The sequence below is a fragment of the Podarcis bocagei genome (genome assembly GCF_964188305.1).
Source record: "Podarcis bocagei genome assembly, chromosome: 14".
Taxonomy (NCBI): Eukaryota; Metazoa; Chordata; class Lepidosauria; order Squamata; family Lacertidae; genus Podarcis; species Podarcis bocagei.
In genome coordinates, this window is record NC_138139.1 from 3,100,583 (window position 1) to 3,231,558 (window position 130,976).

A 130,976-nucleotide genomic window follows, 5' to 3' on the forward strand; every position below is an offset into this window, starting at 1 on the left:
AAATGCCTTTTCATCTCTGCTATTATGAAACTACAGTGACCTCCAGTGGAAGCCCAAGCATTCAGCTAACTCGCACTCCCTCAACATCTGCAGTGCTGATTTCTGGAGGGGAAGATGAATGGTGAGCAGGAAATTCCTTCTGCAATGTCACTTCAAGATGAAGCCCCAGTGGCTGAAGCCTGCGCTCTGCCCAGCCTCTCTTGGAACACGGCATGGCCCTCTTGCACAAATCCCCTTGGAGGAGACAGGAGCTGTGCCACCAGCCGCACCAGCTGGTCCTGGCGTCACCGCACCTGCTAAGCGAGGGGTGGGGGACCTTTTCCCACACAGAGGCAGAACCCGCTTGGTGGGAACTGTTGGCCAGACCCCCAAGTGAACAGGCGGGTGAGGGGGGTTGGCCTGTGGGTTGAAGGTTTTCTATCCCTGCACTAAGCAGACTTCAAAAACAAACAAAAGAAGCCACAGTGCTTTATTACTCCAAATTTATTAGCGAGTCTAGATTATTTCTCTCCTAGGGTCACCTGCATGCAACAAGAGATCTACGGTGTTACTCCTTGAACTACAGTAATCCTAAAGCTTTTCTGTTACTGCATGTAAGGCTTCTTTAGTCACAGTGTATTATTGTTTTTTTCAAGGCCTTGGCCAAAAGGAGAGAGAGAGAAATCAAGACAAAAAAGGTTACATCAGTTGACATTTATCTCATAATGAACACAACATTACTAGTACTCGGTTTATCATCTCCACAAATTCTAATACTGTTGATGGCGATGACTTCCCCATTTGCAGCCATCATTTACATTCAGACCACATGTTGGCTCAGAAAAAAAACAAGAAAAAGGAAACAGGATTGACCTTAAAACTATTTAAACATGGCTTTCTGGTAGTAAACTCAAGTTCAACCAAAGAGGAATAGATGGAAGGTTGTGGGATATTAAAAACTAGGAACCCCATGTACTCCATATGCAAATCCATAAGAACAATTTCAGTCATTAAAAAACCATAAATTTACTTGATCTAAATAAATATCCAGCTTTATATTGCGGCAAGTCTTTTGTTATTTTGCATCTGGGTTTTTGTTTTTTTAAAAAAACCTCCTCTTCCCCATCACCCCCACCAGCCCCCACCCCTTGTTCCACACTTAAAGTCACGTTTCATCAAAACTTGTTAACACGTTACACTTGTCAATAAGAATACCAAGGACAACAGTAGCTTTTCATTGGATTAGCATCAAGCACTCCACCCCCAACCCCAGCCCCAACCAGAAGTGCATACATTCTTGGTCATTTCGAAACTGGCCTGCCCTCACTTATCTCCTCAAATTACACAGGCAGTTTTGCCACATTGCTTAGAAGCAGCAGGCGTGCATACCTGGGACGGGCATGCCGCAGTCAGTGTTCAAATAAATGCCACAAGCAGAATCCACCAGCAAGAGGGATTGCGCAGGCCCCACTGCCTGCAGCTGGATCCCAGACAACACACCAGTGGGGTTTGCACAGGGGGCGTTTGTGGTGGATGCCGCCCAATGCTGCCAGCTTCCACAGGGAAAGGGCTTTGTAGATGATGTTGCAAAATACTTCCATGTATTGGAAAGGTGGTGTCAGTTAGTTATTGGTCCATAAGTAACAGATTCATCTTTTGGCAACAAAATGTTGTTTAAAAGAGAAAGAAATGGAGAAGAAAAAGGCAAAGAAGCTGGATCTGTTGAGGTTCCAGAATATATCCACGAATTGGTTCAAACCCTTTCTGTTCCTACAAAATACAAAAATTCCTCTTGAAGGTTCTAGAATGGCTGGGATCATTCAGTTCTTTTGATGAGAGTTAGATGTACAGTGGTGTCTCCTGTCCCGTTAGCAGCCTGAACATTGCTGCGGGCATTGTCTTCATATGAATCTGTCAAGTGGACGAGAAGAGAATTGGCAGCGGTTAAGATCTGCTGTGTTGAATGTGACTGTATCTTCTTCCTCTGCCCTCACTGCCTTCAGCCTCACTTAACCAGGGTGCCATGAAACCAGGCTCTGGTGACACTTGTGATTGTGTTGATGACATCAATGATGCCTGTAAACAAAATCACTTGCTGCATCATAGCCAACAGAATTAGACACCATCAGTATGGACAAAGGAAGGCAAGGACAAGATGCCCACTGAGAAGCAGCTGAGAAACAAGCAAGCATCAAACCATATCCAAACAACAGCAGCCTGGATCAGGGCTGTGCCAAACAGTTCATAATTTCAATATTCAGTCTGAAAGCAGCACCATCAACACAGCCAAACAAATTAGGGGTGGGTGGGGCTAACTCACCATCCTCCTTCACCGGCATGTTCTTGCCTTCATTTGCCTATAGTTGGTCCCCCTGCAGTGCACCATGTGATTTTGTTTACATGCTTCCGTAAGGTCATCACCAAAATCACATGGGTCACCACTGCCAATAGGATTTTATGTGTGTTGGTAAGTGAGGTCAAGGGCAGTGAGGGCATAGGAGGAAGGTGTCACTGCCTGTCTTCTCAGTGGCACTTCGAAAGCAGGTTGCAAAACAGCACAGGGTCCTCCTCCTAACCTCCCTAAATAGCTTCAGCCCAGTATACCTGGAGGAGGATCTCCATTCCCATCATCCAGACTGGACACGGAGGTTGGAGGTCCTTCTGATGGTTCCCTCATTGTGAGAGGTGAGGTTACATGGAACCAGGCAGAAGGCCTTTTCAGTAGTCGCTCCCATCCTGTGGAACACTCTCCCACCAGATGTCAAACAGATAAACAGCTGTGTGATTTTTAAAAGACATCTGAAGGCAGCCCTGTTCCAGGAAGTTTTTAGGGTGTGATGTATTGTGCTGGGGCAACCCAGTCAGATGGGCGGCATATAAATAATAAATTATTAAATTACAAGATTCGAGATTAGAAGAGAAAAGGAGTTCTTAAAAGCACAAAAGTCCTGCAGTATCAGGCCAAAGGCCCAGTATCATGGACACGCAGTGGTTCACAAGAGGTCCTAGGAAGTGCATAAACTTGATGTGGACTGCTCAGAGATTATCATTACTTTCATTAGGTGCATATAAATCTTGCTAGCTAAATAAACAGGCAGGATCTGTTCAGTGCAAACAGTGCAACATTAGCCTCCCCACGTGTGACTCCTAGAAACTGGCTGCAATAGTGCCTCAAACTGGACGTGGAAAACTGAAAAGACATATGTCCCGTTCTTATTGCTGACTACTGGAGAGCATTTCAAACATTTGGGGAGGCTCCTGTCTATGCCAACTCAGTCATACCAACCCAGAATGCACTTGGGGGGGGGAGTGGTGAACACAGATACTTGAAAATACCTTGGCAGCACAATCTCCTTGCACATGGAAAACAAGTCTTCCTACAGACCTATCATGAGCACAGAAATTACAATCGGGGGGTGACTTGAAAGAAAGACGCTCCAATACCAATTGTAGGTAAGGGCTGTAGTACACATGCAGCGTCTGACTAACTTTTCAGTGCTTGTCCAGACAGAGTAAAATACATTAGTTTTGGAACTAGTTCAGGGCTAGAGCTTAGTGACCCTAGAATTGCTTTTTTAAACTAAGTATTGTACATTGTGTTTTCAACATTATGTTGTAAGTCACCCAGGGCAGCTATTTAAATGTGGTAAACAATAAGAATCTCAAGAGAAAAATAATTCTAGAGAAGGACCCCTCCCTCGTAAGAATGCTGCCTCTCTGGGGTTCCCTTGTATCAATCTGGGGCTAAAATGTCTAATAATAATAATAATAATAATAATAATAATAATAATAATAATAATAATAATAATAATAATAATTTTTTGTTATTTATACCCCGCCCATCTGGCTGGGTTTCCCCAGCCACTCTGGGCGGCTTCCAAAAGAATATTAAAATACTATGATACATCAAACATTAAAAGCTTCCCTAAACAGGGCTGCCTTCAGATGTTTTCTAAAAGTTTGGTAGTTGTTGTTCTCTCTGACATCTGGTGGGAGGGCATTCCACAGGGATGGCGCCACTACCGAGAAGGCCCTCTGCCTGGTTCCCTGTAACTTGGCTTCTCGCAGGGAGGGAACCGCCAGAAGGCCCTCGGTGCTGGACCTCAGTGTCCGGGTAGAACGATGGAGGTGGAGACGCTCCTTCAGGTATACTGGACCGAGGCCGTTTAGGGCTTTAAATATCAGCACCAACACTTTGAATTGTGCTCGGAAACGTACTGGGAGCCAATGTAGGTCTTTCAAGACCGGTGTTATATGGTCTCGGCGGCCGTTCCCAGTCACCAGTCTGGCTGCTGCATTCTGGATTAGTTGTAGTTTCCGGGTCACCTTCAAAGGTAGAGCGCATTGCAGTAGTCCAAGCGGGAGATAACCAGAGCATGCACCACTCTGGCGAGGCAGTCCGCGGGCAGATAGGGTCTCAGCCTACGTACCAGATGGAGCTGGTACACAGCTGCCCTGGACACGGATTTAACCTGTGCCTCCATGGACAGCTGTGAGTCCAAAATGACTCCCAGGCTGCGCACCTGGTCCTTCAGGGGCACGGTTACCCCATTCAGGACCAGGGAATCCCCCACACCTGCCCGCCTCCTGTCCCCCAGAAACAGTACTTCTGTCTTGTCAGGATTCAATCTCAATGTGTCTAAATGTGTTGGCATGCAAAAAGAAATGAAACCACACCCTGCACACAGAAATCTTGCTAGCTCTGCCCTCTCCTTGACATACTTTCTTTCTGCAGATCCTTACAATCCTCCCATAAGGATGGTATGCAGGCATTATACTTAGAAGGGCATTCGTTTGATGTTCGAGACAGAGATGGGACAAGGGGTGGATGTTGCTTCCAAGGCAACTCAAATTAGTGTGGATAGGGTAAGGTAAAGGTAAAGGTACCCCTGCCCGTGCGGGCCAGTCGTGTCCGACTCTAGGGTTGTGCGCCCATCTCACTTAAGAGGCCGGGGGCCAGCGCTGTCCGGAGACACTTCCGGGTCACGTGGCCAGCGTGACGAAGCTGCTCTGGCGAGCCAGCACCAGCGCAGCACACGGAAACGCCGTTTACCTTCCCGCTATAAAGCGGTACCTATTTATCTACCTGCACTTAGGGGTGCTTTCAAACTGCTAGGTGGGCAGGAGCTGGGACCGAACGACGGGAGCTCACCCCGCCGTGGGGATTCGAACTGCCGACCTTACGATAGGGACAACAGATTAAATAAATTCTTCCCTTCCAGCACACTACCTTGAAATTCCCAGTTTCCGATTTCTCTTTAGATCTTGACAAATGTTTACACATCTCATGCCTGTTTTACAAGCCTGCTCTCTTCAGTCAACTATCTGAATGCCAATTCATCAAACTACCACAACGTATGAAGACAAATGATCATTGTGCATTTCATGCATGAATCTACTGATTTCCAATACTTGATTAATTTTCTCCCCTAACACTGAAATTGAATAATGTATCTGAGTTTTCTTTTTTAAAGCACACACACACACACACAATCCAAACACACAATCTTTCTGGAAAACTAGATGAAAAACAGGCAAGGCCACCATCTTGGATTCAGCCTGGAACACAAATTATTCTTTTTCTTTCCCTTTCCTCCAACAAGGAGAAACTAAATCTGTCACAGTCCTTTATTATGGGGGGAAATATTCTGCTCTGAAAGCCTCACCTCTCCCACAGAGTTTGACAAAGCTTGTACAATCTTCTCATGAGCCGTGGCAACGACACTTTGACCGTTGATCTCAATGATGCGATGGCCAACCCTGACACCACCTCTCTCAGCTATCCCACCTCGCATCAGACTGCAGATCTGGAGAGAGAAAGAGGGAGAGAGATTCACATTCTTTTTTTAAGGTTGTGCCAGGTGTCCTGCAGAACTAGGAGGAAGGTCATGAGCTTTTGCCCTTGGGCCTAGATGTAAATGCACAAGACGAGCCCTGATGGATCAGGCCAATGGTGGATCTAGTGCAGCACCCTGGTCTCACGCTGGCCACCCAGATCCTGGGGGGAAACCTGCAAGCAGGACCCAAACATAGTGAGCCCTCTAGTGGCTTGCAGCTACTGGTGTTCGGAGGCAGAGCATAGTCACCATGGCCAATGGCCATCAATAGCCTCTTCCCCTTGAGGGGCCGGCTTAAGCCGGGCTTTGGGAAGGAGGTGGGAAATGGAACGTGATCCAGTGTTACCAGATTTTCAAAAGTTTATTGTTATTTACACCTCCAGTGCTCCCCAACTGCCACCTCTTAGCAACCCACTAGGGCAGTGTTTCCCAACCTTTTTTGGGCAAAGGCACACTTGTTTGATGAAAAAAATCTCGAGGCACACCACCATTACAGCCCCGTGACGTCAGCGCGCAGCGTCACGCCGGGAGGAACGCACGAAAGTGTAAGTTTCAATTTTTTCCCTCCCCCTTGCCGGGGAACCTCCAAGCTTTGGGGGTGGGGGGGAGGAGGCAGCAAAGCGAGGCAGGAAGGAGAGCGCGGCTTGGCTGGGTGAGCTTTGGCAGGGGCAGGGAATGAGAGCCGCGAGGCGGGCGCTGTGGACGGAGGCGCTGCCCGCCGAGCTCGCAGGCAGCCAGGCAGGCAGACGGCGAGAGCCCCGTGCTGGGCGGCCTCTCCTCGCCGTCGCCGCCCCGCCTCTCGCCGCCCGACTCGCCCGCCTCCCTCCAGGCAACATCTCGCGGCACACCAGGCAACATCTCGGAACAGTGGTTGGGAAACACTGCACTAGGGAATCCTACTGTCCCCCCCACCCACTTTGCGAACTACTGCTCTAAACATTTTATTTCAGTTTTGGCCCAGGTTGGGGGGGAAATGGTCTCCTAGCCTTATACCTGTCAATGCTCTTTTTTTCCTTTTGGTGAATTGTTTGAATAAATATGCAATTAATTGTTACTGCTTTGAATTTTATTGTGTTAGTATCTCCCTTCATGCAGACTGCTATTCTCAATAACACCTTTTTGTAGGGTAGAATGGGAAGCACAGTTTATGGAACCAAAGAGGTGGATTTCCTGAAAAAGTTTGGTAACCAGAGGATCAGATTCTAGACCACCGTGAGGGATTAATTTCCAAGGCTAGGTTTGCTATTCAGGCTAAATACTGTATCTCTCTCTCCCTCCAAGTTGGGACATGGAATCTCTTTCTGGCTCCTCGGTTTATTTAACAAGGAAGGTTTGCAACATAGCACAACACAGTTGAAAGGTGGGGTGACATGCAGAAAACTTTTGAAATGGCTCTCTGTTCTTTAGGCTGGGCATCAACAGCCCTGAATTACTTTCAGGTCAGTTAGTGGTAACAGACCGAAAGCAGCAGCTGGAGATGACAAGAAGCCAACTCATCAATTCAAGCCTGAGGAAAGGGGGTCCAACTGTGCTTCATGGACCTAAGATGAACACAGCTGGCTGGCTGGCAGGAAATGCCCCAAGCTCTTGTGGTGAGATTCCCCCCCCCCCCCCGTCTCAATCCCTCAGCAGCTGGGCTATCTGCTGAAAATTCCCAAAGAGATCCCAAACAACTTGTCATCTCTGGGTCAAATGTGTACACAATGACAGCATTAAGTTCACAGGGGTGAGGATTTCATCAGGTCCAGTTTAAGATGGGAATGAATCCAGCATCCAGAACTAGATGGGCCTGATCCAGCAGCTGGCTCTTCTTAAGTTCCTGCCGTTTGCACACTTCTCTGGACCTCATGGTGCAAGGGCACCTCGGCTGCATCTTTTGAGAACAGGCGCATGCATGGCTTCATTATTTCTCCAACTAGTTAGTTACCTAGAGCTATAGAACTCTTTTTCTCCATCAAGAATGTGCTTCCCTTCATAAGCATCAGCTTTCTTACTTCATACTTGGTCTGAATGCCTTCCAATCAAAGCAACGCTTCATTTCACTAAAGGTAACTTTTGCTCCATACGAATGTCATATGCTAATATATGCCCAATCAAATGGCATATGGTGAGGGGGCTGTGGCCCCAGGAGCAGAATTCTGAGGGGGCGCAACCCAGGCCCCCATGACAGGCTCTCTTGCAGCGGCTGCATGGCTGAGCTCCCGGCTGCCGCCTTCCGGAGCCAGGGGGAGGCTAGCCAGGCCGTCAGAGCTGCAGTGGCCAGTGAAGGGATGCCCGCCCCTGGGCAGAACTCCTGCTGGCTGGAGCCCAGACTTTTCCTGGCCTACGCTGGTCCTTCCCTGCGGCCTCCCTCCCGGCATGTGTCCTTGGACAAGACACACACCCTGCAATGGCAACACAGAGAAGCTGTGGGAGCTCACTGTGATGAGAGAGGGAACACAGAAACCAGCAGGCAACCTCTGTGAGGAGCAGCTGCCGCCGCAGGGGTGCAGTGAAATATATCTGTTGCCTCCTGCACAATGTTCAAAAGAGGGTTAGGAGCTGCAATGCTTGCCTTGCCCCAGGTTCTGGCAATGCCCACTACAGCACTGACCCAATCTTCCCTTTTTCTTAAGAACCTCGTGGGTTCTTAACTGTCTAGATCAGCCTTTCTCAGCCTATTATCCCTAGTGAGAAGGGCCAGCAGTCAGGGATAAGAGGAGTTGTAGTCCATCTGGGGAGCCAAGGTTGAGAAAGGTTTCTGTTGCTCTAAGGCTGGGCTGGCTGGGTCTGATTGGAGCTGTGGTGCAAACCATCTGGAGGACTTCAGCTTGCGGAAGGCAGCTCCATGTCAGCTTTATGCAAACTTGCCAAAAGTGAGGGCTAAGGCCTTATATTGGGTGAGGGTCTGAGGGCTGGCCCCTCTTCCACAGGGATGCAGCCCAGAGCAGATCCAAGGGCACAGCCTATGTGGCAGAGGTCTGAGTCACAGAATTAAAACATAAAAATCCAGCTAGGTAAATTCACACCTTTATCTTCAGTAAATAGATGCTCACAGGTTGGCTCTCCATTTGAAATTCAACATGCATACATGCAATTATCATTATTTGAATATATAAGATCAGAGATAGGAAACTTGTGGCCCTGATGACGTTGTTGTTATTGGAATCCAGCCAGCAGGGCCAATGGTCAGAGAAGGGGGAGTGCAATCCAGCCACACTGGAGGGCCATGGGATCCCCATCGTCACATTAGACTCTATTCAAAACAAAGTCCTTGCAAGGTAAAATTGAGGCAGCAGTAATGTTTGACAACAACATCAGAAGCAAAATGCAAGATGTGAAAAACAAAACCCAGGAAGGTAGAAAGTATGGAATGAGATCACACAATGCAAAAGACAGAAATATCACAAATCTCAGTATATACTGAGAATTGCAACACAGGCATTCCTTTTCATATTACTGCTGCTGCTGTTGTTGCTAAAATTTGTTCAACCAAAGCAACTTACAAACGAACAGAGAAACCCCCTCACATAGATTTATTAAAGCCAAGAGGAAAAGGAAATACATGAATAACATCTCGCTCACTTCTAAAAGGCCAAAGATGGTTAAAGGCCAAAGGCCTGGTTATAGAGGAAAGTTTTTGCCTGGTGCCTAAAGATATGTGATACAAGGCGCCTGGCGACCCTCCCTGGAGAGAGCATCCCTCAAACAGGGAGCCACTGCAGAAAAGGCCCCTTCTCATGTTACCACCCTCTGGACCTCTCATGGAGGAGGCACACCAAGAAAGGCCTCAGGTGAGGATTGAAGGGTCTGGCTCAGTTCCTATGGGGAGAGGCAGTCCTTGAGGTCTTGTGGTCCTGAGCCATTTAGGGCTTTAGAGGTCAAAACCAGCACTTTGAATTGGGCCTGGAAACTAATTGGTAGCCAGTGCAGTTGGACCAGGATCAGTGTAACACACTCAAACCGTCTTGTCCCAGTGAGCAGCCTGGTCACTGACTTCTGAACCACCTGAAGTTTCTGAACTGTTTTCAGAAGTAGCCCTACATATAATGAGTTGAAATAGTTATATGAAAAGAATTTCCGTCAGATGACGTTCTAATACTCCAGGTTCACCCTTTAGAAATCCTCCTACTCCTCAGGGCAAAGCTCCTCAGGGCAAAGTGGAGCCTTCTGTTTTGCCTTCAAAAATGCTCGCTATGCCCTGCGTTAGACATTCACTGAACAGGGTGGCATTGAGGCCACTTGTGAATATGCCTAACAGCCACTAGATGGTACCAAACCCCAGTTAAAGTGGTACTGCCTTATGGGAAACCTATTCAGAAAGCAACCTGCTGCTGCAACTAGGTGACTTCCAAATATACCAGCTGGCATGAACTTCTTTGAGATCAGGGCTCCTCTAAAGAATCTACAAGCAGGACCTCTTGTTCCCACAGCGGCCAGCTGTCTGCTGGATGACCTCAAGGCAGGCTGTGAAGCAAGAGTCCTCACTCACTGCTGCTCAACAAGGAGACTGAACTTGGCTATATCATGGCTAGTAACCAGCTATTTGCAGAAGTCATCGTAATAACCAAAGAAAGGTCTGTCTAATTGATCAAACCAAGACCCATCTAGTTCTAGAATCATAGAACTGTAGAGTTGGAAGGGACCACATGAGTGATCTAGTCCAGCCCCTGCAATGCAGGAATCTTTAGCCCAATGTGGGACGTGAACCCATGAGCCTGAGATTAAGGGCCTCAGGCTCTACCAACTGAGCTCTCCCAGCTCCACAGAAGCCAGCCATGTGTCTCTTTTGAGAAGCTGACAAGGATGGCATTAAAGCAACAGTCCTCACTCTTGACTGTTGCCCCAAGCAGCTGCTATTCAGAGGTATGATGACTCCATAGGTAATATACAGCCATCATGACTAGTTGCCCCTGATAACCTTATCCTTCCTAAATTTCTCTAACCCTTTTTAAGCCACCCAAGCTAATGGTCATCATCACATCCTACAGGCGTGGATTTTGTAGTTTAGCTATGCACTGTGTGAAGAAGCACTTTTGTCTGTCCTGAATTTTTCGACACTCAGCTCCATGGGAGCTCCCTGGGCGAGTGCATTATGCCAGTGGGAGAAATGTATCTGTCAACTTTCTCCACCATGTGCAAAATTCACTCGCCTTTTTTCCTCAGCTAAATATTGCATTCTCAAAGCAGCCTAGCAATTTAAATTTTCATTTCCAATTCACCTTAAAGGGATGGTGGAATAAGGTAAGGCTGTTAGCAGTTGCAGAAAAAGCTACAGAATGTAACAGAAAACCTAGAGGAGTTAAATCTCAGTTACTTGGTCTCTGTTGAATTTGTTTTGAGCCAACAGGGAGCAGTTCTTCCTCCAGAGCATCATTATGGGCAGGGATTATACCTAAACAGTTTTGGTCTGTAGTTTAAAATCTGCTACTAATTATCTTTCTTGGATTTCCATATCGCTCTTTGAGTATTTTCTAAATAATTATTTGGATTTTCTCTTTTTTCTGCGCATCCACAAGTAGCATAAGAACTAAGCTCGTAGTTAAGTTATTTCTTATGCGTTTTGTAATGATGCAATTTTTGTTTATTTGAAAAATCTCAGTAATAATTTTTTAAAACAGCAAATAAGAACCATTGTCCTTATCCATCCGACTCTTTTTGAGCAAAGACAATAGTTTTCAAATCCAACACCATACCAACACTACAAGGAAAAGTGAACTTACAATTCCATTCTGTACACTGAAGCCCAACTGGTATTTCAAGTCCGGTCGCTTTATAAGGACAGTGGTGACTGGAGGGCAGCTGACAATGTTCAACTTCACTTGCGTCTGGTTCTTAAGACCCTGAAAAATGTCCTCAAGCTTAGCAAGTTCTTTATCACAAACAAAGGAAAGCAGTTTCCAGTGGCAGCCACTTCATAGTTGGTTGTGTCTAATGGTGTTTCTGTCTTATCCCATTTGGGGGCACCCAAAGGGCTCCTGCATGGGAAGTGATTTGATGCAAGTAACTGTGTGTTTCATCTTATTGATCTAATGCAGTGGGGACAGGAGGCGCAGGTCCAGGAATTGACTCTGCACTCCAGGTCTCTCTCCCTGGCCTTTGGAACTATCCTCAGGCCACCCCCCCCAAAAAAAAAACAACAATCTTGTTCTGCACCCTCCTTAAATGCTTTTGCCTGGTGCAAATGTATACTTGAACTTGGATCCTTGAACTTGAACAGTGAGTGTCTTGGTTGCCTGAATGCAAGGAGAAGTAGGGGGTGTGGAACAGCTGGAGTGGATGGAATGCCCCTCTGGATGGCCACCACTGGCATATGGCCCCCAGAAGCCTGCCTTCAAGGGAATGTGGCCCTTGGGCTTGCAAGCGTTCCCCAATGCTTCAATTCCTCCACAACCTACCAAATAGGCAGACGAGGCAACAACTAAGGACATGCTTTTATCACCATCATTCATCATCATGATTTTAAAAATTCCCCTTACATTTCTATCCTGCCCTTCTCCCCTCATGGAACCCAGTGTGGTAGGCATCTGATTCCCAGGCAGTCTCCAAGCCAGGCACTAACCAGAGTGAGACCCGCTTGACTTCAGCAAGACAGAGAGGCCTCGTGGCTCTTGAGACGACTACCTTGGATTTTATAAACTGGTGACAATCTCATCCTCCCACTTTCTCCCTTTGCTGTCAGTAAGACCCACAGTGTTGGCAACATCAAAATCTGTAATTGTAGAATTTCTTGGAAGTGGGATTCCACAATCCACAGGACAAACCCCTCCCCTCTCATCCTAAACAGTACCTTCCTTCCTTCCTTCCTTTAAAATGTTTTTATTAAAAGATTTTTCTTGGGTAACAAAAGTACATACAGAGTTTCTATTTTCAAGTCATAGAGTCCTTCATACAGGTCAGTCACATTCAGAGTGAGACATTACATACAGTACCTTTATGATTCCTTGACATGTTGCCAAGGGAAGCCCCACGAGACTGGTCCCGTTAATGGACATAATCTGGTCCCCAATGCTGAGTTTCCCTGAACGAGCAGCAGGGGCCCCATTCATCATGTTGGCCAGGATCACTGTGGGTAAAATGGATCCCCAGCCAGACTCCACGATGACCACACCCAGAATCTCACCCTTGTGTTTGGCTATCTGCAACTGCAAAATAAAACAAATTGGAGGGAGAATGTTTGTGGGAATTCTAGGGTTGCAGAATTCTGCAAGGAAGTGTTTGCCCAGCTTAGGGGGGAAAGGTACAATGTTCTGATGGGATCCAAAAGCCCTCCCACTTTCTCCCCGCCCCCCCCCCCAAAAAAAGCAGTGGACATTGGAATATGGGGAATATTTAGGAATATTTACTTAGGAAGCTGGACCTGCAGTATAAGAATTTGCAAAGCCATTTTGGAAACATACAGTCAGCCTAACTATGTCTTTTTTAAAGATGCAAGACACAGGACATGAGCAATGCATCCTCTATGTAAAGCCACAGCAGGCAACAGGCCCACTCTGTGCAGTGCTGATTACCCCACAGCGGGAGGCCCATTACTGACTTTAAATATATAACACTTAGCAAAAGATGCAAAAATAAATAAATAATCCTACAGCAATAAGGATGGGCATGGGCTTGGAATTCTATGAGAAAGATGTGCTTTGTTCAGGAAAAAGATCATTGGCAGGGGGAGACAGGAAGGGAAAGCTCAGTGAGAGGGCATCTGAAGGTCCTGGGGGTGTCCCCCCTTTAAAACCCTGAGGAGATGCTGCCAGACAGTGTGGACACAATTCAGTGGACAGGATTTCATATAAGGCAGTTTCCTGTGTTCATGTATACAAGGTGTTGATACTTTACTGAGATTTACAAGTGTGAAGTGGAGCAGAGGGAGAGGAGCTATTCAACAAAGCCATGGGGATTAGGGGAGACACCAAAAGCAATAGACTAGTTTAGCCTTCCCCAATTTGGCATCTTCCAGATGGCATCTATTTCCATCAGTCCCAGCCAAAGATTGAGCTAGTTACAACTGTGGGCTTCCAGTTCTGGTCTGCCTTAATGGATGCCATGCCCACAATAGCAGAGACCGTTAGCAAAGGATAAACAAGGATGATTTGAGGGCAATTGTCCTTGCAAGCTCCCTGCCAATACAAATGGAAGTCAAAAACTTTGTAGCTGCTGATAAGGGATTAAGATCAAGACTGAATGTAATTGGATTAATTAAGACTTTGGAAGCAGGATGAAATAAAATCATCTCAACTTGAAATCTAGCACGCGGGAGGCCACACAAAATGTATAATTGGCTTTATAGTTGATATGTATTTGATTTTGAATTGTAATTTGAAATTGATAAAATGTGATTTATATTGGATTTTAGTAATTGAAAATTAATAAAAAATTAATTACCAATAAATGAGAGAGCTAGTTACAACTGTTTGAGAGGGACTTTGGCTGAGCTGAAAGCCAGAGAGATGCTTGATTCTCTTGTCTCGGGAAACCCAGCCAGATGGGCGGGGTAGAAATAAAAAATAATAAAATAATAATAATAATCTGTGCTGAATCCACAGCTATTACTTTGTCCCCTCCCCAGGCACCTAACAGGGAGGCAAGATCTGTTGGAGCCCCTCCATCTTATGGCTCAGGTTGCATATATGTGTAAATAAAACTATATATCCTAAAGACACCACCATCCCAGCTGACCTTCATTTTAAGGAAACAAAATCCTTAGGTAAGCACTGGAACCCCTGGAGTCTCTCACTGCTCAGGGTTGTGGACACACAACAATATCAAATGCCTTTTCTTCAGCTTCATGAAGGAGTCCCACCACCTCACACTGAATGGGGGGAAATGTATTTTTGTGGTGCATGATTGGACTTTATTTTGCCTTGCAATGTTCAGTTTTATATTTGCTATTTTGGAAAATACTAAACATATTTTTTAAGAAGCTGCAGGGTGGTGGCAATTGCAATCTGGACACTGATAAGGGTGAAGGGTTAAGCTCCCATCCCCTCTGTCCTGGCCCTGATCTGGCTCCTCCCCCCACATTGACTATTGGTAAACAAACAACTACTATCAAAGGGCAAACTATATGACAAACATCACATCTAGCTTTAGGTCACCTGTAATTAAGCAGTATATAAATTGACTATGTGGGACAAGAAGCTACAGTTAGAACTGGATATGGAACAACTGATTGGTTCAAAATCGGGAAAGGAGTATGACAAGGCTGTATATTGTCTCCCTGCTTATTTAACTTATATGCAGAATTCATCATGCGAAAGGCTGGGCTGGATGAATCCCTAGCCGGAATTAAGATTGCCGGAAGAAATATTAACAACCTCAGATATGCAGATGACACAACATTGATGGCAGAAAGTGAGGAGGAATTAAAGCAATGACAAACCTAGACAGCATCTTAAAAAGCAGAGACATCACCTTGCCAACAAAGGTCCGTATAGTTAAAGCGATGGTTTTCCCAGTAGTGATGTATGGAAGTGAGAGCTGGACCATAAAGAAGGCTGATCGCCAAAGAATTGATGCTTTTGAATTATGGTGCTGGAGGAGACTCTTGAGAGTCCCATGGACTGCAAGAAGATCAAACCTATCCATTCTGAAGGAAATCAGCCCTGAGTGCTCACTGGAAGGACAGATCATGAAGCTGAGACTCCAATACTTTGGCCACCTCATGAGAAGAGAAGACTCCCTGGAAAAGACCCTGATGTTGGGAAAGATGGAGGGCACAAGGAGAAGGGGACGACAGAGGAAGAGATGGTTGGATAGTGTTTCTCGAAGCTACCAGCATGAGTTTGACCAAACTGTGGGAGGTGGGGGAGGACAGGAGTGCCTGGCGTGCTCTGGTCCAGGGGGTCAAGAAGAGTCGGACACGACTAAACAACTAAACAACAACAACATAAATTGACTCCATAAATAGTTTGGTGCTCATTTATTTCCCTTCATTCATCACCCCTTCCTTCTCCATGGAGTTGTTTGTTATCCATGCACATCCAGGTGTGTGTTCATCATGGGATGTTGGAAGATTCAGGACACACAAAAGCAAGCACTTCTTCACACCGTGTGTAGTTAAACTATGGAACTCGCTCCCACAGGAGGCAGTGATAGACACCAACTTGGTTGGCTTTCAAAGAGGATTGGGCAAATCCATGGAGGCATCTGGTTGGCCCCTGTGAGTACAGGATGCAGGACGAGAGGGGCCAGTGGCCGGATCCAGCAGGGGCATATTATGTTCTTAGAAGTGAATAGTGGGAGGTGGGGGAAAGCTGGGGGTGGCTGGAGGGGTAAAGGGGCTGCTTGAAAAAAGTCCAAACTCAATAACAACAGCAAAATTCAAAACCCAGCTCAGTGAATTTAATTTTATGCTACTGTTTGCATACGATGAAAATATATGTTTGCAAATGAGTTCTTAAAACTCCACATGGGTTCCCAGCATGTACATTCCTAATCCTACAGTGAAGAAGGAGCAACAAAACATATGATTTTGCTTTAAGAACAGGGCAAATTAACCTCCTTGCAGTTTTCCGAGTTGGAAAAATGGATCAGATCATCGTTGTACATCTCCTGGGTGTTGATGATGTCACTGTATTCCTTCTGACTCAAATCCTCAGGGTTGATGCCATTAGCTCTGAGGAACTCCTGGTATGCCACACTGAAGGCCTGGCCAATTGACTGGGCAATCAGCTGAGCCTGCAAAAAAATAAAAAGTGGAATAATTTTTCTGCCTGTTGTTCAGCAATTTTGATGTACAATTGCTAGACATTGAAGTATTTTATTTAAAATATTTAAAATTATATACCCCATCTTGCTGCCAGCCTTGGCTTTATTCCTTGGCTGTGCTGTACTCCTTCTGGGAGGACCACCAGGTTCTAAGGACAATGAAACAGCCTCTGTGCCCATCATTCACCATACACATGTAACTATGCCACTCTGCAGAGTCACCACTGTGGGCCACCTGGAAGAAGCTAATGGACTTGCACTGCAGGGGGTTGGACAATTCTAGTATTCCATGACCACTGATGATCCACAGACCATAGCATGGAAGCCTATGATCTAGCGCACACTAAACTAGAGTCAAGCACATGTCACATATATATATTCCACTGCCAGTCGTTACACTAGGGTTGTAAGGAAAGGTATGTAAGCTAGATTCTATTCAATTGCTCACTAAGGAGTAATGTAATTACGGTAAATCATGGCAGTTGTGTTAGATGACCTATATTTATGCTCTGACTGCTCTGCAATGATTTGCCAGCCCTACAGTTCTCCCTGCTGCAAAGGTCTACCCATGGTCTGCAACACAATGACAGCAAGAAAGGGATGTCCCTTAAGGGTGGGCCAAGGGCCTGGGGACCTGTGGCCCTCCAGATGTAGCTCGACTCCAGTTCCCATCAGCCCCAGCCATCATGGCTCATGATCAGAGATGATGGGAGCTGTAGTCCAGGAACATCTGGATGACCCCCGGCTCACCATCCCAAGGCGGGAGAAGGACCATGGTTCAGGTATTATAGCTTTGCATGTAGGAGAGAGTAACTTCGCTCCATGTCATCTCCAAATAAAAGTTGCAGGTGGTGGGGAAGATCTTTCTCTGCTCAAGACCCTGAAGAGCAGCTGCCAGTCAAAGTAGATAACACTGAGCTATGAGTCCATGTTATGCTGTCATTTTAGGTCATGTCTGCTTTAAAAGACCTTTTAAAAGGAAGGTAAATTATTAAACGTTCAAGCACTCCAGGAGAAGGGCAATAACGCATGGATGTGCATTCTGAGCAGGGAATTCCAAGCGGAATAAAGAGGAAACTTCTTGGGAATGGAAAGGCAGCAAACACATTGGCCCTGAACATCTCTGAAAGGCTTAACCAAGCAAAAGCTTCAGTCATGCACAACCTCTAAATAATGCATTTTTCCAAATGCCGTTCACTTACATCCTCTGATTCGAAGACGTGGCAGATCATCTTGTACTGCTTCTTTCCTTCCTGTGCGCCGGGGGTCGTCTCAATACAGTCCTGCGAAGCTGATCGGGGCATCCGACGCCTGGCCATCAAAACGACGATGTTACCTATATCGGCAATGTAGGAGATGGTGCGCAGTGCATGGTCCATCATGGTTTCCTAGGAGCAACCGATAAGCCAAAACTATCAACATGGGCCCCCAACTATTTTAAAATGATGCATGTTCCTTCTTATTTTATAAAGAAGAAGAGAGAAAACATTAGAAGAGCAGTGCCCCACTGCCTTGAAACGGATGTGCCAGCCCACTTCTGCTGCCCAGAACTGAACCAGGGCTGGTGGAGGCTGGAGCCCAGCAATATCTGGAGGGTCACAGGTTCCTCATCCCTGAACTCTTTGGTCCAGTCCAGTCCAGGCTCTGTTCTGCTCCTAGACTGGCAAGTTCCCCATCTTCCTCATGTCCTGCTTGTGGGCTCTCAGGGGCATCTGAAGGGGAAACAGGTCACTGGACTAGACAGGCTTTGGCCTGAGCCAGCAGAGCTCCTCCAAAGTTCTTATGGCCTCCATGCTTCAGTTCATCCATTCACTGCAATCCTGCACCAATAATCTGCAGTAGAAATATCCAGAATTCTCCCGCCTCTTCCTGAGTGATGTACAAATCAGCTCCTATTGAACTTGCACTGAAAAGCAAATTTGATTAATCTTTTGCCAATCATTATAGGTCATTTTAGAGTGTGCTAGTCTTCAGAAAAATCTTACCATTACCAATATATAGAAGGAATCATTGATTTCTTATTCTTTGATAAATGATGCAGGCAACTCAAACTGTCATTTCAAATAAAAAGCCAAAAGTGTGGGGACACACGGACACACACACACACACGCACACACACACACACGTGCGAGCACACACATCTGACATTTCAGTTAATTAAATGGGCATTTAGAGACCCTGGATGCAGCTCAATTTAAAGCCATTTAGTTTGTGCTTTTAATTAAATTTGGTGCTTTAAAAACCTTGGCTGTTAAGCCACATATAATGCAGTACTCATATGAAAAGTATTATATTCTGCAAAGCACCTCTTACATTTCAAAATGAAATGGGTTCAACAAGTCTCTGACAAATAAAACAAATAGATTGGCTATATGGCTCAAATCAACACAACTAAAATTCACGCGCACTTAAGGAATGAGAGGCATTCGTGAGATCAATTAAGGGAAATAATAGACATTACTGAAAACTTACAATTTAGAAAGCAGGGGATAGGAAGCTAAATGAAAGCTGAAGATGCAGGTGCTGGAATTTCCCCTAGGCAAAAAATGAAAGTCTGCTACTGTATTTTTAAAACAATAGAATTCAGGGATGAGTGTTCAGAGGACAGCAGATTGAATGCACATCTGCCTCCATTCCTGCTCCTCCTCATGGTCCACACTGATCAAACAAATAATCAATCTGCAGGGACAAAGGTCACGAGTTGGATCAAAGGAGCTGTGAGTAGAAGAAAAAGGCAGCCACAAAAACTAATCTGCAAATGCATTTGACTGATGGAAGTTGTAATCAAAGCTTCATTAATGTGTGACCCCAAAATTCTGGATCCCCCTGTCAACTGATGCCAAAGTTTTGTGCTAGTTTGTGCCATTTTGTGTTGCGAAACCTGTGTTTTGTGCCACCCTCCAAACCGAGAAATTGACAAATTGAGGTCACAAGTTAATGCCAAAAAATCCAAAACTGTCCAATTGACACCAAACAGGTGCCAAAGTTTTGTGATGCAAACACCATGTTTTGTGCTGCCCCACAAACTGAGTAATTAAGACTCAAACTGGGGGCCATAGGGACACCCCAAAACCGAAGCTTGTCTGAAATCTCAAGATCACACATTAAAGAAGCTTTTAAAATAGCTGGAAGGCACTGGCTTGGCAAAAGTGGTGTTAATTTAAGCAGCCACTGCAAGCTGAAGACCCTGCCTTTGGCTTCACCCACCTTTAGTGTATTTGAGATGGCAGCCTATGATAACAGACCTGTGGCTCCCATTCCCTGTCATCTCTTTCCCCCCCCCCCATCCCTGCTTTGAGCATCAGCTTGGTGGCTCCTTCCTGGCCTCCTGAATGAGTGCAGGATTACAGACTACGTGGCTCTCCCAGCGGGCCCTACGTGAAAGTTGGCTGGTTCCACTATAGGCCATGAGCTCTCCTCTGCAAGGAGTGTGTGTGCTATACTCCTCCTTGGCCCTGCTTCTCACCATCCGGAAGGGCTCTTTGCTTGGCTGGAATGGGTCCTTCAACCGTGATAATACTTCTTGCTTGTCTGGATGAAGAGATGTGTATGGGGGTGGGGGTAAGAGTCACACCATTGCTCCACCCATTCTTTCCCTCTGACCCCACCCACTACTAGTCTGTGGCCCCTCAAAAGATGGCCCAAGATGGTTGTCAGTCTGGAAAATGTTCCTCACCCCCGGTATACAGAATGTGAAAAGGGACTGCTTTCAGCTTCCAAGCACAGAGAGGGTGAGACAGATTTAACACATATACCTCATTTCCTGTTTCAGTTTGAAATCCATTATTTTGGTGGTAGGACCATGCTGCAGGCAATGACAGTGCTCTGTCACAGCCCCCTTCTCAAAAGGCCTATTTGCTAGGGATTCACTGTCAACCGACCACATTTATGTAACTGGACACCAGTTGTGTCAACCAAACTGCCTTGGGAGCGGCTGCATCCCTTGGCTATGACATTAACCCCCAGACTGTCAGCAGTGAGGACGGACAGAGACTCCTTGGCCAGTTTGGCTTTGAGGTCCCTGCACAATGAGAGCTCAAGAGCCAAGCCAAGGAATATCTATTTAGAGAGCAAGCCTGACCCATCCCGTTGAGGAACAAATTAATTTGTTGACTGTTAAATCTTGCTTCTGGATTTTGATGCTCACCCACTAAGGAAACAGCTCCCATTCCTTCCCACTGCGCACACACACACACACACACACACACACACACCCCTTGAACTGACGCATTATTATTTATGTGCAGCAGTGAAATGCAACTATGGAATGCATTTGTTGCAGCGGCTAGCAGGTCCCATTACCATTTGTCATTTTATTAAGCTTTAACAGCGGGCCTGAGGCAATGACGGTGGGGGATTTTAATGAGGGTCTGAGCAATCGTCCTGCAGAAAGTATTGAGAATGTGAAATGACAGCGTGGGCAGCTGGCCTGAATGGAAAACTTAGCAGACCTGTGTGTGCTCTTATTTTTAAAAAGACCAGACTACAGAGATAAAAAATGGCTAATCCCAACCTGCAGGTTTACCATCTAAGGAAGAGACACAACACACAATGGAAGGAACCAAGTTATATTAGCAGTAGAGGGGTCCATCTGCTCATCAACCCTAGAACTTTCCTTCAATATGTATTTCTAATAAGAATAATAAAAATAATAATAGGGGGATGTTGTGTTGCTTTTCCTGATTATCACACTAGTGCTTCTGCCCCATTTTCCAGTGTTCCTACCTCACTGCAGTACCTGTTGCATGATAGAACGGTGGCTTTTTTATCCCTATATGTCACACTCAATTTCATTCACACCAGTGGGCATGGCAAGACACAACGACAAATGGCATTGGGCAACACTGCTACTCCCCCCTTTCCACACATGCCTGCTTCTCCCCGCCCCCTTAATTCCCCCATGGAAACAGCAGGAAAGAACTATGATGTTTTATCATTCCAAATTTTGTCACTTTACTCTCACTATTTTTAGGGTTAAGGGGGTTGCAAATGGGTGGTGGTTTGGGTCCCCCCCTTGAACCAGATAACACAGAAATGAGTGCTAAATTATTCCAGGCACAAGGTCTCACATGAGTGACGGTAGGCTTACATAATCTTAAAGGAGGACTGTCATTTGAAGCTCTGGCAGAGGCTAGCAGTGTTTCTCAAACTTGGGTCCCCAGCTGTTGCTGAACTACAACTCCCATCATCCTTAGCTAGAAGGGCCAATGGTCAGGGATGATGGGAGCTGTAGTCCAACAACAGCTGAGGGCCCAATTGGAGAAACACTGGTAGAGCTAGATTACTTCCATATCCCTTTGGTGCTGGCTGGGGCTGATAGGAGTTGTAGTCCAGAACATCTGAAGGGCACCAGAAGGCTGAACAAGATCCAAGACAGTGATTTCTGTTCTTATCTACAAACACGTGATATCATCTTTCTTCAAGAAACCTGGGCAAAAGAGGGCACTATGGCTGAATTACAGGGTTTTACAAGTTACACTCAACCAGCTCTTAAAACTGTAAAGTATGGAAGGCCTAGTGGGGGGCTGGCGGTGCTGGTGTCAACCTCTCTTAATGTATCAATTCAACAGTGTCCCTCGCTGACCACCCCTAATTTTTTAGTGTTGTCCCTTTCTGATAGTCTCCTGAGAAATACTTATTGCATATATGTGTATATACCTCCAGTAAAGTCTTGTGGGGAACTGAGATCATATTGGGATAAACTTGACCAACTACTCGAAAGTATAGACTCTCTGTCATCTAACCCTCGGCTTGTCTTGGGAGGTGACTTCAATGCCCGGATCGGCCTTGTTTCCCCACAATGGTCTAAACTTGGAGGACGAACCTGAAATCTGTCAGAGGGCAGCAATGGATACCATATCTAACCGTGCTGGGAAATATCTTTGTGAACTTATAATAAAGCATAACCTTTTGTTATGCAATGGGCACGGTCAAGGGGATCAAGAGGGTTATTTTACTGTTATCGCCCCCAGAGGATTTACTAGCACCATAGATTATATCCTAACATCTAATAATGTGCCAGTTAACTGAGATACCTTCAGGATAATTCCCAGAGCTGAAAGTGACCACTTTCCACTTGAGTTATCTTTGACATCATTCTTTTCTCCTGCCTTTCCTAAATTATTGGATGAAACAGAATATCTGATACTTGGAAATAGAAGGTTAAAATGGAATGCACAGGTCCAAGAAAAAATGATTCAGATCCTGGATTCCCATGAATTTGCTTTATTAAAGGGGGAAATGTTGTTAGAAACAGGAAACATAATTGGACTTTATGAGAACATAATCAACCGAATGCACCCACTGATGACCACAGCTGGTGTGATAAAAAACAAAAAGTTTAAGAGACAGACTTGGTTTGATAAGGAATGTCAGAATAGCAAAAAATGCCTAGCTAGGGTACTTAGAAAATTGAAGTTAAAACAGGATAAGTACAATCTTGCTCTACAAGCTGAGGTAGCCCAGTTACGAAACAATTATAAATTATTACTTAAAAGCAAGAAACAAATATATTATGAACAACAGTGGAAAGAATTGGGAGATGCAGCACTCCAAAAGGACTCACGGAAATTTTGGCATCTGGTTGCCCAAGGCACCAATGGGCTGGGCTACTCGTTAGAAGCATCTGTCCAAGGAAAGGATTGGGTGACATATTTTACAGAAATATATGGCCCCTGTCCTGACCCACCCCCACAAGTTTACTATACTCAGTTATCAGAACTGCCAGAATGGCCAGATGTCACGCCCAATCAGATTAAGAGGCTAATCACAAGCCAACTAGCTAATAAACCTCCAGGAGAAGACATGATCACAATGGAGATCTTTAAGATAAGACCTGCTTTCTGGTCTCCCATTTTTGCAAAATTGTTTTCATACATTAACAGCTCAGGTCGCATACCTGAAGGGTGGAAGTTGAGTATAATTGTCCCAATATATAAAAAGGGTGATAAGAAAAACCCTGCCAATTATAGACCCATTAGTTTGTTAGATGTAGCCTCCAAACTATATGCCAGGCTCCTTCTTGGGAGACTGGAAGAATGGGCAGATACAAATAAGGTGATATCTGAAGTCCAGGCAGGTTTTCAAAGAGGGAAATCCACATTGGACCAGTGCTTTGTGCTGAACTTTCTGCTGTGTAAATACATCCATAATTTGAAGCAAAAATTATATGTTGCTTTTATCGATCTAAAGTCAGCTTTTGATACGGTCCCAAGACACGCATTGTGGCAAAAATTGGAAAAGACAAATATAGACCTTCGTCTATTATTTCTCATCAAAACATTATATACTGACACATCAGTACAAGTAAAGGTGGATCTGGCTGGCCATCTCACCACTAGAATTAAGACCATTACTGGAGTCAAACAGGGATGCATTTTGGCACCTTTCCTGTTCAATTTTTATATTAATGACATGGTTAAAGAACTGGGGGGCCTACAGTTTGCCCCTGTCACAATTCTCAACCAAAAACTCTGTTTTAATGTATTTAGATAATATTTATTGCGGCCATAGGCCCATACAGGTAAAAACAACACATAAGTGACAGCTTGTGCCGTGGGGGAAAAGAAAAAAAAAGAAAGGAAAAAAAAAACAGTCGCTAAAACACCGCTATAACAATAAAATACTATAAGATGGAAAGGCATGCTACGCCTTAATTAGCTTGTAGCGCTCCTTGGCGTCGCTTTTGGGAGAGGACAGCGACCAGGAACCTAGCCACTTTCAGGGTCGTGTGGGAATCCTTATCCTGCAAGATTTGGGCAAGATGGAATTTTGGTGGGGTACCCTCTAGTTTCTGTATGATTGATCCCAACAAATTTGCCCGTGGCACATTGAACAAGGGGCAAGTGAACATAATGTGCTGGAGCGACTCCGGCGTCACCTTATCACATTCGCACGTGGCGGGGTCTTGGCCCTTTGAGAATCTATGTCTCAGGACATTGGAGGGGAAAACGTTGAACCTCGCTTTGGTGAAGGCCAGTCTATGGGCAACAGTCGAAAGGGAGGAGAGGTATGATGGAACGCAATAAGTTAAAGTGATACCAATGTTCTGGGGCGAACAAACACCTCCCCCCAGCATATAATTTTGCTGTAAGTCGATGTCATCCAGTCTTTGACGGATCAGTCTTTGAGCAGTGATTTGGTCTAGTTTTAGGGAATCTGAGGGAGAGATTCCATAGCTCAGGAGTTTGGCATGGATTTTACTAGTCCAAAGGCTGGAGAATTCATCTCGCCATAAGCATTGGACAAGGTAATGGTTTGGTAATCTATGCCACAATGATAACCAGTAATTGAAGACTTGCTTCCACAGGCAAGTTTCTAAGGATGCGATCTTCAATTCTAGTCGCATGGCTGCGTTGCTTACGCACAGGGGGAGCATTAGGAGCCGACGTAGGAATTGGCTTTGCAGAGTCTCAAGGGGAGCAAGGTCTGTCATCACGGCCCAGAGCGGGGCAGCATAAGCAAGCACTGCAACCACTTTTGCCTTGAACACCTTTAGGGCCGAGGGAACATGCAAAGCTCCGTCCGAAAAGAAAAATCGGAGGAGCGCATATGACAGGGTTTTGGCCTTGTTAAGTAGGTGTTGAATTTGAGCTTTCCATCCCAAGTTGTATTGAAAAATAACTCCTAGATATTGAAATTTTAGGACTTGCTCTATTTTTGCTCCACCAAGCTTCCATTTGTATAATCTCCGGCTTCTGGAGAAAATCAGAATCTTGGACTTAGCATGGTTGATAGTTAGTTGGTTGAGTTGGCAATACGTGGCAAAGATCTTCAGAGCTCTGGTTAGTCCAACACGTGTATAAGATAGAATTACCGCGTCGTCCGCATATAAAAGGAGTGGGCAGCGGTAATCCGCTAGTCTAGGCGCGTGTATACTTGGAGATGAGTTAACTAGGGGTGCTCGCATGTCGCTGATGAAAAGGTTGAATAGGCAGGGAGCCAATATACATCCTTGGCGCACTCCCTTGTTTATTGGTATCGAATTTGTGAGGTCGCCCGCAGGAGTAAGTCTCACTCTGGCAAGGGTACCTTCGTGGAGCTGACTTATGAGCCATAAGAGTCTTCTGTCAATGCCCTGTTTCGCAAGTTTCTCCCAAAGAATATTTCTAGGAACGCTGTCAAAGGCTGCCTTTAGATCTAAGAAGGCAGCACAGAGGTAGCCCCGGGGAGGGGAGGAGTACTTCCGTGCCAGATGATAAAGAATTATCGCATGATCTGTTGTAGAGCGTTTAGTTCTGAACCCTGCTTGTTCGTGGCCAATCTGGTTAGTCTCATCTACCCATCGCAATAATTTAGTCAGCAAAAAGCTGGCATAAATTTTCCCTATGATCGAAAGGAGGCTGATGTTACGGTAGTTTTCCGGCTCCGTTGGGGAACCTTTTTTATGAATTGGTACTATAATGGCCTCCTTCCATATTTTGGGGATGAGACCGGAAGTGTTGATTGCATCGAAGGTTTTGGCCAAGATGCCGGCCCACCATTTTGGGTGTAGTTTGATGGCTTCAGCAGGGATCAGGTCGGGCCCAGGGGCTTTGCCCGGTTTCAGTTGAGCTATTAGCTTGGCTATTTCGTCAGGATCGGTGGGAGGCCAGATAGGTAGGTGGGTAAACAGATGCATCAGATGGTCGGAGGGAGCATCTGCCTGTGAGAAGCATTTCTTTAGGAACAATTCCCATGTCGGTGCAGAGATGACTGCCCTTGGGTATTTCCTCACCCTTCTGTTAATCAAAGACCAGAATTCCCTGGATCTGTGTGGTTTTGACGCAGTAATCAAAGCCTGCCAACGATTATGTTGCCACTCACGCTTGGCGGTTTTCTGCGTGCGTTTGTAGACTTACTTGGCTTGGGCATAACTAGCTGGCAGAGTAGATGCATCAGAGATCTTATATACATTATATATAGCACGGAGGCGCTGTCTTGCTTGTTTGCACTGCGAATTATACCAGGGGGCACCGTAAGTATACTCGTTTCGATTTAAATTTTTGGGTGGTAACCTAAAGAAGGACGAAAGATCAGTCGTATGATGGTGGAAGCGCTTCAGCACTATGCTATGCTCGTCTGAGGCAGAGCCTATGTTGGAATGGGGCCCGAGGATTTCTTTTTGAAAGAATTCCTGGTACCTTTGAGCCTGGGTCTCGGACCATTTGATTCCTCTTACTTGGAGAGATTCGTTGGTTACCATCTGGGTCGCATGTCTATGAGCCTCCGGCTGCCAGTTCAGGGAAAGCTTAGCTACAAGGGGAAGATGATCACTAAATTGTACATTCTCGATCTTAAAAGTGGGAATACACTTAAGTAGATCCCTAGAGACCAACAGGTAATCGAGGACGCTGTTTGATTTAACGCTCAGGTGAGTGAAATCCCCTGGAATATCAGGGAGGCATGTGCCATTTAAGGGGACCAAATTCAAACGGATGGCCATTTGATAGAGGAGTACCCCAGCCTCATTTGCTCTGTGGTCTTTAGAAGTTCTCCTCATGATATGTTCCAGGTCGTAATTATCAAGGTTTGGGGTAACCCACCATTTGGCTTTGGTCAGCGAGTCCCAGTTTGCTGCTGTGCGGGCATTAAAATCGCCACCTATTATGGCCGGGGTGTTAGGGAACTTAACATAGCATGAGAGCAAATGCTCTTCTAGCGAGTCCCATTTAGAGCCCAGTTTGAGGGAAGAACCCCCAGGTGGCAAGTAAACATTTGTAACTAGGAGCGAGATCTTTTCCCCCGCAATCAGCCCGGTAAGGGCGTAGGGAGGCAGGACCTGTACTAGCGTAAATTTAGAATGTAGGTTGAGGGAGATGCCTATTATTAGGCCCCCTTTAGGGCGGCCTCCTTTCAGGGAGGGGCAGGCAGGGAGTTCTAGCAGCTCAAAGCCATTTAGGACAATTTTCTCTACTTCCCACGATTCTTGGAACAAGATGATATGAAACAGGATAATAAACTCCAAGAATTCTGGCTCATGTTTTTTTCCCCTCCAGCCCGCGATGTTCCAGCTGAGGACTGATAGGGGGGAGTTCCTGTTGTGTTCAATTCGCTGTCAATTCAGGGAGAGAAGTGAGTCCTTTGGAGGCAGGGCAGACCCCACAAAAAAGTCAGTTATTTTACTTTGCATGGCAGGCACCTGCTGGAGGTGCCTGATCTTGAAGTTGGTAGTGAGGTGTTCAGACTGGGGCGACAGAACGGGTCTCCCGCTGGCTGGCCCAAGGGCGGACACTTCAGTGGGAGACTCCACAGGATTTGCTGAGACTGCCCCACCGCGAGGTCTAAAGGTCGCCGATGAAACCATTTGATTTATATGTCCGGCCGGGTCTTCAGTCCAATCCGGGTCATTTTTTGATGTAAGTGGAACACTCCCCTGACCTGATGCTAGCGAAGGTACTGGGGATGCTTGACGTACAGGTACTGTTTGTATGTCGGGTCTATGCCGCTCAGGGGAATATGAGGACTCCAGTTCCGGCATTGATGGATTGGATGGTAAGGAATTGTTTTGGTGGAAAGGACTCTGAGTTACACTCTTCGGCGGGGGACTCTTGGAGGGCGAGTCAAAATTCATCAAGAGTTGGGATGGGAGGCCAACTTGTGAGGCAGAACCTGGGTCTGCCAAGTGTCGGTGGGATTTGCCCACAAGTGGGGGAGGCATGGGTTTAGGAGCTGGACTGAGGTATGGAAGACTTCCTACTTCCTTAAAACACGACTCCGAAAAGCTGGCAAGGTTATCCTGAAAAGTGGGCAGGACTTTTCCGTTCTTCTGGACATGTATGAGCTGGTGGTTAAGTACTTCTAGTCTATCAATTATTTCTTGTTGTTCCCTCGGTGGAAGGTCGCCAAAGGTGGCTAAAAGCTCTCTTTCCTCCGGTGGGGTCAGAGAATTCCTTGCGCCAGTGGGTTCCTTTGGAGCTCGTGGGGACGTGGGGTAAGTCCAGTTTTGGTACGTATGGATATCCTCCGGAAAAGGAGGCTCAATGTCCCGGGGTGCTCCCGACCTCTCCGACAGGGTCCGCTCCGTGTCGTAACCGGCAAGTAGAAGGGGATGGATCATGCTATCCATAAAAACTCTTGTTGGGAAGATATCATACCTAGCCAAGAGTGATTTCTGCCTGATGATAGCTGAAGGGATCCTTGGAGAGTAAAACGCAAGCATGTATGCTGTTTTAATGTATGCTGATGACCTAGTACTTGGCTGCTTGCAAAATTAAGTTCATATTGCACGAGGAATGCTTTATCTATAAACTATGATAAGACACAGGTCATTGTATTTGGGAAGCGTTCTAAAAAGCATGTTTGGCACCTGGATGAACACATCATAAACCAAGTAAATACATTTAAATATCTGGGATTGATTTATTCAGAAATGGCATCTTGGAATACACAGCTATCCAATATTAAATTGCAAGCCTTTAAATCAGCAAAAGCCATTCTGAAATTTGCTGCCTGTAAAGGTGGAAATCTGGTCAACCCAGCTCTATCTGTGTATAAAGCAAAAACAATGGCCCAGATTTTATATGGTGCAGAGGTTTGGGGTACCTCAAAGGTCTCCAGTCTGGAAGCCCCACAGAATTATTTTTTAAGAGTTCTTTTAGGTTTACCCAAAGATGTGCAATCTGCCATGGTCAGGTTGGAAACTCGCATGTTGAGCATAGAGAGCCAAATAGATAAAAGAATTCTCTGTTACTGGTTTAGAGTTCAACAGATGGACAACACTAGGTGTCAGGGAACTGACATCGGAGACCAGCAGAGAGAGAAGTCGCCCCAATAGTGCAGGAGAGGGAACCAGCAAGGAGAGAGAGAGGGTTTCCGAGGGGGAAGGGAATCAAGGGGACACCAAGAAGGAAGGAGGGAATGAGAGCACTTTGGAGGGAAGGCTCAGGGACTCTTCCAGTGAGATCAGTGGGGAGAGTGCCGGACCACCACTGGGCACACCTACTCTGCGCAGAAGGCTTCCGCGCAGAGAGGCTAGGCGGAGACTGGCTGTCAAGGAATTCTTATGTTGGAAAAAAATTAGGAAACACCCACTAACGGATTCTGCCAGTGACTGAAGCAGACGCACAGGAGTGCGCTTCAGTTAGGGAAAGGTTTAAACAACAAGCAGTTTAGGGAAGTCGGTGACTTACACACAAGCAACTACAATTCCCATTACACTAGGCTACCAAAAAAAATAATGCCTGATTGAGCTCTCAAATGGATTACCCCTTAAAAACTGGGTACACCATGCTGCCCAACTGATGGGCAAATATGACCTCTCAGTGACTGAGATTAAAGAACTCCCCTTATATTCACAGAAAAATATTTTTAAACGAACCATAAGAGCAGTGGCAACTAAAAACGATCTAAACTCTATGTGCACATCTACATGCGCCCCGTTGTATTTTAAACTTAGAGAGGTCAATGAACACATCTTATTTTAATGAATTGACTTTTGCACAGCTTCGAAAAGCTTTTACAGAGCTACAACTAAATACAATAAGCTCTGCTTATAGAGATGGGAGACATAGAGGCATACCAAAAAACGAACGTGTTTGCATTAGGGGATGTTCTGAAGTAGAGGACCTTATGCATTATATCTTGCACTGTCCGTTATATAATGATGCAAGAAAACGATTTTTGGTACCTATAATGACAGGGTCCCCTGACCAGAACCCCCTTGACATGATGTTATATCTCCTTGCAGACACAGATAAGTATGTGACCTGGCGGGTAGCACTTTTTGCAACTGCTGCTAGGAAAATTAGAGCAAATTATATAGCCAAGGTAGCCATTAACTGTAAAGGTGATGAATTTATTTGATCCCATCTATCTACCTCAGGCTATGCTCTATCTTTGTCACCACACTCTGAGTATAAATTGCACACTGTATTAATTGATATTGTTTTTAACATTAGTGACCATGTGATGATTTTAGCTTATGAATTTTATTGTTTAATGTTTTTATTTGTACATTGGGGTATTTTTATAGCTTCGTTTAGAGTACGTAATGTTTTAATAATATAAATGTTTTAAGTCTTTTTTTTATCAATTCAGTATATTTTCTTTTAATTGTCAAATAATTCTGTGTACATTGCGGCAGCCTTTGGCTATGTGCAATAAAACTGACTGAGACTGAGACTGAGGCCTGTTACCTGTGTATCTGCGTTCAGAACTTTAATCCTCTGTGTAGAGATGAATAGATCCACTTCTGTCAAAGCCTGGGAATCTCCCTCAGAGCTCTGAAAAAAGAAAAGAAGAAGAAAAGAACTTACTTAAGACTTTTTCTCTTGAAAACAGTGCCTTCCTCAACCAGCTATTTCAGACATGATGGGAGTACAATGACCAAGCTGTACAAAGTTACTGCAACACAGAACAGATATTTGGAATGGTCCATTTCCAATATACATGCACAAACAGAGACTGAGAGAGGAGCATTCTTAGGGCCTGGTTCACTTGAGGGTGTCCTAAAATAAGGATTTCTCACATTGGCATCTCAGAAGATGGAGCCAGCAAGGGAACAGGAGATGAATTCTCTTGACAAGAGAAACCCATTTAAGTTTAAGAGTAACAAGTTCAAGAGGGACTGGTTGCATTACTCTATTGCATCAAGAATATGCCTTGCAGACTAACAAATTCATTAGGCTTTTGACAAAGTGGGCTCCAGCCCACAAGAGCTTAAGCCCCAATGAGGTTGTAAAGTTTTCTGAGATGCCTTAAGACTCATGGTTGTCTTGATTCCTTAGATCATCGAGGCAGGAGGGGGGCAGACTTTAGGTTTGCAGAGTATACTTTTGGGTTTCTTCTTCTTTTAGTAGAACTCCAAAGTTCACCAACCAGAGCCAGATGGAAAAGGACCAGATAGATGACAACCATCAAGGATCAAGGTGCTTCTGAGCATGAGAATTTGCTTTCAGTACTACAGCTTGACCTTGCAGTCCTTTCACACAAAATTTATTTTAGTCTGCCCTCTACCCCAAGGTCCCATTCCTGGTTTTCCTACCTCACCCCAAGTTTAGCAACCTAATTTGGGGGTGTGGGTTGCTTTTATTTATTTTTGTAAAAAAAAACCTGGGACTATTGGTGGCTCTACTGGTAATAGCCCAGAGATCTACCAGTGAACCTGCCTTCTGTCCATCCCTAGTCTTAGATCACAGGTGCAGAGCCCCTTTAAAAAAGTGCCTTGTGCAAGTTGAGCACACAATTTAAGAAAATTAAACAATAAAACTGAAGGTGTTACACTACAATAAGACCATAAAAGCTTTCCTTTTATAAAGTGTGTAAGTCACTTTATAAAGTGAAGTAAGCCCAGCTCAGGGGCTCATACAGAGACACAACAGGAGAACTCGTGTGAGTGTGGAAAATCCTCCTCTGCCTCTTCATTGGAAGTGAGTGAAGTCGCAGCAGAGATGCCTTCCTTGTGGACAGGGGCTATGAGCTCACTTTAATAATTTGATTTCTTTTCTCGGAGAACTGTAACCATTCTCTTCTAACATGCTGATATAGCCCAGCTCAAAATTAAAGAATTAACGTCAGCTTACAATGAGTTTGTGCCAGGGCTGGACACAACATCCCTCATTTGTGACGAAATGTTGGAGGCAAAATGGGAAGGTGCCACCCTGAGCAAGTGCTGTGCGCCCCCCACCCCCACCCCTTGCTGCCCCTGCCAAAGCCTTGCATATTGCAGTCAGGCAGCTGCGTTTGCCAGATTCTGGTGAGGACTCCCATGAGCCCCAGAGGCCTCTGCGCAATCTCACAGGGCTCTCGCACAATCTTGCCTGAACATAGAAGGTGCAGCAGTCTCTTCTCTAGTGGCAGGGGCAGGGGAGACATCCCTGAAGAGGCACCCCACAGATTCTGCTGCCTGAGGCAACTGCCTCAGTCTGCCTCCTGGACAGGCCGGCCCTGACTGGAGGCCTCTCAGCAATAAAATAAAAGAAAATAAATGGAAAGGTGGGGAAGGCTTATTGGAGTACTGCAGGGCCCTGTCAGGCTGCTAACAACTATTTTCAATTTTCCTGAATGACCTATATTTGGTGAGTGGAGAAGCAGTAGCATTCCACAAATGGCAGTCCCCACTGGCAACTACCATTTTGCCTCCCCACATGCACAGGGTATTCTGGGAAATATGTGATGATCAAGAATCCTACAGCCCCAGTAACTCCCTCACCCCCATTCCCCAAAAATGATGCTTTTCTCCATCTCTCTCCCTCCCCCCTCCAGTTACAGGTGAAGAAGACTATCTAGCCAAATTATTTATTTTGCATAATAACAGGAAACTACACTCAATGGAAGACCTATTCTGTTTGCTCACTTGCACAAAGGGAAGACAAAAAAGTCAATTCACACAACCCAAAGAGTTGTTTATATAACAGGGTTGTTTAACTCGTGAAGGACTGCTGTGTTCAGACAGAGGTGAAGCTGCCCTCTGCTGTGTCAGAACAAGAGTCCATCTTCCTCAGAACTGGATTGACAGGGTCTCCATCTGGACATGGACCAAGGACCTTCTGCAAGGCAAAGCAGATGCTCTGAGCATTCCCTCTGAGCTCAAGGAAGTCAGACCTCACCTCAGTCAAGGCTGGCACTGCTGCACAGGCAGCTTAAGAGGAACAGTGTTTTCAATGGTCAACCAACACAACCGGCTTTTGATCTAAGAGTTGCGTGCCCACACTTTCAGCAACATTGCAATATTGACTTCTGCTGTTGTCCAGCACACACCTCGGGGCAACAAAAAGTTTGAGGTGGGCCCCCATTTTGTGCTTTGTACACACAATGCCTTTCAAATGCATTCTTTCCCTCAAAGAATTCTGGGCACTGTAGATTGCTAAAGCAAATTGCTGGGAACTGTGGTTCCACCACTCAGAATGTGCTTCGAGTTTATCATGTGTACGCAGCCTAAGGGGCTGTGGTGAGATTATTGAGGAATAAGCTATTTTACCGCCACCACCAAATCTACATTATGACAGAAAAAGTTTGGACCATGGCAGTGTAGTCAGAGCTTATGAAATCATCACTGGTATCTTCAGGTGAGTCTCTGTTAAGGCAGATCCACACCATGTAAGAGCACCTCCAGAGCACATTTAAAGTGCATGGTCTTCCCCAAAGTATCCTGGGCACTGCAGTATGTTAAGGGTACTGGGAACTGCAGATCTGTGGGGTAAACTACAGTTCCCACAAGTCTTCATCTGAGAATCCTGGAAACTGTAGTTGGTTAAGGGTGTCAGGAATTATTATTACCACCCACCACCCACTCTAAGGTCCCAGGGTGGATTACAACGTTAAAACACAATATTAAAAACTGTTCAATGTCACAAAAATAAAGTGGGTCCTAAAAATATCTACTTCAAGTGTCAAAAGTCAGGGCAAAGAGGCTCATTTTCAGCATTCACCAGAAGCTGTAAAATCAAGGAGCCAGACACACCTCTGTGGGAAGGCAGGACCACAGGGTTGCCCCAGAGAAGGCCCTCTTCCCAGGCCGCCACCCCATGAGCCTCTGAGGGTGGAGGAACTTCTCAGCAGGAAGTTCTGTAAGGCAGTCTTTCAGATATTTGGGGCTTGAGTCATTTACGGCTTCCAACACCCTAAACAGGGCCCAAAAACAAACTGGGAATTAGTTGTAGCTTTGAGAGAGGAAAACTACCGTTCCCAGTATTCTTTGGGAAAAGTGATGTGCTATATATGTGCACTGAATGTGCTTCAAATGCATGGTGTGAAGTTGTATATATTGGTTCCCCGTGTACAGCCCATATCCACCATAAGTTGTGCATGCAGTAATGTGGGCTCAAGTCTACAAAACTCCCTCCCAGTTGAGACTAACCAAGTCCCCTCCCTGCTGAACTTCAGGTGCTTGACAAAGACTTTTCTATCCCCACAGATGTTTTAAGAAAGTTCTCTGTGTTTTTTATTATGTATGTTTTTTGAGATGTGTATGTTTACTGGTTAGAAATGATTAAGTGATATCAAAAAAAGTTCTAATAAATTGTAAATAGTAATGAATATTGGGTTGCAACACCAGTCTTGGCTGCTTCTCCTCCAAAAAGCAATAAAGTATGTCAGATGGAAATAAACTCCTGCAAGAGGAAAATGTGATGTTTATCCAGGCTTAGCAAAACAACAAGAACAACAACAAAATCACCCCCCACAAAAAAAAAACCATTTCACTGGGATGGATAGCCACAGAGGAAAAGAGGAGTTATTTAGCAGGAATGTGGGGAACTCTCTAATGAAACCAACCCTGCGAAAATGGGAAGGTTTCTGATGAAGCCAACCAATCTTTCCCACTCCATCTGGTCAACTGCATTTTAAAATGAGCAAAAACAGAAAGCTACAGCTTGACGGAGATCCACAATGAGAGACACAACACTCCAGGATGCACAAAGACCACAGAAAACATAAACAACAAAAATAACCAAATGTAAAACAGACAATAGCATTCAAGAAAAACAGTCTACACACCGCTTTTTTCTTGATTTTAGCTGCCTTTTGCATCCTCTGGGGAGAAGCATTTAAAAATAAAAAGGGAAACAGACAAATGCACAAAAAGAAAACGAGAGAAAGAGATATTATGTGAAGTCAGGGAAATCTTTCATCAAAAGATTCTCAAACCCATTATCTACAGAAATAAAGGAAGGAAGGCTGTTGCTGGTCTTTATATGTGTGTACATGTGTGTCAGTATCATCCATCGGTTACAGAAACTGCTGCATAATTTTGTTGATCTTAGCTGCAGATTATATTTCCATACTACACATGCAGTTGCAACCCCAATCTGTTCCAGTGAACCCCCAAATCCCATGCCATCTAATATCCAAATGCAGAAACCAAGCTTTTGCATCCTAGGACATGGAGTTAATCCTCCAAGCGGGATCATTCTGATATTGCTGTAGCCCAGCCCACATAGATGTTGTCTAGTGAAGTTCAATAGACCCCTGTGTGTTCTCGAAGCTACAAACATGAGTCTGACCAAATTGTGGGAGGCAGTGGAAGACAGGAGTGCCTGGCGTGCTCTGGTCCAGGGGGTCACTAGTGAGCGAAAGCAGGAACAGCTTCCACATGCCTGTCAAAACCACACCCACTTTTACGTCAAGAATCACGTTGCTAGTCCCAATACTATCAAATGCTTGTCAAGTTGCCTCTCAACTTGTCACTTAGCAAAACTGAACCCCAGTTCCTTCTCAGTCTGTCAAGCAAACTTAGTTTCCTGCAAACCTTCCCCTTTTGGGCTCTCTTTCTCTGACTTCAGCAAGTGGGGGAAATGTACAAGATCCCTCCATCCTATAAAAAACAAATTGTGCAAATGTCAAAAGATTCAAACTTTCTCCAGATTGGCCATACAAGCAAATGTATGAAAGCTGCCATATACTGGAGTCCCACCAATGCTCTATCCAGCCCAACTGGCAAAGGGTTTCCAAATCTCAGACAAGAAGAGCCTTATCCAGCCCAGATACACTAGAAACGCCAAGAATTGTGCCTGGGACCTTCTGCATGCAGAGCACAGGGTTCACCACATAACTACAGCCCCTCCTCCAGAGACATAAGAAGACAGCTGACACAGACCACACATTCCGTCAAGTCCAGCAGTGCCTACTTGGGCTAGCAACAGATCTCCAGGGTCCCACACAGAAATCTTCCCCATCACCTGCTGTAGGATCATTTTAACTGAAGATGCCAGGGATTGAACCTGGGAACTTTCCCATGCCAAATCAGTGCTCTATCAGTGAGTTATGCCTCTTTCTTCCACTTTTGCAAAGGAAATTAACCTAAAAAACCACCCAAGACTTGGGTAAGTTCTGTGGCCCTCAGTGCAGCCAACAAAGTGGGGTGGGGGCAGGGATACATATCAAAATAAATTCTCCATTAAGATAGAATATCAAAACAAATTCAGATGCTTCTGGGCAGCTTAAACTGGCACTGGCATCATAGTTCAACCTGGTGCCCTCCAGATGCATGGACACCAACTCCCATCACCCCTAGTCAGATTGGTCAGTGTTCAGGGATGGTGGGAGTCAAGAGTTCCACAACTTCTGAAGAGGACCTCATTGGGGAAGGCTGTTGTAGGCTCATAGCTCCTTGTAAACCATAAGGTTATATGCAAGGCTAGTCCAACTCAGAGCAGACTGTAACTTTGCTGTCTAAAGCAGCATTTTTATATAGTCTGTCACTCCTATTTTATATAATAAACCAAGTTTTCTTTATTTCTTTGTGTGAGAGCTTCTTGGGGGCATAAGGTTAAAGGTCAAAACATGTCCATAACAAGTGAACATCATAATTCCAGCAAAAAGACCGAAACCTCACAGGAGTGCTGGCTGTGCACATGTGAGTCCAGGTACACATTTGTAACAGCACAACAAAATCAGACCAAAGGTCCCTTTAGTCCAGCATCCACATGGTGGGCAGCCAGATCCTTCCAGGAGGCTCTTAATCAGAAGTCAAGGAAGGGGGGCTGGAGCCTGACTTGGAGAGGGGGCCAGTGAATTGTGAGGTACTGTTCTGGCCAGAAGGCAAGAGTCAAAAGCAGGGGAAGCTTCAGAACTGGAGGGTGGAGCACAGAATGAGCCAGAAGAGGAGGAGGAGAAAGAGTTGGTCAGGTAAGTGAAGAGCCAGGCGCTCCCCCATGCCCTTCTGCACCCCTGTCTCCCAGAATGAGCAGAGGAAGTTTCCATGCAGGCGCAGCTTCCGGTTGTGAGTGTGCTGCCTGTCAGAGGAAGGTACATAAGCTGGTGGAGGGAGAGTGGTCCCGGGTTGCTGCAACTGCGCCATAGAGTGTGGACCAGGGAATAGCTGCCGAGATGCTAGATTGGTGTGGATATGTCTCCAGAGCTGTAGAAGTGACTGTAAGTGTTATCTTTCACAATAAAGAATTGATTATTGAAATGAGCCCTTGAAATGAGACAGGCTACCCAGCAAATGCAGTAACATCTCATTGCAAGAAAAGAGGACCAAACTGGGGCAGAAATTTATATTCTATTTAATAAATTAAAAAGAAAGAACAAGATAGTTTTGCTGCCCCCTTCTTATGAAGAGTTGCATGCAGAACTGAGCCGCTATTAAAATAGCAGCAGTCAACTGTCTTTGAGAGACTGCCTATCAAAGAAAACTAGACAGCATTGAAACTGATAACCAATGCTGCACTTTGGCACAATACAAATCAAGTTTCGTTTGTGGTTGCCAGTTTCTCTTTTTTTTTACTTGAAAGCCAAACCACTCATTGGGAGCTGGAATGGGGAAAGCAATTAAAAGGGGGAAATGCTATTTCTCTAACGAGAATGACACTTTTAACCTGTATTTAATGCTGAGATTTAGTGACACTGGGCTGTGCAAGGTGCCTTGACCACAAAAATGTCAAATGTCTGCAAGTATCTTCATGAGTTGTATTTCATAGAACTGTAGAGCTGGTCCAATGCTCTTCAATGCAGGAATCAGCACCAAAGATTCCCCGACAGAGAGCCATCCAACCTCTGTTTAAAAACCTCCAGTGAACCTCCAATGATATATTAGCATATGCTTTACCAGCCCAATAGAAGTTAAGATATTTGCGCATACAGCTATTGTGGGCTATTTAGAAGCTTTCTTACTAGCCAAGCAACAACAGACAATTCCTTGTGCTCCTTGGGAGAAAAGGGGGATGAATGAATGAATGAATGAGAGAACCCGCATAAGCAGCAGGAACTGGGAAGATGAAGGAGTGGCGCTGCACCAGGGCTGGGGAACCCCTTTGGCGAGAGGGCTGCTTTCCCTTCTGCATTTCCTGCCTCACAGGGTTGTTGTGGGGATTAAATGAGGAGGGGGAGAACCATGTATGCCACTTGGAGTTCCTTGGATGAAAAGATGGGATATAAATGCAATAAAATCAAAGATGAATAATACAAGTTTTTGTTCCATAGTAAAGGTAAAGGTACCCCTGCCCGTACGGGCCAGTCGTGACCGACTCTGGGGTTGCGCGCCCATCTCACTTAAGAGGCCGGGGGCCAGCGCTGTCCAGAGACACTTCCGTGTCACATGGCCAGCGTGACGAAGCTGCTCTGGTGAGCCAGCACCAGCGCAGCACACGGAAACGCCGTTTACCTTCCCGCTATAAAGCGGTACCTATTTATCTACTTGCACTTAAGGGTGCTTTCGAACTGCTAGGTGGGCAGGAGCTGGGACCAAACGACGGGAGCTCACCCTGCCGCGGGGATTCGAACCGCCGACCATACGATCAGCAAGTCCTAGGCACTGAGGTTTTACCCACAGCGCCACCCGCATCCCTTTTTTTGTTCCATACATGCCTCTTAAAGAGCAAGGATCCTAGACCTCGTGTCTACCAGGGGAGGGAGGCAGTGCTTAGATTCAAGAGTGTTTCAGACTAACTTCTAGGAGCAGCAGGTAAGGCAGTTTCACAGATGTGCCTCCCCTCCCTGGCTTTCCACCACCACCCATTAGTGTTGTTACCTAATGGGTAATTTAGCTAACCAACTCTGTTATTGCCAATATGCAGTAAGCTTAGGTTGAACATTATTCTTATTCTTATTCTTCTTATTGATGTTGTGCCCCCTCAGCTTGGCACCTTATTAATTTTATTTCTACGCACCTCTTTCCACTCAATTTCCATTGCGGGCCTTTTGTATTTGCTTATGTTAACATAATTTCTAATGTTACAGGTGTCACATGATGTCAGTTCTTCATTTGTAAGAGCTTGATCTTTTAATGTGGCAACACCTGCACTTTGGAACTCCCTGCCTGTTGATATCAGGCAGGCGCCCTCACTCTGTTCTTTTTGAAACCTGCTAAAACCATTTCTGTTTAGTCTACCCAAGTATTCAGAAAGCTGATGCAAATTTTAATCTGTTTTTAGTTTATTGTTGATTTAAATTCTTTAAAAGCTTTAAATGGTTAATTCTTCTTATTGATAATGTTACTGTTTAAAACTCCGGTAACTCAAAGTGGGAGGGGTTTTCTTATACCAATCAAACGATGTACAAATCTTATGAAATAAATTAATAATGGATTGGCCAAGATATCATAAGATGTGATTTTACATGTGGTTATCTGTAATTCTCCTCTGCATTTATTTTCAACTTTTCATTATATAGACACTCTCTGTCCTTATACCTGCAAAAAGAATGATAGTAATATATTGCAGGGGGGAAATATGGCCCCTTTCAATCAATGGATTGGTGACATGACAACTCTTGCAACCCATCAATGGATTGCTTGGACATATGCATGGACATATTTAATGATATTTAGAATGTATTTATCAAAACCATAGTGACCCATGGACCAACATATACCTGGGGAAAACAATAAGTTTATTCATTAACCTATATACTATATTGTTATGTAAATTATTGTTATTGTTATTATATGCTATTATTATTTTGTTACTGTTGTTTTCCCCTGCCTTTTAAAATGTTTATACATCCTTTTTCTTTTTCCTGTTTCTTTTTTCCCTTCTTTCTTCTTCTCTTATTTACTTTACTGTAACCCACTGGAATAAAATATAAATAAAAAATAAAATAAAAATATAGATACTCCGTTCCACTCCACCCACCAAAAGGAATGATGAAGCAACACTAAGATATCCACAACATACAAGGATATGAAAACATTTATCTGAGCTTTTTGCAACACAAGCCTGGAAAGCCACAACTGGCTGTTACTCTGATTTGGGGGAACTTTGAAAGAACCTGTGCATTATTTATATTCTGCTGCTCTGTGGCTGCACACACACACAGTTTGGGTAGCAGGGAGAGAGAAATTAACGCAATGGTGGGAGCCGAGAGGGTTTTGCCACAGCCATGCGGGAATTCTCTGCTGTGGATGCCGAGGAGCAGATGTTTCCGACTCTTCTGAGTTCAATCATCAAGGGATCCCAAATCCTCTTCCATGAATCGAAAACATCTACCTTGACGCGGCTCACCGCCTCCTGGGCTTGCATCATTCGGATGTTTTTGGAGGGGTTGCGCTCCGAGAGCAGCTGTGTGGAGCCCAAGTAATTGGCTGCAAAGATGATGCCATCAATGAGGTCTTCGGGTTCACAAGGTCCTGGAACTAAAAAGCCAGAAGGCAGGCAATTATTTCTCTCCTAAGACAGAGAAGCAGAGAGGCAAAACGGAGCAAGGAAGAGCACTCCGTACTTCCACACACTGCCCTCAATAGACTATCCTTTTGCTGTCGATGCCTAGCTAATTGCAAAGAGCACAGCGCAACAGCAGCAACAAATATTTAAACAAGAGCATTCGGTCCATGCACTTGTGGGTCAGGGAACAAGGAAGCAAAAAGCAGTGTTAAAATTAAAAGTAAAGCAGAAGAACTTAGGGGCAAGATATAACAACACCAACTTCAAACCATTTTAATGGCAATTTCACCTCCCCAAGGAAAGAGGGCTGTGAGTCAGGAAGAGAAAACTCTCACCATCCTCCCCAATCTGAGGCTGAGCTAAGAGCTAAGTGCCTGAACTGGAGGGGGGCGGGGGGAGGAAGAAATGTGGGGTACTTAAAAGCAGGAGATGTTTTCAAGCAGACTCTTCTTATGTTCTTCTATTTCCCCCCAGAATGACCCCTTTGCAGTATTCTGGGGCATTTGGAGGAGGGGAGGGATCAGGGGCCACCACACTTCCCCCAACACACACACCAAAAGCATAGTTCTGGAGAGGATGCAGGGTGGTGGTGATAATATGACTGAAGTCACTGTTCCACCAGTGCCAAACCTCATCCCACATGCCATCTGGGAGGAAACTGCCCCTTGAAAAACTACCAAAAAGTCCTCAGATTTGCAAATGTCACCAAATTCCATTTCCCATGGTCCTTTGGGGGCAGTCCTGACAGTTAAGCTGATACAAAGCGAATAAAGGGTTGTAGAGAAAGCTTGGCCAGCTAGGGGTGATTCATAAGTAATGGCAGTGAAATGCATGCCCTCTGGGACATAAGACTGGGCCAATGGCCCTTCTAGTCCACCATCCTGTTCTCACAGTGGCTAACTAGATGCCTTAAGGAAACTTGTAAGCAGGACCTGAGCACAGGAGGACAAGTCTTTGCAGCAGAGAACAAGGCCTTATAACGAGGGAAACTAACACAAGAACCCCATGTTGCCCACAATGAGCTCTCCTTGGTGCTGAGCCAGCCAACCTGCTTTGCTCTGAGGGCAGGACCAGCACACAATATCTGTAATCTCAGAAACGAGAAGGGGAAATATATTGGTGGAGATGAACCCCTGGATCTGGGAGCAGTTAGAAGAGGTAGCTTTGGAGGCGCTTCCTTGTACCAACCAGCTCTAAGATTTCACCATTTGTTTAAAATGTTGCACCCTGCATTACCAGATATGCCAGACTATCAAAGTGCCCAAGGTTCCATAAGCAACACTATAATAAAATGACGCTGCTGTTGATTTCATTAAAATAAAAACAACAACAACTTTAAAATGCAGTCAAATAATTATCACAGGGTCCTAGCTTTCCAGAGCAGAGATTAGCTGGGACTCTGTGTAGGGTCCTTGGTCTTTGCTCACAGAGAAGGGGCTATAATTCCTTGCTGCCTTCAGTTGTTCTTTTCTGCACTTTCCCCAGCTCTCTGCAAATAGGTCTTCACCTTGCATATGTTTGGCCAAATGGCTACAAATGGAATGATTGACACCTTGCACTTATTTATTTTCTAAAGTTTTATTAAAATGCAAATTTATATTATTACATTCTTTAAGAACAGAGAGTTGTATCCAGCTATGTTTACTCAGACTAAATCCACTGCATTAGTCGTTCACCTAACACTCTGCAGATGAACTTCCCTGTGCACAATGGGGCTTCTTCCTCTCCTCCCCCTGTGCCCCCATTTCCCTCACATTGGCTTGGGGGAGGGTCAGGAGAACCCTCCCCACAGAAGAGCAGATGTGGGGAGGACAGGGGGCCATTCTATCTGACAAGCTGAAATGCTTGCACAGATGGAAAATTCATCATGGTGCTTCACTGAAGTCCACTCGGTGTATTTAGCTTTTTATTTTTGCCATATCATTTTAATGAGATATTTGCTTGTTTATGCTACAATGACATTTCTGGCTCCTGACCAGACTAACTTATTAACAAAACGTCACTCAGATCCTCTTCAAAGGGAGGGTGTGCAGCGGTGAGACTGGGAGATCTCAAGCCACCTTTTATTTTGTGTGCTAAGATTTGCAGGCACCTGTGTCTCCTGCAATCTCTGCTGTTTCCAGACCTTAGCCAAGTTTTGCTGGTTGCAAGTGTCAGGGAAGGAACTTTCCCTCCCTTTGCTATGTGGTGACAGAAACAGAAGCTCTGAACATGCTCACTGCAGCTGGAGCTGGAAGCTGTTCAGAGAAATGGAGGAAGAGACTGAAAACTGAAGGACTGAAAAGACTGATAAATCAGCAGTCAAGGGGGATGTGGCGAATCAAGAGACATACTTCCAGCTGGAACCTCAAAGGGCAGAGAGAATGACCAGTAAGACTGAGTTTCTCCTCTTTTAAAGCCAAAATGAGTGCAATAATTGACCCAAGACTAGAAGCAGAGCATTGTCTCCCCATGTGATGAATGTGGGCAGGGGAGGGGAGGTTATCTGGACAGGAGGCTGCTGGGACAGTGGAGGCATAGCTGACACAACCCTCACCAGCCTGGTGCCTGCCAGATGCTCTGGGCTACAACAACCCTTTTACGAAGTTCTATGGCAATAAAGCAATGAAGGAAGATGCCTTGAACCATGTCAGATTATCTCTCCATCTAGCCCTGCACTGTCTACTCCATGGGTAGGCAACGTGGTGCCCCTCTGATGCTGTTGAACTCCAATTCCCATTCAGCCCCAGGATGATGGGAGCTGCAGTTGCATAATACCTGGAAGGCATCATGTTGGCTGGTAGCAGCTCTCTGGGGACTCAGACAAAGATTTGTCCCTCTAATACACGGGTGTCAAACACAAGGCCCGCGGGCCGAATCCGGCCCGCCAGACCTCGTCATGTGGCCCGTGGCATCAAGGGTGAGGAAGCGAGCTTCTCGTCCTTTTTACTGGTCCTGACCCAGATTTTAGGGTCCGCACTCCAGCGGAGGCTCTCTGCCTTTCTAAAAAGTGACCCACGTGAACAGCCTTCCCTGCCTGCTTGCAGATAGGGCTCCAACCAACGCGCCCCAACGGCGCTGCCTACTGGCCGGTCCCGCAATTTTCGCCTCCTCGCGGGCCGGGCAAAGAGGCTTTCTGCTCGCTCGGTCCAGTCCGGGGCTCGCTGCGGAAGAGGCGGTCCCGCGAAGCCGAGCTCGGAGCCGGCTGCCTCCGCCCCTCGGAGCCTCCCAGGCGCGGCTGCTCGAGGGGGCGGGTCGTGCGCGCGGCAACTTTTGGAGCCCAAGAGAGCCGCGGAGGCTGGCAGCGAGGGCAGGGAGCGAGAGCCACGCTTGGGACACCACTCACTCACTCGCTAGGGCCGCAAATAGAGGCCACTGCGGCGCTGCAGCTGGCGAGGAGATGGCCGGGGGCGCGGGCGGCGGGGCCAGGGGTTGGCTGGGGGTGGCTCTGGTGGGTAAATAGCGGGGCCGGCAGGCGGGGAAGGGAACGGCAGAGGCGGGTGGAGAGCGGGGACCAGGCGCAGATCCTGCAGCAGGCAGCGCGCCCCGGCTGGGCTGGGAGAGGCGAGGCTGCTGCCGGTTCAGCTGCGCAGAGTGGGGTGGAGGGAGGCGGGCGGGCGGGCGGTGAGCCACACCGCAAAGCAGGGGCGCCTCCCACCCTGAAGAGGACTGCGCCGGCATCTGGGCGGCTGGAGCAAAGTGGGAGCCTGGAGCAAAGTGGCCACCCGCGCCCGCAGTGCCGCTGGGGCTCCCTTGCAGGGAAGAAACTGCTGCTGTCCAAACTGCAGCTCCGTATCCTCCGACTCCTGAGTGCGGCGGCAGGGCTGGGGGAGGCAACATTTGCTTCTGCTCTGCTCTGTTGGGACAGGCTCCTGGCTCCTCCTCCTCCAGTCTGCCTGGAAGCCCATCTCGTCATCTTTTTAAAAAATCATTATTATTTCTTCTTCTATTCTTATTTAAAATCGTACTGGAATAGGTATATTAAATAGTGTATAGGTTCAAGACAACACACACCAGTGCCTATGGAAAAATAACTTTGAAAAAGTCCTACAGATACAACCGGCCCTTTGAGGGTGACCAAAAAGCTGATGCGGCCCCCGATGAATTTGAGTTTGACACCCCTGCTCTAATAGTTGTTGCAGGTGACGTCACTCAGGACCTTCTGCATGCAAAGCAGCTACTCTCTCCCTGGAGCAAAAATGGGGGGTTGGGGGTTGGGAGGATTTAGGGTTGATCTTTCAAGAGGGCTCATTTGCTTGAATTAAGCCAAGGCCTACAATCCTAGTTAATACATACAGGTTATATGTATACAAAGTATAAAAGAACCCAACAGGATCAGAGGAATGTATCTATGTTTTTTATTCAAATATAGCTGCTATGCTTTGCACACTTACTGCTAGTAAGTCCAAATGAATTCAGCTGTGCTTACATCTGAGTAGACATGCTTCAGATTGCTCTCTTATGTGTTGAAGCACCATACATAGCCTTGCTTTTATGGACTTAGCCGCATTAGGAGAAAATATTCCAGGGACAATTCAGTCTCTGATAAAAAGCTTATATCACTTTTGTCATAAATAACCTGTTAGTTGGGGGGGGGGTGAAACACACACACACAAACACACAAACACACACACACATGGCTGAAATTCAACACACACCTAACTGGCAGTGAGTCACACTGGACTTAATAGGGCTGACTCCTGAGTAGACACATGTAGGAGGGCACTGTAGGGCGCTCTCTACTCTGTGCCAGCTCTGCCTGCTTTTGCATGCACAACCCGTCAACAAGAGCTGGTTTCTCTCTCAGTCAGATTTAATGGAAGACAAGAAGCATCCATACATAATGTCAGCCTCAGAAAAGGACAAATGAGGCACAGCTAAGTGGACCTTGCACCCTCTGCCGTCAAGAAGATTCTCAGTGAAGATCAATCATACAAAGAAGTTTAATTTCATTAGGTCGGCCATCAGCACCAATTATTAGTATACTAATTAAAAGTCCCAAAGTCAGAGGGGTGCTAGAACCATACAAATAAGTCTGCATAATATGCCTTGCTGTGGGAGACTTCCAAATGCCAATTTATTTAGCCTGTAAAATAGAAATTGCACTGATTTCTATTAACGGGACTCTCATAATCTGGTGCACTCTCCAAATGGCTGGAAGCAAAAAAAGAAATGCCATCTCTAAAGGACATAAGCACAGTTTCTTAACAGTATTCAGTCTAAGCCCGTGGTTCCCAACGTAGGACACATGCCCCACAGGGGGGCAATTCGATTTTTAAGGGGGACAAATTGTGAATGAGTTATTAGTAGTGAAATTTAGGCTTCCTCCATGTGAATAGGAGTTCACTTTGAATAATAAGAATTCGATGTCACGGGGGTGGGATTGGCATCAGGATTTTAGAGATGCTTAGGTGGGGCATGGCCAAAAAAAGGTTGGGAACTACTGGTCTAAGCCATATAGGGAAACCAGCTGTTGACCATCTAGTTCATTTCAAGTGGAAGAAGTAAGCATATATTTGGGGCTTGATAACAGGATTGGCAGGTTGGAGAAAGCTGGGCTGGACCTCCAGTTTGTGGGACTACTAACTCCCATCATGGCTGTTCACTGGCCAAGGGGGCTGGGGCTGATGTGAGTTGGAATCAACAGGCTCTCCAACCCTGGATTAAACAGACTTCCGGGGTGGCGCCATCGGTAATGGCGGATTCCCTCTGATCCGGAGGGACTGGCTCCACGGAAAACGGGGACCCTTTAAAAAATCACAGGCGGATGAAGCCTGTGACCATGGGACTCGGCGGGCACCTTTCGCGCCCCCCCCCCAATTCATAAAGGAACCCAATTACGGGCTCCGGAGCGAAGAGGGGCTAGTGGCACGGTGCTGAGAGTCAACTGCTTCTTCCGTGGAGCGAAGCCGCACAGCCGTTGCCGGAGAGCACTACCTTTTTTCCTGGGACAATTTGGCTACAAAAACAACTACCCGTGAGCAGATCAAATTTGGACAATTGGACTTTAAACAACGATCTGTGAGTAGAACGGAAAATTGGATTAAGAAATTCCTCTTAATTTGGCACTGAAGCAGGAAGGTCTAAACAGGAAGTCAGCCTTCCGTTTCTTGTAGATAGATTAAAGCAAAGACATGGCAAACTAGAGTTTAGAAAATCGTTTGTAAAGGATCAACTTTCATCATCTAAAACTATTGAACCCCCTTCGGAAGCAGGAGAAGAGGGGGGATTTTTTCCGGACTGTTTAAACCTGCAAAAGAGAGTGTAAAGAAAAGTAATTTTCCACCGTCTTGAACCTGGGAGCGGGGTGTCAGGACAGACGTTTTTGGGAAGTTCATTGACTATAGACAAATGTTTTTGACAGACAGTTAAAAGAAGAGAAACATAGTGATTCCATTGTTCTCTTTCGCATTTTAAAGGAACAAATATTGACAAAATATCTGAAAAAGGAAACTTTGTTGTTAGATCTGCTGTTAAAAAAAAAAGAAAAGAAAAGAGATTGATACAAATAGTTCTTCCCCTAGAGGGAGCTTGTGAAACTGTTATTAAATTTGAACTGGGGAGCTTCGCAGCTGCAAACAGATTAAGATCGTGGGAACAGACTTCTGACCTTGCATAACAATGTATTCAGAGGCTCTGGTGCGTGCTTTCTGCAAGACAAGTGCTTTATTGGAACAGTTGCATGAGAAGACGGATTTGATGACTGTTGCGATTAGAAATTTTGGACAGGTAGTGGGTATCTATATAGAGCCCACCCAGGAATCAACTCAGGAGTGTGCTCTGACAGATCAGATGAGGGAGGAGGTTGTTGTTGGACCTCGGGTGGCAGAGATGGAGGGAGCTGTGGCCCAGCAGGAACATGAGTTGTTGGATCTGACAAATGAACTTGGAAAAAGCCAGATTTGGAGAGATAGAGTTTTGTTTGGCTTGGAGATGGGGGGCTGGATAGACCCCCCTATGCAGGGATGTCTTGACTTTTCAAGTCTGGCAATGGGCCGTGAGGAGTTTGGGGTTGTGGGGGTCCTCAACTCTGGAGGGACCTTGAAACATGCTTTTAAATACCACATGGAGTTCAGTGTGGACTATGGAAAAGGGGCTGATCTGTCGAGAAGGGACAAAAATACTGTCAAGTTGGAGTTTCCACGAGTGAAAGGACCAGGAGACAAAGTAAAGTACAGGTATAAATATGAAGAAGATCTGCGGAAGGGACATGGAAGAGACTTAAGGGCCTCGGACATAAGATTACCAGGTTAATGAACTAGATGGATGGGATAGAAAGGACTGACAAAACCCGGGACCAGGAGGAAGAGACGTTGGATGAAGATTGGAAGAAAGTTTTTTTAAAAAAATTATTTAGGATTGTTTTGTAAAATTAATGAGTATTAGAAAAATGTTGGAAAGAAATTATTTGGCTTTAGCAGAAATGTTAAAAAGAACTATGCAAGAATATGTTATGGTTATGAGAAATTGGTATAAATAAGATTTAAGTTTTAAGTTTTAGGGTTTTTTATAGTAAGATAAGGTTAAAATAGATTAAGGTAATTTAATGACAGAATATTATGAAAAATGGGAAGGATTTGCTGTGATAATTAATAACTAGAATACAAAAAAGGGAGGTGTGAGGAGGTCGATGAAATAAGGTAATGACAGTTAAGGATTTGAGAATATTGGATTTGTTTTTAAATTTTTGTGGTTTACTTTTGTTTTTTGATTTTGATGTGTTATGTTTTGGTTTTGCTTTTTGATTTTCATTTTTATCGATTTGTATTGTTTGATTGCTGTTTGTTTTTCCCTTTTTCTTCTTCTTTGTCTTTTTATTTTTTCTGTAATTTTAAAATGCTTAATAAATATCATTTAAAAAAAACAAAAACCCTGGATTAAACAATAAAGCGACTCACTTCCCTTCTATGTAAGCACAGAAATCTCCCAGCTTTTAATGATAAGAGGCCACGTTCCAGCCACACAAAAGGCACATCTGTTGCTCTGCCCACTTTTGACTCCGGCCCCTCTGACCACTGGCATGTTGCACTTTTGGAAATGTGGCCCTCAAGCTGCAAAGGTTTCTCAATCCCTCCCCTTCTCTCGCTGTAGAATGCAGGGTTGTCTCAGGAAGGAGACACAGCTGCCCCCAAGTCCCATAAATCTCATGGCACGTGATAAATCATCTCTCGATAAGTCAGGATTCCCCATCACCACCCCTGCAGTCTTAATGTTATAACCATTAGGAATCCCGTGAAGATGCACTTACCATCAACAAAGCTTGGGAAGGAGGACACCTTCTTTGTCTGTGTGGATATAAAAATAAAGAGCTTATAACTCTATAGAAATAGTAAGATGTTTATTATGAAAAATGCATGCACAGGACGCGGAGGAAGAACAGAAGATTTTTCATTCATTTTTCATCATAATTACCGTAATTTTAGGCGACTACATGACATTGGCCTGATTCACACATCACAATAAGTGATAGCTCTGCTATTCCCATCCCCTGGGCAGGGAGAATACCATGATCTCTGGCTTAGCATGACATTCGTACCAGGGGGTCATGGTTAGTCTCTCTCCAAACAAACAAGATTCATTTTTTTCCCTTACTGACTGTGGTTTGTTGGGAGTGAAACCCACCGCAGTCCAAAGTTTAGATGAAATGCCAAGCCAGAGATTATGGTTTGTTTCCTCTGCATGGAAGCAGGGAAGGAGTAGAAGAAGCTTCTTAGGCGTGGTCAAGGTGAACAATTAAGAAGTTGCTAAGGGCTTGGCAACATAACAATTATGTGTTCTTGATTAAAAGCAGCAGCACCCCTCTTAAAAAGTAATCTCTGCGTTATTGAACATGGCTCAACTCCATATGCAAATTAATCTTGTACAATCTGCTGGTTAGCACTGTTTTTATGGATGTATTTTCTTTAAAACTGTCATCACTTCCCCGGCATGCTTGCAGCTCAGAACAACACACTTCTGAAAAGTCTCATCAGCGTAAGAATGCCCAAGTGTCATTCCGGTTTTTTTTAAAAAAACCAAAACCTGGCACAGTCTCAAATCTCATCTGGGGGCAAGCAGTGCTTATATTGTCACAAATTAGTATTACGGACAGACTTGTGTGTTTGTGTGTACAACTGACACCTCCACACACCTCTGAGAAAACAGTCTCTGAGTTTAATCCTAAATGTCTCACCTTAAATGTCAGCCTAAACAAACCACAAAGGGCCGGCCTCCAGCCCCACAGATGTCTCTTATCACCCTTCACCACTGATCATGGCCAGGTGGGCCACCCCCGCTGTAAGCATGTTGTTGTTGTTGTTGTTGTTGTTGTTTCCACTTAACCCTTCCTCCCAAAGGAGCTCAGGTCGGTCAGCACATTGATAACAATGCCATGAAAAACACTCCAGATACAGTTAAAACAATCACATTCTCTTGGCCCATGATTTCAGGGCTGCCACGAAGAGTATCTTTTAGCCATTGAATTTCTGGGTTAACTGGGAAGGAACTCCCCCCCCCTCCATGTGACCTTTGGAATGTTTTGATTGTTTTGTATCAGTTTGTTTTAATGTTCTATCTGAAATAAAAATAATGCAAAGATAGAACATAATAAATTCTGGACATAAATAAATAGAACAGTTTAGCTCTAAAATCTTTCTTCAGTGATTCATCATACACCCCCCCCCAAAAAAAAAATGTCTTTCTGCAACGCAAAGCTTCCCGGCTTTGGAAGAGAGAAGCATGACGTGAAATACAAGATGGAGACAGGACAGGGGAAACAGAGCACCTTGGCCTCTAGTACTTGCCTCTGGCATATTATTATTGTTGATCGGTCCATTGAGGTCGGAACGCTGCTGTTTCCGAGGCTGATCTAACCCATTGCATACCTGTAAAAGAAGCAGAAAGACCGAACTGATCAACAGCTCAGGGAGAAGGAGATCAACGCAGCATCGTTCTGTCACTGCCTCCTACCCATAATCTGCATTGCTGCTACTGTGGAAATAAGGGCTGATCTATCCATTGACTGTTTGTGAGCATATTAAAAGAATGTAGAAGAGATAAAATATCTCTTAAGAGCCAGTATTTTTTTGTTGGGTTTAAATCCCGAGTTATTTATTTATTCATTTATGGAAAAATTATTATGCATCACTTGATTGTAAAAACAAAAACAAATAAAAACCTCAAGGTGGTTTACAAAGAGAATAAGACAATAAAATTATTAGTAAAAACACTTAAAAACCAACTATTTGCAACATTTTAAAAAAAATCAACAAGTGAAAAACTGGTTAAAGTATCGGTATGTTATCAATATTCTACACGCACTGGCAGAGGAAGGGGGGACGGGGGGAGTGCACCGGCCCCGGCACCAGGATCCTGGTGGGGTGCCATCATGGCTGCCCCCACCGCACGTTGGGCGCCGTGCCACGCCCCTGTGGGCAGCGCACCATGCTCCAGGACACGCACCACACCCCTGCGGGTGGCATGCCACACACATGCCAGCCAGCTCTCTGCCCCCGGTGCTGGAGCATGAAGCTCTGCCACTGTCTACATGTCTGGGTAGGCTTGTCTAAACTAAAATGTTTTTAGCAGGCACTGAAAGAGTACAGAGAAGGTGCCGGCCGGGTGTCAATAGGCAGGGAGTTCCAAAGTATAGATGCTGCCACACCAAAATATTGCTTTCATACAAATGCGGAAAATGGGTATTTTGTGGCACCTATAACAATTCCAGGTTCCAGAATGGCACACATGTTTATTGTCTGGGTGGTGGAATACCAAGGCCATGGAAAATGCAGACACCTATGTGAAAAGGAAGGCAATCCATGGCTTCTGCATCCAAGGGGTGGCGGGGGTGGCAGGGAAAGAGATTGTACAACTCTCTCCATGAGGAGCACTCTAAAAACATATGAAAAGCCTGCTGGGTCAGGTCAATGGCGCGTCTAGCCCACCCTCCTGTTCTCACTGTGGCCACCCAGTTAATCTGTGGGAAGCCAGCAAGCAGCACATGAGCAGAAGAGACCCCTCCCCTCTTGGGGCTTCCAGCAACTGGTATTCAGAAGCACGGCTGCCTCCAGCTGAGGAAGCAGAACAGAGCTATCCTGAGTTGGATAGGACTCAACCACCACAGCAGATGGCCGTTTTCAGAATTCCGTTAAGGCCTATAAAAGACAGTTGTGAGAAACCCAATCACAACTGCACCATTACACTAAAAGTAAGATATGCATTGACATATGGACACACACTAACACAAGGGAACCAGCACATAGAAGATTGCAGCACTGCCAAATAACATGTAAATTATTTTGGGAGCTGCCAGGATTAAATCAGAAAAGCTTTTGCAGAAAAGCAGGGTGGCTGTGGGGGCGGGAAACAATTTTCAAACAAGAGTGACAGGACATATATTGGGCCTGTGATGCGAAATGGCAGAACCACAGCTTCTTCTACCCTTTAAAGGCCTTGTCAGGTCTGATCACAATTCATTTGGCAGCACAAGAAATGCAGCCGTAGCCCAGACAGGCCCACATACAAAATGGGTTAGAACAGCACCCGATTTAGACAGCATGTCTCAGACATGGTCAGTAAATGAGCTTGTTTCTCCCCACAGTAATGATTCAGCACTAGGGGTTTATCATGGTGGTGAGCAGCCTGTAGCCTTCAGACGCTAATGAATTGTGGCTCCCATCATCCCTGAGCACTGGCCATGCTGGTTGGGGCTAATGGGAGTTGTAGTTCAGGCACCAGGTTGGAGAGGGCTGTGGCTCTGCCCTTGTGGCTCTGAGCATATAGAAACAATTGAACACATTTCTTTCCATTGCCAGTACTATACAATCATACGTGACAGGTTTATTGTGCCAATAACACACAAATTTCCAGGACACACAGGGCAATTCTATATCTCTTTACCGCTCCAAAATAAAAACCGGATATAATATATACAATCTTCAGATATTGTGCTGCTATGATTGACATACTTCGGAGGACGACATGTGCCATACAACAGGTCTAAAACTGAAGGTTTACATCTACAAATTTTATATTCTGCTTGATTTATGTGCCTTACACACCAACTCGAGTTCCAGCTCCCATACCAGGGACTCATCATGGACACACAGTATTGTCTGAACTGACAGGCAGTGACTTTCTAGGGAATACTTCTTCCATCTGGTGCCCTCCAGATGTTTTGAATGGCAACTCCTATTATCCCTGACCATTGAGTGTTCTGGCTGAAGCTGACAGGAGCTGCAATCCAAAACATCTGGAGGACAGCTGGTTGGGAAAGGCTGCTCTAAGGTTTTCCAATTGCATAGGAGATGCTAAGGATGGAACCTGGAACCAACTGCATGCAATACCATTTCTGTCACTGAACAACACTCTTCCTCCAATACAAGATGATCGCTGTTCAACATATGCAGAGCCTAAGATGCAATGCAATTGTTACAAACCAAGGCTGCTTAACACACAGAATTTCAGAGCCAACACTCCCTTACCCCAACCTACTTTTAAGAATAGATCTAATTATCTCCCCTGCTTTTGCATGTGGAAATGTCACCACTGATGTTGGAACACTGCTACCAGCTGATGCTGTCACATTGTAAAAGTCCCATATGCAAGCTAGCCATAAACAGCTCTATTTGCAAACCAGGATATATGTCTCACTTCCCGGGGCATTTTGTGTGTGTGTTCCCTCGTTCGTTCCAATCAAAAATTAATGTTCCAGATGAGAACTTGTCTCAAAGATAGTGATAGATTGTCTCGTTACTAAAAGGGGGTGGAGAATTAATTGCAAGCAAAGGTGAGAAAGTGATGAGACAATACCCTCCTCTTCTGCTTGTGAGGACCCAGCGTGGGATTCTGGGATGAAAAAGGGAGGCTCCCCCCCCCCACATGCAAGTGCACCTGGTACTGTGAATCAGGAGTCCCATCCAAGTGTTCTGCTTGTATTCAAAGCCTACGCAGTGCACTAATTTCTGCTCCCCAACTCATGGAGTGCAAAGATCTGAAGCTGGGGAGGGAGCTGCTCCACTCCAGGTGGAGGCTCTCCACCTCATTTAGAACCCCAATTGTGTGGGTTTCTAAATGTGTGAGGACCCTTCACAAGTAGAGGGGGTTCCCCACTTGAGGCATTTGACCTCTGCAAGTTGGACGGTGGTGGGGAGAGACACAGAGGGTGCTGGTGTTGGGCCTGCCCCCATTCTTCACAAAAGGAGGGTGATGTGGGGCTGTGCAGCATGTTCATCCCCTTCCTTCCTTCCTTCCTTCCTTCCTTCCTTCCTTCCTTCCTTCCATAATGTTCTTAAGAGGTAGGGATCATGAGGAAAGGAATGGAAAAGAAAACCACCAATATCATAATGCCATTATACAAGTAGATGATGCAACTGTATCTGGGATAATGTGTGCAGATCTGGTCACCAAACCTCAGAAAGGATATTGTAGAGTTGGAAAAGATCCAGAAAAGGGCCACCAAAATGATCAAAGCAAGGGATGAAGAACCTCCCCTGTGAGCAAAGGCTGCAGCAATTTGGAGCATTCAGTTTAGAAAAAAGGAGAGTAAGAGGCAACATGACAGAAGTTTATAAAAAGTGTGTATGATATGGATAGTGAAAAGTTTTTCTCCCTCTCTTAACACATGGACATCCAATGAAGCTGGAGGATTCGGGACAGACAAAAAGTAAGTACTTCTTCACACAGTGCCTGGTCAAGAGAGGGAATCTGCTCCCAAAGGAGGCAGGGATGGCCACAAACCTGGACTACTTCCATAGAGGATTAGACTAATTCCTGGTGAAGACTACTGTTGGCCACTATGACAATGTCAGAGGGCGAAGGCCTCTGAATGGCAGCTGCTGGAAAGCACAGGGCAGGAGAATGAATGAATGCTCTTGCGCTCAGACGCTGCTTGCATGCCTCCCTTGGGCATCTGGTCGGCCACTGTGAGAACACAATGCTGGACAAGTTGGGCCATTGGCCTGATCCAGCAGACTCTTCTTGGGTCCTTAAGCAGATGTTCTACCACTGAGTTCTGGCACTTGACAACAGACACCAATTCACAATATAATTTTTTAAGGCATTTATTTTAAGGCATTGTCAAAGCCTTTTCAATAGGTAAATTAAGGAAGTAGAAGGATATGAGAACTGAGTTTGGTAAATGGGGATCATACAGCTGTGCTGTGTTGTCTTAGATCAGCCTTGTGCTCTCCTGGGAGGAGCCGCCAAAATGTCTGGAGGGCACTAGGGTGGTGAAGACTGTCCTAGATTGTTTTCTTCCTCCTACTTAAAGGTTAATGCATTTATAGAAAAATTAACACATTGATATAACTAAAATGCTTGCTGTCAAAGTAGGAGACAGGAACAGATTCTGCAGCCCACGTAGCTGCCCAGCAATGCATCAGATGGCAGCTGCACATCAAGCTGTTTCAGCTAATGAGCTAGTCTAGTTTATAAAGCTTAAGAAGAAGCAGTGTTCCCCTGCTCAGGGTCATCTCCTAGGTCTCGCTAATAGATAGACTGCCATGCTCAGAAGACATAACAGGTTGGATGGTTTAGTTGAAATTCCTGTATTGGAGAGGAGTTGGACTAGATGGCCCTCAGGGTCCCTTCCAACTCTATGATTCTAGGATTCTGTGATTAAATTAAAATAATAATTTATCACTCATACTAGAAAATGAGTGACCTTCTAGATCAGCTTTCTCCAACCTGGTGCACTCCAGGTGATTTTGACAACACTCCCATCAGTCCTGGCCATGCTGGCTGGAGCTGACAGAAGATGTAGTCCAAAACATCTGGAAGGCACCAGATTAGGGAAAGCCCCTTTTAGAGTTTGGATTTGATATCCCGCCTTTCACTCCCTTTAAGGAATCTCAAAGCGGCTAACATTCTCCTTTCCCTTCCTCCCCCACAACAAACACTCTGTGAGGTGAGTGGGGCTGAGAGACTTCAGAGAAGTATGACTAGCCCAAGGTCACCCAGCAGCTGCAGGTGGAGGAGTGGGGAAGCAAACCCGGTTCCCCAGATTACGAATCTACCGCTCTTAACCACTACACCACACTGGCTCTTTTAGCACTTTCTCCTTTTAGCACTTTCTCAGGTCAAAGAACTTTTTAAAAGCATTCTCAATAAACTGAGCAACACTCTTTTAAAAAAATCTAATAACTGTTTTTAACACAAGAACTGTAAATCAGGGCTGGCAGAGCTCTAGGTGATCAGCAAAGGGTTTCTGTCTCCCAATTGTCTAACAATAGGAACGGTAGAACTCTAACACTAGAAGTCATGAGAATACAATGAAGCTGAATGTTGGAAGATTAAAGCTTTTTAGAACCATACCCAACTCCCTCAACCTTTCCCCATAAGGCTTGCTTTCCATACCCTAGTCACAACCAATCCTTTCATTTCTCTTTGTGTTCTAGGAGACCAGTAGGGAGGGGAGCTGGTCACAGCAGGAAGGGAAGACTCTCTGGATTCTTCAGCAGCCTGTCTCAGCTTTGCCTCTTGCCACCCTCCCCTCCAGCCTCTGCTAAGCCTCAGAGTCTGAACTGCTCTCTGCCACAGCCTCTTCCTGCTCACTAAACCCTGTTGCCTCTTCTGCTTCTGACACCTCCTCCTCCGCCTGCTCCTTCTTCTCCTTCTGACCACTCATGGTCATCCCACCACCACTCCCCTGGCTCTGAGCCTCCTTCCTTGGGGAGTTCCCTTGGGGGCTCCCCAGCTGGTGGCCTCCCACCACTCCTCTGCATCCAGCCAGTCCGTGACATATTATTATCATCATTATATTATATATTTATTTATGCTCCACCTTTTCCCCTAAAAAGGACTCAAAGCAGCTTACAGATAAAGCAGGTGCCTGAGGGAAACCTGCAAAGAGAAGCGCCCGCTCCCCTCCCGCCGTTTCCAGAAACCGGCATTCAGAAGCATTGCTGTCTCCAACTTGGGCAGCAAATCAGTGGAGTTTGACAGCTTGAGTCCACTGATTTTAAAGGGTCTACTCTGAGCTATCATCTCTAACCCTTATGTACCAAGAGACATTTCTAAAAGTGTGGCCTGGAAATTATGGCTTTTGAATGACTGGTGCTTTGTGGAGAGAAACCATTTAAAAATATTATAGTGGCAAATGCAGCAGAAAGCAAATATCATGCTCCATGTGGACCCTGCTGCTACCATTTGTTGAGTGTTCAAAACAGGAAATCGAGAAAGCACTACTATCCCCACCCCTTGATGACCCATCGCCCTCTGGGAATCAAAGGCTGAGAGAGGAACTTGTGCCAGGCAGGGTCACCGCAGACCCTGATCCCAAAAAGGACACTGGCAGATGCAGAGCCTGACTCCCGAGGCAGACACAAAGAATAAGGCTGCAACCAAGAGGAGAGTTTAGGCTCCCGAAAGACCGTTTTATTTTATTTTGTTTTATTTGTAAATTTTGTTAGCTGCTTTTCACTACTACGAGTTTCCAAACAGGGTGCAATGTCAATACAACGCAACAGAAGAGCACAACATGAACAGAATCAGCACACCCAGTGTTTATTTTCTAGAAAAAAAGGTGCCGGTACCAACCATGAAGTTGTTACAGTACGTGCCACAATTTTTAACAACAACAAAAAGAGGTGCCGGTACTGAAAAAAAGCAGAGAGCACACCCGTTTAACTGTGTGGTGGCCAAACTCCAACTATATTCCTGGGTGAATAAAGAAGCCTTCAGTTGCCAGCAAATGCTCAAAGACCTGGTGTCAGTCAAAACTGAGAGGGTTTTGAGAGGGGAGGGAATTCTATAATCAGGGTGCCTATTCAGTAAATGCCATCTCTTGGCTTGCCAAATGTCAATGCCATGTCAGACTAGGACCTTGGAGACAGGGGTTCAAATCCCCACTTGGCCATGAAGCCCATTGGGTGGCCTTTGGCCAGTTGCAGCCTCTCAGCCTAGCCTACTTCACAGGGTTGTTGTGGGGATTAAACAAGGAGGGGGAGAACCACATATGCCACCTTGAGCTCCTTGGAGAAAACGGTAGGTTAAACATGCAATCAATCAATAAAGCCAAAATCCTGACAACTGCAGCACTGTCAAGAGGATATTTTAAACATGGCATTCATTCATTCATTGATTTATAAAGGTATTTATACCCTGCCCTCATAAAATATCAGGGTTGTGTACATCAATTACACGCAATAGAAAACAAACATTAAAATGACAGATCACAAAAAATGTAAAATGTAGGCCTGCAATTTTGATGGATGGGTGGATTGCTGTCTAAACCCCCTTTGTGACCAGGTCAAATGAGATGCCTTTGGAACAAATAATGTAAATAAATGTCTGTATCAGGCAGAGTGCCTATAGCCCTTTGATTTCAGGCCTAATTAACCTTGGCTGCTGGACATGCAGATAGGGCTGAGAGGAGGCTGGAGATTGGTGGGGGAGATGCTAATGGCTCCCCTGAGGCCAACCCCATGAGGTTCCTAGGAAGAGAAGGGTCATTTGAAAAGCTTTTCTTCTGGGTCAGTCTGTGCAATTACCCAGACCTATCACCTTACCAGCTCTCTCAGCTTTCCAACACTGCCTTTCCCACCTATGCTGGAGAATGAAGAGAGCAAAGCACATATCCTATGTGTATTTGTATGTATATGTATATGTATGCAACAATCCAACCGTTTGACTTTCCCCCCAAAGCCACACTCTTCCATTGCCTTGGAGACAGACAGATGCCAACAACAAAACGTCCCCCTTAGCAAAAGAAGAGAGTCAACAACTCACCTGTTCTTGTGGCCACGTCTGTCTTTCCTCGGGGGTTCTTGACTTGGTTTTGAAGCCTCTGGGTACATCTCCCACTTGCTTTGATGCAGTGGGGATGTTCAATGATTTTGGCCTTCCCATATGCCTGTTGGAGCTGTGGCCAGAGTCTCCCTTTGGACAAGTCTCTGCATAGTCATTTGGCACGTTTTCAGTCCCTCCATGCTCCGGGCTCATCTCCGAGGCGCTGTTGATGCTGCTCATGCTCATGCTCATCTTAATCTCTGCAACGATCTGGTCGATGTCTTCCTCCTGTTCTTCTAGCTCAGCCTCTTCTTTCCCAGAGTGGTAAGGAGACATCCCGTGGGGATTCCCATTTGCTTCAGGCGAGTAGTAGCCCTGGTAGCGCTCTTCGCTTGGATGGCAATACTGGAGGTTCTCTTCTTGGTCTTGGATCTCCAGGCAGGCCACCTCCCCTTCCAAAACCTGGACGCAGCCCTCGTGGTGGCCCGGGGCTTCTGTGGCTTCGCATTCATCCCGGTGCTGCATTTTCATGTCGGCCCACTCCGCTTCCTCCACAGCTTCCTGGCACTCATCCGTCTCCACCGGATGTTCTTCATGGGGGACATACTCTTCCCCACTGCAGTCCATCCCTTCCAGGTAACCGTCATCCTCTGGGCAGTATCGGATGTAGTAAGTAATCCCTTCTTCTTCCTCCGGGAGCCCCTCATCGTAATCTTCCTCTTCGGAAGTGTTGTTGACATAATCAGAACTGGAGTCGCCATCCCCGCTGTGGTCGAGACACTCGTGCTGGGCCAGCGTAGGGGTGCCTTCCCTGGCAGCCACAACCTCCGTCTCCTTCTCCACATAGTCCTCCACAGGCAAGTTATCACCCTCATTTTCAGCCTCCCTACCCTGAGGCAAAGGAGGGGAAGCTCTCGCCCGGTGATCCAGCATGCTGGCTGTGGTGGTTTGACATTTCCTGCTCGCCATGGCTGACAACTCACATGACAATCATGTCTGAGGAACACCTGCAGGCAAGAGTCCAAAGAAGAAATCAGACACCAACAACAGTCATTGTTTAATCAAAAGGTTAGCAGCGGGAAATCAAAGAAATAATACTACTGGGGTGTACAGAAACAGACATATATATTTTTTTAAATGCCAGGTAGGGTGGAGTGGAGCACAAGACTCATAAATTATCCCATCAAATGCTAGAAATCTTAGTGCAACAACTTTGCTGGATGTCAAGCCATGTTGAAATGCCATTAAATAATCCACATTGTAACGAAAAGGGGAAAAGGTAGATTTAGATGGTATAATCCAGGGACTTTTCTATTCTAGGGGCCTCTGGGTCCCTGGGACACCTCAGCACAAGAAGCAAAAATGAAAATCAAGCTTCTGTGAAAAGCAGCTTGCCCCCCCCCCCCATGAATCTTCCCCTGCAAATCTGCAGTTGTCAAAGGGGGTGGGGTGCATTTTAGGATGTACTGCAGTCTCCTCCAACTGAGTGCCCCCCCAAGCAATTCAGCTGTTCAGCTCCCATTGTTTCTGACCATTGGTCGTGCTGGCTGGGACTGACAGAGGGAAGTAGGTTGGAGAAGGGATGTGTAACAGATTCAGAAAGTCAAAACAAAATAAAAAAAATTCCTTCCAGTAGCACCTTAGAGACCAACTCAGTTTGTTTTTGGTATGAGCTTTCGTGTAAAGCTCATACCAATAACAAACTGAGTTGGTCTCTAAGGTGCTACTGGAAGGAATTTTTTTTATTTTGTTTTAACTACGGCAGACCAACACGGCTACCTACCTGTAACTAGATTCAGAAAGTGTAATTAATCATTTCACAACACACCTGCCTAAACATGCATGAGATTTTACTTCATGTGGATGAATCCTGTACTGTGCTTAATGAAACAATCTCTATGCCACCTGTTCAAAGAGATGCAAATTCATTAATTCTAAAGCCCATCAGTTGCTTGTGGCTAAGAACAACTTCCCAATCTAGGCAGTCACTGACACATTTAATCTATTTTTACCTGTTCACACTTCCTAATATTGCCCTATTATAAATTATTTGTTTCCTCAAGACAATGGAATTGATGAAATATGCTGTCCTCAATTTCAAACATCCTTCCATGCCACTATACACAGACACACACTCATGTTTCAGTGTGTGGTGATATCATTCCTTTAAGACTGGCTTATGGGACTGGGTTAGAACCTCAGAAATAAGGAGCCAACGTACAGCTGTCTCCTGTTTGTGGGATGTAATCAGTGGGATGGTGCAGTCAAATGCAACATTCCTTATTTCCCTAGCGTGGGCACAGGCAGGGGGACATCCGGTCAGTGTAACTTCCTGTTCCTCTGGTCTGGACCATCCTCCCCCTGCTTGTGACTGGGGAGATGGGAGTGGCTCTGGCTGACTCCACAAAAGAGCTGAGTCTCGCAGCCATTTTCTCAGTCTGGTTTTGTCTTTCTGTTGTCTTGCTTCTCTCTCTTGCTGCCATGCTGCTCTCCTGCAGCCCTTTTGTTGTCTTAATGTAATTTTGCTGTCTGCTGGCTCTCAGCCAGCAGCACATGAGTTCAGTCTCCATATGAGATGAACTCACAATTTATTTATGTAACTACCAAGTAAAGCCTGCCTTTCAGGGATCATATCGTGAACTGAAATGTGAGTAAACTTTTTGTTACTTTACTCAGAAAGACTCTTGTGTCTCTATTCTTTTAAGAGGGATCAAAAGGGGACACCAGGAATAAACTTAACTAAGAGATTCAAACAAATCCCCAAACTAGCTTCCAGCTATATTGAGGGGAATCTGCTCTGCTACGTCACTTACTAGCGTGAGTGAAGGAAGGATAATACTTCTTCAATATATGGGATCGAGATATGGATATGCTCGTACCCCTTCCAATCTGCGCCCCATCCCGAGGGACGAGGGTAGGGTGAGCAAGGATTACTCACCTCCGTCACTGGTGTTGTGCAATGCCAGGTCTATAGGCAAAAAAACCGCCACCCTGCGAGACTTCTTCACCTCGCAGGGGGTTGACCTGGCTTGTGTGACGGAGACCTGGGTGCGCGAAGGGGAAACTGTTACCTTACGAGAGATGGCGCCCCCAGGTTTCTCCGTCCTCCACCAGTCGCGGACTGTGGGCCGGGGGGGAGGGGTGGCATTATTAATCCGAGAAGATTGTTCTTTCAGGGCTCTGCCATCGCCATCGATCCCCGGCATTGAATGTGTTGGCCTAGTGTGGGGCTCCGAGGTGAGCTTGGCTGTCTGGCTGGTGTACCGGCCACCTAGCGCACCAGCAGCCACCCTGTCAGGCCTGTTGGAGGCGGTGGCCGGCTGGGCCTTGGAGTTCCCCAACCTATTGGTACTGGGGGACTTCAACATCCATGCTGATGCCACTCCCTCCTCACAGGCTCTGGACCTGGTGTCTTCCATGGCGACACTAGGGCTCTCCCAGTTTGTTTCGGGCCCCACACATCAAGCAGGCCACACGCTGGATTTGATCTTTGGCGCCGGTATAGATGTGATCATGTCTCCCTCGATGAAGGTGCCATGGTCTGATCACTACGCACTGAAAGCCAGGATTGATTTTCCACCCCCACCCCGCTTAGGTGGCGAGCCAATTTGGGCTCGCCCGCGGAGGCTGATGGACCCTGATAGATTCCGTCAGGCCTTGCGGGACCTTGCTCCCCCTGGCGACTCATTGACTGAGCTTGTTGAGGGCTGGAATACCCAGCTCCTGGCAGCCATCGATGAGATCGCACCTAAGCGCCCTCTGCGACCCCGCAGAAACCGGGCCCCCTGGTTTACCGAGGAGCTTCGGAAAATGAAGCGGGACCTCAGACGGCTAGAGCGAGTATGGCGGGGTGCCCGTGACGGAGCCTCAAGAACATCTTATAGGGTTTTTATGAAAACCTATGAGATGGCAGTGAAGGCCGCTAAGAAGTCTTACTTCTCGGCCTCCATTGCATCCGCTAGCTCTCGCCCGGCGCAATTATTTAGCATAATTCGGTCTCTAACGTCCGTTGAAGGACAGCCAAATTTAAATAACAATCTGACACACAGCTGTGAGGCATTTGCGAGCTTTTTTGCGGAGAAGGTCCTGTTGCTCCGCCATGACCTCCCTGCCAATTTGGATACAATAAAGGAACTGGAGGCCCCTCGACTGTCCTCGGGTCCAGTATTGGACCACTTTGACCGGATATCTCCAGCCGATGTGGACAGATTCCTCCAAGCTGGAAAGCCCACCACCTGTCCTCTTGACCCGTGCCCGTCATGGCTGATTAGAGCGTGTCCAGACGAGGTGCGGGCCCCCCTGGGGGATATCATCAATTTGTCCCTTGGCACCGGGATATTCCCAGGGGACCTGAAGGAGGCGGTGGTGCGTCCGCTCTTAAAGAAAACATCGTTAGATCCCTTAGATCTATCCAATTACCGCCCGGTCTCGAATCTTCCATTCCTGGGTAAGGTGATTGAGAGAGCGGTTGCTGAACAGCTTGGTAGGTTTCTGGATGAAACATCTGCTTTGGATCCATTCCAGTCCGGCTTCCGTGCTGGTCATGGGACCGAGACGGCTCTGGTCGCCCTAACAGATGATCTCCGCAGGCAGCTGGATCGAGGCGGGTCGGGGCTGCTGATTCTTCTAGATCTGTCAGCAGCCTTTGACATGGTCGATCACGAACTCCTGGACCACCGCCTTGCCGACGTGGGGATCCAGGGCACAGTCCTTCAATGGCTGCGCTCGTTTCTCTCTGATCGGGGACAGAGGGTGGCGCTTGGGGGGGAATTGTCATCGCGTCACTCCTTGGTGTGTGGAGTGCCTCAGGGTGCGATTCTCTCCCCGATGCTTTTTAACATCTTTATGCGCCCCCTCGCCCAGCTTGTCCGGAGTTTTGGGCTGGGTTGCCATCAGTATGCTGATGACACCCAACTCTATCTCTTGATGGATGGCCATCCTAACTCGGCCCCAGACACACTGACCAGATGTCTGGAAGCTGTGGCTGGATGGTTACGTGGGAGCCGGTTGAAGTTAAATCCTTCGAAGACAGAGGTCCTCTGGCTGGGGCGGGACGATATGGGATCGAGGGGGCAACTCCCATCTCTTGCGGGGGTGCAATTAGTGCCAGCACCGTCTGTTAAGAGTTTGGGTGTAATCTTCGATACCTCCCTCTCTATGGAGGCGCAGATTACAGCTATAACAAAGGCGGCATTTTTCCATCTCCGCCAAGCTAAGCAGTTGGCCCCTTATCTCTCTCGCCCTGACCTAGCCACTGTGATCCATGCGACGGTCACCTCCAGACTGGATTATTGTAACTCGCTCTACGTGGGGCTGCCCTTGAGACTGACCCAGAAACTCCAGCGGGTGCAGAATGCCGCAGCGAGACTCCTTACGGGGTCTTCGCTGCGGGATCACATTCATCCGGTGCTATACCAGCTGCACTGGCTCCCGGTGGAGTACAGGATCAGGTTTAAGGTGCTGGTTTTAACCTTTAAAGCCCTATACGGCCTAGGACCCTCGTACCTACGGGACCGCCTCTCCTGGTATGCCCCACAGAGAAACCTACGGTCTACAAATAATAACACCCTCAAGGTCCCAGGCCTCAGAGAGGTTAGGCTGGCCTCAACTAGAGCCAGGGCCTTCTCGGCTGCAGCTCCAACCTGGTGGAATGCTCTGACACAAGAGACCAGGGCCCTGCGGGACTTGACATCTTTCCGCAGGGCCTGCAAGACAGAGTTGTTCCGCCAGGCCTTTAGTCAGGGCGCAGCCTGACCCCCTCCTCTGGCAACCTGCACAGAATTTTGTTTAATCGGTTGCCACCAATGTGATTTTAACTAATTTTTATAATGAAATTTTTTTAGAATGTGTCATTATTTGATTGTTTATTTGATTGTTGTTAGCCGCCCTGAGCCCGGCTCAGCTGGGGAGGGCGGGATATAAATAAAATTTATTATTATTATTATTATTATTATTATATCCTTTCCTACTATCCTTAACATTCCCACACCGTTAAGACTTCAAGGCCGGTGTAAAAAGGTAATTGAGTGGAAGAGGTGAACGCAGGTGGTCTAAGTGTTGAATGGTTACTTTAAATGTAAAGGTTCATCATTGTTCCACCCGATGTGTATGTCTTTAAGGGGCCAGAGCAAGGGCCAGAGCAAAATAACAAGATCCAGCTTTACAGCTATGAAACGTAGCAGGTGCTACTGAGTTGCATTGATTAAGCTGTGTCAGCAATTGGGTGTAGTATATAAGGAGCAGCACCTAGCTCTCCCATTACCCTGGGGATGGGTTGGTGGTTGGGTCTGGTTTGATGATGTATTTAGTGTAAATGGAGTTTTTGTTTTTCTTATTAAAACCTTGTTTAAGTTATTTTTGAGTCCCTTTTTAATGCATGGTCTCCCCAGCAAGCTCTCTGCAGCGCTACCATACTGCAAATAGCCAACACTAAGTCCCCATAAAAGCTGGATTGGCGGGAGCTCTCGGCAGCCAGCCAAGCTTAGTGTCTAGTGTCTATCTGGGCTTTTGATAGCATCTTGTTCTGTTGCTCAGCCTACTGAGACTTAAGTGTAAATGTTTATGTTAATTGGCTGGATAAGTTAATGTTTGTTGCTTTCTTACCTTCTGAGCTATTTTAATCTGTGTAATTATTTCTTATAGAGTTTTGTTTTAGTAAAGTCTATGTATGGTTTTATGAAATTTGGTCTGGTCTGAGTTCCTGAACCGTTTAATTCTGACCACGCTTTTCGGAACAAGAGTCATCCACCACGTGGACCAGCATGCTGTTCTCACAAGGGTGAGCCCACGCCTGTGGGAAAAGCTCTCCCCACTTGTGATTCCAAGCAACAGGTAGTCAGAGCCTCCAACACAATGGGTAGACTATGGCCAGCAATAGCCTTATCCTCCATGACTTGATCTAATCTTATTTTTAAAAGCTATCCAACCACACAAGCACTGAAATCACAAATCAACTGCTAACCACTGCAAAATTTACAACCAAGACAGAAAAATGTACCACGGTCGCTGTTTTCTTTCCATCTGTGGTAGAGAACATAGAGAACATACTCCCCCCCCCCACCTCTGTGCCCCCCACAGACAAAAGGACTCCAGAAAAATGATCGAGGCTATTCTTGAGATCAGGTCATGCTGCATCAAGTCTCTTGAGAACAGAATCTAGACTGCAGGGGCAGAGGTGCACCACACATGGAAGGGATTGTTGGACAAATTGCTGGTTCATTACAAAGGAAACTGTGAAGGCCATAACGAGGCTGAGAGCCAACCAGGGCCAGAGGGAGGAATCGGGATCATTGGAAGCTTGGGAAAAGCAGCACATTAAAAGGAAGTTGCAAAAAAATGTCACTGCTCTGAAAACAACCATTTGCCCATCGTAATAATGATGAGATTGTTAGTGAGTGTTCATATTAAATCAAGCAGTTAAAAGTGCCATTTCAGGCAATATTGATTTGTCACTATAAATGTGATTAAAAAGGGAATAATTGTCTGCACCTCTCAACAGAGAATACTAATTAGACTGCTAGTTACTGTTCCATATAACATGTCTTTCAAAGTGACCTGCCCCTTAACTCTCCTTCAGGCTTGTAGTCAATCCTCCCTTATTTCATACAGTGGTACCTCGGGTTAAGTACTTAATTCGTCTGGAGGTCTGTTCTTAACCTGAAACTGTTCTTAACCTGAAGCACCACTTTAGCTAATGGGACCTCCTGCCGCTGCCGCGCTGCCAGAGCACGATTTCTGTTCTTATCCTGAAGCAAAGTTTTTAACCCGAGGTACTATTTCTGGGTTAGCAGAGTCTGTAACCTGAGGCATATGTAACCTGAAGCGTATGCAACCCGAGGTACCACCGTACAGGCTGGCTCTAAAAGTCAGCCACTGGAAGGGCCTCATCAGAGACTGCCCTGCCTACCTCATGACCACAGGACGCAGGTTGAGGCGCAGGGCTGCATCCTACATATACACACAGGACAGGTCAGAAACGGGCAAATTTCCCCGTGTGGTCAAGGGCCACTAGTGGTCAATGGCCCCCAAGATTTTTGATAAGGGAGCCTCCCCGCCCCCCCCCTCAATTCCACGGCAATCCTCAAAAGCAAGCGCCAAGGTAAGGAAGCTTCACCCTGCTGGGTCCTTTTGAAGATGACCAGGGAGACGGAAGGGCAAAGTGTCTGCACCCAGAGCCTCCCTTTGCCAATTGCCAGAGCACCTCCCCAGAGGGCACACTGGCAATCTCTTTGCCCTGCCATGTCCCTTTCACAAAGATAAGGCAGCTGGCAGGGGCGGGGGATGGCGGTCCGAGTTGGTCTGGCTGGGTTGGGGGGGACGTAGCAGATATAACGTCATGCACATGTGACCCCCCCCCCCATGTTGGGTGCAACTGGGCGCTTCGGAGTGCTGCATTCCCTTGGTGTGCAGGGCAGAAGACAACAGTGGGTGGGGGCAAAGCGCTCCTCCTCTCCACGCCAAGGGCTGCTGGGAAGATGGGCAGATGGCTCTTGAAATTAGGCTGAGGTCCACAAGCTGCCCACTCCTGTTATAAATGATCTAACCAAGCAACTTCCACACTCATCACACTGGACAGCTGCAACGCAACTGAACTACAGCCATGTTAAGAAGTTAAGCCAGGTCACTATGTGAGTGACTATTTGGCACAAGGTTTAATCCACCCCTAGCCCAAGGTGCCAACCAGAAAGAGGGCTCTAGGATTCACACCAAGCACCATGTCAGACCCTCCAAGTGCCCCCTATTATCCAGGGACAGTCCCAGATTTACAGAAGCCATCCCGGTTTCTGATTCTATCCCAGAATGTCCCCCTTTTCCTTAGGACGTTCCTATTTTCATCAATGAAATGTTGGAGGATATGGTACCCAACCCCTGAGCCATCTGCATAGGGAAGTTTTTTAATGATGAATGGTTCATTATATTTTTATATATGTTGGTAGCTGCCCAGAGTGGCTGGGGCAACCCAGTCAGATCAGCAATGTATAAATAGTTAAATTATTATTATTAATGTGGAATAGGACACCCCTATTTTCATCAGAGAAATGTTGGAGGGTATGCTATGTATGATACCATGATACACTATATTCTTTATTAAATTTCTATTCCGCACTTCACCAAAGAATCACAGGGCGGTTTTCAATACACAAAAACACATAACATAGTAACAAAAGCAATAATCTCCTGCACAGTTTAAATATTATTATTTAATTTAAATGGTCATGACTTCCCCAAAATAATTCTGGGTGCTGTAGTTTGTTAAAGGTGCTGAGAGTTGTTAGGAGAACCCTAATCCCTCACCAAGCTACAATTCCCAGAGTGATTTAGCACTCAATCCCTTTGGGAATTGTAGCTCTGTGAGGAGAATAGGGGCGTTTCCTAACAACTCTGAACACCCTTAACGAACTACAGTACCCAGAATTCTTTGGGGGAAGCCTTGACTGTTTAAAGTGGTATCATAGCGTTTTATATGTTCAGTGTGAATGTGGCCACAGGAAAACAGAAGACACATTCATTTTGATGGAAGAACAGGATCAGCAAGGTAGAAATCTTCCTGGCTATATAAAAAACAAGAAAAAATATTTCAAATATGGAAGGAAGCTTGCCCTGACGAATGGGAGGGGGGGAACTAGTTATTCCTCCCCTGAAAGAAATGAGTCCACAGCAATTAAAAACAATGACTGCCAACTCATATTGATCAGTAATACCTAGCACTTTCAAGATACAAAAGGAAATCAATGTGTAATTTGCAGTGCAATTCCTTTTGTTCCAATTTAGGACACAGTGATGAGGAGCTCACTCAGGTTTCATTACCTCAGCAGAAAGGGCCCACTCATTAGCATCAGAAACTCATAAATGCTTAGTAGTTTTTCCTTCCCAACTCTTTAACAATGTAAAAAGCAATGAACTCTGAATAAACAGCTCAGTCTGCATGCACCTTTCCGTATTTGTTTTTAGGCTCAGCCTAGACAAGTCATCAGGTAGTAAACGGCTCCTGGACTTACCACAGGGGAAGTTTTTGTGTTTGGGAAGAAGAATTGACTGTTAAGCCCCTCTGTGAACTGTAGGTCTGTGCGGGGAATAGGTGCAGCTCCCAGGATGCTTTGGGGCAAGCCATGGCATGATAGCTCTTTAAATGTATGGTGTGAATACTGCCTCTGTCAGACAAACTGATGATGGGAATTGTAGTCTACAAAACTATTGAGGGCACTGCACTGCTGCCAGTCTGCCAGAGGTTTAAAGTATTATGCAGGCTGAGTGGGCGAGACCAATAGTGGGTCCAGGTAGTTTCTGCACATGCTGTAGAGAAGAGCTTTCCAAACTGTTTGTAAGTGTGTCACACAAACACTCCACGTGCTCCTCCCGGGGCTGGAAAGGGGTGAGTTTAACCTCTGGTTTGCTAGGGAAACAGAATTACTGTGTCACAAAATGATGCATGTCTATGTCACCAACATGAAAAGTTTGGAAAGCTCTGCTATAGAGGGAGGTGAGGGGCAGATGGGGCTTGTCCACCTGGGAAGGGAGAAGGAAAACTCTGGTCCCTTGTGGGATGTCTTGGGAGAAGAAAAGGCTAAGGAGTAAACCCTAAGAAGATGCAGAGTGGAATCCCTAAGACAGTTGGATGGTGCCTTGTACACTTCCTTCCGGCAACTAATGCAGCCAAGCTGTTCTGCTTTCCTTTGGACCACATCAGCAAGGCCGGGGGGGGGGTCTTGTCATCTGGGCAGCCCAGGACCTCTGTACACACTGTCCAGGTTTGACCCTGGGGAGGCCACTTTGGGGCTGCTACTGCAGCAGTTTGACTTCACCCCCAGAACACTCCATTGTTGCTTGAGACAGATGGATGCCAAGATGGTAGTCTCCTGGATTCCAGTGAGCATCATTAGGCTAAGCTGAATGGCAAAAGTAGCTAAGTGCTAAGCTTTCCTTGCCCAGATTGTTCTAGGGGCCCAAAAACAGTAGCTTCAGAAATGCCAGAATTCCTACAGACCAGGAACACAAGAGGATCCTCACTGGCCAGCACCCAGAAATGTGTGAGGGCGGAGACGCAGTTTGTGATGTGAGATAGTTTGTCATAGTAAAAGCTTTTGAAAAATGATAAGAGAGATATATCTCCCTGTGGTCTGCTTAACAGGAAATTAATTTTGAGGTGGTTGGCAGTTGTTTGATCTCTGAGGAAACTCTGGGATAAGGATTTTTCCCCTCCTTGACTCCACAAAGAAGGTGCCCTTGTTAGCAGGATCAAATATTCCTTGGGGAAATTGGAGCAGATCAACATGAAAAGCATACACATTAGTAAGAGGTGGATAGTCTTCCAGGCTTCTTTGCGTTATCACCATGATCTGCATAGAGAGCATTTGAGTCTGAAGCTTTCTATAATGACGTTCAACTAGACTGAAGAGCATTATGTAAAATGTCACAAAATATTACACCAAGCTGTAGCTTCCTCCAGAGATGGCTGAAGAATACTTAAAAAGGTAAAGCGACCCTTGACCATTAGGTCCAGTCATGACTGACTCTGGGGTTGCGGCGCTCATCTCGCTTTATTGGCTGAGGGAGCCGGCGTACAGCTTCCAGGTCATGTGGCCAGCAGGACTAAGCCACTTCTGGCGAACCAGAGCAGTGCACGGAAACACCGTTTACCTTCCCACCAGAGCAGTACCTATTTATCTACTTGCACTTTGACATGCTTTCAAACTGCTAGGTTGGCAGGAGCAGGGACCGAGCAACGGGAGCTCACCCCATCGCGGGGATTCGAACCGCCGACCTTCTGATAGGCAAGTCCTAGGCTCTGTGGTTTAACCCACAGCGCCACCCACGTCCCTTCTGAAGAATACTTACCTGTTCCCTTTTACATTGCAGTATCTTCTATTTGCAAATGCAAAGTTATTTGCTTTGGCAATGGGGGAGGGGGAGAAAGAAACGTCCTTTCCTGTCTGTCCCAAGTGCAGACTGCACATATAATAAGGATGGGGAAGCCCATAATCTCTGAGACAGTGCAGTGATTGTGGTCATGCTACAACCTCCTGCTAGCTAGCACATAAGCAGCATCCAGTTGGCTTTCAAATTGGATGGGGGACCACATGTTGAGATTCCTGCACTGGGATCCCTTCCAAGTCTGTGATATTCTACAATCTTACGAGAGCTCAGTGGCATTGTAAAAATTCTGAAGGGGTTCTGGAGATTTAGAGAACAGGATGTGCAAGCTCTGCAACAGAGCTGTTGGTGGTTCACCATCCTTGGGAGATGGGATGTCATGGCGCTGGGTTCCAGCAACCTACTCTAATCAGTTGGTATGTGCAGGATTCCTTGCAGATGAGCAGATACCTTGGATCCTGCTCTGAAACATTTTGGTGGAGAGCAAAATTGGTTGATTCATCTCTACCCAAATTCTGCACTAGATCACAGAAGCCAGAAGATGAAGAGACTTTCCAAAGCACAAGAAGAGAGAAATTGTTTATTTTTATTTTTTTAAATCTAATCATCATGCAAATGCATCTATTTTATGTTATTAGATAGAATATAAACTTATAGCATGTAGCTTTCACCATCAAATTGCTCAGTCATCTACTTTTCCAGGACCTCAACACATACCATATACAGCTAACCTAATTGCCCTAATTACCTCCTTGTCATTCATTCTTAAAGCACTGAGTGCTTTGAAGTGCAACAAATATTTACCATGAAGGATATAACTGTCATCTTACAATTCCAATTATTATTTCCCACCTGCATTTTAAGAAGTGAATATTCAGCAAACGTTGTCAATGCGTAGCCTTATCCATCAAACAAAACTATTTCTTACAAGATAAAGTCCTTAGGATTGTCTTTGTTTCTTTCACAATGAAATATCTAACTATCACACTGGTTACACTTTCCAACTAGAGAACAACAAAATAAATTATCCCCAAAGCAATTTCATAATTATCCCCAAAGCATTTTCATATTCTTAATCACACTCATGTTTGCTTTATCGGTATCACCTCTTTAGATTCCTGATTTGCATTATCATAATTGAATATAACTTACACAGTGCAATGAACAATTAACTTATTCCTGTGCAAAGGGAAAGGGGAGGTGTTTGTAAACGAGAACATCCACACCAGATTGCCTGATTTTGCTCAGGTATTTCACACAATACTAGAATTGGAAAGTTCAAAGGGATCCCAAGGGTCATCTAGTCCAACCCCCTGCAATGCAGGAGGTTTTTCCTTTAAAGAGAGTAGAGTTGGGGGGGTCACAGAAGAGGAGACCACACACCTAAGTGTAGAAAGAATTGGGAGAGGCACTGAATGGTGGGACTGGGAGAGGGAGTCTTGTTTGTCTTGTAGTATCATTGGAGGAGAGAGTTCCCAGCTGGCTAATAGAAATAATGGTTGGCTTACAGTCCTTGGTACAAATAGGGAAGGAATAATCTGTCAATTTTTGTTCTCTGTTTCTCTTTCTTCCAGATTTAAATTCAGTTATCCAAATTTTGAAGCACTTTGCAATTCTTTTAATAAAAAGATTCCTCCTGAAAATTAATCAGCATCTTAATGCAATTTTATTTTCTGTTTGAGAGAAAACATATAATGGGGAGAACCAAGACCCCCTCCCATGTTAATTCCCAACCCCCAGGCCTAAAAGTTCCCTCGTGCTCTTTCCTAATCACAATCCTTAAAACAAGGGGGACTTCAATTACCCGGATATTTGTTGGATGTCAAATTCAGCCAAGAGCATAAGGTCAAACAGATTCCTCACTGGCCTTGCAGACAACTTCATTGTCCAGAAAGTGGGAGAAGCAACAAGAGGAACAGCCATTTTAGAACTGGTCCTAACCAATGTTGATGACCTGGTTAGTGGGGTAGAAGTGGAAGGATCATTAGGCGCGAGTGATCATGCTCTTCTGAAGTTTACTATACAGCGGAAAGGAGCAGCCAAGCATACTAGGACTCAATTTCTTGACTTTAAGAAAGCCGACTTCAGAAAACTTAGGGAAGTGCTGGGTGAGATCCCATGGACAGTAATACTAAAAGGAAAGGGGGTTCATGATGGCTGGGAGTTTGTTAAGAGGGAGATAGTAAAAGCACAACGTCAGGCAATACCAATGAGACAGAAACATGGAAGGTGCCTAAAGAAGCCAGGGTGGCTATCTAAAGAACTTTTAACTGAGTTAAGATTAAAAAAGGATGTGTACAAAAAATGGAAAAGGGGGGAAACCACCAAAGAGGAATTCAAACAAATAGCCAGCACGTGTAGACACAAAGTCAGAAAAGTTAAGCACAGAATGAACTCAGGCTTGCTAGAGAGGTTAAAAGCAACAAAAAAGGCTTTTATGGGTATGTTCGTAGCAAAAGGAAGAACAAAGAAACAGTGGGGTCACTCAGAGGAGAAGATGGTGAAATGCAAACAGGGGACACAGAAAGCGCTGAACTCCTCAATGCCTTCTTTGCCTCAGTCTTCTCCGATAAAGAAAACAATGCCCGACCAGAAGAATTTGGAGCAAATGATTCAGCAAAGGAAACACAGCCCAGAATAACTAAGGAGATAGTACAAGAATACTTGGCTAGTTTAGATGTATTCAAGTCTCCAGGGCCAGATGAACTGCATCCAAGAGTATTAAAAGAACTGGCAGATGTGATCTCAGAACCACTGGCAGTCATCTTTGAGAATTCCTGGAGAACAGGCGAAGTCCTGGCAGACTGGAGGAGGGCAAATGTTGTCCCTATTTTCAAAAAGGGGGAAAGAGAGGACCCAAATAATTATCGCCCAGTCAGTCTGACATCAATACCAGGGAAGATTCTGGAGCAGATCATTAAGCAAACAGTCTGTGAGCACCTAGAAAGGAATGCTGTGATCACCAATAGTCAGCATGGATTTCTGAAAAATAAGTCATGTCAGACTAACCTGATCTCGTTTTTTGACAGAATTACAAGCCTGGTAGATGAAGGGAACGCAGTGGATATAGCCTACCTTGATTTCAGCAAGGCATTTGAAAAGGTGCCCCATGATATTCTTGTAAAGAAACTGGTAAAATGCGGTCTTGACTATGCTACCACTCAGTGGATTTGTAACTGGCTGACTGACCGAACCCAAAGGGTGCTCATCAATGGTTCCTCTTCATCCTGGAGAAGAGTGACTAGTGGGGTGCCACAGGGTTCTGTCTTGGGCCCGGTCTTATTCAACATCTTTATCAACGACTTGGATGATGGACTAAAGGGCATCCTGATCAAATTTGCAGATGACACCAAACTGGGAGGGGTGGCTAACACCCCAGAGGACAGGATCACACTTCAAAACAACCTTGACAGATTAGAGAACTGGGCAAAAACAAACAAGATGAATTTTAACAGGGAGAAATGTAAAGTATTGCACTTGGGCAAAAAAAATGAGAGGCACAAATACAAGATGGGGGACGCCTGGCTTGAGAGCAGTACATGTGAAAAGGATCTAGGAGTCTTGGTTGACCACAAACTTGACATGAGCCAACAGTGTGACGCGGCAGCTAAAAAAGCCAATGCAATTCTGGGCTGCATCAATAGGAGTATAGCATCTAGATCAAGGGAAGTAATAGTGCCACTGTATTCTGCTCTGGTCAGACCTCACCTGGAGTACTGTGTCCAGTTCTGGGCACCACAATTCAAGAAGGACACTGACAAACTGGAACGTGTCCAGAGGAGGGCAACCAAAATGGTCAAAGGCCTGGAAACGATGCCTTATGAGGAACGGCTAAGGGAGCTGGGCATGTTTAGCCTGGAGAAGAGGAGGTTAAGGGGTGATATGACAGCCATGTTCAAATATATAAAAGGATGTCACATAGAGGAGGGAGAAAGGTTCTTTTCTGCTGCTCCAGAGAAGCGGACACGGAGCAATGGATCCAAACTACAAGAAAGAAGATTCCACCTAAACATTAGGAAGAACTTCCTGACAGTAAGAGCTGTTTGACAGTGGAATTTGCTGCCAAGGAGTGTGGTGGAGTCTCCTCCTTTGGAGGTCTTTAAGCAGAGGCTTGACAACCATATGTCAGGAGTGCTCTGATGGTGTTTCCTGCTTGGCAGGGGGTTGGACTCGATGGCCCTTGTGGTCTCTTCCAACTCTATGATTCTATGATTCTAAGGTGGCAACAAAAGCATTTCACCCTGTATTGATTTGCTGAGGCTGGTAAGTGTTTTGAAACAACAAGGGGCTTTCTTTTTTGGCTAACAACGAACCATGTCACTGTGTTTTGTGAAGAACCATTTCTTTATAAACATCCGTACCCCTCAGCGGATTGTGTATGAGGTGTGTTGTTCCTCAGTGCATAATCTCTACACATAAAAAACGGGCTATAAAATATTTATCCCCATCTCCAGTATGCACCAATAGACTCCAAAAATTACAGCTTAGTTAGAAGATAAAATAATCCTGTTGATGGTTTCAGCAGATATTCAGGCAAGCCCCCCCCCACCCCCCACCCCTTGCCTCCTACACACAGACACACTCTGCTTGCAGAAAATGTCAGGGATAATGATGTTGCCTAGAGAATTTATCGTCTTCAAGTTAACCTCCGCGTAACGAAGGAGGATATTAAAGCTAAAGACAACCTACTCTTCCCACTCCATGACCACATTCACACCATGCATTTAAAGCATTGCGAGAGCACTTTAAATGGTCTTGGCTCCCCCACAAAGAAGGATGGGAGCTGCTGTTTGTTATGGGTGTTTCCTGGTTCCCCGTGAAGAGGGACGGACCATTAAGCCATTCTGAGAACTGTAGCCCTGGGAAGGGGAGGGGGTCCCCCCAACAACTCTCAGTGCCCGTAACACACCGCAGCTCCCAGGATTCTCAGGGGGGAGCATAGCTGTTTAGAGAAGCACCATCACACTTTAAATGTATAGCGTGAAATGTGTTGAAATGGCACCCTTTGTATATAATAATGTGAGGGGAGAGCAGGGCTATCATTATGCCCCTTGCCAGCTATCTACTAGGAAGCATGGAATCAAGCCTGATCAAAGCCTGATGGAACCCTGATCGTGCAGGATTTCACAAAACAGGGGAGCCTGCACTGCCCTCCCAGGTGTGCATCCCCAACATATAAACAGACAGGATGTGACACCACAGGTAGTCAGTGGGCAGAGCGCTGCTCCTTGACTCATCTCATGACTGATGGCCAAGGAACTGCAGCGGGTGCCAGTGTTCAGAGGAATTCAGTTCAGTTCACCTTTAAAGCCGATTCTCTCATTCCACACTTTCAGAAACAATGTGAGAACCAAAACACAGCCATCCATCAAAATTCTGAATTTTGCATTACAGTTCTCCAACAACAGAATGCAAATATTAGGGGAAATTGTGCACACAAATCAATTCCTTAGTGAAAATAAAATACGGAAATGCATTAAGTTAAACTACTTGCAATAATGAATACCTTGGTCCAAATTGCAGGCAACAATGCATTTATTAAGAGAAATTGCACTAAAATGTTGAATAATTTTCATGAGGATTTAAAAAACACCACAGATTGCTGAAGAAATGTGGAGAACTGAATTTAAGACTGGAAAAATAAGAATCTGAGAAAACAAAAATTGCCAGATTATTCCATCATTACCATAAAAGCCAACTCCTAGGCACCAAGAGGCCTTGATTACGATTGATTGATTGATTGATTGACTGATTGATTGATTGATTGATTATGCTTACCTCCCCCCCCCCCAGTATTTTATTCAAGGTCACACCCCTGGTCATTACTCTTGGGCACTGTAAGAACATTGCACTAAATGGGTCTTTGGCCTGATCTAGCCAGACTTTTTATCTCCAGGGTGGGAGCTACCTCCACTTGGCTTCTCTTTCATTCTGTCTTTCACCCACAACCCACACAGAGCCACTGCTGCGCAAGACAATTGTCTCACATCCCTTGCTGATGGAACAAGGATTCCTCCTTGCTAGTACACTGCCCTTGATCTCAAAAGAAATGTGTCAACTTTACACCTGCAGAGAAGCTGGCCTATTCATTATCAAGAATAAAAACATTTTTTTTTCTCCTCCCAGTGACTCATTTAATTTTTACGTTTCCTAACAAGCTGAGCACTCCTAGCGATTGATATTAAATCACATGGTGAGACTGAGAGAACAAGCTGCTTTTGAACAAAATGTTTCTTTAAAAAAATAAAAATCAGAGACAGAAAAGTATAGGAGGGTCCAATAGGAATACCAAAAGGACTTTGATAAAAATAGGATTGATGGAATGCCATGGACATGCAACAGGAAGCAGGAAGTGTCATAAGCCTTTTCAGGGAAAACAAACAGCAGCATATCCACAAGGGGACATGAAGAAGAAGAAGAGTTTGGATTTGATATCCCGCCTTTCACTCCCTTTAAGGTGTCTCAAAGTGGCTAACATTCTCCTTTCCCTTCCTCCCCCACAACAAACACTCTGTGAGGTGAGTGGGGCTGAGAGACTTCAAAGAAGTGTGACTGGCCCAAGGTCACCCAGCAGCTGCATGGGGAGGAGCGGAGACATGAACCCGGTTCCCCAGATTACGAGTCCACCGCTCTTAACCACTACACCACACTGATCTCAGCTTCATATATAGTAAGCCTGCAACTGACACAGGGGTTACGTTCCAGGGATTGTGCCTAAAGCTAAAAGTGAGTATAGTCAAAACACATTGGGTTCAACTGCCAGTAGGATTGCCAAGGTCTTGTTTCCCAGATGCCTGACCCTTTCCCACCTATTTTTTATTTATTCATGAGCTGCAACTCTCATCATCCCATCTGTGCTTTAGCCTTCTTTTTTGTCCCTGCCTCTTAAGAATGTAAGAAGAGCCCTGAGACTGGATTAGACCAAATTCCCAGCTAGTCTAGTATCCTGTTCCCTGTTCACTGTGTGAGCATCTGGATTGGGGGATGGATGGCAGCTAACAGATTGACGTTGAATCCTGACAAGACAGAAGTACAGCCATACCTTGGAAGTCGAACAGAATCTGTTCCAGAAGTCCATTCTACTTCCAAAACATTTGAAAACCAAATTGCGGCTCCTGCAGCCAATCACAAGCCGTGTAAGCCCTGTTGGACATTTGGTTCCAAAAGAGCATTCGCAATCACTGGAACAATCACTTCCAGGTTTGCAGCATTTGGGAGTCTAGTTCTGGGGTGTTCGACAACCAAGGTACAACTGTACTGTTTTTGGTGGACAGGGGCAGGCAGGTGTGGAGGACTCCCTGGTCCTGAATGTGGTAACTGTCCTCCTGAAGGACCAGGTGCGCAGCCTGGGAGTCATTTTGGACTCACAGATGTCCATGGAGGCGCAGGTCTCCTTTTGCTCCTCCTTCAACTGCTGCCCTGCTAGCTCTGATAAGCTCCTCCCACAGCTAATCACCTTCCTCAACAGAAACCCTGCCCCCTCTGACCTTTGCACAGGGAGAACAGCTAATCAGCCACAAGAAACACACACACAAGAAAAGATGGGGTTTCCTGCTTGGCAGGGGGTTGGACTCGATGGCCCTTGTGGTCTATTCCAACTCTAGGATTCTATGATTCTATGATTCTAGGTCAATTCTTTGCCCAGGGCAGCTGTCTCCCAGCTCCATCTGGTACGCAGGCTGAGACCCTACCTGCCTGCAGACTGTCTGGCCAGAGTGGTGCATGCTCTGGTGATCTCCCAACTTGGACTACTGCCATGCGCTCTACGTGGGGCTACCTTTGAATGTGACTCGGAAACTACAACTAATCGAGAATGTGGCAGCTAGACTGGTGACTGGGAGTGGCCGCTAAGACCATATAACACTGGTCCTAAAGGATTTACATTCAATCCCAGTATGTTTCCAAGCACAATTTAAAGGTGCTGACCTTTAAAGATCTAAACGGTCTTGGCCCTGTAGACCTGAAGGAGCGTCTCCATCCACATCGTCCAGCCTAGACACTGAGGTCCAGCTCCGAGGGCCTTCTGGCGATTCCCTCACTGCGAGAAGTGAGGTTACAGAGAACCAGGCAGAGGGCCTTCTCCGTAGTGGCGCTCGCCCTGTGGAATGCCCTCCCACCAAATGTCAAGGAAATAAACAACTATCTGACTTTTAGAAGACATCTGAAGGCAGCCCTGTTTAGGGAAGTTTTTAATGTTTGATGTTTTACTGTGTTCTAATATTCTGTTGGGAGCTGCCCAAAGTGGCTGGGGAAACCCAGCCAGATGGGCAGGGTATAAATGAATTATTATTATTATTATTATTATTATTATTATTATTATTATTATTATTATTATTATTAATCCCACACTGGCCAACCAGATACTTGTGGCAAGCCCACAAGCAGGTCTGAGCACAACATCTGATTCCCAGCAACTGGTATCCAGAGGTATTCTGCCTCCAACAATGACCTTAATAAGTTTGCAGAAGGGTAGCTTTTGCCTTCCAGATGTGGCTGGGTTACCATTGGCCATGCTGGCTGGGAGACATGGGAGCTTGAGATCAACGACATCTCTGTTTATGCTGGCAGTTTGTTGTTGAAAACCCGCTTTGAGGTTTGTCTACAATCAAGAAGTATGTATTTTTCTGAAATAACAACAACAACAACAACAACAACAACAACAACAACAACAACAACAACAACATCTAGAGGGGACACTGGCTATCCATGGGTTTCGTGGTCCTTTTCTGCACCTCTCCCAGCTTCATGATACCCTTTTTTGAGACAAGTCAGGTCAGATCAGTGATTTTTGGGGGTGTGGAGAACTTCAGCATCCCAGGCTATATAGAACATGAGGTATTTGACAATACACATTTGATTTCCTTATTGGACTTTATAAAAGAGGCTAATTGGCAATGGTACTTGCAATTGAAATGATACTCATGGCGTGAGGTAGTAGAAAGACAGTCTCTGATATGAGCCAGTTGCCTTTGGAATGTGTGGGCTGAGTGAGAACTCTGGAGAAGGCTCTGTGCAAAGGCAGCGTGGAAGCAGATCGCTAATGTCTTTGCACTTACGGATATAGCTGTAAAATAATGTTATTTTGGCCTGCGTAATTAAGGGCAGAACAGATGGTGGAAGCTTAAAAATTTCATTAAAGGGGGGGGGGGAACAGTTTGCCAATGTCTCAGTAGTCTTTTTTAAAAAAGTAAAAAAAAAATGTACTTATTCTTGTACATGCCAGAAGGAATCCATATTGCAGTTGCAAGCAAGAGAGTGGATTCAGACCTCGATTAAGGAACTAACATTAACGGGGGGGGGGGAGAGAAATAACATTTAAAAGGCAGCGGACATAATTCATCTTTTTCTTGCTGAGAGACTTCCTGAGAGACTTCCTGTTGATGTTTAATGCTCTCTCTCTCTCTTTTAAAGAAAACGATTTCAAAAAGTTTTACAGAAATGAAGTATAAATCATAGTTGGGTATGTTTTGCCTGGAAAAGAGGAGACTGAGAGGAGGTATGTCAGCCACCGTCACCGTTCTAAAGAGCTGCCATGTGGAAGATGGAGCAAGCTTGTTTTCTGCAGCTGTAGAGCAGGCGTAGGCAAACTTGGCCCTCCAGATGTTTTGGGACCACAACTCCCATCATCCCTAGCTAACAGGACCAGTGGTCAGGGCTGATGGGAATTGTAGTCTCCAAACATCTGGAGTCCTGAGTTTGCTTATACCTGCTGTAGAGGGTAGGACTAGAACTGATGGCTTCAAGTTACAAGACAAGAGATTCTGACTAAACACCAGGAAGAACTTTCTGACAGTAAGAGCTGTTTGACAGTGGAAGAGACTCCCTGGAAAGGTGGTGGACTCTCCTTTCTTGGAGGTCTTTAAGCAGTTTGGATGGCCCTCTGTCCTGGATGCTTCAGCTGAGATTCCTGCATTGCAGGGGTTGGACTAGATGACCCTTGGGGTCCCTTCCAACATTCTACGATTTTATGAGTAATGTATAACAAAAATTGAACTTTAATGTGCACAATGTCTCTTGCTTCTCTGGATGGAATTAAAGAGAGATGTGCGCGAAGGTAAAATGTCCATTTGCTGCTTTGCATACGTTTGCCTCTGGCATCGCTCACCAGTCGCATGTGTCCTTTGGCCGACTGCCCAGAGGAGAATATGGCCCCTATGCTGAAAATAGACTCTCCCCCTTGTACTGTAGGCTTTTCTTTTTAAAAGAGCAAATAGTTGCTGTAATGACATGAGAAAGGGGGCACACATTCTTAGGAAAGCTGAGCAGTTAGCCATAGAAACAATTTGATTATGAGAAAGCATTCCTCTGAAACATCTGCCCTGTTTCCCTACTTTAGCCCTTCCTTTCCGATCACTTTGTGCCACACCCATCCTTTAAACTCGGCTCCTTTTGTCTTGACCCTGGAGTCTGGGGACTCAGCTATACAGCTGCAAATAAAACATTTTAAATGTGTTGTAAAGTGTAACTTACAAATGTGACACTTGATGGCAATGGTGAGCTATGGCAAATTCAATATATTTTTCGAAATGTTTTCTAAAAAAGCATTTTCACAGCATTTTTTATATGTGTGTATATTCTACCTAGGTCTTCTGCGACACTCTCCTGGCTTCTCCTTCCCCCTGACCTCTATGCTCTTCTCTCTCCCGTTTACCAGCTTCACTGATGTAAAGGTAAAGGGACCCCTGACCATTAGGTCCAGTCGTGGATGACTCTGGGGTTGCGGCGCTCATCTAGCTTTATTGGCCGAGGGAGCCGGCGTACAGCTTCCAGGTCATGTGGCCAGCAGGACTAAGCCGCTTCTGGCGAAACAGAGCAGTGCACGGAAACACCGTTTACCTTCCCGCCGGAGCGGTACCTATTTATCTACTTGCACTTTGACGTGCTTTCGAACTGCTAGGTTGGCAGGAGCAGGGACCGAGCAACAGGAGCTCACCCTGTTGCGGGGATTCGAACCGCTGACCTTCTGATAATTAACAACATCATTAATTTCATTATTATTTTATTCATTCATTTTGTTTCCACTCATTCTCTAAGGGGGACACAGCTATGATTCTGTTGCCTGTAACGTCTGTGTTTTCATATATGAGAGCCCATAATAATATTAACATCAGGAAGAACTCTCTGGTAGTAAGAGCTGTTTGACCGTGGAACGGTCTCCCCTGGGAGGCTGTGGACTCTCCTTCCTTGGAGGTTTTGAAGCAGAGGTTGGGTGTCCCTCTGTCAGGGATGCTATAGCTGAGACTCCAGCACTGAACATTTTGTGAATCTAACATGAGAAGAAACTAAAAATTTTAAGATTTTTAGTTTCTTCTCTAGCACGGTGAATCGTCAGTTCTGTTGCTGTCCCTGATGGCGGCCTCATTTCCTGTCATGGTGTTTCCTGAGTCTCAGACGGAAGCCAGCATTTAATGTGTGAAGTAGGAGTTGGAATCTAGGATGGTGATTGGTCAGTTTCATTGTTACCACCCCAATGGCGGCTTCATTTCCTTTCCCAGTGATTTTCTTGAATCAAAATGAAAGTAACCCTAAACAAAACACTGTATATCTCTACCTCTACATACCTCAGGATGGATAAATACCTCCTATCCACACACATCTACCTACCTACCTACCTACCTACCTATATCTAAAACCACAATACTAATAATATTAAATAACAACCACGTCAGGACTGGATACAACCAATTTTTTTTTAAAAAAAGAACAATCACAGTTGGAGTAAAATTTCATTCAAAGGAAAGGCCTGGCAAAATCAAAACATCTTCACTACAGGTGTTGACCAAGTTGCGCAGGCATTCCAATCCTGGCTGCTGCGCATGTCAGTGGAGAACAAATAAGCACACCCTGCCCCATTACTTTACGCCACTCCCCCATAACAATCCCCACCACCCATTCTGCCTTCTTCTGGGTCCAAAAGGACCCACACGTCAACTGGACATGCCCCAAATGTTTGCCACCTGTACTTATGTGGGGGGGAAAAGGCCAACAATGAGGGGACAAAGCAGGCCTCTTTGTAAGGAGGGAGTTCCATAATCCGGGTGCCACATCCAAGAAAGCCCTGCTTTGTGTCCCAGAAAATCCAGAGAATCCTAATGGAAATAGGGACAGAAATTGCAGGTGGATGCTTATTCATTCTATGTCCAGTACAGAAATCAATCCAGTGAATACAATCACAATTCACTGTTGTTGATGCTTTGTGTTGAAACAAAGGGAGAAAAATTGTGGCAACACAATTTACATAACCTATGTTCCATGTGGGGAAAGGCTGTCCATCAGAGATATCCTGGCCCCAAACCCTGACCAGTATCTGCAAGCTGTTCCGTTGTAGAAACAAATAAATGAGAAAAGAACATGCCACCTGAAACTCACTCCTGTCTATGCCATTTGCTCCTGTAAGAACCTAGTTCCCTTTCTTTCCAAGTTTCATTTCCTACGAAGCAGACACGGAGCTGTAACTGAAAGCGCTCCCCATACCGTCCCCATAAGGCACACCTTCCCCCTTGACACCATGACACCACTGCAGATCATGGCTCCATCTAGCCCAGTGATAGCAACAATGGCTGGCAGCAGCTCTCCAGTTTCAGACAGGAGTCTTTCCCCTTCCTGGGGATCAATCCTGTGGCCCTTCTGCTTGCACAGCCCTGCGCAGGACTGCTCAAGGTCTTTCCCAGGCCATAGGTTATTTGTTTCCCCACAAACCAGTGGGAACTGTTCACACAGCTGCTTTATTTGAGACATAGATTTGCAGCTACAAATATATGATTTTTTTACTTTGGGAATAAAAGAAAGAAATGGGTTTTTGTTTTTTAAGCAGTCACTGCACCTTCTTCCCCCCAATTTTTGCCTCACTCTGCAGAGCAATGTCCAAAGAAGTGAAATGTCTTAAGGTACATCTCACATGTTTCTTCTTTCATCGTTCCAAATCCCTTTAATATTCAGTCCCAAAGATGCACAGGAAATCACCTCCTCTTGGGAAGCAACAGGCGTGTCGACAATGGAAGCCTCTGTGCCCTCTTTCCAACTGGCTTTTCATGTGCCATGGCATTGCGAGCAGCAGCTAAATTATTCCTGTGGCTTCAGAGAAGGTAAAAGCTTTATGCTAAATGGGGGAAAGGAAGAGCCTGGAAATGGAGGTTGGTTGACCCACAAAAGGAAGGTTGAGAAGGGGAATGTAATTTGCGCATGGTATCAGTCAATGACCTCTGACAAACAAACTCTTCTAGAAGCGAAAACACATTTTGAAAAGATTCTCCACAGTCATTTGCCTAGGAAGTAGATTCTCAGCATGAATTCTGTGTAGGAGCATAGGAAGCTGTGAAAAAGGAAGATGGTCTTTAATCATTTACATGGGAAGCTGCTTTATAGAAAGTCACACCATGGATCCATGTAACTCAGTACTGTCTGCACTGACTGGCAGCTGCTCTCCAGGATTTTTGGTCTACCCAACATGACAATTACAGGAAGCTGCCTTATACAGTCATACCTCATGTTACATCCGCTTCATGTTACGTCCTTTCAGGATATGTCCTGCGGCGACCCAGAAGTACCAGAAAGGGTCCTGTTCGCAACCAGAGGTACCACTGTAGTGAGCTCAGACCATTGATCCACCTAGCTCAGGTCTGGCCCCCCTAGCTCAGAAATTTCTCCTCCAACTGGCAATAACTGTGGGATAGTGGTTAAGAGCGGTAGTCTCGTAATCTGGGGAACCGGGTTCGCGTCTCCGCTCCTCCCCATGCAGCTGCTGGGTGACCTTGGGCTAGTCATACTTCTCTGAAGTCTCTCAGCCCCACTCACCTCACAGAGTGTTTGTTGTGGGGGAGGAAGGGAAAGGAGAATGTTAGCTGCTTTGAGACTCCTTAGGGTAGTGATAAAGTGGGATATCAAATCCAAATCCAAATCCAAGGTTCCAGGCAGCGGGATCTCCCAGTCCGACCTTTAGATACCGGGCACTTTGGACCTTTTGCATACCGCTGAGTCACAGTCCTTTCCCAATCAGAATCTTGCAGAACAAGCAAAAACAAAAAACCACATGTCCAAACATGAAGGTTGTCCTGGCATAGGTTTGCATCCTCTGTGGAATCCAGGCATTTGCTGTTTAAACAGTACAATGGGCTCTGATTCCTGGGGCCAGAAAAACTGGCCGCACAAGCCAGTCGGAGTGGCAGTGTCTGACTGGGAGCTATTGGTGCCATGCGCTGGTCAAAAGCTGTGCCCTGAGATCAGATACCAATGCCAACATATAGTAGGCCTAGCAGGTAAATGATTTAAACATGAAAACAATTACAGCCATATTTGCAGATAACAGCAACAAATCAAAAGATTGTTTAATTCTGTATTGTGTTTTTAATATTCGGTTGGGAGCTGCCCAGAGTGGCTGGGGAAACCCAGCCAGATGGGCAGGGTATATATTATTATTATTATTATTATTATTATTATTATTATTATTATTATTACTACTATTATTATTATTATTATTACTATTATTATTATTATTGAATTGTCAAACCTAACTTAAAGCCACACCATGTGTTAAAGACTACTATAAGGAACTCAAGATGACTTGACTTCAAAAAGATGTAATTCCACAGCTGAGAAGAAGTAAGAAGCCTTCTCTATCACAGAACTTCTAGAACAGGCTTCCTCAACCTCGGCCCTCCAGATGTTTTGAGACTACAATTCCCATCATCCCTGACCACAGGTCCTGCTAGCTAGGGATCATGGGAGTTGTAGGCCAAAAACATCTGGAGGGCCAAGGTTGAGGAAGCCTGTTCTAGAAGCTATTGTAAGGATAAACAGTGCTTTACTTAATAAATGCACCTAAAAGCATGATTAAAGCAGTCTGATCGGAAATGTTAGGCCCACCTGTCACTATTCTAATTTGCAGCAATGCTTCCATTTTGTATAATCTTGACATATCTCCAGTGGTGAGAGCTCCAGGTAGAACAAAAGGTTTGCTATGCTAATAGCACAGAGCAATTTGTAGCCTTCTGGATATAGTTGGACTACAACTCCCATCATCCCATCATCCCTAGCAACTGGCTGTGCTGCCTGGAGCTGATAAGCTCCATCAAGATCTGTGGGGCTGCAGGTCTCCTATATTGTAGAAATAAGCAGTTGTGGGGTGGGGGTGACAAGAACCAGACAATAGCACAGTGGATGTTCTCCCAAATAATGACTCCACTGCAGCCAAGGGTCACAACCTTACAGAACTCACTGTTGAATCCCAGGCCCAGAAATGGGATAGCTCTGGCTTCCTCAATCTTGGCCCTCCAGATGTTTTTGGCCTACACCTCCCATGATCCCTAGCTAGCAGGACCAGTGGTCAGGGATGATGGGAATTGTAGTCTCAAAACATCTGGAGGGCCGAGGTTGAGGAAGCCTGAGATAGCTACTACAACCCATCTATAGCCAGGGTCAGCTCATTAGGCAGTAAGGGGGGCAGGATCCCAGGTGCTCGAGGCCAATTCATCCCCTTTTCCATGCAGGTGGATGAAACAAAAGTATCTCCCTTTTGCTTTGGAAGCCAAAACACAACTGCCTCCAAACTCGGGCCGGGGTGAGGTGGGGATTAATTTTTGCTTAGGGCAAGCAAAATGTCTGCAGCAAGTGTCCCAGAGTTCATAGAATCATAGAATCATAGAGTTGGAAGAGACCACAAGGGCCATCGAGTCCAACCCCCTGCCAAGCAGGAAACACCATCAGAGCACTCCTGACATATGGTTGTCAAGCCTCTGCTTAAAGACCTCCAAAGAAGGAGACTCCACCACACTGCAAAGAAGGAGACTCCACCACACATACAAGCCCAACAAGCTCCAAGCCCTGGAATTTTAAAACCTGCAGTCAACATGAGCTGGCGAACTTTACAGCTTGACAGCTGCAGAAATTCAACCAGGACAGGTTTACGTTTAATTACTTTCTGCCCTCTGTCACAGGCTGCTGACCTGCATTTAGAAACCCGGACGTCTTAGCCCAGTGAAAAATGAGAACAGCTTCTCCCCTTTGCTCCTTCACAAAATGTCAGGGGAAGAAAAGACTGATGGATAATTCAACCTGCCTGCCAAAGACACAACTTCACTCGGCAACCTTTACCTGGTCAGGGTTTCAATTTAGACAGTCCCCTTAACATTACCCTGAGGAAATGGATGGGTTACAACAACAACAACAACAACCATCTTCTTTGCCATACGAAAGATGGCAAGTGCCATGTAATGACCTAGACCAGGATTAGCCAAGTGGAAACTTATTCTTCCCTTTAAGTCTCACCACCTCTTCTTGACTGGCTTTGGTACTTTCTCACACATCTCTTCAGTCCCTCTGTTCATCAATCAGCAACCTCCTTGGAGCTAATTCTCATACCTGAGCTCTCCTTCTCTCGCATCTCTTAAACACCAGACTCTTGCTCTTGAAGACGTGCGAGTGGCCTTCTCTTTGTTCTGCCACGCAGTAAGTCAGACCTTTGGGCCCTCTAGTCAGTGTTGACTGGCAGTGGCTCTCCAGAGTTTCAGAGAGGTCTTTTACATTCATGTATTAGACTGGGGTCGGACAGGGGTGGCCTAGGACTTGCCGATCAGAAGGTCAGCGGTTTGAATCCCCGCAACGGGGTGAGCTCCCGTTGCTTGGTCCCTGCTCCTGCCAACCTAGCAGTTCGAAAGCACTTCAGAGTGCAAGTAGATAAATAGGTACCGCTCTGGCGGGAAGGTAAACGGCGTTTCCGTGCGCTGCTCTGGTTCGCCAGAAGCGGCTTAGTCATGCTGGCCACATGACCCGGAAGCTGTACGCCGGCTCCCTCAAACAATAAAGCGAGATGAGCATCACAACCCCAGAGTCGGCCACGACTGGACCTAGTCGTCAAGGGTCCCTTTACCTTTTATTAGACTGGGAGCAACACAGAGGGAAAAATTGGTGGTTTTACACAGTCACAAAGGTAAAGATAGTTGGAGGGTTGCTGAGAAGGGTAAGGTGGCAGTTTCAAACCAGGTGTGAGTACAGTCAGAAGGGAGCTTGGAAAAGCTCAGCTGTGTTAGCTTTTGTATTGTACCCATCTGTGCTATTTCTTCTTGTTAGAGTTGGCTTAAAAAACCCCTAACCTCTCAGCATTCATCCATCCCTGCTTTACTCTAACTTCTCTTCTTTAAAACCTCCACATTGTTCTTCTCAGTGTCTCTCCAATGCTACTTTGCTCAAAAGTATTCCATTGTTTTAAATCACAATTTTTCCCTTTGGTGGAAAAACTGTCACACTTTCCCCCCACCAAGGCTGTCCCTTCCGCCCAAAAGTCATTTACTGCAGACATACTTTTCCCTCCTGCTTCTACCTGTTTCCTCCTCCTTTCTCTTTAGACCTTGGAAAAGAGACAGTGAAAAGAGGATGATGACACAGTAGTGCAGATATAGTGCAGAGAGAGAGAAAACAGTCTCTTCAACAACAGATTCCAGCCCATGCTGGCAAATTCCAACACACACAACCCATGCACCACTCAGTCACAGAAGAGGGAAAGAGAGGGAGGGGAGAGCGAGGGGGGGGGAGAGAGCTCTTCATTCGTCTCTCTCCTCCCCACCTCCTCTTCCATCCACTATTGCTGCCTTGTGAGCACCATCCATCATGCACAAATATTCTAGCATCACTCATTTCTCCCTCACTCTGTCAATTGGTCTCCTTGTCTCTCTCTCCCCTCCCTCTAGGCTGACACAAGCAGTATTCATCACAAGCCTAGAAATGTACAGTGTTTAGGTCTGACAGCCAATTAAATATATTTTAGCTGATTAATTATCTGTCTTCCAGCTGATCAAATCCATTTGCATATTCCCAAAAGCTTAAAGTGCTTCTTAAATATGATATGTTTGTTTTTCCTGGTTAACGCAGGAGCGCAACAACCAACAACACAAAAGAGGAACAATCTCTGTAGTTGCCTTGCCATATAAGACGGCCTGCCACTTCTTGTCTTGTTACTGTACTATTTTACAGTACAGGGTCCTTCCAGACCAGCCTTTGCAAACCTGGGATCCTCCAGACATTTAGGTCCCTTCAGCCCAGCAAGCCTGGACGTGAGTGGGTGTCCAAAATATAAGGAGGGCACCAAGTGGGCAAAGGCTGCTCCAGGCAGTGATTCAGTCAGCTGCTCTCCTTTCTGTTGACATATGTAATAAAACATCTGTAGCCATGGTCCTCTTATTTATTTATTCATCACCTTCCACATATGTCCCAAGGCAATGTAATAAAAACCACCACAAAACAGTCACCAAACAGCACAAAATGCATCTGGACAGGGCTGTTGTTCCGCAGAGCAGGGGCAGCCACACTAAAAGCCCTGCTCCAAGTTGCTGCAGAGTGGGCTCCTGAGATCTTTGGAACTCAAAGGAGAAACTCTCCTGCAGCGTGCAAGGATCTATTGAGTATATAAGGGATAAGGTTTCTCGCTTACACTACTATCCAAACCCTATTGTTCATTCTTAAAAATAAAGACCATGGCGAATAATTCCTCTCCCCTGTTCCTTATTATAGAAGCACACCAGAGCCAAAATAGTACCTTTAACTTGCAAACTGAAATTGCCAATCATGGATCAGCTGAAGTTTCAGTTAATTGCTTGGGGAAAGCCTCCAGGCCAGCCTGCAACATGCAAAGTGACTTTCTCAAGACTTCCAGATAAAGAGTCTGGTATGTCTGAATGCACCCCGTCCAGAGCAAGGGCCCCCAGCCTATCCTTCATCATCAGCCATCTTCTCATTCTGTCTGAAAGTGGCCAGGTTTGTGATACCAGCAGCAGCAGTAAGTTGGGTTTGATGCAAGATCTCACCTTCTTTGCATTATGGGACCAGTGCTGCAAGTGTCAACACCCCCAAATAGCTGAAGGGGTGCTTCCTTCCACACAGACGGACAGCTGAGGCCCTCTTAGCAGCACCTCTGCCCTGTGAAGCTCAAGAGACTGTGGTGCGTGACAGACCCTATGGAGGCCACCCTCCACCCACACACACACACACTCACCCCAGACTGCAGAATGCCTCCCCCTCCAAAGGGTGTGAGGCTCAGCCATCGTAAATCTTCCACCAATGAGTCAAGGTGGGGAGCCTTTGAGGTGGAAGGAAATGCCCCTCCCCATCTGTAGAGCTGTTACTACTTCAGATAAGTGTTTAAATATGTTGCTTTGATGCATTATATTCATTCTGTATGGAGCCCACCATTGGACCATAAAGTGGACAGGTTAGAAAAACTCAATTAAAAACACACCAACCTGGCGCCCTCAAGATGTTGCAGGACTACAACTTCCATCAGTCCCCAGAAGCACAGGCAGTGTGGTGAACTGCAGTCCAAAATGTCTGAAGGGCACCAGGTTGGGGAAAGTTGGTCAATGCAAATTTAGAAGTGCATGGTGAGGGGACTGAGAGAAGATAAATAAGGTGGCAAATACAAGTACTGTATTCTTAGGCTTTAAATGCTGACTTTTGCTTTCTCCTAATTGTATTCTCGGGTTTCCTAAAGCACAATTGATACGTTAAGGACGGTACACACGTTCAGGCACACACTGTCTAGGGCTGCCCTACGTCTGAAAAATTCCAGACATGTACGGAAATTGGATGCCTAAAATGGAAACTGGGGTAATATTTGAATTTTAATAGATGTCTGGAATTTCCCGCACATATGGCAACCCAGGTTTTCCTTAGGTTTTCTGGGTGTGTGTGTGTGTGTGTGTGTGTGTGTGTGTGTGTGTGCCACTGAGCCTTTCTGTCCCACTTCAGTCATGTCAGCTTCCCTTTTGGCCCCGTCCTCCCCCTCCTGGAGCATCTGCTTGGCCCACCGCTTTGGCCCTGCCCTTTGGAGGGAAGAGAGAGAGGGGGGACACATGCAGACATGAGCAAAGTGAAGCGCTTGGCGGGGAGGGCCTGCACCAGGCATTGGGCACCTCCCTTCCTCTGGCGCCCCTCTCTCTGTCTCTGGCTCCCAGGGTGGGGGCAAGGGGATGGTCTCCCCTCCTTGAGGGCCTCTTCGGTCCTTCTCCCCCGGAGTCTCTAGGTCTCCTCCCCACCTTCACACCCCCTGCCGGCCTCTGGTGTTGCTGCTCCAGCGCAGCCTTTGCGCTCCATCCCTTGCGCGTGGGGCGGGGGCTCCGCTGAGACCGGGGCTGTATTCTGCTGCCATTCTGGGCCGCCTCATAGAAGCAGCAGGAGGGAGTCACCACCTTCTCACCCGCAGCTTCTTCCTCCCTGCCCAGCAGCTCTCAGTCCTGCTCCCCTGCGCACTGGCCCCTCTCCAGGTATTCTGAACATGGTGGTGTGGCTTTGACCCCACTTCTAGACCTTCTCAACAACTTTGGGGGTGTCAGGAATGTTACTTTTTGAAATGTGACAAGTCTACATACCGTCAAACAGTCCTCCCCAAACCAGAAGCCATCACCCTTTTACCTCCTTTCCATCGGTACAAATAAATCAGATGAGCAGAACCTTCAATGCACCCAGACCTCCAAGTCCTTGTCAAAGCGGCCAGTTGTGGAGGAAGAGGAGACCATAAGGACAGGTTGCAGCATTTGGGACTTCTTATGTTTAGTGAAAAGAACAGTCCATTTAAAGTTAATGGACTATGCAGAGATGGTGAAGTTGACAGCAAAACTAAGAGATCAAAAAGATGAGAACTTTGTTGGAAAGTGGAGGTTTTCTTCAGACTATTTGAGAAAAAACTACTGTCAAATGAAATCTCATACAGGAAGGAGGTAACAGGCAGAGGAAGGAGAATAAATAAATGACTATAATATAAGTTATAATACAATAGAAAATAAATGGTAGTTATAGCAGCTGATAAAGGAATACAACAGGAACATCACAGATGTAACGATGGGAAGTCAAAATGTAAGAAATTATTATACTGAAAGTGAATTGAATAATGTCAAATTTTGTATAAAAAACTAAAATAAATTATTTTAAAATAAAATAAATAATAAAATTCATTTTAAAAAATCTTAATAGGTGTGAATAGCAGTCTGAGGGTCTCACGGAATGGTTTCAGTTCTGAGAAGAAAACAGCTCACAGAGGAAGAGAGTCAAAGCAAGGGCTCAGTGCCAGTTATGGCAACAACTTGAGGTACTTGCCTTGTCATAATGCAGCAGTTTCTGGGATCTGAACTCAGAGAGTCAGGGATGCTTCCTGAATGAACAAACAGTCCTCCTGCCAAGATGTGCCAAAATGCCAGTGCAGAAGCTGAACACGCTTGCACTGACAATCAGCCTGAGCAAGGCAACCAGCAGCAAAGAGGGTCTGGGGTGGTAGTCAGAGAGACAGAGAGAGATGGAAAAGGCCAGGGGGCTTCCTCAGCCCATCAGACTGAGCCACTCTGCTCAGCAGCACTGCACAAGACCCACCAAGGCTTGATCCGGCAGCCGTGCTTGCTGCTCTTCTGGGTGTTTGCCAACCTCCTGCTTTTAAAATCCCAGGCAGGCAGCAAAAACAGGATCATTAAACTGAGAATTGCGAGGAGAAGGGCATCCTCAGGGCCCAGCAAAGTCAGGCCCACCAGCTGGTTTCACAATCTGCAGGGGTGGGAGGAGGCCACTGAAGACTTTCCCACGGGAAATGTAAGGAGACTGAAGGAACATTCTTTCACCTTTGGTGGACCTGTCTGAAAGTGAAGGCCTTCTGGGAAATGATCTATAATGAGTTAAAAAAAGGTATTTAAGTATACCTTTCCCAATAAACCAGAGGACTTCCTTTTAGGCATTGTCGGCCAGAAGGTGTTAAAGAAGGACAGAACGTTTTTTATGTACGCAACAACAGCAGCAAGAATACTTATTGCAAAACATTGGAAAACACAAGATTTGCCCACACTGGAAGAATGGCAGACGCAACTGATAGACTACATGGAGCTGGCCGAGATGACTGGCAGAATCCGAGACCTGGGAGAAGAGGCGGTGGAAGAGGACTGGAAAAAGTTTAAAGACTATTTACAAAAACATTATAAACTGTATGAATGCTAAGAAGGTGCACGAAAGGAAATAACACGGCATCAGCAATTTAGATAAGAGATATATGAGAATAAGTGGAATGATAAAGATGAAATTTGAGGTAATGTTATGTTTGAACCAATCAGTTAACCATTTGATAAAAATACTTAAAGTTTGAGGCATAATATATGAGAATTAGAAAATAAGGATTGAAATAAGGTAATAAATTGCTGTTTATAACTTTTTTCTGGAGAACGCAGGAAAGGGAGATGTGAGGAAGTCCAGATAGTTATGAAAAAACAATGTATGAACGGTTATGATCTTTTTTTTTATGTATGTCTATGATTTCGTTTAATTATGTTTTCTTTGTTACATTTTGGTGATGGTATTTTATATGTTTGGTGATCTTCTTTTGTTAAAAACTTGCAATAAAAAAAATATTTAAAATAAAAAAATTGAAGACTTTCCCAGGGGACAAGGGGTGTGGCATCTGAGCAAGCTTAGGATCCCCTCGTCCTCTCTGTTATCTTCATTCCAGTGCCTAAGCTGCACCTCACAGCTTGCAGTATTTGCCAAATAAATAAATAATTCACATGCTCCTAAACTATGAAGGATTACGCTAATTAGAATAAACTGGGAAGACATGAGAGAAAGAGGAATGGGCTGGTGATATTTTGTCAGCTTAACACCAAACTAATTTATGCTTTAGGGGAAATATTTGAGATTTCTAATTAAAAATCTCTACAAAGCCTGTTTTGGAGAGGGGGCCTCTCATCACTTACATTCAAGGACATTAAAAGCTGCTGCTGCCGTTTCCTTGCCTTCTTTGCCAAGCCTTTCATCACCAAGTTCTCTCTTTGATTTTTTCCTTCTTCAAAAGGAAGAGCTGAATAACTCTGGATACCAAACACTGGCGGAGGAAGGGGGTGTGGCAGCGCCCCCCCCCCGGGATGCTCACTCCGGCTCTCCCCTCCGCCATCCCGGGTGCACAGCATATACGCCCCTCTGGGTGCCAGACCAGCTACCTCCGCCTCCGATACCAAAGAAGCTTGATTCATATGCATCTACTGACTATTTCATTTTCCCCACATTTTAAGCTTTAAGATCCCAGGTGCTGAACAGAAACCAAGCACAATGACTTCTGAACAGCTTTCCTGATTCTCTGGCTAGTGTCTATACACAATGCTACAAATATGAATTTATTCTGCTTAAGACTGCAGCAAAATCTCCTTTCCGATGTCCCATTCATAAACAAAAAACCCATTTTGTATTTTTTGGGTGGTGAGGAAGAGGAATCAATTTTATTTTTGAATAGTCTCCAGCAGTAGTTGCACTCTGAGTAATCCCACTGAAATAAAGGGGCTTAAGTCCATCATTTACAATAAGCTTCCTCAGAATTGTAATCTACTTTAATTTCACCCTTATAATTCAAACAAGCTATGGTCTCCCCAAGTTCAGAGCATCACAGAGCACTGCGGAAGCCCAAAGTCTGGGAACCCAGAGCACATGCAAAGGACAATCGTACTTTCCAATTGCATCTGAACAGGGCCATAATTTGGATCTGCCTTCTCCAACCTGGTGCCCTCCAGATCTTATTGAGGTGAACGTTTCTGTCTTCCCTGAACAATAGCCATGCTAGCTGATGAGAGTGGTAATCCAAAACATCTGGAAGACACCAGGTTGTGGAATGCTAGCTGAGATTTTAAGTTTGTTTGTTTTTTAAATGGCTTATCCCCATTAATCCTTGGGAATTTCAGTACATTAGAAACCAACTGTTCCACTTTCAGCCAAAGAGCCAAATGACACCCCCCCAGCTGCCTTGAGGTCTTTCGCCTGGCAACAATGAAGCCTGAGGCCTTTCCTATCCATCGCCCTGCTTGATTAAGAGATGGGGCCTGAACTAGACACAAAGTCTCTCCACCACACACACAAATATGGAAATGGTTCAACTACGACTTGGTAGCTGTCCTACACCTTACACTAGAGTTGCCTAATGTTTGGCCCTCCAGATCAGGGGTGGACCTTGGCAATATGGCACCCTGCGCTAAACCAAAATTTAATGACCCACTCCCCACCAGCCTCCCTGCCTCCTTCCTAAAGCTGGGTAAGAGGCACTGGGCAAGCACTAAGTAGGGCTTGGGAAGGAGGCAGACCTCACCTGGAGTACTGTGTCCAGTTCTGGGCACCACAATTCAAGAAGGACACTGACAAACTGGAACGTGTCCAGAGGAGGGCAACCAAAATGGTCAAAGGCCTGGAAACGATGCCTTATGAGGAACGGCTAAGGGAGCTGGGCATGTTTAGCCTGGAGAAGAGGAGGTTAAGGGGTGATATGATAGCCATGTTCAAATATATAAAAGGATGTCACATAGAGGAGGGAGAAAGGTTGTTTTCTGCTGCTCCAGAGAAGCGGACACGGAGCAATGGATCCAAACTACAAGAAAGAAGATTCCACCTAAACATAGAAGGTGAAATACCTAGGGGTTTATTTGACATCAAAAAAATTGAACTTGTATAAAGATAACTATGAAAAATGTTGGTCAGAAATCAAAAAAGATCTGGAAATATGGTCAAATTTGAAATTGTCAATGTTAGGCCGAATTGCAGTTATTAAGATGAATGTATTGCCTAGAATGTTATTTTTGTTCCAAACTTTGCAGATCCTTGACAAGATGGATTGTTTCAAGAGGTGGCAGAAAGACATTTCAAAATTTGTCTGGCAGGGCAAAAAGCCCAGAATAAAATTCAAAATATTGACAGATGCAAAAGAAAGAGGGGGATTTGCCCTGCCGGACTTAAAACTGTACTATGAGGCAGCAGCGTTTTGCTGGCTGAAAGAGTGGATGCTCCTCGAGAATACAGATATCTTGGACTTGGAAGGTTTTAATAATGTATTTGGTTGGCATGCATATCTATGGTATGATAAAATCAAAGTGCATAGGGCCTTTAAAAATCATATTGTCAGAAAAGCCTTATATAATGTATGGATAAGATATAAAGATCTGTTGGAAAACAAAACCCCTAGATGGTTGTCACCCTTGGAGGCTAAAGCATTAAAAAAGCTCAATATGGAGGCCGGATGGCCAAAGTATTGGGAAATTTTGGAACAAGAAGGAGATAAATTGAAGTTACAGAGTCATGAGAAATTGAAACCCAAGGTACGAGATTGGCTCCATTATTATCAAATAATGGAAGTGTACAAACAAGATAGGAAAATTGGCTTCCAGGTGGAGAAATCAAAATTAGAAACTGAACTGTTAGAATCCAATACTAAGAATTTATCAAGAATGTATAACTTGCTGCTGAAATGGAATACGCAAGATGAAACAGTTAAATCAGCTATGATTAAGTGGGCACAGGACATTGGTCATAACATCATGTTTGCTGACTGGGAATGGTTGTGGAACACCGGGATAAAATTTACGGCATGTAATGTCTTAAAGGAAAATATTATGAAAATGATTTATAGGTGGTACATGACCCCAGTCAAGCTAGCAAAGATTTATCATTTGCCTGACAATAAGTGTTGGAAATGTAAAGAATCTGAAGGTACTTTTTATCACCTTTGGTGGACGTGCCCAAAGATTAAGGCCTTCTGGGAAATGATTTATAACGAAATGAAAAAGGTACTTAAATGTACCTTTCCCAAGAAACCAGAGGCCTTCCTCTTGGGCATTGTCGGCCAATTGGTGCTAAAAGGAGACAGAAATTTTTTTATGTACGCTACAACAGCAGCAAGAGTTCTTATCGCAAAGTATTGGAAGACACAAGACCTACCCACTTTGGAAGAATGGCAGATGAAAGTGATGGACTACATGACACTGGCTGAGATGACCGGCAGAATCCGTGATCGGGGGAAGGAGACGGCGGAAGAAGATTGGAAGAAATTTAAAATTTATCTTAAGGACTATTATAAACTTGATGATTTTTAAAATGTCGAGGCTTTGAGAACGAAAGGGTTACAGCGATATAAGATTAGATTCAAGGAAAGACTAGGAAGACATATTTCTGATAGATCTATTTAAAAGTTGCTGAAAAACTTTGGACATTGGGATGCAGAAAGGGGGGGTATGGGGGAGTCCGAGAAACAAGGTTTATGAAAAAAAGGTTATGAAAATTATACGTGTTTGTATGTCTTTTTTATATGTTTGTATTGTGTTAAAATTTTTTGTAAAAGTAATAAAAAATTTATATAAAAAAAAGAAGATTCCACCTAAACATAAGGAAGAACTTCCTGACAGTAAGAGCTGTTCGACAGTGGAATTTGCTGCCAAGGAGTGTGGTGGAGTCTCCTACTTTGGAGGTCTTTAAGCAGAGGCTTGACAACCATATGTCAGGAGTGCTCTGATGGTGTTTCCTGCTTGGCAGGGGGTTGGACTCGATGGCCCTTGTGGTCTCTTCCAACTCTAGGATTCTATGATTCTATGATTCTATGACTCTAGGAACCTGTCAAAGCTTCATGGTTCCTTCCCAGAACAGGGCAAGGTACCCTCCCCCTTGGGGCTACACCCAGTGCAAGGAAACCAGCCATGCTGTCCTAAATCCAACATCATCTGGGTGGACACAGGTTACCCAACCCTGCCATAGTCACTTCAGAATTTAAAACTTGTTTTCCAAAGTGGCCAGCCCCTTGTGGTTGTGGAGACGCACTCTGAAGGAGATAGACAATGCCTACTGAAATTTTGTACTGCAGGCTGGGGACTTCGTAAGATCCTCAATAGTTAGAGATGAGGCTTTGGTGACTTGTTCAGTTCCTTGTCCCCATTCCACTAGCAAAAGCAGAACTTATGCAAAATAGAAACAGACACGCATGAGAAAGGGAGAGAGAGATTGTCATAGAATATGGTTTGCCAAAAAATAAGAAGTGGAATACAGTGGTACCTCTGGTTACATACGCTTCAGGTTACATACGCTTCAGGTTACAGACTCTGTTACCCCAGAAATAGTCCCTCGGGTTAAGAACTTTGCTTCAGGTTGAGAACAGAAATTGTGCTCCGAGCGTGGCAGCAGCAGCAGCAGGAGGCCCCATTAGCTAAAGTGGTGCTTCAGGTTAAGAACAGTTTCAGGTTAAGAACGGACCTCCCGAACGAATTAAGTACTTAACCCAAGGTACCACTGTACACAAAGTCCTGTTTATGACTTTCCTTTCGTTTTTTATTTCCACCACTGATGCCTATCCCTGACCTAGAGACAGAATTCCCAGTTAAAACAGTCAGCCGACTGCCAAGAAAGGTATAAACATTTTGCTCCCTTTCCAAGCCCTTGCTAAAAGTGCTTTTTTAAATCACCCAAGCAGATGGCATACGTGCCTTTTTCACTGACAGTGAAACATATGGTGCCTTATAAAAGGTGCTTTAGGAAGAAACCACAATCACCTAAAGAGATTAAGATGCCACAAACTCCTTTCATTTTAGCTATCAGATTACATTTATTTATGAGACTATAAAATGAAGGCAAATCCAGGTATGTTCCAAGCTTGTTTTGCCTGCTCTGGAGAATAGGGCCCAAACCGATGGATTCAAGTTACAAGAAAGGAGATTCTGACTAAACATCAGGAAGAACTTTCTGACAGTAAGGACTGCTCATCATTCAGGAGGTTGTGGACTCTCCTTTCTTGGAAGTTTTAAAGCAGAGGCTGGATGGCCGTCTGTCATGGATGCTTTAGCTGAGATTTCTGCATTGCAGGGGGTTGGACTGGATCAAACATGTCCAACGCGGCGACTGCGATCAACCGGTCAATCGCAGGATGGATTTTGGTTGGCCACACAACCAAGGCCGCCCTCGCCCATGGCATAGCTGTGATCTAATATGTTTAAGTTGAAGAATGACAACGGGAGAGTGTGGCTGATCCCTGCCAGTTTTTGATACTGGATAGTAGATCACAGCCTACTTGAAGTTGGACATGCCTGGACCAGATGATTCCTGATCCCTTCCAACTTCGCGGTTCTGTGATTCTATCATTCTAAAACAAAATTACCAGCCCCCTTGTCTTACTACACACTACAGGAAGAATGTAATTTTCTTCAGCAGCACTGAATACATAATCAGTTTTATTATTATAGCCTATTAGGATTACAGGAGATGTTCCTTGAAATCATTTCACAGGGTGGGGAGTGAAGGAATATCACATAGAGACTGTTCCATTTTGCCTCATACAAATGACTTCACTTGCTGCAGATCTAAACACTCCATCATTTTGTGGGGCAGGGGGAGGAAATATTTTCACAATGACAAGACCTGTTTATTCTCTGCCATCCTTTGGCAGAACATAAACATAACCAATGCTGTCAAAAATGGACCAAAGTACATGTAAATCACAGCTATATGTGCCAAGAAGCAAATTTGTTTTTGCAGACTGGGAATGGCACCTAAATTTACTACTAGCCAGAAAAAAAGTGTGTAGAGAGAGAGAGAGAAATGGGGGTGTCCAAATGCCAGCGTAAGGGCTCAGTTTGGCTCCTGGGTGCTCCTTGTCTTTCCCACCCACCAACGGAGCCCTGGATTCAGAGAATCCTCCATATATTTTTTATAAACCTCAGTAACATTTTCTGTGAGGCATGGATTATCATCAGACAACACGGCACCTTAGTACCGATTCTGTGGCCTCTGTGACCTCGAGGCACAAATTGCAACTGGTGACCATTAAACCATTCTGTTCCTTTCTCAAAGGGGAGGTGATTCAATGGGCAAAGGTTGGGAGGTGAGTCAAAGTCCCCCAAATAGGTGCTGCTATTGTCACCTGCCCTAGTGCTTTGGGCTCCTCCATTCCAGAGAAACTGGTATGGTGCTGGGAGGCCAGAAAGCATCTAAATCAGTGGCTCCCAAACTTTTTCAGGGCACTGCCCCCTTAGTTCCATAAACTCATCCTCGGTGCCCCCCACCCTATGCAAAGACATTATTCAGAATAGCAGTTTGCACACAACACTCAGGTAAACGACAACACAATAAAATTCAAATCAGTAACAATTAATTTCAAACTCAAAATCTGTTAGATAGTGGGTAGACATAGCAGACAACACAGCAATTTCTCCAAAGCAGCTCTTTATTTGTAAGCTGGAACAGAACTGAACAGCAAACAGCTCAGCCGGCCTGCTTTTATAGGTGGCCGGCTGTCAACATTGTAGCAACAACAACCCAGGGTTTCCCGCCTAAAGTAACTGACGTGGAGCTGAGTGAAAACTGCATACACGATACTCCTGGTGGCCAGGGTGATAACTTCAATACATAACAAAATCCAATTAAAGCTATTTAGTTTAATTCAAAAACACTGATGAACTGTGGACATAGTGTATATTGATTTCAGTAAGGCTTTTGACAAAGTCCCCATGATATTCTCGTGAGGAAGCTGTTAATCAGATTCAAGATGACCTTAAAAAATTGGAGAACTGAGCCAAAACTAACAAAATGAATTCCATTGGTGCAAATGTAAGGTTCTACACTTAGGCAGGAAGAACCAGCTGCGTAAATATAAGATGGGGGACACGTGACTTGCCAGTAGCACATGTGAAAAGGACATAGGGGTCTTAGTGGACCACAAGCTTAACATGAGTCCACAGTGTGATGCAGCAGCAAACAAGCAAATGCTATTCTAGGCTGCATCCACATAATTTTAGTGTCCAGGTCAAAGGAAGTAATAGTCCCACTCTATTCCGCCTTGGTCAGACCACACCTGGAATCCTGTGTCCTTTTCTAGGAACCACAATTTCAGAAGGATATTGACAAGCTGGAACGTATGCAGAGGAGGAAGACCAAGATGATCAAGGGTCTGGAAACTAAGCCTTATGAGGAACGGTTGAGGGAGCTGGGTATGTTTAGCCTGGAAAAAAGGAGACTGAGAGGAGATACAATAGCTATCTTCAGATATCTGAAGGGCTGCCACATGGAAGTGGGAACAAGCTTGTCTTCTCCTGCTCTGGGGGGGTATGACCCAAAACAATGGCTTCAAGTTACAAAAAAGGAAATTCTGACTCAACATTTGGAAGAACTATCTGGCAGTAAGAGCTGTTCAATAGTGGAACAGTTTCCCTCAGGAGATGGTGGACTCTCCTTCTGTGAATGGTCATCTGTCAGAGATGCTTTAGCTGAGATTCCTTCAATGCAGGGGGTTGGACTAGATGTCCCTTGGGGTCCCTTCCAATGCTACAATTCTATGATTCTATACAATATGTTGTTTTCAACATGAAGTTCCTGAATCAATGTAATAAATTAGAATGGGTGTTTTATTAATGAGCAAACACACACACACACACACCCATAACATCCACCAACTGAACTGAACCATCTCTGAACAAGCAAATCGACAGGCTTGCTCTTAAGATCCTATTCATCTTAAAGAGACCACATATGTCATCATCATAGTATGAGTCTGTATGTAAAGGTGGCTGCACAACAGGAGGGACTTTTGTTGCCCCAGAGGGCAAGATTTGAACCAACGTGGTTATCACAAGGTAGCTGCATTTTGGCATTGTTTCAATCACCTTTAACTTTTCTAGATTGCTTTGGTCTGATCCTGCAGGGCTCCTTTTCCATTCCTACCAGAGACCCCCTTGGCTGTGACTCTGGGAAGACCTGTTCCCTGCCTTGCAGGCCTTTCCCCCCGGCCTGGGGAGGATGGGGCCCTGACTGACTCCAGCTGAGGCTGCTGAGCAGAACCTTGGGTTGTCTAGGAGTTTCTTCCTGGGGAGGTCATGTTGCTGCTGTTTTTGATATTAATTTTTTGTATCTTTATTTTAGAGCTTACTATGATTTATGCAGAAATTGTTCAATTTGGTTGTGTACTTTTTGATTTTTTATTCATTGTTTGCAGTTGTGTATTTTTTAATGTTGTAAGCCACCTTGAGCATAGTCTGAACTATGAAAAGCTGGCATACAAATAAAATTATGTGAGCATTGCTACGCTGGTTCTCTCTTTTCCAAGTCTCTTCTCCTTCCACCTTGTGGTTTTAGGTGACTGAGCTTGCAGTCAAGGGCCAGTTTGAGTTCTTTCTGTGCAATGCTCAGGCATCACATTAGAAGAGGCATCACAGTTCAGGGTAAACCACATGTTTTTCATGCAAAGGGCCCTGTATTCAATCCCTGGCACCTACAAATAAATAGGGGGGGAGAAATCTTCAGATGGGGGGACTGTGACAGACACCCCCCTCCAGCCTGTGGGACTATGAAGAGCCACTGTCTGTGCAGACAGAGCTGAACTAGATGGTTGGGTCCATCTAGCTGAACTAGATGGACCCAACCATCCGACAAAGCAGGAGGCAAGTGTCATTTGTTCACAGAGAAGACAAAAAGGATGTGCTAAAATGTATCCAGAAAGAAAAAAGAGCACATTGCCACTGTTCTCAAACATTTATCATGTGAGATATAAATAAAACAGAAGAAAAACACTGCCTTTGTACGAAACACATCTGATTTCATCAGTGCCAAATTTGCCAGACAGTTCAGCCACATCATAAGCATTCTAATTCCAAGTCCTTGCGAATCCCGGACAGCTCTCAAATCAGCTAAGCCGCCTTATCGCAGTTGCACAGGGGGACCAGTGTGCACCAGATTTTAATTGCATTGTGCAGTGGACGAAAAAGGATCTTCAAGATTACCGGGCACTTTGTATACAGAACACTCTGAACATTTGCCAATTTAGACTGGCAGCCTGGAGACAAGGCCCTTCTGGGACAATTCACATTTTAAGATGCATGTGACACAATTCACGACTCAAGGGGCAGGGTGGGTGGTTATGATGCCCACCCTCCCTCCCCAGATTCATTTTTAAAAGATACTGTTGTATATGCAGGTGGGTGGGAGTTCAAAAAACCCAACAGCTGCAATAACTGCACATGTCAGTTTTTAAAGACAGGCCAAAGAAAATAGGTAGAATATGGGCAACTACTGACAGATGGGACCAGATCTGACTCCCTAAGAAGGTGGGAGCCCTGAAGCTGGATCAGGCCAGTGGCTCATGTAGCCCAGCCGCCTGTTCCCAGAGTGGCCAACCAGAAGCCTCTGGGATGCTCACAAGCAGGACCCGGGCACCAGTGCCCTCTCCTCACCTGGCATTCAAAGGCATATGGCCACTGTTACCGGAGGCATCACAACCACCTTCACCAGCAGCCATTTACAACTTTACCCTCCATGAATTTGCTAAATTTTCTTTTAAAAGCATCCCAGTTGGGGGCCATCACTACACCTTGTGGTAGCAAATTCCAGAATTTAACTCTGCAATGTGTGAAGAAGCCCTTTCGCTTGTTTGTCCTGAGTCTTCCAATGTTCAGCTGCATTGGATGCCCCCAAGTTCCATTCCTGTGAGGAAGAAGAAAACACTCTCTTCACTTTCTCCACGTGTTTTACACACCTCCAGCACATCCCCTCTGACTCACCATTTCTCTCTACGAGTGTTTCTCCAACTTGGGTCCCTTGCTGTTGTTGGACTATAACTCCCATTATCCCTGACCACTGGCCCTGCTATCTAGCAGTGATGGAAGTTGTAGTCCAACAACAGCAGAGGACCCAAGTTGGAGAAAGACTGCGTGACTTAAAAGACCCAAATGTTGTGTGTAAACTTTCCTTATACTGTACGGGATTAACGGAACCAGGAATATTGGAGATGCTGCAGGAACAGGTGACAACAAGAACAGTTTAGAAGGTGTCCACCTAAAGGAAGGGAGACTGAGCTGCGGCTGTCAAGATGCTGCTGTGCTACAACTCCCACCAGGTCTAGCTAGCATTGCCAATGGAATGGATTTATGGGAATTATACTTCAGCAGCATCTGGAGAACCACAACTTCACTACACCTCATCAAAAGCAATGTTTCTCGTTCCAACTATTGCTGTTTAGCCCTGATATATTTGCCTACAACAGTAACACAATACCACTAAGAATCTAAGACTGTCTCTGCTGGATCACAGAGGCATACCAAATTTTTGTGAATTTTTGGGTGCTGTGAACAAAACTATTACCCAGCTGTGGACTCTGCAGGGTCCTTTTCCTTATAGACCAACATGTTTACCCTTGTGTGTATTTTCACAACAGTTTAAAATTGCACAAAAGATTGATTCACCACTGCTGTGTCTGAAAGAGATGGCCAGTTTTATCGCAGGCCCATCAGGTCACAATCCATGCAAGGACATCCCTGCATTATGATAATTAAATCAATAATTTAGCCTCTTATTTCTCAAGGCAGTGTGATAAATGAGTTTGTAGCTACAGCCACAGATGGAATATTAAGTAATGCAATGCCTTCAGGGTAAGTGTGCTTCTGTGTCATACAAGACACTTTATGAACTATTCTCATCTCAGGTATTGCACACATACACAAGACACCCAAAAGAAAATTGGGAAGGAACCATAAGACACCATGGTAGCTCTCACCTCTTGAGGCAATGAGTGTTGAAAAGCTAAATATCAGTAAACATTGGGCCACCTATGAACAAATAGTGAAGGAGATGGATAACTAATGGAAATTTAAACCAAATGAGGAAGTTAAAGTTTTTGTGAATGATTGGTTGCATTATCGTCAAATTAACAAAATGTTGAAAGATGATAAAAAGAAAAGTGGATTTGGATATACAAAATCGAAATTCAAATTAGAATTGTTAAATAACAAAGTTAAAATATTATCCAAAATGTATAAATTATTACCTGAATGGCATTTGAAAGATGAAGAAGTTAAATCAGTCATGATACACTGGGCTAAAGATTTTGGTCATAATATACAATTAGAAGATTGGGAAAAATTATGGAAAGAGGGGATACTTTTCACTGCCTGCAGTGTTTTAAAGGAAAATATAATGAAAACGATGTACAGATGGTATATAACACCAGTGAAATTAGCTAAAATGTACAAAACAAATAACAAATGCTATAAGGAAAAAGAAGGTACTTTTTACCATATGTGGTGGGAATGTAAGAAAGTAAAGGACTTCTGGGAAATGATTTATAATGAGATTTTTAAACTGTTGAAAAATACATTTGCAAAAGCCCAGAAGCCCTTTTACTTGATATAGTAGCTGCAGAGATATACAAGCATTATATATAAAAAAATTGTTTTTATATGCGACAACTGTAGCAAGAATACTATTAGCCCAGCGATGGAAGCAAGAAGAACTACCAACAAAAGAAGAGTGGCAGATGAAACTGATGGATTATGCCGAGTTGGTGAAATTAACTAGGAAAATTCGGAACCAGCAAGACCAGACTTTCCTGAAAGATTAGAAGAAATTTATGATATATTTGAAAGACAATTGTAATCAATTGACATCACTTGTAGGGTTGCAAGAAGTTTTGTAAGGAGAACTATATTAATTATTGTGAAAAAGGACTAAGAAGGAGTTTATTGAGGATTTGGATTTGGATACTGTATAAGATAGGATGTTATGTTTGGAAAACATGTGTAAAAACCAATAAAAAATATTTTAAAAAGAAAAAATTGGGAAGGAACAATGCAGATTGCACAACAATTCTAGCAACATTTGACAGGAGGAGGTGGGAGAAGAAAATAGAGGAGCAAAAACTACTCAGAAACGGCTCACTGGTAGCTTGCCAGTGCTGAAAATTGTTTCTTGAATTTTCGGTAACGGCTTATAAAAAAGGGCAGATCCACACTTAAAGCACATACAAAACCCATTTAAAGCACAGGACTTCCCACCAAGAATTGTGGGAACTGTAGTTTGTTAAGGGTGCTAAGGATTGCAGAGAGGAAACTACACTTCCTGTGTAGCCCTCCCAAAAACCTCTGAAGGGATCCTGGTTGGGCAAGGCTGGTATAGAAGATGGGAGACTTGAAGAAGCAATTTTAATTCACCCCTCCAGATGATTCCCCCACTTTGGATGAAGAAGTGAGCAGGCAGGAGTCATCCTGTGTCCCCAAAACATTGGGAGAGATGCAGTGCAGAAACACAGCACCACAATTTGCATTTGGCTTCATTTCACATTAACCTAACAGTCAGCATCAGAAGCTGTTCCTGAGGGTCACTCCTGGACAAATCACCAGGCCTGCTTTGACATTTCAGCAGAGTGAAGGGGGGGGATGAAAAATAAAGTCCCATATTTAAATGCAGCGTATAATAGATGAGCTTTTGCTTCCCCAGACCATTTGAGATTAAAAATCCATGACATTAAGAACTTTAACTGCAGGTGGTTGGGAGGAAATTATTTTTATTCAGCTCTCTGCAAAAAAAAAAAAAAAAAAGGCTTATCGTCTGAGGATGAGGATTTATGGAAGAACTGGTCCCTAGTGATATCAAGCAGAGCACTGGCAGATACTAAATCCTGCTGTATAAATAATCTGCCTAAACCCGAGTCTCTGAAATCCAACAGTGGAGGAACAATGTCTCCATCCCTGGTGCTCTATATGAAATAGTTTGCTGAAGGACAGAGTCACGTGAGACACACACAAAGGAAGGGGGACTCTTGCAAGTGGGGGAGGACACAAAGCCTGCAGAATCCTGGTCTGTCCAGGCACACAGAGAGAGTTGCACACTTGTAGCCAATATAGCAAACTGCCACAACCAGAAGATACTGGACATTTGCTCATTGGCAGACTGAGGCATTTTGCTGCCTGTCGCAAAGGACAAGATGGTGACCCCACTCCACATCCAGAAACTGACTTGGCTGGCAGCTGAATGTGACTTCTACGCTGGCAATGGCTGGCACAGCACCTCCCCCACCATAGCAGAGCAGACAAGTCTAGGAGCAGCCAGGCTTCGGGGTTTCAGGAAGAGATCCAAGAGGTTTCTGCCACACCCTGGCATCTGCCGCCTGAAGCAGCTGTCTCACTCGGCCTAATGGGCCAGACCACTACTTTCAGCTGATGAGAAAATAAAAACCTGGTCTGCACTGCACTCAGGATCTGCTAAAGCCGTAATACAGTTGCACACTCCCTCCCTCCCTCTCCCCGCCCCAAGCTGGGCCAAGAATTTCTTGGACACAATTACACTCACAGAGTGTTCACACGGTCCAGTTCTTCACAAACTATTTACCATCTAAAGTGCTCCATACTTCAGTCCTAAATATCTCAGGAAACCTCTCTCCTCACCTCCCAGCATTATTGTTTATTTGTAAAACTAGTTATATACCACTATTCATTTTTTAAAACTGAGCAGAGGTTGACAACAATTGTACATAAAATGATACCAGCCTCAGATTTAGGGTGGTGAGGTCAGCTCCCCCGCGCAGGGTGCCAAGGCGACGGGGCAGAAAATGGAGAGGATCCATTTGGGGGCGCCAAATTTTGGCCTTGCTCAGGGTGCCATATTACCAAAGATTACCAAAGTCTGCCCTGACCAACAATAAAAACCATATTAAAAAGATAAAATCAGAAATCAGCCCACTATTGTGGAAGATGTATTCTTAATTGCTCGCATAAGCCTAATGGAACAGAAAAGTTTTCAACAGGCATTTAGAAATTGGCGCAGGTCTTGCTGATCTCTCTTGTCAAGAGTATCGCCAACCTGGGGAACAATCAATGACATTCCTGCAGCAGATCTCAGGGACGGAGCTGCAATTCAAGAGTTCAGGAGGTCCGTGGACCTATGTTGCTCTGGACTTTGTAAATTAATACAAGGACCTAGAACCTGGCACACTGTCACCTTAATTTTCCTGCACCGCCACGGTCACTTTCCTGCCACACTCTTGCAGGTCCGGCAGTTGTCCTCAAAGGCACCACCTGTCACCTCGTGTCTACAAGGACCAACCCAGCTCCCCAGGGCTTGTGATTGTGCTCACAGGCCAGGTTCCAGGTGTTGCTACTATTACTGTATTATAAAAATCCCTTAACCACCTGGGAAGAGTTTACTTGTGAGAAAGCCTTCCACTTGACCCCTTTGATCTGCAGGTCTCTTACAGGTGCCACATAATACTCATTCTGCACTTGTAAAAGGAGAAGATATTTTAACATGGGGCACCTACACTTGGGAACTCCCTGCCTATGACATCAGGCAGAGGCATTCACTGTACTCTTTACAGCCTAAGCAAAAAGCATTTTTGTTTAGACATGTAGAATGTTGCCATGTGTTTTAAATGGCTTTTAGCTCATCAATTTTATTTATTTTCTGAATGTTTTAAATAGCTGTTTTTAACGGCTTTTATTGATAATTTTAGCATTTTGTTCTCTTTGTAAACTGCTTTGTGTTGGTTTGTTTTTACAAACAAGCAGTATATCTATTTTATGAACTAAAATTAAAAAATGCAAGCTGTAAGGCTGGAGCTCCCAACGTGAGCTGGTCTCCCTCTGAGGGGATCCTGCCATACTGAGCTCAGAAGCAGCAGCAGGAAAAAGCTCTCCTCACTTTAATGGGAGTAACACCTCATTCACTCAGGTCCATTTACTTCTATGCAAACTAAATGCACACAGCCTCGTCTTCTGCGCCAAAATGCAGCTCAAGCAATGCTATCCTTTCCCAGGGGTCCATTAATCTTAATAGCTTTTTTGGGTTGAAATCATTACTTCTAATTAGATCAACTGTTAGCGGATGGTTCCAGTTATACCAAACAGGGGACAACTGAGACACATGGTTCCAAGAGAGATTCTGTACTGAGAAAGATTTACTGTAATCCCAAAGAGTCACTGGACATCACTTGAATTTCATTTCATTTTTTTTAATGTCTTCCAACAGAGAGAGAGAGAGAGAGAGAGAGAGAGAGAGAGAGATTAGTTTCAGCTATACCAAGCTTGTTATAATAATAATAATAATAATAATAATAATAATAATAATAATAATAATAATAATAATAATACAGATTTTAAAATAAAATCTACAAGGCCCAGGACCTCAGGACCTTAAGGTCTCCCCATTCTAGCTCTTGGAGAAATATGTACATTTGTATTTTGATACAGGTCATGTGCTGCATTTCTTTGTTTTAAGCTAACCAAACACCCTGAGACAGGATTGAGATTTTAGCTGTGAAATATTTCAAGCACCAAAATAAAATAAATGCATTAATTACTTAGCTTTGCTTTATTGACCCATCTATAAATCTTTTCTGTGACTGGAGAATTTACAATCAGCAATGTTAACAGAATCCCTTTGCTTTCTATTTGCCATCCAATATAGCACAGTTCTGTTCCCTTGGACCCTAAGACATCAAGTTGTTCTACATCATTAAATCCATGTCCCTAAGTGGACTGTCATGAAGTAGCAGAGGGGAAATAGTCTTAAACCTGCCCCATCTTATTGCCCCATTTATTATTGGTTGTTAGCCACCCTGAGTCCAGTCTTGGCTGGGGAGGGCGGGATATAAATAAATTATTATTTTTATTATTATCTATACTCAAAACCTGTTTTCCCTTAAAGGTAGGATATAAGTCAATTTGGTCAATTTAGTCCACACTTCTTCAAATTTTGTAATGCCGTTCTTCAACAACAAAAAGTATATGTGTGAAAATAGCTTGCAAATGTGCATATTAGGCAAAATTGTGATAATATATGAAATGTGGATGAAGAACTGTTCAAGACGAAAAATGCGGAATCAGAATTCCGATTCCTCCATGCCTATTACCAGTGACACAATACTTTTAAATGTGTGTGCATGTGTTTAGCTTTTTGTTTTTCAAAGAAGTGCCGAGGCATAAGAAAGAGACACAGTTATTTCCCAATTCTCTTTTATGAGGAACTAATTCAAAAAACATATTTCCTAATGGAGACATTCTATGCAAACTGCTGTGCCCGGGGGTGATGCTGTCAACAGATGCCAAACTCTCTGAGCATTTATTTGGACTTGTTTTTGTTAACCCTCCAAAGTGGAGAGTGAAAGGACAGAAGACCAGGACCTGCTGTTTGCATCTTCCTAAACTGGCCCTGGCCACATGCGTCACTTGCGCACTCCATTTGTCATGGGCCTTGAGGAGCCATCATGGAGGGGCTGCTCGGATCAGGACAAAGGGTGGGGGGTGCCCAAAGAGGTGGCAGCTGAAAACTCTGGAGAGAAATGAGGATGACGATGCTTTAATATAATTTATATACCACCCTATGCCTGCAGGCCTCAGGGCGGTTCATAGGATAAAATCAGCCTATAAAACCACAAAGGACAGTTAAAATAAAACAACAACCCAATAACACACACACACACACACACACAGCAAAAAATAAAAAAAATCTGGATGCAGCGGATTGGGGCAAGTCACATCAGGACACTGAGAAACATCAGACGGAGAAGCGACAGGCGAGGGAGTCCAGTCCCAGGAAGGGACCCAGTGAGTGGTCACTCTGCCAACCCACACCAATGGTCTCGACATCCAGTCCCCTTGCACCTACCCCACTTTCAGCCCCTTCACTGCCTTTTATGCAGCCGCAGCCTCTGCCTCCCTCAGCTTCTGCTGGCAAAGCCTCCAGCCACCCAGGAGCTTCCGTTGTCTGCTGGATCAGGCGACTGGCCCATCTGTCCAGGATCTTGTTCTCCCAGTGGCCAATGGGAAACCCACAAACCAGACCTGAGCCCAAGAGCATGCTCCCCTCCACTTTCCAGCAACTGGCCTTCAGAGCCATTTACTGCATCTGACTGTGGACTTAATCATACGGGTAGGCCAGGCCACTTGAATGGGACAATTCTAAGCCCATTTACCATGCCATGGTCCCTGTGTCATGACTCTTGTGGTGATTCCTTGGCCTGGCTGGCCACAGAACCCTTTGCACTAGGGAGGAGAGGGCTCTCGAGGGCTCTGCCTGCCTCCGCAGGGGGAAGCACCAATGCTTCTGAATACCAGTTGCTGGAAACTGCAGGAGGGGAGTGGGCGCTTCTGCTTCAGTCCTGCTTGCTGGCTTCCCACAGGTTATCTGCTTGGCCACTGAGAGAACAGGATGTTGGACTAGATGGGTCATGGACCTGACCCGGCATGGTTCTTCTCATGTTCCCTCTTCGCTCTGCCTATGGTAGCAAATAACCGCATAAGCCAACCTTTCTGTCTTTCCCAGAAAAGCCCCGTTTGGCACACTTAAGCCACTTATGGATGCAAGCCTGTGATTAAAACAGGAAATAAATGGAGACCAAGAAGAAGGAATATTTGGATTCCATGCACATTCTGCCTCTGACCTAAAGGTTGCTGTAATAAAATGTCTGCCACTAGATATCAGGTGCTATTTAAAAACTAACAAATTGCCTGTCATTGTGATGGGAAATGTGGGCGGGTGGGGAGGGGGGGAGAAGTTATTGCATATTGTAAAGACTCCTTGGGGTGGAGAGCACAAGAAACCACCTCGTGCCGAGTGAGAACATCGGTCCATGGAGCTCAGGACTGTTTATGTTGAAGAGCAGCAGCTGTCCAGGGTCTCGGGCAGGATTCTCTCCCAGCCTGGGACCTTCTGCATGAAAAGCATAAAACCCCTCTTCTATCACAGAAGTCAAGGAGACATACATGGGAGCTTCTGGGTGATCTCCTGTTAGGTACTGACCAGATGCAGACCTGCTGAGCTTCAACAGGGATGCTCCATCACATGCCAGTAAGCCTTGGCCTGGGTCCTTGATATGTCAACCATTGCACAGCCAGTCTATCTCTGTCCCCTCCAGCAGTACTTCCCTGCACTGCCCATATTCTCTTCCAAAGCACACACATTTATCAACAGCAGTTAGCCATGAAAGCACCAGCTTGGGTAATCCTTCTCCCATCCTAGGTCATCCCTGCTGCTTCCAAGCTATACTGCCTCATGTCAAATAGGGAGGTGGGGAACCAATGCCTAAGGTTTCCTTTTGCTTACCTACATACAAAATGCTCTCTTAGGTGATGCTCACCCTTCCCCCTCAGGCCACATGCCCACTGGAGTCCTCTTCACGTGCAAGTGAAAATCAAAGCAATCTTTAGGTATCAGAGGGTTGTCTCTAATGGAGTGTCTACACCCATGTAGACACATGTATGGAGAAGGACCATTTGGTTCAGGGACAGCATGCATGATTTGCCTGCAGAAGGTCCCAGATTCCATCCCTGGCTAGAAGAATCAGGTAGCTGGTGATGAGGAAAGAACCCTGAGATCCCCCTGGAGAGTCAGTGCCAGTCAGAGCAGACAGAGCTAGACAGACAAAAGGAAGTGGCCTGACTCCAAGTCAGGCTATGCTGTTACAATGAGATTTTCCCAAGAAAAAAAAAATCACCATTGATTTATTAATCACTTTCTGCACAATAGTCAAGGCAATGCACAATAAAAAGATCCAAGCTGAATTTGAGCTAAATTTATGCCTGCACCCAGATCCAAGCTACACTGATGTCTTCATCTAGGAAGGGCTCTTCCTTGGAAAAGCCAGGCAGGGGTTCAGATCCAGCACAACACACACTTCCCACAGGAATGCTTCTGGAGCTATTCCCATGAACAAGAGAGTCTAGAAGCAAGCCTGTCCCAAACATTTAATGCTAAGGTGGAAATTCCAAATGGCAAACATGACATCACCTGATGCTGAGATTTTGCCCCAAACTGAAAGCTGACTGTGGAATCCAAATTCAACCAGTAGACTTTATGCACTGGCTTGTCACTTTGAGATGAGAAACCAAGTTCATGACACAATTTCTCTTGCGGGATTATCACACGGCGACAAGTCCCAGCCTGAGGCAAACCATTGAAAATTGGCACATAGTAAACAAGGTGGCATCAGAATCTTTTGGCCGGACACAGATTTTCAGACAACCAAGTTCCTTGTGCTTGCCACTTCACTTGATAGTGAGTGAGGAAAGTAAAGCAAATCCTGCAGAATTAATTCAAGCACACACACCCTGATTCCACAAAGGCAGCTTTTGCCTCGGTAGGTTAATCTTAAGTGTCACTGAATGGAAGTCCAAGCTAAGGGGTTGTCCTTCACCAGCCTCCTGGTCAGGTAACAGGATGTTTTTGAGTGGGACCCAAGCTCTGCTCCCTTCTGTGGTGGCTGCCCATGAGGCTTTTAAAATGATAGGTTCGCAAATAAGAGTTTTGTTTTGTTTTTAAGAAGGAGATTAGCAAAATGTTCAAGCAAAAGGGGAAAGGGAAAAGATGCAGCTGTAGCAAAAATCCATCACAAACACATTTTAGGGTGAACCCTGTTTTGATAGAGAGGTCATTTCTTGGAGTTAGGATGGAGAGATGGGTTTTCTCACAACTCAGTAAAACTAGAATTGAGTTACTTAATAGTTTGAGGTATGAAACCAGGAGACCGGAGGCACAGAGAACCACAAGGAGGAGGCAGTTGAGGAAGGGGCATCACGGCAAATCAGTGGTGTTGCTAAGGCTGAGCTTTGGAGCCCAGTCCCAAGTGTTCTCTGGTGGGCAATGCATTTGTGGGAAACTGAACTGGGCTGGAGATTTGGGTTCCTTTGTATGGCGCTAATTTGAGGGAATAAATTAGCAGAAGATGACTAAGGGGGGCAGAGAACAGGGAGAATTGATTTGATGTGGAGCAAGATTTGTTGGGAAATTAATTGGGGGTAAGATGCATTAAAGAGGAACTGATTTGGGGTGACCTGTGGTGGGGTGCAAATTAAATTTAAAAAATAATGGAGAGATTTGGGTGCGAAATTAGCTGGCTTGCCTTCTGTGACTTATAAATTCTAATTTTCATGCATGTGTGTGACAATGGGCTCATGCACCAAATCTTCTAAGTACCTAGCAATGTTCCTGTGTCAGACACACCACTTAATACATCCCTGCAAAGAGTTACTTCCACCAGCTGTCCTAATTGTTCCAGTGTCTTGCAGTCTTATCGTCAGAGATTTAAGAGTATGAAGGTCTTTAAAAGAAGGAGCTAAGAAAACAAGCGCAGTAATTAATCAATGGGTCAACTAAAGTGCCTTAATTGCATGAAGCATTTCAAGCGCACACGCATATATAAACTTCCCATTAGGAAACTGCACACCATAAAATGAATTGTACAGTGCCCTCCAGAAATACAAGTCAAATTAAGATATTGCCACATTGCGTTACAATTGGAAAGTGTAAAGGCTGCAGGGACAAATGCTACAGAAAATATTACTGTTGCAACATGTGGGTGCTATTGAAAAACTATGTTTACTTGTTTTCTCTAACAGCTCCTAATCAAAATGAGAAGATATGGAATTTAGGAAGCTGCCTTCTATCATTTCAGACTGTTTCTCCACCTAGCCCAATATTGCCTTCTCTGACTGGCAGCAGCTCCCCAGGGTCTCAGGCAGAGAAGAATCTTCCCTATGGCCCCTTCTGTTGAATGTTCCAGGGGCTAAGGGGAGCCAGGAAGTTCCTATTCCACGTCTTGCACAAGCAACACATTCACTAGGCAGTCTTAAGAGAAGGACATCTCCCTTTGCCCTCCACGCCAGGCCTGCAAAGAAGGGAGTTCGGACTTGGAGGGAGAGTTTGCCATTTTGGATGAAAAGAGGAACCTCCAATTTGTGCTAAAGACAAAGTACAGTAACTCAGTGAATCAGAGATCAAGAGGGAGGGAGAGAAAGGAAACAGGAAAGCACAAGTCTCAATCACACCTTGGTAAACCATGATTTGATATTATGCATGAGCCTGCAGCCTGCTCCTTCTTAGGAGGAAATCAGGGCCTATTGGCCTGGACCACTTCACCCATCATGTGGGGAATCAGCATTTCTTCATATAAATATGTATTTTAATGTGCCTTAACCAAATAAGCATTCCCTAAGGCATACACACATATTTTGATACCAAAATATTGAATTTTACATTAAAGTTAAAAGCACATATTACAAATATGATAAATGGAACATCCCTGAAACCTTGCTGATGGCAAGCTCTGTTCCATCCTTTCTCCAGAAGCTATCATACCAGCTCACTCTCAGACCAGCTGGCCTAGGCTGCTCCCTGCCCAGCATGTGCAGACAGGGACTCTTACTTGAAAGTAAGAAAGCGATCCTTATACAGGCAAGTTCTATCACAGCCTGCCAACCCAAGCCTAATTGTGACAGCACTGCTGGGCTCATGGTATGGCCACCAGAACAGGTTTGTAGATAGCCACTTGCCTAGTTGTAAAAATTGCCTCCAAGGAGCAAGTCAGAAATTACATATACTGTAAAACAAGAAAATCTGTAATAAAAATACATCAGCCTTCAAAAAAGAAAAGAAAAAGGAATTACATATACATATGTGTGTACATCTGGTGTGCGTTTTTTTGTCCCTTTTCCTTTAAAGGTACAAAATGACTAACAATGGGGGGGGGGAGATTGGCTAGGTAACATTTAGTCTGGGCTACTAGGTTTTATAGATTTATTTGCGAGACTGGATGCGGGTGGCGCTGTGGGTTAAACCACAGAGCCTAGGGCTTGCCGATCAGAAGGTTGGCAGTTCGAATCCCCACTACGGGGTGAGTTCCCATTGCTCGGTCCCTGCTCCTGCCAACCTAGCAGTTCGAAAGCACGTCAAAGTGCAAAGAGCTCCCGCTCCGGCGGGAAGGTAAACGGCATTTCCTGCGCTGCTCTGGTTCGCCAGAAGCAGCTTAGTCATGCTGGCCACATGACCCAGAAGCTGTACGCCGGCTCCCTCGGCCAATAAAGCGAGATGAGCGCCGCAACCCCAGAGTCTGCCACGACTGGACCTAATGGTCAGGGGTCCCTTTACCTTTACCTTTACTAGAGTATAGTTTGTGAAATATCTCGTACAAAATTCTCCCAATATACCGGTACATATTTTCGTATGCAATTTTTGGTATGCAATTCTGCCTAACACTAATATGTATGTTACATATGCATTTTGAGGCACACTTTACCTAACTCTATGCATTTTTGCACACATTACTTGGTGGAAGAACAGCACTGCAAAATTCGGAGAAGTGCAAATTTCAAACGATGGCTTTGTTTTGGTTCTTGTATCATTTTGCAAAGTATGAATCAAATAGTTCCAGCTTTAAATGTGAATTGAATCACATTTCTCCCACACCCGTAGCCTCAGTAGCATGAAAGAGTACAGTAACCAGTTTACACACCACACCTCTTCCCAGCCAGCCCAGCAGTCAAGTCTGCTGAGCTGCTGCTTTAATCGCTGGTGGCCCATTGCACGAGGCTAGCAGTAGCCAACTTGGCACACACACACCCCAGCAGCTGTGCAACCACAGCTCCTATCAGCCGCAGCCTACATGGTGAAAGACGATGGGCGCTTCAGTCCAGCAACACCCAGAGGTCCACATTGCCCGCCCCCGTGAGGCTAAGCTAAGACAGCCCCCCAGCCCCAAGCTTGCATCCCAAGCCCCAAGAGCAAATCCACAACATCCTCACAGCAACATTATGAAAGGAGAAACCGAGCAAACCCTCCAATCGGAACTGCATGTAAAGCCCTTCACAAAACGGCATCCCAGGGGCAAACTATGTACCTCCCCCACAACACGGGGAAAACCTTAATCCATGTTACAATTTACCCCCATCCCATTTTTATTTATTTTTATGTAGTCAGATAAAAGTAAAATGCAACTAAACACAATAATAAATAATCAAATATTCCATGCATTTCACTGGGAAGACTTATCAAAACAGAGCATCAAGTCTGAGAGCATTCAGTCACCTTCTGTTTTCCATCTTCACAAGGACACCAGAGAAAAAGGATAATAGGCCTTGCACTGAAGGAGAAGAGTATCGGCAATAAGCAAATTCCAAACTGGAAGAGTGAGAAATTCTGAAGTGTCACATAATGGGAAAGGTGTCTGTTAGTGTTCTTTTTATATATGTAACTAATAAAGTCAAAACCAATGTCCAGCAAATGTTCCTCTTTTTGCTGCATCCCGAACCCAAGTCTGCATCTCAGTGAACCCCCAAAACCAGACCATCTGGTAAGAGAGCTTCAGCAAGGCTCCCTTCAGGTGCTTCCAATGCTTTTTACATTTCTAAATCCATCCTTCTTCCAAGAAGCTCAGGCTCAGAGAATGTGATTGCTTCAACTTCTGAGCTTTGTGGCTGAGTGGGGATTTGAACCCAGGTCTCCCTAGTTCAGCAGAGGAAATAAAAGGCTGGGGGGTGGGGTTGTGGCAGAAAAATGCACATTATGTAGGCATCATGACACAGGATAAATCATCCTGTGTGTTAGAGGAAAGACTAAGAAGAACTCAATAGAGTGAGGCATATTGGTAACCAGAGTGATTTTCAGAGACCACCACCACAAAGCCTATGCATGTTTGCTCAGAGGTCCCACCATGTTCAATGGGGCCTATAAGTTTTGTCATCACTGCTGCATTCTGGATTGAAAGCAGAGTCAGGCCCTGGACACCCTCCAAAGGCAGCCCCACTGACCTTCTGCAGTCCAACTCTGCAGGTCTTATAAGCCCAGCCTTCCATCCGCACCATGCACAGCAAGTGCTGAGCCCACCCACATCAGGCACGGGGCAACCTCAGGCTCTGCCACAGATGCCAACCGGCTGTGGCAAGCTGGTCTCCCAAAGCCCACACCTCCACAGGTAGGATTCAGCATTGCTACAATCTGCATAAGGGGGTGGTTTGGGGGTGGGGGGTTTTTAGTGCACACTGTCTCACTGGGGGCACACAGAGCACATTGCCCAACCTCCCTTGACACAGCAACACCAGAGGACCCATCCCCATGTCACAAATGCTGCCAGGAGGTGGGGGCACCAAGCACAATAATTTCATTAATGCAGCAATTCAAATATTCTGGTCTGTGTCCCAATTTCGGTGTTTAAGGGCTAGATGAGGGAGGGGAACCCACTCTTCCCCCACCCCTCTTCCAGTGCTCACATCTGAGAGAATTATCCAAGCAGAATGAAGGTGGGGGGTGAATAGAGAGAAGAAAACCAGGTTATAATTTGTCACGCTGTTTACCCCAAGAAAGATGAAGCGGAGAATTTTTAATTGAGTAGCTTCTCCCTCCAGACCTCATTACGGAGGGGAGGAAATAACTCGATCAAAAGCTTCAATTCAGTTGCTACACCGGAGGCATATATCCATATATATGGAAAACTCAGGGAAAGAGAGAAGGGGAGAGATATGCTGAATTTCCCTGGTTTTCCTTCTTCCATCTTTCCAACTTGACTAAAACAGATCTACTGCCAGGCCATCATCATTGCGCACCTGGGAGCAATATACAAGGTCAGAACACACATGTGAAATGAATGTGGTCGGAAGAGGATTTGGAGGACTGTCCCATGCAGGTGTCATTACTCAATTTTGGACTCTGGACCAAACAATCGTCCAGCCCCCTCCCGTACCCCACATACCCTTCGGTGGGGGGGGGGGCGCCTGGCCTTCTGCCCTGACATGCAGTTTCATTTTACACCTGCCAATCCTGCGTATCAGGAAGACCATGCTGGAGACACAAATCCTGGGGGGGCAGATGTGTCAGTCCGACTAAGCAAGAAATCATATGCATCTGAGCTCACCCTATGATCAATCTGCTAATCTTTCAGATGCCACAGGACTTCTGTCACAAGGATTAAATCACAGAACAGGGTTTTTAAAAATAAATAAAATTCAGTGTTGAAAGATAGATGATGGAGGACACATCACAAGGAATGGCAGCGAAGACGGGTTGACCCGGAACAAAGCAAAGAGACTTGGGGGGGGGGTCTTAAAGGACGGTTCTGCTCTCCTTGCCTCTTTTCTGGATGGAGACGGTTCTCTCTCTCCTGTGCGCCCTGCATGAGGGAGATCAGCCAGCCATGGCTTGGCTAGCAAATCTCTCTCTCCCTCTCTGCAAGTCCCACAATAGCAGAGAAGAAAAAAGATGCCATGGTTGTGCCAGGAGGAGAAAATCTCCCTGCTTAGTCTCCATGTCTCCTTGCAAGCCAGACATTCACAGCCCAAACCTCCCAACTGTTCATTCCTCTGAGCCCCAAGCCATAGCAACAGATTGGCCAGCCTAGTGGGTGGGTGGGGGGCATTGCCTTGCCCTCGTCACCCACATCTTGGCAGAAAATGCGTAATAAAACAAAAGCACACCAATGAAATACCCAAAGGCATTGGGACTGTGATACCTCTAAGTGCTCTGCTCCCCCCCCCATAAATGTGTGCTTTTCAGTGGAGGGGAAAAAAAGAAAAGTGGATAACATCTCCCCCCCCCCCAAGCCCCTGCAGTACACTTGCATGGTTTCTCATGCACTTTGCTCTGTCTGCCCCCAAATCACCTGCACTGCTTTAAAATAAATAATAATAACAACAATAAATACCTAGTGAGATAAGGCTATATGACTTCTGACACACAAGTCCACACTCTCCTTCCAGTAGGGAAGGGAACTGTGGGTGGAGGGTGGGTTTCTTTGCGGGGGGGGGGAGGGATGTGCAGAGATGGAAAGAGAGAGCAGGCAGGAAGGGTGGCAAATAGGAATGCAGCGCCCTAGCAAAAACAGCATCCTGCATTGCACTGCCAAAAGTTGAGCGGGGGAGGGGTATGAAGGGGGGGCACAGGTGTGTCCTCTGAGGGCATTACCCCCCCCAATGCAGAGAGGGGAGGAGGAGGCGCCCTATTCCTTGGACCTCATCATCCCACCCTGTGCAAAAAGAGTGTCTGCATCCCCCCTCCCTATCCAAGAAGCGTAGCCTGCAAGGCTCCGGGTTTCTGCGCCTCTAGCTATGGCTCGATCGCCCCCTCCCCTGACTTTCGAGAATAAAGGAGCCCCCGGGAGCGGGTGGCATCCATGCAGAAAACACCCACCTCTGTTCAGGATGCACAGGAGAGCTGGCAGCCTCAAAGCCCTTTGCGCCCATCCCCATCCTCTCGAGGGCTGGGGCTTTGTCTCGCTCGCCCGCCCGCCCTGGGGGGCACAGCCCAGCCTGGCGCGCGCCCCTGCCTTACCTGGCCAGCGCAGGGCGGGGAGGATTTGTCCTCCCCCGAGGAAGGAACCGGACTCCTTGCAGGCGGCCTGGGGAAGAAGAGCAGCAGCAGCAGGAGGAGGAGGAGGAGGAGGAGGAGGAAGGGGGGAGAGTCTGGAGGAGGAGGAGGAGGAGGAGGAGAGCCGCCGCCGCCGCCGCCGCAGCTGCCCGGGCTCTTTTGTACGGCTCCTTCTCCTGCTTCCCAGCCACACACGGAGACTACTAATTAACCCGGGAAGCTGAGTGCGCCGAGCGCGCCCGGGAACCTGCATGGAGCTGGCGGGGAGCGGCCGCCCCGCGAGGCCAAGGCAGGCTGCTCCTGCCCGGGGAGGCTTGGCTGGAGCAGGCCTGGCGGAGCTCCTGGAAAGGGGCTTGGCGCGGAAGCTGGCCTTCGGGGGTAGACTGCCCCTGCATGGAAGGCTCTGCCAAAGGAGTCCCTGCCCTGCTGCGGGAAGCTGGCTTGCAAGCCGGGGTTCAAATGCAGACTGCCTTTGTGGAGGGAGGTTCCGCTGGAAAAGCCTTTGAGGTGCTTCTGCCTTCTGGCTAGTGCAGGCAGGGTTGGAGCCAGGATTCAAGGGGAGGCCGCCCCTGGACAGGGAGTTTTCACTTAAATAGTTATTGGGTTTCCTTGTGGTTATGTTGAGTTGTCGCTGGGGTTATTATTAGAAAAAGAGTGTCCCTGTTTTAGGTGGCCACATTCAGCAATGACGGCGGGATTCTCTGCGCCTCCAGACAAGAGCAACTTGGATCACCTCCTTGCTTGCATCCATGCAGGCATCTCCTTTGCAAGATCTGGCCGAATGTGACCTCCCCTGACAGTGCAAGAATTCAATTTCATGACAATTCTGCATAATTTAAAACCAACATGAGGCTGTTGGGAAATCAGGACTGTAGCAGAGCACACCATGTATACAGTATATATAATGTTCCAATGCATCTGGGAAAGTCTATGCAAAATACTTTGCAATCCTGTGATATTACAATTTATATTTTCCCCTTTTTCAGATAGAAGAAACCTGAGGTGCGGAGACAGCAATACAGTGGTACCTTGGTTCTCAAACTTAATCCATTCCGGAAGTCCGTTCCAAAACCAAAGCATTCCAAAACCAAGGCACACTTTCCCATAGAAAGTAATGCAAAATGGATCAATCTGTTCCAGACTTTTAAAAACAGCCCCTAAAACAGCAATTTAACATGAATTTTACTATCTAGCGAGACTGTATCCATTGTATCCATTGCTTTCATTGATCCATAAAATGAAAGCAATAATCAAAGTAGTACCTCAGGTTATGTACTTAATTCGTTCTGGAGGTCTGTTCTTAACCTGAAACTGTTCTTAACCTGAAGCACCACTTTCGCTAATGGGGCCTCCTGCTGTTGCTGCTGCCGCACCACTGGAGCCCAATTTCTGTTCTTATCCTGAAGCACTATTTCTGGGTTAGCGGAGTGTGTAACCTGAAGCGTATGTAACCTGAAGCGTATGTAACCCGAGGTACCACTGTACTATAAAATAAATACAACAGTATTGTAGATGATAAAAATTATCCACAAAGTCACAAAAACAAATTAACCAAAAAAGCCTCAAAAACAAAAACGCAAAATAAATAGCAAAAGCACCAAATTTAGTCTGTTCCGGAAGTCCGTTTGACTTCCGAAATGTTTGAAATCCAAGGTGCAGCTTCTGATTGGTGCAGGCGCCCTGGAAACAATAGCCAACAGCCACATAGGATGTTTGGCTTCCGAAAAACATTAAAAAAGCAGAATACTTACTTCCGGGTTTTCGGTGTTTGGGAACCAATGCATTTGAGAATGCAAGGTACCACTGTAATATCTAGCAGAACTAGGTGATTTGAACCCAGGACTCCTGTGTTGTGTTCATAACACTGGAAACTGCCCTTTGCTGGGTCTTTCTGGTCTAGCTTTGTCTCCTCTGACAAGCACATTTCCCCCCTCAAATAATTCTGGGCGCTGTAGTTTACCCATTATAGAGTCAGAATTCTGTTAGGGGGAAATGTGCTTCCAATGCACATTAATGGTGTAGTGTGTACACAGCCTAAGACCAGCCCTGGGGCCCTCTGCACAAAAACCAGGTGCTTTGCTGCTGAGCTACAGCCCTTCCCTCAGATGATGATCTACTGCGAGCTTCTTGCAAAAGTGTTTTGTTTTTGTGACCCTTATTTGTCTCATGCTATGGGAATGGTTTTGCGTAGGGTTAAGCAAAGAGCTGCAACTGACTCTCTAGTTCCTTAATTAGTGTAGATGACGGATGATGAAACAAAGGACCAACTTTTCAGCACACTTTGGTGAGGGATATGGATGGGACAACTGAAGATGGTTTGAATAAAGAGTTGATTCTATATTTATTGTTAATTGCCATGACGGTTATTGGAAGAAAATGGAAATATTTAGAAGGATTAAATAAGGATTTATTATTTTATAGTCAAAACTGGTCTATAGCCACTGTTGAAAAATTAACTCAAAAATGAAAGTATGCTAGAGGGCAAATGTAAAAAAGATTCTTTTTCATCTACTTGGCAAATTATTTCATATATTATTGATGATAACAATGTTCAAAGGACTCCTGTGAAATATGAATTAGATCCATCCTCTAATTCCTGGATCCAGTGCGGATTTAATTCCTGGAATAGCCAGGCTAGTTTCCTGTTGAGGTAGTGGCCAGCATGGGCCATTAAGGTAACAAAGGAAGTGGCTCTGTAAATGAATGAATGAATGAATGGATGTGTAAATAAACCATATGTCATAAAAACAGCACAGTCTGCTGTACCTTATTCCAAAGGAAACCGAACCCTGGGGAAGCTCCTGGAACCCCTGGAATCTTACACTACTTGGAGATTGGGATGGCAGGCAAAAATATTGGAAATGTTTCAGAAAAGGGCAACCAAAGTTTTCAAGGGGACAGAGTGACTTCCCTATGAAGAAAGGTTGCAGCATTTGGGACTTCCTAGTTTAGAGAAAAGGTGTGTAAGAGACGGCATGGTGGGAGTTTATAAAATCATTCATGGCATGGAGAAGGTGGATAGAGAAGTTCTTTTCTCCCTCTCTCACAGCCCTAGAACTTGTGGAGATCAGATGAAGCTGAATGATGAAAGGTTCAGCACAGATCAAAGGAAGTCCTTCAAGCAGCACAGAGCTGACCTCTGGAACTTGCTCCCCAGGACCTGGGTGGCTTCTAGAGAGGTTTAGCCAGTGGTGGAGGAGCTGCCAGCTCCATGGTGGGAGGCGGGAATGCTTCTGAATCCCAGTTGCTGGAAGCCCCAGGTGGGGAGGGGGCTCCTGGGCTCAGGGCCTGCTTTCAGGTTCCCCGCAGACATTTGGCTGGCCACTGTGAGAACAGGGTGTTGGACTAGATGCCTCCCCCTTTGGCCTGATCCAGCAGCCTCTTCTGATGCTCTTAAATAAATGTGCACAAGCACCACAGCAGTGCACACCCTTCCATTTCAAGCCCCCTGGAACGTGGCCTAAGGTAGGTTCTGAACCACTGTCCAGAACATTTTAAAATGTTTTTAAAGCAAAAGGACAACCCACAGCTTGATTCTTAAAAAGCAGTGGCTGGAAGCTGTTTTAGGGTATGCTGAATACAGCCTTCATATGCCAGGCAGGATAGGGCCTTCAGTGGTGTGAAATAAATTGGTGGAGACTCTGATGAGAAGGGTAGGAGCACATTGAACAGGTCTCCTCTTCACCTGCAAAACATTAGACAGCATAGCATTGAGATTCTTTCAATATTCTTGTTCATAGGCTTTTTCGCTGGATTCTCTCACCCTGCCTTTTAGGGGTTTATCCTCTTTAGAAGGCCATCAGTTTCCTTTTGATATACGTAAAATGACGTTACAGATGGAAAAGCAGATAGACCAGCCCTCCAGTTAAAGTGGAGCAGTTAAAGTACTTGCGTCCGTTTCTGAAATCAGGCCTTAATGAAGTCTCTTACAACTTGGGGGTATTACACATTCATCTATACACTAGACATTGCCGGGTGATGAATTATTCAGTTTTGACTGAAGGTAAAATTATAGCAGAAATCAAAGTTTGCTTTCTCTCTGTGTCTGCTCCAGAAAGTGCTATATAAAATGTGTGAGTTTAATGTGCTCTTAATTAGGGGTGCTATTAAGAAGGTGTATTATGCTCCCCTTAAGGAAAAGTATAAAAACATAAAAACAGTGGAAGAATTTGAATATTTTACCATAACCCTGATACTGTAGTTCATTAAAAGCCAGATGACGGGGGAAGAACATACTGAAGCAGGAAATGCCATGCTCAGCCACTAGGGGCCATTTGGGGGGAATGGGGATTTTGTGGGGCAATTTTTAATTTCTCTGTGATTGGGCAATCTATTTATTTTTAAATCATTTATTGAAACAAACAAAAATGTGGTGTAAACCCCCCTTTAAATCCATATTAACGAAAAGAAAAGAACTCACTCTGAAACTCACCTACAGGTGGTACCTAACACCAAGAACACTAGTGCTAATATGCCCAGGAACCTCACCAAAATGCTGGAGAGGGTTTTTAAAAACTTTGGGGGGGCTCAACCCCCTCAAATATTTTATTGGGAGGGGGGTGAAGGGACCTTGGCCCCTAGGAGTTGGCTCCTCTGATGCTGAGGGTGGGCAGCCACAGTGAGGTGTTGGAGAATGGAGTTCCCAGCTGCCCTCAGACCAGTATGCAATGCTGACATCAGACTAGGATGGAGGAGAAGTTTGGCTCACTTTGCATTTTCAGGGTGAACTTCTCTAATTCACATTTCCTGAAACAATACATGAACCAGACACCAGGCACTCTTTGAAATTCTCGTGTTTCTGAATTACCTCTATCTGAGTAATGTGTACAAAAGCACATATGCTGGGTTAAAGCATCCATACAAATGCATATATTAGTAAAAATAATGTACCAAAAAGCATCATATTGCCAAGAAATTGCTTTGCAAAATGTGTATACCGTGGTACCTCGGGTTATAGATGCTTCAGGTTACAGACGCTTCAGGTTACAGACTCCGCTAAACCAGAAATATTACCTCGGGTTCAGAACGTTGCTTCAGGATGAGAACAGAAATTATGCGGCGGCGGCACAGTAGCAGCAGGAGGCCCCATTAGCTAAATTGGTACCTCGGGTTAAGAACAGTTTCAGGTTAAGAACGGACCTCCAGAACGAATTAAGTACTTAACCCAAGGTACCACTATACTAGACAAAATTGCATACAAACATCCATTTGTTAGGGGAAATTTGCTCTATAATGCTGACTAATATCCATTTAGTTTTTTATTTATTTATTGGAAACTGGTGCAGAGCACTGAGCTTCAGACTGGTAAAACGAGAAATAGGGAGTAACTGAAATGGATGTATTTACCCCTAAATAAAAGATAAGAAGTGTCATTGGCTTCAGTGCAGAAAATGGGATGTGGGAGACACCATATTGGCTTTATCTCAGGCAGCAAGGTTTCTTAGGAACCAGCTGATGACATGGCTCCCCAAATCAACACAGACTGTGGAAAGTTCACACTGGAATTCAAGCATCTGGCATTGTGTGCCTCCCCATTCTTCCTCCAGACTCTGGGTCCTTGGTTTCCAAATGAGATGCAAAAGCTGCTCTCATCAGAAAAGAGAATTGGGGAGCCATGTCATCAGCTGGTGTTGGTCCACTGTGCTTCATTAAATCCAGGGTGAATGCAGCCATCTACTAGGAGAATTTGAAGCACTTCATGCTTCCTTCCGCAGACGAGCTTTATGGGGATGCTGACTTCATTTTCCAGAAGGACTTTGGCACCTGCCCACACTGCCAAAAGTACCAAAACCTGGTTCAATGCCCATGGGATTACTGTGCTTGATTGGCCAGCAAACTCACCTGACCTGAACCCCATAGAGAATCTATGGGGCATTGCCAAGAGAAAGATGAGAGACATGAGGCCGAGCAATGCAAAAGAGCTGAAGGCTGCTATTGAAACATCCTGGTCTTCCATAACACCTCAGCAGTGCCACAGGCTGATAACATCCATGCCACGCCGCATTGAGGCAGTAATGGATGCTGGTTTCATTTAATATTCTAATTTTCTGAGATTGTTAATTTGGGGTTTTCATCAGCCATGATTATCACAATTATAACAAATAAAGGCTTTGACAGATCTTGCTTTGCATGTCATGAGTCTATCTCTTATATTAGTTTCACCTTTTAAGTTGAATTACTGAAATAAATGAACTTTTCCAACATATTCTAATTTTCCGAGTTTCACCTGTAAGCTGATGTCAGTTTTGGTCCCAAGGCACACAAGAAACCCCCCCCCCCGCCCCGTTGATGGTGCTAAGCATGTCTGGGTCTTATCTGTGTCTGGGTGGGTGACCATCTGGGAACCACATATATGTAGCCTTAAGACCCATGACGGGAGGTGGGATATAAATGCAAGAACCAAGATTCTACTGCCCATCTTCTAAAGTTCTGAAGGTGGAAGGGAATGTGGTGCCATCTTGTCCTTGGCCTCAGACAGCAAGATGTCTTCGGCTGGCTCTGAGCAAATTTCAAGGTTATTGAGCAACAAAATCTATTCTGCAAGTCTAACATCTCCCTGTGCACAGTAAAGGTACAGTGCAACTACAGAGGTCGTTCAGTTTGTAACTTGAGAGTTAATTTGGCTACCAGTAAGCCACCTAATCAAGAGGCATTGTGGTGGTGGATCTGTTAGCATGTGCTGCAATTGGCTGTGTAGGTCTTTGCAAGTTTTATCTCAGTATGGTTTAGTTGAGTGTCTCTCTGCTATGTACAAGGCCTGCAGTAAGAAAGACAAAACTTCTCTATGATTCTATTCTCCATTTGTTTTCCCTCAAATTATACACTGTTCTTCAGTTTTCTCTAGTAAAGTGTTATCAGGATTTCTTTTCTCTCTCTAGACCCCATTTGCATTATTTAAATTGCTCCCTCTTCAAAACCAACTTCTCCTGTCCCGGGTATTGCTGTAACTGTTCTTCAGCTTGTATAGGGCAGTCACCTACCCTACCTATCCTGCCAGTGTGACAGATTTTGTGCTCCTTCTTGTCAGTGGCAAACCAAATGTTCAGCAATATTGTGTGGTATAGTCCTTCTCAGATTGTACCCAGTGTTTCAGTAAACTAAGATTGCAATCTTATTCCCAGCCACCTGGAGATAAGCCTCATTGAAAGCGACAAACATGCATAAGGTTCATAGAATTGTAGAGTTGGAAGGGACCCCGAGGGTCATCTAGTCCAACCCTCTACAATGAAGGAATCTCAGCTAAAGAATCTCTGACAGATGGCCATCCAACCTCTGCTCAAAAACTTCCAAGGGAGTCCACCAACTCCCACAGGAGAGTCCACCAACTCCCACAGTAAGAGCCAAACAGCTCTTACTGTCAGAAAGTTCTTCCTGGTGTTTAGTCAGAATCTCCTTTCTTATAACTTGAAGCCATTGGTTCGAATCCTACCCTCCAGAGCAGAAGAAAAGAAGCTTGCTTTATCTTCCATGTGACAGCCCTTGAGATACGTGAAAAGGCTATCATATCTCCTCTCAGTCTCCTTTTTTCCAGGCTAAAACATACCCAGTTCCTTCAAGCACTCCTCGTAAGGCTTGGTTTCCAGACCCTTGATCATCTTGGTCTCCCTCCTCTGCACATGTTCCAGCTTGTCAACATCCTTCTCAAATTGTGGAGCCCAGAACTGAACACAGTGTTCCAGGTGTGGTCTGACCAAGGCAGAAGAGAGTGGGAATGTGACTTCCCTTGATCTGGACTCTAGACTTCTCTTGATGCAGCCTTGGATAGCGTTAGATTTCCCTCCCTGCTGCATCACACTGTGGACTCATGTCTAGCTTCTGGTGGTCCACCAAGACCCCTAGATCCTTTTCATATGTACTGCTAGTAAGCCAGGTGTCTCCCATCCTATATTTGTGTATCTGGTTCTTCCTGCCTAAGTGCAGAACATGACATTTGTCCCTATTGAAACTCATTTTGTTAGTTTGGGCTGCCAATTAAAGCTCATTTAGTTTTAGAAAGAACTAGGTAGAGAAACAAAAATCATGTTTTATTATGCACCATCAGTAATAATTCAAAATAATAAATGCAGACAAACTACTATAAATTATGCAGGTGACACTGGTGATCAAATGACAGCAAATATTGGTAATTAAAAGGTAATCAAAAGGCCCAAATTCTCATGCGGATGGGGGGGGGCAGAGTGAAGAGTTGCTTAGCAATCATGGGGACCCAGACAAGACCATAAGCATCTCATGATTGAGAGAACCAATCAATGGAGTAGTCAATGAGTCTTTAGACAGGTGAACACAGAGAATATGATGATCCCTTGCTGGCTGTTTTCTTAAGGGAATACTGAAGGAATTACTGAAAAAACAAAAAAAACCCAGACACCTCGCCCTTGCCTCACTTGTCACTTACAAATGTAGAGCAGGGTGATGGCAGATGACCTAGAAATCTACCAAATGGATGCAAAATTATGCCCAGAGGGAGAGCGTGTGTAAAATGCACCCAGCTTACTGTTGCAAGATACAGTTCAAAGGAATCCTAAGCCAGTCCAAATAAAATTTATTTTGGTGATGTTCAAGTGACTAAAAGGTGTCTTCCCAAATTAAGACTGGTGTTTCAAGATTTAAATTTTCCTTCTTAAGGCAAATCACATTATTATTAATGCTTTTCAGTCAGGGGAAAAACCCTCAATAACAAGTAAATCAGGAGTAGTAATTTTAAAACACAGAAAATATGCCTCTTCTCCTCTCTTAGTATAGGAATTAATTTCTTCTTATCACAGTTAGGATCACAACTCAGGCTTCCTCAAGTTCCACTAGGACTCCGTTGCAGTCCTTAGGATGGAGGAAAACCACCAGTTTCCCATGGGCCCCAATTCTGGGCTCTTCACTCAAAACACGGATCTTCTTCTCCTTCAGTTCAGCTATGGCATCTGTTATACTGTTCACCTTTAAAAGAAAAGAAAACTTTTGTCTAAGAAGGATATGGTGGAAACAATACTGAATCTCAACATTAAAAAAAGAAAATTGGATGAAGATCACAAGAGATGTGAAGGCTGGAAAACAGGTTTGTGCTTTAAAAACTAACAAGCCAAGGACAGCCTGGCTGCTGCTGTAGCAAACCAAAGGCTGTGTAGGCTGGGCTTTCCCCACAGGGAGTGGCAAACCAGACGCAGGACATGAGGGCAATAGCCCCTCCTGCCTGTGACCTCCAGCAACTGCGATTCAGAGAAGCCTGATCAGGTCTATATAGCCACTGGCAGCCTTATCCTCCTCCCAGAATTCATCTAATCCCCTTTTAAAGCCTTCCAAGCTGGTGGCCATCTCTACATCCTGTGATAGAAAATTCCATAGTTTAACCATGTGCTTTTTAAGAAGTGCTTCCTTTCGTCTGTCCTAAATCTTAGTTCAGATTTGTTGGATGATCTCAGTGGGTTCTACTCCTACGAGAAAGGGGACAGAGAGACGCTCTGTCTCCACACCACACTAGGTTTTATATAACTCTTTCATATTGGTCCCTTGCTCATGTTTTTTTCTAAATTAGATCACCCCAATTCACAAACAAGCTTCTCAAAACTTACCTTAATGAGGGCTAGAAATTTGACCCCTTAAAAGGAAGTAAAGAAATCAGGTAGTAAAGAACCTCAGGAGTCTCAGAATTTCGAATACACTGCCTTACTATGAAGTAAAGCATCCAGGTTTTTCAATGTGATTTTAAAATAAAATTTCAAAAAAAGAAAGAAAGCGGAGTGGAAATACCTCAATGCAGATATGGTGCATTCCTCCCTCCTTGTTTTTCTTCAGGAAACCAGCGATTGGGCTGTTCTCCCCTAGTGGGTGCAGAAGTTCCAGCTTTGTGTTGCCCAGGTCCACAAAGACTGTGTAGACGCCGTGTTCAGGAAGGGGTACCATTTTGCTCACCTGAGCACCCAACACATCCCTGTACAAAGAGGTGGCTTTTTCTAAATTGGGCACTGCGATAGCCACATGGTTCAGTCGACCCAGTTTCCACAGAGACTTCTGAGCCAAGGAAGCAGCATCTGCCAACGTCCGCACTGTTGGAGCAGCTCTTTTTTGCAACCAACTGAGAAGCCCTGAAAAGAAGAGCGAGAGAGAAAGACTGAGAAAATAACCGCTTCTAAGCAATAAAACCAATGCATACCTTTCTCTCTTCTCCAGGGCACCTCCCCCGTGTCATCACATTAAGAGATTTGCAATCAGGTACCACACAACACAAAATGGAAATAAGAAATCAGCAGAGGCTGAAGGGTCTCCCTGACATTAGTCCAGTGGACTTTCAGCCTTAATTCCCCTCAGCCAAAGAAAGCTGGCGTGGTGGGGTGGACAGAGTACAGCAGGGCTGGGGAACCCAGAGGTCTTTGGGCTCCAACTCCCATCAGCCCCAGCCAGCAGGGCCAACAGCCAGGAAGGATGGGAGTTGGAGTCCAACAATATCTTTCTTGTAAGGATTATAGCCAGTTAATGCATCTGAAGTGCTTTGAAAGTTCAAAGTATTTGATGTTAGGAAGTCTTAGAATCATAGAATCATAGAATCATAGAGTTGGAAGAGACCACAAGGGCCATCGAGTCCAACCCCCTGCCAAGCAGGAAACACCATCAGAGCACTCCTGACATATGGTTGTCAAGCCTCTGCTTAAAGACCTCCAAAGTAGGAGACTCCACCACACTCCTTGGCAGCAAATTCCACTGTCGAACAGCTCTTACTGTCAGGAAGTTCTTCCTAATGTTTAGGTGGAATCTTCTTTCTTGTAGTTTGGATCCATTGCTCCGTGTCCGCTTCTCTGGAGCAGCAGAAAACAACCTTTCTCCCTCCTCTATGTGACATCCTTTTATATATTTGAACATGGCTATCATATCACCCCTTAACCTCCTCTTCTCCAGGCTAAACATGCCCAGCTCCCTTAGCCGTTCCTCATAAGGCATCGTTTCCAGGCCTTTGACCATTTTGGTTGCCCTCCTCTGGACACGTTCCAGTTTGTCAGTGTCCTTCTTGAATTGTGGTGCCCAGAACTGGACACAGTACTCCAGGTGAGGTCTGACCAGAGCAGAATACAGTGGCACTATTACTTCCCTTGATCTAGATGCTATACTCCTATTGATGCAGCCCAGAATTGCATTGGCTTTTTTAGCTGCCGCGTCACACTGTTGGCTCATGTCAAGTTTGTGGTCAACCAAGACTCCTAGATCCTTTTCACATGTACTGCTCTCAAGCCAGGTGTCCCCCATCTTGTATTTGTGCCTCTCATTTTTTTTGCCCAAGTGCAATACTTTACATTTCTCCCTGTTAAAATTCATCTTGTTTGTTTTGGCCCAGTTCTCTAATCTGTCAAGGTCGTTTTGAAGTGTGATCCTGTCCTCTGGGGTGTTAGCCACCCCTCCCAGTTTGGTGTCATCTGCAAATTTGATCAGGATGCCCTTGAGTCCATCATCCAAGTCATTGATAAAGATGTTGAATAAGACCGGGCCCAAGACAGAACCCTGTGGCACCCCACTAGTCACTCTTCTCCAGGATGAAGAGGAACCATTGATGAGCACTCTTTGGGTTCGGTCAGTCAGCCAGTTACAAATCCACTGAGTGGTAGCATAGTCAAGACCGCATTTTACCAGTTTCTTTACAAGAATATCATGGGGCACCTTGTCAAATGCCTTGCTGAAATCAAGGTAGGCTATATCCACTGCGTTCCCTTCATCTACCAGGCTTGTAATTCTGTCAAAAAACGAGATCAGGTTAGTCTGACATGACTTATTTTTCAGAAATCCATGCTGACTATTGGTGATCACAGCATTCCTTTCTAGGTGCGCACAGACTGTTTGCTTAATGATCTGCTCCAGAATCTTCCCTGCTATTGATGTCAGACTGACTGGGCGGTAATTATTTGGGTCCTCTCTTTTCCCCTTTTTGAAAATAGGGACAACATTTGCCCTCCTCCAGTCTGCTGGGACTTCGCCTGTTCTCCAGGAATTCTCAAAGATGACTGCCAGTGGTTCTGAGATCACATCTGCCAGTTCTTTTAATACTCTTGGATGCAGTTCATCTGGCCCTGGAGACTTGAATACACCTAAACTGGCCAAGTATTCTTGTACTATCTCCTTAGTTATTCTGGGCTGTGTTTCCTTTGTTGAATCATTTGCTCTTATTATTATTCAATACGGGAAAGGTATTTACCTTTAGTATTAATAGACATTGGAAATACATTTACAGTACCAACATTTTCAGGGTTTGTTATGCTGAAGGAACTGCTTGCACAACTGTGACGTCAAGTAGGCTTGA

At 45.3% G+C, this 130,976-nt stretch overlaps 2 protein-coding genes across 9 annotated transcripts in view; both read right to left on the reverse strand.

The window, feature by feature from the left end:
• Positions 1–465: 465 nt before the first annotated feature.
• APBA2 (amyloid beta precursor protein binding family A member 2) lies at positions 466–118,958 on the reverse strand. 7 transcript variants are annotated; one of them, XM_081170558.1, is made up of 15 exons: positions 118,667–118,958; positions 91,151–91,316; positions 58,202–59,208; positions 50,278–50,358; positions 48,744–48,780; positions 40,343–40,488; positions 34,914–34,949; positions 30,614–30,700; positions 23,065–23,124; positions 17,702–17,887; positions 16,290–16,469; positions 12,728–12,940; positions 11,519–11,638; positions 5,646–5,786; positions 466–1,890 (listed from the first exon to the last, which is right to left on the reverse strand). In XM_081170558.1, exons 3-15 carry the CDS (start codon positions 59,168–59,170, stop codon positions 1,819–1,821), a joined length of 2,328 nt encoding a protein of 775 aa, XP_081026684.1. In that variant the 5' UTR covers positions 59,171–59,208; positions 91,151–91,316; positions 118,667–118,958; the 3' UTR covers positions 466–1,818. The 7 variants fall into 7 exon arrangements, with proteins under 7 accessions (XP_081026684.1, XP_081026683.1, XP_081026685.1 ...); XM_081170557.1 differs by lacking the exon at positions 91,151–91,316 and having other exon boundaries at positions 118,667–118,957; XM_081170559.1 differs by lacking the exons at positions 91,151–91,316; positions 118,667–118,958 and adding an exon at positions 118,526–118,596.
• A 7,747-nt stretch (positions 118,959–126,705) lies between these two features.
• Positions 126,706–130,976, reverse strand: part of MCEE (methylmalonyl-CoA epimerase) — an 8,820-nt gene continuing 4,549 nt past the window's right edge. For both annotated transcript variants that reach the window (XM_081170714.1, XM_081170715.1), the window contains exons 2-3: positions 128,444–128,778; positions 126,706–127,633 (exon numbers count right to left, since the gene is read on the reverse strand). In XM_081170714.1, the coding sequence (XP_081026840.1) occupies positions 127,481–127,633; positions 128,444–128,778 (488 nt within the window). In that variant the 3' untranslated portion in view covers positions 126,706–127,480. The remainder of the gene's footprint in view (positions 127,634–128,443; positions 128,779–130,976) is intronic.

What these genes read in the sequence shown, in the direction of transcription:
- APBA2 (XM_081170558.1), bottom strand. Translation starts at nt 59,170, where the DNA reads ATGGCGAGCAGGAAATGTCAAACCACCACAGCCAGCATGCTGGATCAC. An exon ending in CTTCCCAAGCTTTGTTGATG is followed by an intron (nt 40,489 to 48,743) that starts GTAAGTGCATCT and finishes CTGGCTTTTTAG; the next exon opens with TTCCAGGACCTTGTGAACCC. An exon ending in TGTCAAACTCTGTGGGAGAG is followed by an intron (nt 1,891 to 5,645) that starts GTGAGGCTTTCA and finishes TCCACTTGACAG; the next exon opens with ATTCATATGAAGACAATGCC.